The 144,179-nt window shown below is 37.6% G+C and overlaps 1 non-coding gene and 1 pseudogene across 1 annotated transcript; both read right to left on the reverse strand.

Moving 5' to 3' along the window:
* Positions 1–62,880: 62,880 nt before the first annotated feature.
* LOC123577282 lies at positions 62,881–69,556 on the reverse strand (annotated as a pseudogene).
* A 25,272-nt stretch (positions 69,557–94,828) lies between these two features.
* On the reverse strand, positions 94,829–94,913 carry TRNAQ-UUG. The gene has a single exon. It is a non-coding gene; the product is annotated as a tRNA-Gln (tRNA).
* Positions 94,914–144,179: the final 49,266 nt, after the last annotated feature.

Consider the following 144,179-nt stretch of genomic DNA (forward strand, 5'->3'; position numbering starts at 1 on the left):
CCCCCGTTCATGCTCTGTCTCTCTCTGTCCCAAAAATAAATAAAACGTTGAAAAAAAAAATTAAAAAAAAAAAAAAATAATATACGTCTATATATAAATGCATTCCTGTTAACAGTGCTATTTAGTTTTCAGAGGTCAACAAAAACTTCCAGACCAGTCTCCTCAGATGCCCCCTGTATTGTCAGTACACTTGAGACAATTCACTCATAATTTGTTCAGAGGTTTGGCCTCAGAAACAAACATTTTTTCAGTCCACTGGAAGTTTTATGTTGAAAAGTCTTGTCAAAGTCTGGAAGAGTAGTTGTATCTCCTTGAATGTGATGCTATTCATGCAATTACTGACTTATAAAAATTATAATAGTAATAAAAGGTATTAATGTGTATGACAATGTTGATGATTTTTTAATTTGAATGCTTACATAGACCAGGCTTTGTGTTGAATGTTTTTTTGTGCATTATTGCCTTTATTTGAATTCCTACAATATTTTGGGGGAGTAACATTATTATTAATTTATTTAACAAACATTCACTGAGTGCCTAAATACCTCATTGGTATTTGGAGGTGAAAAAATATGCAAATTCCCTCCCTTTATAGCACGTGTATCCTTGGGTAAGTTAACGCTGAGAGTTTAAATTTTATTATTTGTATATAATTAGGCTTCTGAAGCTTTTTTTTTTTCCTTCCTTTTTTTGGTTTCAGGAGCAGAATTTAGTGATTCCTCACTTACACACAACACCCAGTGCTCATTCCAACAAGTGCCGTCTTTAATGCCCATCACCTATTTTAGGCTTCGGAAGCTCTTAAAGGTCAGATGAGTTATCCAAAGTTGCACACCATGTCTGGTTTTCAGTGCCCTCCTTCCATTGTACTTAAGATCGCCTTGGTTACAATTCATATGAACAGTGAAAGGTGTTTTTCTCCCCTTAGCTGATATGCTGTTAATAATGGGCCCTGTATCTCATAGCCTCTTCCTTTTTTTCCCATTAATCAATTAGATTTTAACTTTGCCTTATTCTTGATTTTAGGGAATTCATGATACCTTCCCCACTAAATGTGAAACTTGGTGGGATACATTTGGTGGGTTTTTGTTTTGTTTTCTTTTTGTCTTTTGTAAAAGATTTGGTTTCATTTAATTTTTTAAGTGTTTATTTGTTTTGAGAGAGAGAGTGCATGTGTGAGCAGGGAAGGGGAAGAGAGAGGAGAGAGAGAATTCCAAGCAGGTTGTGCCCTGTTAGCGTAGAGTGTGATGTGGGGCTCCAACCCCTGAACCGTGAGATCAGGACCTGAGCCTAAATCAAGAGTTGGACTGAGCCACCCAGGTGCTCACTACCAGACAGCACTACCAAAGACTCAGCTCACATCTCTGAAGTATGAGGATATTATCCTACAGCTTCAATGGTATCATCATGCCTTAGAGAACTAACAATAATTCTAGAACATTATACAATATCTAGTCTATAGTTTTTCATTCTCTCAAATATTTTCCCCTGCCCCTCAAATCAGGAGCAAATCAAGATTCTTCCATTGTCTTTTTCAACATAAAAGAAATTTTTTTTTTTCATTTTTCACATTAATGTCTTACACTGAAGGTAGTGGGAATTTAAAATTCATATACAATCATGATACCAACTCACATCCTAGGCCAGAGTCAACTTCCATTCATTGATCATTAAGTGGAGTTTTCTTCTATTCTCTTCTTTACAGACAATTCTGCTATCCTTGTCTCCAAGATTTATATAGAAAATGCATTTCCAGGTTATTTTGATAATGGATCTGACTCTAAAGTGGTACCACCTGTGTTTGTGAGACCATTCAGATTGCTCCAAAGGCTTAAATACAGTGCTGATATCTACATGAAATTTTTGGCTTGATCTGATCACCAACATTTGCGTGCCCCCTTCCTTGAGGAAGCCTTCATGATTTTCCTTTTTTTTTCTGGGATTCACCCAAATAATTTTTAATTTTTAAATATTTTATCCAATATTTAATTGTGTTTGTAGTGGGGAAAAATACTTGATTTTTCACCATAGTCTGCTATATTTTGTGTAGAATTCTATTTTCTGTTCTATTAAACATCAGATTTATGAATAACAAGTAGATACCCTTTGGTAAAACAATATTAATTGCAACAGGGACTTCATGGATTAAGATATGTGAAAAGAATGAAAAATAATTAGGGAACAAAAGCACCAAACAGACACTTAGATGCTTCTATGTCAATGACAAGGGAAATTATGGAAATGATTTTTTAATTAGCTCTTTGATGATTTGAATCCTATTTACAGCAAGAAATCTAACCTATATTAGGATTTAGCATTTGAAGTTTCAGTACTTATGTTTGTATACATTATTTGCACATGCATATTAAATTCTTTCTATCCTAATTTATATGAATTCTAAATAATTTTTTACTTCACTGAGATTTCATCCAAAGTTTGGCACACTTCCATCTGATTGAGAAGTCACTATAAGGAGTTTGTCCTAGACCCTACATGTTTTTATATAAGTACTCTATAATTGCTATGTATAAATTTTTTTTTTTTTGGAAGAAAGTAACAATCTTAGCAAAGATTTACTGGTAATAGAGACACATTTGCACATCAGCTTAGCATTTGATTGGATCACTTTCTCATATGAATATCAATGAGGTCAGACGTGTCAAATGGATTATCTTCATAATTTTATGTATCTCCTAGGGCACTACTTTCTTTTAAAAGAGGATTTGGTGGGGCGCCTGGGTGGCTTGGTCGGTTAAGCGTCTGACTTCGGCTCAGGTCATGATCTCACAGTCCGTGAGTTCGAGCCCCGCGTCGGGCTCTGTGCTGACAGCTCAGAGCCTGGAGCCTGTTTCGGATTCTGTGTCTCCCTCTCTCTGCTCCTCCCCTGTTCATGCTCTCTCTGTGTCTCAAAAAAATAAATAAACGTTAAAAAAAAATAAATAAAAGAGGATTTGGCAAATTTTCTAAATTATTTTTTCTTTTAAATTCACTACCTTCTACATAAGTATTGTGCAGGGGAATGGAAATGATATTCTAAGGTCAAAAAATAAACAATGTACTTTAAGGACATGGGAAGAATAGATCATATCCCAAACACTGAATACATAAAGATATAATTTTATTGCGATAACCCCAAAGAGTAATTTTGGGAAAGAATAGCACAAGGTGTGTATGAAAGATTATTTCCTCTCAGGGCTTAGACAAGGTAAAAATAAAGTAAAAAGTAGAGTAGCTAAAGTAAACAGTATATAAAAAATCCATGAAAGCAATAAATATCTTCAAGTACAGTAACCCTAATGTGTCCTAGGGAAAATAAAACAAACAAAAAGAACAAGGATGATATGAGCAAAAATTATCCAAGTACTTCCACCAACTGAAATTGCTCTCCCTTGACTGACCATCATTCTACTTCCCAAATCAAGTCCCCCAATCTTCTCACAGTAGATGAATATACTCTACAGAGAATCATCCATCATGAAAATGATGTGTTTATTTAAGCTCTGAATGTAAGAAAAGGGACATATGGCATCTAATCTCATTCCATATCACTCAACTCTGAAATTTAACGCTAAAAAACAAAACTGCTCAAGCCAGCCATTATGATCTTAACTGTATTTTTGAAGAAAGCAGCTTGAAATTACACCTTTCAGCTCTTTGAAGTTATTTTAAGGTAAAGAGTTCACTACAGATTCAAAGAAGCATACTTAACTATATAAGAAAAATTATGTATTTTTCACATATTTTTCTAGAGAATTAAACATGGTATGAAATAATTCCAAACTATTCAAAATTCTACTTTATTTAAAGAAGTAAACCATAACAATTCAAATTAAAATAAATCTCCTCAAAGCATGGCTAGATTTCCTTTTTTAAGCCTCGGAATGGATGGATATATATTTATAGGGGTATTTATTCAGTGGAATCACCTTATCAATGATTTTTTTCAAAAAATATCCAATAATTAACTAGATTATACAGATCATTTGAATTTCGTACAGATTACATTTTAGAAATTGCGTAAGGGTTATAAAATTTGCTTTATCACATGTACAATATTAAAAATTCTCTATTTCTTCCATGAATGTATTTTATTATTTATTTATTATTTATTTGAGAGAGAAAGAGAGAGCATGAACAGGGGAGGGGCAAAGGAAGAAAGAGAATCTTAAGCAGGCTCCATGATCAGTGCAGGAATCAGTGCCAGGCTAGATCTCACAACCGTGAGATTGTGACCTGGGTTGAAATCAAGAGTTGGATGCTTAACAGACTGAGCCACTCAGGTGCCCTTTCCGTGAGAATATTGTAATCACCAAATTGCCCTTACTTTTAAGTTCTCATATCTGCCTTTTATTTTTTAGTTTAATTAACTTTGCCTCTCACTTGTTAAAACAGTGAATTCTAAGGTTAATCCAGTTATAAAAATGTAATTTATTAAGAAGTTAAGGCTGGGGCTACTGGGCGGCTCAGTTGGTTAAGCGTCTTGGCTCAGGTCATGATCTTGCAGTTCGTGGGAGTCAGGCTCTGAGGTGACAGCACGGAGCCTGCTTTGGATTCTATCTCTCCCTCTCTCTGTCTCCTCCCCTCAAAATAAATAAGCTTTAAAAAAAAAAGTTAAGGCCAATATTAAAACATTTGCTTCCTAACGTATGTCCTAAAATTACACTAAACTTTAGAGGTAAGAACTATGCACATCTTATACCATAGTGTTAATGAACAAATTAATCTTATACTATGATATAAAGACAAGGATCTCTCTTTTGACAGTTGCTAGTAGTAAATATTTATGTGATCACAGAATAAGCTGCTTTTTTTTTTAAGTTTACTTATTTATTTTGAGAGAGAGAGAGCAGGGAAGGGGCAGAGAGAAAGTGAAAGAATCTCAAGTAGGTTACACTCTGTCAGCGCAGAGCCCAACTTGGGGCTCCATCTCACAAATCATGAAATCATAACCTGAGCCTAAATCAAGTCAGTCACTTAACCGACTGAGCCATCTAAGTGCCCCCAGAATGAACTGCTTTAAATCCACCCAGAAATTTGTGGTCACACAGTACTATTTTTTCACGATGTCCTCTATTCACTCATTTAAAATGTAATTTAATAAACAGATCCAGTGGGGTATGTACCTTGCCAGGCACTGTAGCTATAAACACAAGAAAGCTAAGGATCATAATTGGGTTGACAGGCACACAGGAAGTCAGTGGTCGTCTTGGTCAGTACTATGATCATCTCAGTGCCATGTTCAGTGTCAATATAGAGGAGGGTCTAACTTAGTCTTAACAAGTCAACATAGGATCTTCAGAGGATGTGCTACCTTCACTGAGACTAAAATATCTTTTACAATATGTCTCTGGATGTGCATGTATGCATGTGTTTTAATGCTCTCAATTATAACTTAAAATGAAAAGCTAGAAGTAAATCTTCTCTGAAAAACAAAACAAAGCAACTGGCAGTATTTATGATGATTCCAATGGACTAAGAATGACCATAGATGTTATTTAAATGGAGAGTACTCAGATATTCTAAACCCATGTAATTAAGAATTGATAATATAAAAGACATTGATGAGAATTGAATAGCACTGTTATTCATTCCTCCCCATTATCACAACCACAAAGTTCAGTAAAATTCTAATTACTGATTTTTAAAATTATTTTTTTATTTTTACCCCTACAATTAATTTGAAGGAGAATTTGTTTGGAAACTTTGATTATATGCTTTTAGTTAGTCATGTTATGCTGTGGAAAAGCATAACAGTTTTTACCTTGAGCTAGGACATTTCTGCATACTAAAGCAATATGGTTAAGAATCACATAGATAATGGGCTGTGAAGAAAGAAATAAATTAAATTTAATGATGCTTTTACTCTTAATGGTCTATAATCACTTCTTTATAATTTTTTTCACTTACTAAAATAAATTTCACTGACTACTACAATCAGTGTGTTAATGCCAGGTGAATGAATGGACAAATGGACAAGGCCTTGATATTTACATCAGGATTCTCTAATTTGTATAAACTGCAATTTGGATCTGGTGACAAATATACTAAGCAACTTCACTTAATTGTACCTCTTCTTTTTGTTTTGGTTTTGAACATGTGATAAAAATAAGCCTTGGAAACAACAAATCTCATCAGAATGTTCCTCATGACGCTTTCCACATGACCAGAATGGAAGTATACCTACTCTGTGACATGATACAGACATTTGATACTGACATGAACCCAAAACAATTGCCCATTTGATGTGGGTTTGTTTTTTTTTTGTTTTGTTTTGTTTTGTTTTGTTTTTTAGTAAAAAACCAGATTAAAAAATTAAATCAGGAATGTTAAATGTAGTCTTGAGAGGCATGCCTATTAAAATAAATGGTTAAGAAATTTGTTAATTTGCAGTTCTTGTTTTGTTGACCAAGAAAGGTCATTACATCTTTTTCACAAATTAATAAGCCTTTATTTTTTTCCCTGAGAAAGATTGTTATGAGAACAGATGACTAGTGAATTCAAGTGTTATGAAACATTTTATATATATCAATGTATTGATGCCACTATTTCTGTAAGAACTTTGCATTTCTTATAGAATATATCTTTCCCTGAGCTTATAGTGATTTATAGATTTTTACCTGGAAGAGAACTTACCGCTTATTTGCCTACTCCCCTAATTTGCCACCCAAGGAAACTGAAGTATAGCAGTGTGTCTTGTGCTGGGTCACAAAGCTAATTAATTAATGGCCTATAGCAAGAGAGGTTTCCAGAACTCTTGACTCTTTATCAAGTGCTCCTCTGAAGGCCAACCTGTATCAAATAATAGAAAGTTCATTCTTTAAGAATTCACTGTTAGCGTGAAAAATGAAATATAGATGAAAAAGATTTCCTTGTTTAAACAATGTGCATCACACTATCAACAAAATATTCTAGCTGGAAACCTGTTCAGTGATTCTCCTGCCATATGATGAGGTCTTCAACTAAAGTCCTAAGTAGCTGTGTAACTCCATCTATAAAAGCAGTAGGCATGTCCTTCTTCGCTAAGATTCAAAATATTTTGTGAGTGAGCTGTTTATGGTATATTATAAGTGCCAGTAAGTCCTCCCCATTCCTTGGCATTCAACAACCTTTTCTTTACCAAGGAATAAGTTGCCCTCCTAACTTCCCATTCTGTACCTTCTTGCTCAAAGTCATGGAAAACATCACTAATCAGCCTTGGCCCTCTTTTTGACTTAGTCTAGATGTAGCTCCACACCTCTTAGCCACGTAGTGTTCTGGGAAGTCCCTAAGAATGAAATGGAGTTGCCAAATGAAATCAAGCTTGTTTAACATCAGGATGTTAATCCCTAATGCTTATTCCCTGACATTTATTACTTTCTTTCTTCCCTCTTCATCTCTATTTACCTTGAAAGGGACTGAAAATTTAATACCGTGGACTTTCTTAGAATGTACAGAAACATATTATTTTTTTTGGACATGGCTATTTACAGAGCCATCATAGTATAGTGTGGCAATAGAATTCTACATTTCTTAGTTCCTTTTGTTCTGTTCATTGTTATGTCTTCATTTCTCCTGCTATGAGTGATCTGGCAACAAATAATTGACTCTTCCTGTGGCATGTGCCAGTCATCCTTCAGATCTCTGCTTCTAATTTCCCTTTTCAGATACTGTAAGCTGAAAAGCAGCAAACTAAACATGTTGTAGCTTTTACTAAGCAGGTAGAGGAAGTATCCATATCATTGTGGACGGTCCAGGTAGAAAGATGCATGGACTTTGGGACTGCTGATATAGAGGCTCAAAGTCTCTTCTTTTAAAACCTGGGTATAAGTTGGGTTGTGGTGCATGGCACAGAGGATTAGGCCAGATTAAATGGAACCCCTCAATTCTGTCTGTTTCCTGCATGTGTCTATTCGTTATAATTCAAACATGATTCTCCTAAGAGCAGAAACCAGAGGTTGATCTTCCCCAGTGACCACAGGTCAACATAGCTCAGGTCAGAATTATAAGAGATATGTGGGTTGGCCTCGATGTGTATACAGTGATAATGGCCAAATCAAATCCCCAGTCTATTTTCAAGAGGAGAAGCCTAACATTGGTTGAGCTAATATCTGAAAGCGGGGGTGAGGAGCAGACAGGACTCGGGGAGCAGCCTCTGGTGGGAACAGTGTTTCAGCTGTTGTCCAGAAGGTCTCTCAGTAACCAGAAGATTTCAAAGGTGGGGGTTTGATATAAAGGTGTTACCCCAGGATATTCCTTACAGGGTCCTATTATGTATCAGCAGAGTCGGTTTCATGGTTAGCTTGCAGTTCTGCTGTGGTTTTCCCAGATTGGAGGCAGTAGTCCTGGAGTCTTTGTCAGCACTAGCCTTGAACTGCGAAGTGCCTTAATCCTTGCCAGCACTGATCAGGATTAAGGGGCTGGGCCGAGCAGTTCTCAGTCTGCCCGCACCATTGTCTGACTTTGGGTTTTCCACTGAAAGTCAGCAAGTTGTTGGGGCTTGGCTTTCTCTGTCTGAGTTGCATTCTTACTTGGAATGATCTTTGATTTCAAATTAATTAATGAGCCTACGATGCAGCCACTCAAAATACCTCCCTGGAAGGTTGTCAGTGCTGACCATGAGCAATAAAAGTGTTGCCATCTTGAAATTCCTTATCCAACGTGTAGCTCCTAGCCGCCTCCTCTCTGCTTGTTATCATGATTTCCATGGGCTATTTGCCACTTGTTTTGAAAAAATGCTAGCAGTCACTCTGATTTTTCAGCCCTCTTTTGACAATCGCCATCATCTTAAATATTATATTTTCATATAAAAGTTGTGAATATTGGTTGTGTTTCCCCGAAAATGCTTCCACTGCCTTTTTAAGAGCATGGATGGACACGTTTGGTGAAGCACCTTTATTACTTTAAGTCACAGAATGGGGGCTCCTCCTTGAAATGCAGTGTCTTCTTAGATGCTTCCAGATCTTTCCTGTTTGTTTACTTTTATACGGTATAAATGGAGATATGAACAATATCAGTGGTGGCTTTAGAATGATTCTGAGTAGAAAATGGGTATCTCTACTCTGTGTAGAGACAGCCAGTACTGAGTGCGTTCTTGAGTATCTTGCAAGTTGAAGGCATCTCTTAACTGGGGCTCGCATCTGTTCACTGTCAGGTCGGTGCCCTGTTTTCTTGGCCAGACTGACATCAGGGACTGCGTAGGACAGGTTTGGTAACACACTGCAGTCATGGACTGATGAAAAGGCTGCAGAGTGGTTTATAGTGGAGCAGACAGCAATTTAGAGCTGGGAATATGAGTGATGCACATTATTAGGGCACAAGGACCAAATTTTAATAATTTGTGATATTTAATGTCTTCCCAGATGATCCCCCTATCTGCACTTTAAAAGTCTCAATAATGGCATATGACACCTTATTCCCCCTCTCCATAGAGTTTTGCTTTCTTTTCATTTTTCTCGTTGCAGTCTTAACAGAGATGCTAGACAATACAAGACAAAGCTTGGACAACTAGGTTCTAGATCGAGTGGCCATATATGGTCTGCAAAATCCCAGAATTGACTTCATGGTATTGTTTACCTTCTTAGCAATTCCTGTGTTGTAACTTCAAAGGGATAGTTTTTACTCTTCAGGAGGATAAGCGATAAAAGAAAGATGGTATTTTAGGGAGGCATTGCTCTAAGACATCCTACCAAGCACCTCTGTGCTCAGGAAGCAGAATGTTACTCTCTGTAGCAGACTACCTGCTTCTCATGAGAACCGTTTCTTCATGGTTCCTGGCCCTTCCCTTCCCAAACCTCCACAGCAGGGAGAAAAGCCCAGACCAGGGAGAAAGGTGGCATTCTTCAGACCAGACAAGAGAATATACGGGAATACACTTCACCAAAGGACCAAGGTGATTCCTGGCTAGAGCTCTGTTCTCTGACTAAATTGTGGCTCCTTTCTTATACTGACCCTCTCAGCTGTGCTGTCTGCCCCTCCATCTGCCTTGAGCAGCTTCCCAGGACTGAGACCCCCTTTGCCTTTCTTGACCCGCCCCTAGGCTCTGCTCTAGACTTTCACTGCCGCAGCCTCTTGCTGACCATTGCTGCGTGGCTGAGGATACCCCTGGACAGTATGAGGAACAGACACTCAAATTGCTGTGACAGATTAATCACCTGTTCCTTTGCTAACACGAATTCCCCTCTGTCCACCCCAGCAATACCACCAAATTAATCAGGATCGAAACCTTATCTTAGAAGGGATGCCATTTGCCAAGTTGGGCAAACTGTTAATGTGCCAACACGCAGTCCTTGATCACAGACAAAATTTCTTTAGGGAAAGAATAGTCGTATCTTCTCCAATATTTTCATACAAGAGCCAGTGCTTTCGCTCTGGTGATTTTACAGCTCGTGGGGGATGTATTTAAAGCTTGAAAACAATACTCAGGGAGAAAAGAGGGACTGCATTCTTATTACTGTCATTAAAAATAATAATGTTTTTAGTTATGTATTGTAATGACTCTAATTCAGGGTCTTGTAAGCTGCTTTAGTTGAGTTGCCTCTAAAAATACATATGGAATGTATTTGATGCTGTTTATTTCATATTTTTGGTAATATTTTGTGACTGTCCGCCAGACTTCATGCTGTTACAAGCAGAGGTATTTTGTGTTTCTCAAGACCAACAAAGTACCTTTGCTTCAGGGACATTCTAATCCCCCTTGAGAGAATTTGGCCATACAAATTCTCTTATTTTGGTGAGGTACCCTTTCTAAATTATTTTGTTTATTGCACTGTTCCAATTTTATGCAGTCTAAGTACCAATTAGTTTTAGAGTGAATTCCTTTGCTCTTAGTTATTTTTGAAATGTTACAATAAAAAAAAAAAAAACACGGGAAACTTTCATTGAATTGCACACTTCCAAAGAAGGTAAAATGCATTTCTTCTTGCTATTTTATTTTCCTACTAATGGATATTAACTTCTGTTCTCTAACTGGTGTCTTGTATGATTGACTAACAAAGAATAACAAATTGACTTAATTTGGGGACAACTGTCATGGACAGAGCAATCGATGAGAATTTTAAAAAACGCTCGTGATGTAAATTAGGAGAGGGGGCAGTGAGGACCCTAGAAGGGACAGATTTGTTGGGCCAGAGAAGGAAAGATTTGGTAATGTGTGAGGGGTGTTTGATTACTGTGGAGATTTAAACCAACGTGACAAGAGATCAATATTTGCTTCAAGAAACTTCTCTGTTTAAGTAGGGGAATCTACTTAACGTTTTGAGGCAAAATTGTTTGTAAATTCACCTGAAACCAATAAAAAGATATTCTTCTCATACCGTAAGCCAAATACATTCGAGATTTTTAAAAAAATTTTGAAAGAGGCGGCGCCTGGGTGGCTCAGTCGGTTAAGCCTCCACCTCTTGACTTCAGCTCAGGTCATGAACTCAGGGTTCATGAGTTCGAGCCCTGTGTCAGGCTCTGTGCTGTCACCATGGAGCCTGCTTAGGATTCTCTCTCTTCTCTCTCTCTCTGCCCCTCCCCCGCTGGTGCTCGCTCGCTCGCTCTCTCTCAAAATAAATAAATAAACTTTAAAAAATATTTGGAAGGGAAAAACAGAAATAAAAGAACTGCTGAAGGAAATATAAGTGAACGATAATACGACTGTATGGTAACAATGGAGTATCTAGGTACAACAACAAAAAATTAACTTGTAAGGGGAGGTGTTTATACATGTTTATTTATTTCTGAGACAGAGACAGAGCATGAGTGGAGAAGGGGCAGAGAGAGAGGGAGACACAGAATCCGAAGCAGGCTCCAGGCTCTGAGCTGTCAGCACAGAGCCCGACATGGGGCTCGAACTCACAAACTGTTATATCATGACCTGAGCCAAAGTCGGTCGCTCAACCAACTGAGCCACCCAGGAGCCCCGAGAAAAATTTTTTAAATTTCCATTTGGCAAAATGGCTGCAAACAAAAATAAAGTAAGAAAACCGTGCTTTGTGCTGTTTTCCTCTCCATGGAATATTCTTCTGTCCCTCTTTACCTGGCTGACTCTCATGTACTCTTCAGTCTCAGCCTAAGCCTTACGTCCATGGGTGGTCTTCCAGGATGCCCTGATGAACTGACTCTTTGAGCTCTCCCACCAGACTTTCTTCCAGGGAAACATTTACCAACTACGTCACAGGTGACGTTATTAGTGGCCATCTTCGCTGCTAAACTTGGGGCACAAAGGGAAGGAGCCACGCTTGATACTCACAATGTCATCTGCAGCTCCTACCACATCTCATCTAGCATATAGTAGGTTCTCAATAAATATTCCTTGCCATTGAAATGAATGAGTGTTTCAAGAGCTCATTATGAAAGAATAGATGAAGGATATGAACTGGTAATTCCAAACACACACACACACACACACACACACACACACACACACACACAAAGTGCCCAGAGACACTTGTGGCACTGCAGTAATAATCAAATAGAAGTTAAATCATATTAATGTACATCTCAGTTGTCTATAATCATGTGTGTGTGTGTGTGTGTGTGTGTAATCTTTGTCAGAATACCTAAGAAAATGAATAACGTCATTAATGGCCTGTGAGGGTGTGATAAAACAGGTATCTCATACACCGTTTGTGGCAAGCATTTCAATTGGTACAGATTCTCTGTAAAACTGAATGCTGTTCACACAGAATTTTATATTATGAAAATAATTTGTTGGGGCACCTGGGTGGCTCAGTTGGTTGACTGAGCTGGACAAACTCTTGATTTTGGCTCAGGTCATGATCCCAGGATTGTGGGACGGAGCCCTGTGCTCAGGCTTTGTGCTGAGTGTGGAGCCTGCTTGTGCGTGCTCTCTGTCTCTGTCTCTGTCTCTCTCTCAAAATAAAAAAAAAAAAAAAAAAGAATTTGTTTAATGGAACAAGGATGCATGTAGAAAGTTAAACTTCTGATGGCAGTGTTTTGTAAGAGTTCAAAACTGAAAATAAACTAATGTTTATTTGTCAATAAGACACATCGGGGTGCCTGCTGGCTCCATTGGTTAAGCATCTGACTTTGGCTCAGGTCATGATCTCGCAATCCTTGAGTTCCAGCTCTGAGTCAGACTCTGTGCTGCCAGCTCAGAGCCTGGAGCCTGCTTCAGATTCTGGGTCTCCCTCTCTCTTTGTCCCTCCCTCACTTGCACTCTTTCTCTCTCAAAAATAAATAAACATGAAAAAAATTTTTTTAAAATAAGACACATGTGTATTTATCTGCATGTATCTGTGTGTATATATATGATAGTAAAACCCCATTTTTGTAAAAATGCATTATAAATGCATAAATTTTGAAATATCTTAAGAAAAATTCTGAAAAGTATGCCCAACATATTAAAAGTATGCTATGTCTTGGTATTTATTAGCATATTACACTAATTATCCATTGATCTATGCTTTCCCTCATTCTAGCTGTTTTGGGATAAGTTATAAAGTCCCTAAGAAGGATGGGTGTCCGGATAGAAATTTAACCAGACAGGGGCATCTGGGTGGTTCGGTTGGTTAAGCGTCCGACTTTGGCTCAGGCCATGATCTCACAATTCCTGAGTTCAAGCTCTGCATCATGTTCTGTGCTGACAGCTCAGAACCTGGAACCTGCTTGGGATTCTGTGTCTGCCTCTCTCCCTGCCCATTTCCTGCTCATGCTCTATCTCTCTGTCTCTCTCAAAAATGAATAAACATTACCAAAAAAAAAAAAAAGTTAACCAATCAACTGACATAATGAGACATGAAGGTATAGACTCCTCCTCCTCCTCCTCCTCCTCGTCCTCCTCCTCCTTCTTTTCTCCTCCTTCTCCTCCTTCTCCTCCTCCTTTTCTCCTCCTTCTCCTTCTCCTCCTTCTCCTCCTCCTCCTCCTCCTCCTCCTCCTTCTCCCTCTCCTTCTTTTTGGTTTTTCTCCCAAAGGCAGAACTTGAGAGAAAAAAAATGTATGTGCCTGTGGTTGGTTCTGGAACACTGTTCCTAGAGAAAGCATTAGGGACAGGGGTGTGAAGCAGGGAAAGAGATAAAATCCATTAAAGACTACATTATCAATTTGACTGCCACTTTGGTGACTAGCTGCTTGATTTCATGGGCTTCGGAGGTAAGATTAATTTCATCTGCCTTGTGGCAGATGAAAAGCCTGACTTTCTTGTTCCCCCTGTGCACACCCGTCTCTGTGGGGCTCAGGAGCTTAGGAACCAAGTTCTGCCAGGTGGATGTGACTGAGCTATTTGGAAGGAAATAACGAGAAAAAAATGCAAATAATTATTGCAGTTGCTAATTTTGGAGGGAACATTGTTGTGATCATAAAATCCTAGCAATACAATTAGGCTTCAAAGCATTCCTTTGGGAATATTAGTTACTCCTTGGGAGAATTTCCTCAGCAATCCACAACAGTTGTAGCTGATACTGTTGAAGGCAGAGAAAACCCACACAAGGAAAGCTGCATTCAGTCTTTCCTGAGTTTCTAGCATGAATTACTAAGACTTCAGAAGAGACATTAGCCCCACTTCAGAAATGAAATCTAAAGAGCAGATACCTAGTTTGGGTTGCTAAAGAGAAGGGATTGCAGTGTAAACAAAGCAGGGGAGTGTCCTGATAAGCACACCTCTACAATTAGGGATGCATTTGTATCCAGAAAATGTTTTTAATTCCTGAGCCCTGATAAGGAGTTGATAACTGAGGTCAACCATACTGAGAATGGTTTTTATTTAGGATTGAAGGGGAGAAGTGCGTCTGGGTGGCTCAGCGGTTGAACGTCTGATTTCGGCTCAGGTTCATGATCTCACAGGTGTTAGATGGAGCCCTGTGTTGGGCTCTGCACAGAGTGTGGAGCCTGCTTCATTAAGATATGTCTCTCCCTCTGCCCCGCTCCCCCACTAGTGCGCTCGCTCTCTCTCTCTCTCTCAAATAAATAAATAAATAAAATGAAAAAAATAAGATAAACTTTTTGAATCAAGAATTTATTTTTGAAGATAACATTGGAATGCAATTTGTTTAGTTTTGGATAGCACAGTAGAGGTGGCTTATGCACTAATTAAATATGCTTACCTTGAAGAGCAGATCTATTTGCATGTAGAAAATGTGAACAGACAGGAATGGGAACTAGCATTATAAATGAGTAACTTTCATTTATGTATGTAGATGAATGAATCTGAGGTTTAAAAATAAATGAATCTTACTAGGCCCATGCTCTTACAATTGAAGAGTTAGTATCATTGAAATTCTGGTTAAATTAGAAATGTTCTAAAATGGGACTAATTGCCTTTTCCAAATGAAGAACAGTGTGGAGGTGAACCCTTTTTTCTTTCTTTTTAATTAAGGCATAGTCATTCATATCAACTATTTTATATTTAGTTTGGCATAATTCAATTAATAGGAACGTGATCCAGCGGTAAAGGAGAAAAGCTGGAATACTTTGTGTAGTGCTGTTCAAACTGTATCACGATTGGCCATTCGCTAGGCCAGTTCTTCCAAAGGAATGTGGGATGCTTAGCCAGAAAGGAGTCTATTAAGTCGTTCTGCTCTAAGGGAGAGAATTTGAAATAAAGGGTATTTACTTCTGCCAGCTTTAATTTTTCTCAAGTCTCCAACCCATTATATTTTTTAATTGGAGAAATTGATATCCATTCGATGAGTTAATTGTCTCTGTACACTGCTCAAAATGCATGTCTTTCTCTTTCTAAGGAACTAGAATCTTCACCTTGGGGGGAAACACTTGTGGCCATCCATCTTTTGCTTTAATTTCCTTCCCAACCTGTTCTTTTGACCTTTTCAGCCCCTACTAATTTCCATACCTTCCTCTACTGGTTATTTCAGTAGTGTTTGCTGGAAATGTTACCGAAACACTAAGAAGTTTTCTGACATCCTTCACCTTGCCTTAAATGTCTGCTGTGGCATTAAACATTGGATTGTTTGGATCTCAATCTGTCCCTTTAAGGTTTTCCGTTAAGTGAGCAAACTATCCCTCACCCATTGATCTTGTACTGGTCGTGGCATTTGCTTTGTCCAACAGAATATGGGCAGAGTAGTGACTTGTCTGTTCCATGCTGAGGCCTCAGTGTCCCTTGCTGTTTTCCTGCTCAGGCGCTTGTCCTCTGTCATCCAGTGACCGCTTGCCTCAAGTAGCCATGGCTCCAGGGAAAGGGAAGAGATTCCTAGAACAAATCGAACCCAACTCAAAGTCTAGAAGCAAATCCAGGTGATCTGTAGGCTGAAGCAGAACAGCCCCGGACAAACCTGTGGGTAAGAAAAATGAATGTTTGCACTTGTCAGCCACTGACTTTTAGGATGACTTGTAATGGAGCATTGTTATGGTGATGAATGACCTCAACCTATTCCTTTTACCCACTCGGATGAGCTGAAACCCAACAACGTGTACCCCTCTATCCTCACCTAGCTAAAACTTGCTATTTTACCTATGTCACTTTAAAGTGATTGAATCCGTTTAGAGAAGTATAACTGTTCTGGAGTGTAAGCCAACATCATTGATTCAAATTAAAACTAAGCCTCTCCTACAACCATGCACTCCTGGGTATACATTCAAAAGAAACGCTCACCCAGGCCCACAGAGGAGCATCCACGAAATTGTTCATTTAAGAGTGATGTGCTGCAGGGAGTTTGTTAGAACTGGAGTGCAGTCAGTAGCAGGTAAAGGGTTTATTGGGTTTAAATAGATGAATAGGCAATCAAACTAATCAATAACAAAACAGATTCTCTGTCGTCTCTCATTCAAGAGATAACAGATATCTATAAACCATTCATCCATTTACAGTGATCATCAAGTAATCAGACCATAAAACCAAATCCTCAGTGGCTGTCACCAATGGGGAATAATAATTATCTTCCTGTAACAAACCAAGAACAAAATCACTCCATGCCTATGTACCATGGAGAATCGTGCAGCAGTTTGAAGCGACCTTGTATTTGTACACATGGCAACCTGTGGAGTTTTAAAAGCATAATATCCAATGTGTGTGCGTGGGGTGGGGGACAAGGAGCTAGACTAGGATATCTATCATGTGTGCACACATGAACACATGGAAAATAGCAACATTTAAAAACATCAAAATAATTCTCTAGAGGGGAAGCAGGAAGGGAGTGCAACATGAGATGAACGTTAGCACATTAAAAAACGTGGCAAGGGGAGAGCCTAGGAGGGATCCAGGATGAGAGTATACCATGGACCGGGAGCATCACAGTATCAAATCTGCCATCTGAGTTAAAAAACAAAACAAAACAAAACAAAACAAAACAAAACAAATAGGTTATTAAAATCTTGCCACGAACAGCATAAAAATAGTCATCTTATTTTTTTTCTCTGGGAGCTATTAAAATGATTGATTTTTCTCATTTCGTCTTTTGATATACTTGAACTTGCTTATACTAGATAGCATAAAAGTATGATTTAATTTTATTTTCTCTCCAAATAACTAAATCTCTCAGTCTTTTATGGAATAATCCTTATTTTTTTCCATCTGTGATTCCTCTGTTAAGATAAATGATTCTATGTCCTCTATGGACTTAAGGCTACTTCATGTTGTATTGAATCGTTTGCCTATTTTCCATATTACTATTTCAATACTTCAATATTGTAACTTTATATAATTTTAGATGTCTTCCCCTGAGACATTCAGTGGATTCACCTGACATAACTGGAATAACTTCCTCTCTGGAGACGTGGGGAACCTCATGCCCAGGGTAAGTCTCAGTATGATGAATCCAAAGTGGCAGTAGAAAAATTAATTTCTCCTCTTCAGTAATTTTTTGTTTTGCTGTGTTGTGCTTTTGGTTTGTCTAAGGGAGATAAATTATGATCCACTGGTGTCAGCACGATTGGTAATTTGCTTTATGGTCTGATGGCTTGCTGATCTCCATAAATGGATTAACGGTTTATTGAGATATTTTATCTCTTGAGCACAAGATGATGGAGAATCTGCTTTGTTACTCCAATTTATTTGATTGCCTATTTGTCAATTTGATTACAAATCAATTATAAGTTTTATGACCAATGGGAAGGAGAAAAATCCTTTAATATCTAGACTTGTGGATTTTTGTGTTTCCATATTTATTCTTGCCAATATTGTAGAAACATCCTCTATATTTATGTGTCTACGCATCGTAATTTCGAACCGCCTTTACCTCTTATGATTGTGTAGTGTTTTCCTATTTCTCAAGAGTATTAATGATGTAGGGACACCTAGGTGGCTCAGTCGGTTAAGCCTCTAATTTTGGCTCAGGTCATGATCTCACAGCTCGTGGGTTCAAGCCCCATGTTGGGCTCTGTGCTGACAGCTCAGAGCTTGGAGCCTGCTTTGGATTCTGTGTCTTCCTCTCTCTTTCCCCCTCTCCCGCTTGTGTGCACTCTCACTCTCTCTTTCTCTAAGATAAATAAACACTAAAAAAGAATTTTTTTTTAAAGAGTACTAATGATTTAGATTTAAAAGATCCAGTTTTGAGAGGTATGGATGTAAGCAAAGGGGCTATGTTTACCCATAAAACTGGGTATCCAACCCAAAGTGGGAGAGCATTAAGTCCCTGTATAATTTCTCCAGGTAGAAATTACTGGCCATGGTGAAGCTAACCACATCTTAAAACATTTTTTTAAAGGTTTATTCATTTTTGAGAGACAGGGAGAGACCGAGCATGAGCAGGGTAAGGACAGAGAAAGAGGGAGACACAGAATCCGAAGCAGGCTCCAGACTCTGAGCTGTCAGCACAGAGCCCGATGCGGGGCTTGAACCCCTGAACTACGAGATCATGACCTGAGCTGAAGTAGGAGGCTTAACCCGAATGAGCCACCCAAGTGTCCCTAAAACATTTTTCTTTTTTTTAGGCAGGGTAATGATTGCAGTTCTCTCTGCTGTTTTGTAGCACCAGTGTTACAAATTTGGGTAGATATTTCTCAGATGAATTTTATATGCATTCCATATTCCATTCTAAGTCATATGAAAGTTGTATTTCTTTTTAAGTTTATTTATTTATTTTGGGAGAGAGAGAAAGAGAGAGAGAGAGAGAGGGAGGGAGAGAGAATGCTATGAGTGCATGTGCAAGTGGGGGGAGAGTAGAGAGAGAGAGGGAGAGAGAGAGAATCCCAAGCAGGCTCTGAGCTATCAGCACAGAGCCCGATGCGGGTCTCAAACTCACGAACCGTGAAATTGTGACCTGAGTCGAAGTCAAGAGTCCAACACTTAACCAACTGCGCCATCGAGGCACCCCAAAAGTTTTATTTCTGAGAAAGATGCACAGAGATGTTCATATGGCATAGCTGAGATCGATAGTTAACAGTCACAATTTATTATGATTATGATTTTCCCAAGAGGAAAAGGAGAAAATCATGAAAAGTTTGGAAGATGCTTGGATACTTCAGGATTGGCCCAGTGGTCACCTGAAATACCCAGTGCAAACACACGCACAGCCACACACGTGGAGCTCCCCACACCCAGAAGCATGTCCCCAAGGGTCTATGTTGGGTTTTACTGAGAGCTCGGAGATGAGCAAGGGTATTTCCATAGCCCAGACAGAAACAAGTCAAAGTTCAGTTTTAAATATTCCTCTTCTCTTTCCCTCCTTTTTTAGGAGACAGAAATAACAATTAATGGGAAAACAAATTCCCCTCATTTTCTAATTCAGAGAAATGTTGTTCTATCTCAGACCTCCAAAACCAGCTCTGACACTCCCTAGTCCTACATCGTGCAAAAGCTAGTTAAATTGCTTCGCTGTACAGAGAGCTATCCTTTCAAGGCTCCTCCCTCCCCTCCTCCTTTGCACCAAGGCTTTGAAGGCAGTGGAAAGATAGTAGACCTCTCCTCACAAACAGGTTCCGTCACCCAGGCCAAAAGGGCACTATGGCTGACATTGCAAATCTCTTCTTTTGCCTACATCAGTGCAGTCTGATATTTGTATTTCTGTTTCTCTTCCCCCTCCATTTATGTGATAATTGTTTTCCTTTCCCTTATTTATTTTTAAACATTCCGTATATTTCAGAAGTGTTTCTTATAACTGGCAGATAGGTGGATTCAGTTATGTAAAATAATTTATATTTTCATTTTTTTCTTTTCTTTCTTTTGTGTCTACTCCATTCCCACCCTCATTTTTAAAAAATTTTTACATGTCAGTTTTTACATTTTTTTACTTTTACATGTATATTTCAAAAGCATTTAGTATAATTGGCAGTTAGTTGGATATCATTATGTAAACTAATTTGAGGGCTGTCTCAGTTTATCAGGATGTGATCATCTTGTAACCATTGTGCCTCATTCTTGGATTCTGAGGATAGCATTTTTCTGCCTAATCTGACGCTCTAAGCTTTCTCTTAGATTGTAAGCAAAATGTAGGAAACACTTCAGATTCCTTGATGCGTCACTCCCGAAATGACACTGACTTCTCATCCAGATGAGATCCACCCCTGAATCCTATTTCTCACCTTTTTAATGAAAAGCAAAGGCAGGAAACTAGGAGCCCAGTGAGAGAGAAAGTAAGGCATCTTGAAGAAGTGGCTTCATCTCTCGTATTTTCCTATTTCCTCTACTGGCAGATCAATATTAGTACCTGCCTCCTGAGTTTTGGGTTAGAATTAACTGAGATAATACATTGTAAAATTCCTGGCATATTACTTGCCACAGAGCAAATAAAATCGTATGTATATACTTAACTGTAATCACTATTATTATTATCAGTCAATCAGTATGGCTGGTTTTTAAGCACCTTCATTCCTTGGGCTGAAACGTATGGAGCTTCCCCAGCAGGTACTCGAGGTACTTGGGGGCACCAATTACTGTCACCAGGGTACAGGAGGGATAAGGCTGAGTGTGAAGAGACTTAGGGCAGATACAAGTCAGGAGATGTTACTACAGTTCAGGCAAATCAAGATGACTGCTTCCTTCTTGCTTGCAGTCCTGGAAATTCCTACGTGAAAGGAAGCATTACATTGGTGACGGGACAGAATATTTGCGGGGGGGGGGGGTTCCTTCACAGTTTTGTCACTTCCCTTTGTGTAAGTTTGGGGAAAAATTTCACTTCGGGCAGCCTAAGTGCCCTGATCATTAAAGTCGATAATGACAGTATCTCTCTCGTGAGTTACTTTGGAGTGCTCAGGCAGATAGTACCCACGAAATGGTTTCATAACCAGAAAGCACTATTCAAATTTCAATTATTTAAGTAAAGAGCTTCCAGAATGTCAAACTCAATGCTGCAAACAAAAGCTAAATCTGAGTTCTTGGAAAAGTCTGGTAACAGGGCAAGAAATAATTTTCACATCCCTTCTCCCCCAAACCCCCTCATAGAAGAACTTCCTGGATGTTTATTTTCCTTCTTAAATAGATACTTCCTTTCTATCTAATTTTGCAGCATCGTACAGCTTCATCAGCTATCAGCAAAATCAAGCTGTCCTCACTTGACTTAGAATATCATAGAAATGATAAACTGAACAGCTTAGAATAGCACAAACTGGAGAGCATAATGCAAACGTTTGAAGTTCAGAGTCTTAACCGTTATACACAGGCTGTATGTGTTAGCTTTCCAGAGCTGATTAAAGCCACACAAGTTCAATCGTGCCATTGTTTGCATTACACAGCATTTGCTACGTTCTCATTAGCGTGTGGTTTTCATCGCAACAGTGTAAGCCGTACGTTAAATTTAAAGTGTGGCTTTAAAAATGCCTTCAACACTGATGTCAAAAACAAAAATCTGCCCATCTCCAGGCTTTGAACATAACTTGTACGGTTTGAGAATAACTTACTCCTCAGCATCTCAATATTTACGCTTTAATGGCCGTGTCTCCCTGAGAAGAAAGATGTTTATCAAGAATCACATTTTAAAAATGTGAGAAAGATCACTTTTCTGCTATTTTAAAAGTCTTCAGAATGGGCATAATGCACTCTTTCAGACAACTTTTGGGCTTCCATTATGAACATTTTCTTCTGTAAGCCTTGAAGAATGTGATTTCCGAAGACACAGACATGTAAATATTTAAAGATTTGGGATGCCCCGCCCTCTTCCTGAGGGTGCGGACCGCTTCCCATCCATCACTTCTTTGAAGGAAGGGTTGCCTGAGCTTTCTCTAAGATGTCTCATTTAGGCCCAAAGTGGTAGGAGTCATTCAGATTCTCAAAGCACATTGATTCGCAAAGCTCATCCGTGTACCATCCAAGGAGGTAACTCTCCGATCTAGCTCTATATCTCTCTGTCCTTAGCCACAACCAGCCCAACTCCCAAGGCCGAGCTGGTCTGCAAGATCCTAGGAAGGTCCATCCGGACTGAAATGGGTGCCTGTGGTGTGAAGTCACACTTCCTAGACAGAGAAGAGTTGGTTGCATTCGGTGAACATTGAAAAGAATCTCTAGAGCTCCCCCATTGCTTTATGAGGCACTCTGTCCACTACCTTACCTTTGTGAGGGTGAGTCCGCAGTTCCCAGCCCATAATTAAGGAAACTCCCCTCCCACTGGCATTTTCACGAAAACTTTGCACTGTCGCAACAGACGTTCATGCTATAGGGGCAGGACGTGACAAGTCCACAAATGATCATTTGGCTAATTCCGTATGCACGTATGACTCACGACTCAAAGCATCACCGTCAAGCTGCCTTTGTGAGAGCGACAGCTGCTTTACATTAAGCATCATTATGAAACAGCTTTTCCTTATAGAAGATGTGCTGAGAATAATTTCTTTGTCTTAAAACAGGGTTGAGAAGACCAGATTGAGCAAGGTCTCCATATTTCATGGCAGGATCATAAACTCTGACACTGGCTCCCTTTGCCCCCTCGGGGAAGGGAAAGGCAGTGTGGAGCAAAGCAGTTAAGAGGCGTGGCCCCATTTTTAGTTTCATTTGCTCACCACTAGCTGGATGTCTTTAGGGCCTTTGATTCAGATGTTTTCCAGGTTAACTGTGAGCCTCATGGAAATGTATTTCTTTCTATATGCTGAGCACTTTTTTGTTTTTTTTGTTTTTTTTTTTTCTCAGATGTCCAGGGCTTTTATCAGATTTTCAACAGAGTCTGATTCCCAGCAGGTTAAGAACTACTCTTAATATGTAGTGAGTCTCATAATGGGGTTTCATTTCATGGATCTTTTCATTCTTTCCCAATCTCATCTAACGATGATCAGAATAACAGATCATGACCAAAAGGAGGAGGCTTTATTTTCATTAAAAAATGCACAGATCCAGACTTCATTGCAAAAGATTATATTTTCACTTACTCTGAAGAAGGCTAAATTTTGGGTCAGTCACGGAGAAGGAAAATTATTTTGCTGATGGTACATAGTGGAATTTACTACACTAATGGACTTCAGAATTTTATTTTGACTTGTGGAAGTCTGCTTTCTGCTTGGTGCTTTTTTTTTTTTTTTTTTTTTCAACGTTTATTCATTTTTGGGACAGAGAGAGACAGAGCATGAACGGGGGAGGGGCAGAGAGAGAGGGAGACACAGAATCGGAAACAGGCTCCAGGCTCCGAGCCATCAGCCCAGAGCCTGACGCAGGGCTCGAACTCACGGACCGCGAGATCGTGACCTGGCTGAAGTCGGACGCTTAACCGACTGCGCCACCCAGGCGCCCCTTGTGGTTGTTTTTTAAGATCAAACAATGAGAAGGATAGAGGCTCTAACTTTAACAAATTTACTTCCTTTTCCCACATTAGGATTAGGGACCTTTTCCGTGTTAGGATTAAACACGGAACGTTCATTCTTCTCTGAAGAAGGAAGAACGTTCATTCTTCTCTGAAGAAGGAAGAGTTTCTCTCTCCAGAATGGCTCAGATCTCCCCTGATGCTAATCACAACCCTCCCTCCAGAGTCTCCCCCAGACTCCAGCAGTCCACTCACCATTGCTCTTGGATGGCTGACTGGTGCCTTGGTCTTAAGATGCTCCAAACTGACCTCATAATCTTCTTTCCCAAAACGGTTCTTCCTCCAGTCTTTCCCCACTGCCTTCTCCTCTCTCTCTCTCTCTCTCTCTCTCTCTCTCTCTCTCTCTCTGCCTCTCACTCACTCTCTCACCTACTTCCTACCCTTTTTCTCTTGGCTCACTCCCCTCTGGCCACCCTGCCTCCTTGCTATTCTTCCAACACAAAGCACTGGAGACATTTGCTGTTGCTCTGAATGATCCCTCAGATAGTTTGTGGTCTTTGCTCAACCTACACCCTTCAGGTCTTTGCTCAAATGTGCCTTCTAAGTGCAGATTTCTCAGGACACACTGTTTAAAGTTACCACCCCTCTGCCTATGTCCCTGGTCCCCTTCTCTGCTTTATTCCTCCCTGTAGCACTTATGTCCTTGAGTCATAACATATAGTTTACCTACGTATTTCTTTGTGGACTGTGTCCCCCAAATCCAACTAAAAGGTAACCTCCGTAAGGGCAGGGATTTTGTCTCTGATGGTCACTGCTGTATCCACTGCACCTGGAATAGTGCTTGTCACAGTTTTTAGCCTCTCAGTAAGTGTTTGTTGAATGAAGTTATGAAAGAATAAAACTAGCATTATATTTAGAATAGCCATTTACCTTGGGAGTTTAAAATCTGTAATATTAGTGGGAAACTGGCCATTTATGGGTGGACTTCTTTGTATTGGAGTGGAGAAAAGTCTTGTATTAGACATTTACAGCTATTGTGGTCCAACTAAAGAAATACCCAAGCTCGGGACCCTGCACAAAGGTTTCAACGTCGGATTGAGGTAGCCAATATGTTTGATGTTATATGGCAACTTGGATTGATTCATCAATCGAAGTACGTATATAAAGGCATACAATTAGGACTTGACATCAGTTAGGATTAGGAGAATCTCCAGAAGTTTCCATTTTCAAATAAAATTTTACAAATCAATTCTGTGTTCAACTTCACATTTTATTTTTCTTAAAAATGGTGTTCATCACAAAGAAGTAAAGATCGCTGTTTATTAAATATCTTTTTAAAAAATGCAGCCAAGAAAAACTATTTAGTTTTAATTTTTTTAAGATAAAAAATACTGGTGATAGGAAACAAAGCATGACTATTAACCATGGATTTCTTTTTAATTTACAAAAGCACTGTAAAGTAAATCACATTTCTCTCTTCCAACCCACACCCAACATTGGCTTCGAATCGGTTGTGAAAATACAGGTGTGCCATTTTATAGATCCCCAACTTCAGAATAATGGTGGATGAATTTATGGTCACTCTGGATTTTCATGTAATTAACCTACATAAACATTGATGATACCTCATGCCGTATGACATATATTTAGCATTTGCTTTTATTTTGCCCAAGGCAGAATACCCATGGTTGAACTGTATTTGGGGGTTGAGCAGCGATGGAGCTGGATTTTATCTCCTCAAACGTTTGGTTAATCACTTCATTTTTTACATAAAGGGAAAAAAAATGCATCCAGTGGAGTTCCTGGCACAGGGAAGGCATGCTATGATTGCATCTGTGTGTGCGATTAGAAACAGAGGCAGTTGGTTGTGTTGGTTTTTATATTAAATTATAATTGCTCTAAAAATTGTATTCAATATAAAAACAATTGAGGATAAGTTTTATAGGTAATGCTAAAGTCCAGTCCCATTCTTTCACAGTGAATTATGTTGAATTTCTCAGTAAACCATTTTTACAGGCGTTCAGGACTCAGATGACTTTAAAACGTGGTGAAAATTCATGACCTGTGTCATGAAAAAAAAAAAAAAACCAAAACCCAGATTGTCTGTTTTTTAGTGATATTCAAAGGTCAGCACAATTCATCATTATCTTCTGTGGCAAAAGGTTATTTTATGACAAAAATTAAGGTAATAAAATGGTTTCAAAAAGTTAGCACACGTTCCCTAGTGGTAACCGGCTGCTTGAAATTGCAAACACAAGAAGGGTTTGTAGGACATCCGTGGTGGTTCCATCTATTTTGGGAGAACCAGTCTGTGGCACCAAGTGGATACTTCTAGAATAGTGGAAACATTCGATTTCATGCACAGACTTATTTATTTAATTTACATATCTGTGCTCAAACTCCAGCGTCCTAAGAGCAAGTGGGAATTAAATGTCCACAGGCCACCTGAATAAGATGCAGGGGAGTCTGCTTTGACGTGCTGCTAATTCATGCTCAGCCCTCACTGGGAAGAGCAGCGAAAAGCTTTGCCTGGCTTCCTGGGGAAGGGATTTACCTGGGCACCCAGGGAGGTGCAGAGCTCGTGACTGAGGCAACTTATACTTGACTGCTCATATCTGTCCTTTGGTCAAAGGGCAAGTGTTTGTTTGTCTCATCCAATCTCCTCACCTTTGCTCTTCTGTGTAACAAGCCCAAGCTGACTTGCTAGCAAGGGAATCATCTTTTCTCAGATGTGTAAGGGGTTGTATATCGCCATATCGAATCCCTCGTCATCTTCTCTGCTTCCATCACTGCATTTTATTTTTGCAGGTGAGGTCTCTGCTATCCATACAGTTCTACTCGGGGAAAAAAAAATCAGATTGAATGAAGCAAACCAAAACAGAAGTAACACTTTTATTTTCATTTCATTTCCTCTGTCTTAAATAGCCTGGTTTCCATGTGGAGATACTGCTTAATTCCTACACCCTTATTTTGTATTTCTAACTAACATACCGTTTTCACTTTGATTGTCTACTCTTAAACTGCTCTTTTCTAGAGAAGACGATAACCATTTGCCATTTGTGTAGGTAGACATTGTCCTAATACTTTAACGTAAGCATGGATTTTTTTCACTTTCTCTCTGCTATTAAACCTGTGAGGCAGAAATTATTATTCCCATTTTATGGATGAGGAAATGGAGGTTCAAGAGGTTAAGTAATTTGCCCAACATCCTAGACTCAAAAATTTCAGGTATGGGATTTAATCCAAGGTCTGTGTTTCTTACCATTACTATGCAGCCAGGATACATGAGCAAATCTACTGGTTTCAAGGAAAGACTACAAATGAGACTAAAAGAGTGTAGAATGACTTAAATTCTAAATCAGCTTTCAGTCCAACTTTCTCTCCATTTCCAGCACCATTTGCTCTTTCTAATTCCTTCTTAAAGGGCTTTGTGTTTTCCATCTTTTTTCTGTCAAATTTGCTCTTCCCACAGATGCTAGACATGTCTTTCAAATGTAAATCTGATAGTATTATTTTCTTCCTTAAGCTTCTTTGGTGTTTCCCTTCACCTACACTAGCAGTTTTCCAACTGTTATTGCACGCAGGTGCTCTAGTGATTCAGCAAACGCTCGATTATGATTTTAGTTTGAAATAGTTGTAATCTTCTATACTGTTTCAAGAGATCAAGTGTGTTTAAATGAAATTTATTTTTAACCTTTTGAAACTGGTGTGGGATTAAAGGGCAGTCTACCAGCTGATTGCTCACAATGCCTGAGGAGAAGAGGCATGGAAACCTCCCTAATAAGAATAGGTGTTTACATATATATGTTTTTTTAATTTTGGAAAGACAGAGAGAGAGAGAGAGAGAGAGAGGAGAGAGAGAGAGAATCTTAAGCAGGCTCCATGCTCAGTGTGGAGCCTGACGTAGGGTTCGATCCCACGACCCTGGGATCATGACCTGAGCTGAAATCAAGAGTTGGACACTCAACTGACTGAACCACCCAGACCACCTCCCCAAAAAATAGGTATTTTTAATGCCAATAAACTCAGATTTCTATGAGGCACCTTTAACATCATCAGCAGAATGTAAATTTGTTCTTCCCTCGAAGTATTTAGTGCTCTCAAACAAAAATAAACAAAATAAATCCATAACAAACAAACCCCGTAATTTTTACTGGTGCTGACCTACATTTGCTAAATATTTTACAGCTGGCACAGACTAAATGCATACCCCAATCCCAGTCCTGTTGCAAACTGATGTAGCCGATGTGGTTATTCTGAATTATCAGTTCTTTTTGATGGATATGGGCACTGGCTAATTTTTAGAGATAGCTGAGGTCTGTAGGTTTCCCAGCCTACAGCTGTGCCGTGATAGGAGCCATTAAAATGATGGTTCAATCTCAGACCGACTTCTACCACACATACAGACCATCTATTAGCAAGAAATTACAAAAAGTTGTAGTATCACTTCTGAAAATTTGAAGTCCCAGCTCTCTGTCCTTGCACTTTACATAGAACATTCACTCAAGCCAGATGTGACAGCGTTTTAGCAGCCAGTTTTCTGGTCAAGGGAAGGAAATATTTTTCTGATGATGCGCTGCAGAATCGCAAGCTTAGAGCTTTGCTTTGTAAGGTGTAGGACGTTGAGCTCATTGGATTCTTGGGTGGATTTCTCAAAAATTTCTAGTCAATGGGCATATCTTGAAAAATGTTAAGATCCATTATGCTACTTAACACAGTGTCCTCTGTAGCTGATGGAGAAAGCATTAGCACTTACAGTAGCTATATTTATTTGAACTACGAGTTTGTAAATAATAGACTTCTAAAGGATAACTAAGACTGGAGTTGTTTACTTACCACCTGTAAGATACGGAGTAAAACAACTTGAACCCCAGCCTCACTAGAATGAAGTAAATGGAATCCAAAAATTCACTCATGTAACACACAGGTGATCTTGGGATATGGGGCCTAGAGAACATGGGGGAGGCTGCCTGATCCTCCAAAGGGTAAGAACTACTGGACATTGGCAGAACATTGGAGAATAAGGACTGGTCAGGTGATGGGAGACAGTCCCAACCAATTCATGATTAAATGTGAGTTTTCATGGGATATTGTTTGGCATATATCAAACTGTCTCTGTTGAAGTATTTCAAGATAAACTGCAAACCATAGAAGACCTCACTAGCAATCAAGTGAAATGCCTACCGAGAGTCCCTCGAAGTTGACTGTCCCAGTAACCATGAGCTCTAACCTAAGTAAACGGTCACCCACTAGTCTTTATTAGGAATGTGTTTTATTTTGTACCTCTGTATTTTAAAAATCTTTAAGATGTGTTTCAGGAAAAAGTTTAATTTGGAAAATTACAAAAGAGCATTGAAGGGGCACCTCGGTGGCTCAGTCAGCTGAGTGTCCGATTCTCGATTTCTGCTCAGGTCATGATCTCACAGTTTGTGGGATCGAGCCCCACATTGGGCTCTGTGCTGACTGTGCAGAGCCTGCTTGGGATTCTCTCTCTCTCCCTCTCTCTCTCTGCCCCTCCCCACTCTCACGCTCTCACTTTCTCTCTCTCTCTCTCTCTCTCAAAATAAGTAAATAAACTTTATAAAAGAACATCAAAGAGAAAGTAAAAATAATAGAATGTTAGGAAATGTTTTCCCACATAAAACACTGCAAAGATCAAATATATTTTAAAGAAAATTTGAGAACTATTAGCCAGTGTACTTCAGGGGTTTGTGTAGCCAATGTTCACTAGTTAGGAGTGATGAACAACTTGAAAAATAATTCCAAAAATTATATTTAGTGTATAGAATGTCTTCATTTTTCACGCAGAAATAGTTGTTATCAATTTTAGTTCACAGGCCCTTGTGATAAATGTAGCATATAAGCTACAAAATGGGCTCTGGAGATAGATGGCCTGGATTTGGAACCTGGCTCTTCTCTTTATTTACTGTACAATTCTGTTGTTTAATTTCAAGCTTTATTTTTTTTAATTTTATTTGAGGGAGAGAGAGAGGGAGTGCATGCACATGTGCTCGAGAGTGAGCAGGGGAGGGGCAGAGGGGGAGAGAGAGGATCCCAAGCAGGCTCCACTCTCAGCGTGGAGCTGGACCCATGACAGGGTCCCATGACCCTGGGATCATGACCTGAGCTCGAATCAAGAATCGGATGTTCAACCAACTGGGCCACCCAGGCAACCCTGTTTAATTTCACTGTTTCCTACTCCCTTGTGAGTAAAATGGAATAATGTTAGTACCTACTACATAGGGTGATGTGAGGATAAAATGAGTTGAATATGTAAAATGCTATGACTATTGCCTGGCTCATAGGAAGTGTTTTAAATTAAGCTTTTTTTTTTTTTCCTGAACATCTAAACTATCTGATATACTCTGACTTACCCACTGACTTGCCCTCCCTAAAAATGTTTGAGAGTCTTATAATAAAGAAGTTTCAAGGAATGACTGTTCCTGAAGTTCAGTCCATGTTAGTAGTAACGTCTGTTGTCAGAATAATGATGTCCTATAAAAGTGGATGATTCTCTGACTCTATGCCAATTTCAGGCATTTTCCTGTTGTAATCACAGGAAAGGTCACCAAAGACCAACCACCTTAGGTTACCAGTCTGTTGTTTATGAATTCCCTGCGGTGTTGGGGAAAGAACAGGTAATGAGCCCCTGCTATTCACAGAATGTGTAATACTCTCATTCCCTTCGGAGTTGCAAGGGAGAACCCTGGTGATCTCTTTCCTCAGTGACGGACTGACTTCTACAGTCTAAACTTGATGCATAAGCTCGTGTTCTCATTGGCAGCCACCATTGCTCAACCTGCGACTCCAGAAGCTGCAGAGAAAAGTTCCTTCTTCTCCCTGTCCCCAGAGAGTCAGGGATGGGCTCAGGATCTGAGCTCAGCTGAAAGGACATTGATGACCAAGGTAGGGTAGGAATCACTCATGAAGCCACTGCAGTGTCCCCGCAGCGGAGATGGTGTCCTGCTGCACACAGATGCGTCCTAGCTGGATTGTCCCTGCTGAAGGTTGAGTTGCCATCATCCTTGATTTGGGAAGTTCAAGGTTGTCTCAGTTCCCGTGCACTTTCTAAGCTGTGTCTCCCGTTGCCAATGCTCTGAGTCCCCATACCTTCCAGTAATCTGTCCCGCTTGTTTCAATATCCAGACTTGGGAATTTCTTACTTGGTAATGAAAGTTTTTGAATACTTATTTATTTTGAGAGAGAGAGAGAGAGAGAGAGCATCCAAGCAGAGGAGGGGTGGAGAGAGAGGGAGAGAGAGAATCCAAAGCAGGCTCCATGCTTGGTGCTCAGCGCGGAGACCAGTGCAGGGCTCGATCCCACGACCATGAGATCATGACCTGAGCTGAAATCAAGACTCAGATGCTCAACCAACTGAGTCACTCGGCACTTGGTAATGACAAATTTTGGATACAAAGAATAAAGCTGTTTCCTAAAAGAACTCCAACCCTATCTCTGTCTTTAGTAAATGTTAAGCAAGTATTAAGGCTTTTGGTGAAAGGACTATAAATCCTTAGCCAGTCCTGGGGCCTCCCCTGAAGGACCCATCCCTGGTCAGTTTATTAACCCCTTCTTCAGGTTTGCTGGCACACAGGCTCTCCCTTTGTCCATCAAGGTCCCAGAATAAGGCTTCTTTTGCCACTTCTGCTTAATAAAAGTTGTTGAATGACTATTTGCAAAAATTTCTTTCTATGACTTAAGAGTTATTTGGCTAATATGCAACCAAAATTCAATTTAGAAATAAATATGCTGCGGGTGTGATTGGTGGGGTTCACTGAAGTGACCTCATTGCCCTTGATGCTTGACTATTTAAGTTGATGTCACCAACTATAGCTTGTGTAATTATACTAATAAGGGACTAAGTTTTTTTCGTGTTTTATAAACTGGATCTCTGGGTAGCTATTGTTGGAATAAGGGGTTAATCCGCCTCAAAAGACTGCAAAGCGATGCCCTGCAGAATATGCTTCAGAGTATTTAGCAAAGGGTTACAAAGCCCTCTATGATTTGGGCCCAACTACACTCTTCAGCCTCATTTCTGTCTACATAATGACTCATTCTGAAAGCATTCTGACAACTGCTCAGCTTGTAGTCCCGCTTCTTCCCTCCCACACAATGTGTTGTTTTTGCCTCATGTTTTGCCTTCTGCCTGCAATGCTTTCTCCTCTCCTGTGAGTTGGTTAAGTGCTGCTACCCCTTAGGACTCAATCATTAGCAGCGGCGTCCTTCCTGCTCATATCTGTGTGGCCGGTGTAGGATCCCTTTAAGGTGGCTCCCTTGTACCACAAGGAAAGAGATCATAAGAAATACATATTTCTTATTTCTTATATATCTCCGTCCCTGTTTCTGGCACAGAGCAACTAAAACCCCTGTAAATTCCTAAGTGATAAGAGCACTAGTACCCTTTTTTGTTCTAGTATTTGGACTTCCATCTGAGTTCCTGACATAGGACTCTTGACACCCTTGAAACTTCCTGGGTGACAGTAGTGTCTTTCGTTCCAATGAGGTGACTCTGGGTGGATTCTTGGATGAAGGCTGGTTACCAGAAAGACCATGCCGTGAGTTAGAAGCTTGGAATTTTCAGTGCTGGCCGCCACCCCCCCCCACTCCATTTTTTTTTTTTAATAAACAATTTTATTTTTTATTTTTTTTTCAATATATGAAATTTATTGTCAAATTGGTTTCCATACAACACCCAGTGCTCATCCCAAAAGGTGCCCTCCTCAATGCCCATCACCCACCCTCCCCTCCCTCCCACCCCCCATCAACCCTCAGTTTGTTCTCAGTTTTTAAGAGTCTCTTATGCTTTGGCTCTCTCCCACTCTAACCTCTTTTTTTTTTTTCCCTTCCCCTCCCCCATGGTCCTCTGTTAAGTTTCTCAGGATCCACGTAAGAGTGAAAACATATGGTATCTGTCTTTCTCTGTATGGCTTATTTCACTTAGCATCACACTCTCCAGTTCCATCCATGTTGCTACAAAGGGTCATATTTCATTCTTTCTCATTGCCACGTATTACTCCATTGTGTATGTAAACCACCATTTCTTTATCCATTCATCAGTTGATGGACATTTGGGCTCTTTCCATCATGTGGCTATTGTTGAGAGTGCTGCTATAAACATCGGGGTACAAGTGCCCCTATGCATCAGTACTCCTGTATCCCTTGGGTAAATTCCTAGCAGTGCTATTGCTGGGTCATAGGGTAGGTCTATTTTTAATTTTTTGAGGACCCTCCACACTGCTTTCCAGAGCGGCTGCACCAATTTGCCTTCCCACCAACAGTGCAAGAGGGTTCCCGTTTCTGTACATCCTCGCCAGCATCTATAGTCTCCTGATTTGTTCATTTTGGCCACTCTGACTGGCGTGAGGTGATATCTGAGTGTGGTTTTGATTCACTCCATTCTTTTAAGAAAGGAGAAGCGCTAAAAATGGAGGTGATGATTGATCATGTCTATGTGATGAAGCCTGCCTAAAAATTCCAAAGGTACAGAGTGTGAAGAGCTTCCGCGTCATGAACCACAAGGAGGTGTGGAGACAGTGGCACACCCGGAGAGGATGTGGAGGCTTCCTGCCCCTTCCCAATACTGTGCCCTAAGCATCCTTTCCACCTGGATGTTCATCTGTATCCTTTATCCTATTATTTTATAATAGACTGGTAGACGCCAAGTAAACAGCTTTCCGGAATTCTGTGCACTGCTCTAGCGAATTAATCAAGACTGAAGAGGAGACGGTGGGAATCTCAGATTTATAGCTGATTGGTCAGGAGCATAGATGACAGTCGGAACTTGCCACTGACATCTGGAGAAGGGGGGTCGGATGCAGTCCCGTGGGAATGAGCCCTTAAGCTGTGGGATCTGATGGTACCTCCAGCTAGACAGTGTCAGAATTGAGTGAAATTGTAGGACACCCAGTTGGTGTCAGAACACCGCTTGGTGTTGGTGGGGAAATGCAATCCCCCCCCCCCATTCGCATTGGTTCCAGAACACCCTTTTAGACTCCATGAAGGTTAATATGTGTCATGATAGCGTCACGTTAAAACAGCTAACACGTCAAATTTTCCACATTTTTGTTTGACACTGCACACATATACGTTAAAAAAAATGGGAATGTGCTTAATATTCTCTAACTTAACCTGCTTCTCCTGCTTTTGTTTTCCCAGTTGAACTCTAGTTTGAGAGGTTTGCAATGGTTTTTCCTAATTCAGTTAACACTGACTGTGGTATTGCAGATAAGAACCACAAAGCCGTTGTGGTTCTCTTTCCTTTGTAAACCTGGGTTTTTTGTTTGTTTGTTTGCTGTTTTTGTTTATCTTGGTGCAATGTTTTGTGCATGTGTACAATGTGTGTATCTGGACACTCATAGGAAGTCAAAAGTTCTAGTAGGATATGTGTGTGTGTTTGTGTGTGTTTTCCCAAAGTGTTTTCATCAGCTATGGAAATTTGTCATACATAATTTGATTATTAATTTCCATATTTTTTCCTTTTGTTTAAAGTGTGTTGGCGTGCCTAGATTTACCAAGCATGTATTTTACCTTGTATGTGTTGGATCTTTTCACTTTTCCATCGTTTTAATACAGTTGATCTTCACAAATTGAGTTTCTAGAGCTTGCATTTTGTTCTTGAATTATTATGGGGTGATGGATTTTTTCATTCACGCTTTCCATTTCTAAGAGCTCTTCCTGCAATCTGATTGCCTCTCTTTGCAACTTGCTCTTGTTCTTATCGCTGCCATTCTCGTGAATCTGGCTGAGAATACTAATTAGATATTTGCAAAGACCTCTCTAATTCCTTTCACGAATTCTGTTTTCTTTCATAGTTTTTGTTCTCGTTTTCGAGTGTGAAGTTATCATTTCTGGCTGCTCTTTTCCTCACATGCCCAGTGTTGGGTACTGATTGCTCATGTTTAAGCAAAAATGAAAAGGTAGCTCCTTGTTTGGAGAGCTGGTGCTGGTTCCTCCAGGGATCCTGCGGCCCAGTGATAATCTCTCAGCAGGCGCTGTGGCCGCAGGTCTGTCTCCACTTCCTTCTCGCATCTTTTGTATTTGTATCGGGCACCATGGTGGCAGCAACACAGGGAGAGGATTCAGAATCCGACGCTTCTGTGTTCAGATGTTTGCTGGAGATCCTAGAGAACTGATTTTTCCCCCTAAAAGTATAGTTAATTGATTCTACACTATTTTTGATTGACTTCATTCTCAGCTCTTTGCAATGGAAAGGCAATTATGTACTCAATTCAGATAAATAAGAATAAATAAGAATATAAATAGAAATTCTTATAAATCAGAACCCTGAGATCTATCTCTCCAGAAACACGATCCATTGAAGTTTTACTAATATTTTTGCATAAGTAACCTGTTGTTTTAAGGTCCTTCTTACCTCTTCTTATTAAATATCTTAGCTCTTTGGCCATTTATGATTTCACAGAATTTGCACTCTCCCTGGAAGTCCAAATTAAACCTCTTGAGGTTTAGGTGAAATTATACAAAATTATTTCTTTGAAGAATTAGCATCTGAAAAATTTCCTTCCACCTGTTCAGGCACATATTTCTATATTGTTGTATGTGATGCATATTTCCTATTAAAAAATTCCTACGAACTTTGTATTTTATATTTATTTTGAATGTAATTTTTTCCATTACACATCCTCACTGGTTAAAATGGTGCCTAAGAAACAGTTGATGTTTCATATTATCATTTGCAAGTGTTCATCTTACACGTTTTTTTTTTTTTCCTATTTCTATTAGGCTTTCAGGTAACTTTATTGTATTTTTTTATTTAAAGAAGGCATATTTCAGGGGTGCCTGGGTGGCTCAGTTGATTAAGCGTCTGACTTCAGCTTAGGTCATGATCTCGCAGTTTGTGGGTTTGAGCCCCTCGTTGGGCTCTGTGCTGACAGCTCAGAGCCTGGAGCCTGCTTCGGATTCTGTGTCTCCCTCTCTCTCTGCCCCTTCCCCGCTTGTGCTCGCTCTCTCTCTCTCTCTCTCTGTGTCAAAAAATAAATAAATAATTAAAAAATAAAGGAGACATTTCAAACACATAAATGATATAACAAACATTTGTATCCATCTCTTAAAAATAATATTTAGCTATAGTTATTTTTTATATTTAAAAGTTATATAGGTGTAATTAAATAAAATGGTTGAAAATCCTTTTACAATGCCTCTTCTCAATCTTGTTACCTCCCTTCATTATGAGAAGAAAGCATGATCATGAATTGGTTGATTATCCTTCCTATCTGTGATTTAATAATTTTACTATCTATAAATTTGTCTGTGAACAAGGCACAGTATTATTTTAAATGGTTTAAAATGTGCATAAATTATAATATACTGCATATATGCTTCTGTATATTTCCAAAATTTTTTCACATGACCAACCCTATATTCAAAGGGAAGTGAAATAGAGCACAATTCTTGAAAAAGTTGCTACAAAAGACTGTGGCCATTAAAAAGCAAACCAACAACCAATCAACCAAAAAACCAACTACAATACAAAGAATTAGAAACAACATAACAGTTATCCAAATATTAAGATATAATTTGATTTTTAAAACATGATAATTATAACTGTATAATATTTTGCTTCTTGGCTATTCTAAATTTTTTTCTACCATTTTTCTTAAAAAATTTTTTTAACGTTTATTTATTTTTGAGAGAGAGAGAGATTTTTCAGAGCATGAGCAGGGGAGGGGCAGAGAGAGAGGGAGACACAGAATCCAAGGCAGGCTCCAGGCTCTGAGCCATCAGCACAGAGCCTGACGTGGGGCTCAAACTCACAAACTGTGAGATCATGACCTGAGCCGAAGTCGGATGCTCAACCGAGTGAGCTACCCAGGCATCCCATTTTTCTACCATTTTTCTATCATTGTATATCTAAATTATGTATTTTGATTTTTTCCCAAGAGGCCTTTGTGTAAATAAATTTTTGTGTTTATTTCTAATTATTTCTTTATGATAGATCTGCAAATTGAAAATACCTCCAAAATGCATGGTTTATTTAAAAATATTCTTTCCTAATAAGTAACTTTTATTTGCCGTCTATAAAAATTGTGGGCTTTTTTTTCTCTGCCACCGGCAGATAATTAAGATGGCTTACTTCAGCCAGGGTCCTTCAAAGAAATAAAACCAATAGGATGCATAGAATATATGCACATGTATATAAACATATTTGTCTATCTGTCTATCTATCTATCTATCTATCTATCTATCTATCTATATCTTCTGTCTATCTACATATCTATTTATTTGTCTGTCTTCTGTCTTTCCTTTCATCTGTAGAAAGACATTAATTTATTATAAAGAAATGGCAAACTGGGGACCCAGGAAGGCCTGAGTCCAAAGGCCTGACAACATACCTGAGTTTTGATGGTGTAAGTTCCTGTTTGAAAACCAGTAGACTGGAGACTCAAGAAAAGTCAGTATTCAATTCAAGTTCAAATGAGGAAAGAAATCAGTGTTCTTGCTCAAGCATTCAGGCAAGAGAGGTTCCTGCTTACTCAGCATTTTTGTTCTGTTCAGGTCTTCACTTGATTGAATGACACCCGCTCACATTACAGAAGGCAATCTGCTTTACTCTGTCTCCTGATACATGTGAATCTCATCCAGAAACACCCTCACAGAAAGCCCCAGAATGATGTTTGACCAAATGTCTAGGCATCTTATGGCCCCATCAAGTTAACACCTAAAATTAACCATCAGATGAATATATTTGTTATTGCTCTATGAACTCCTATCTTCTATTCATCATCATATCTCATATGGACAGCCACTTAACATCTTTAATCAGTATGTCATGATTACTATTTGCCAAATGGAAAAAAATAATTACAAAACATCTCTTTAGAAGAATATATTAAAGACCGTGTGTAAAATTTTACTCTTTGGAATCTTTTTATGTTTCATGTGCTCTATGCACTTAATTTTAGTGATAGAAAAACTTATCAAGGACATTCTTGTCCATAATTTAGAGCTTAAAATTCAAGAGATTTATTTCCTTGGAATAAGTCTCAGCTCACAAAGAAGACTGGACATATTTGAATAAGAACATGGAAAGTGGATGCCGACGGGGTTGGATTTGACCCCTGACTTGTCCACTTTGGCCAGTGTCCTTGGGCCTCAGAGAGGCTCAATAAATGTTTCTTGAGCGAAAAATGAGTCAGTAGAATTTAGCATTCTATTTTACATTTAAACTGTTGTAAAGATTAAGTAAACTTAAATGTGAATATATACAGAAATCCTGGCAGGCAGTAATAGTTTGATAAATGGTAATAATAATTGTTGTTATGGTGGTGGTGGCTTTTATTACCCTGAAGCTGACATTGGCCTTTTGACCACAGGTAGTAGACACGAATATCTGCATTGATATGATGCCTGAGGAGACTGAAAGCCTTATTCAAGTGAACCTAAAAGCTGCACCTACAGTACATTCCCTATCAATAGATGGCATGTATTTTAGCACTTAAGAAATTTTTTGTAATAATGGTAAAATGACAAGTTGATACATACTCTGAGACATTTTCACAACTGACATACATGATTTAAAACGTAACAGGGCTATTTTAGCCATACATATATATTTTCATGGGCTTAAAATTACATGCTTGAAAAACGATTTAGTTAATATAGGAGAGAGCATAAAAAGTAATAGTAAATAGAAGAAACCAATTGTAAAACAATGTGTCTAAAATGAGAGATGATCAGGGGCCCCTGGGTGGCTCAGTCGGTTAAGTGTCCGACTTCAGCCCAGGTCATGATCTCATGGTTCATGAGTTCGAGCCCCACATCTGGCTCTTGTGCTGACAGCTCAGAGCCTGGAGCTTATTTCAGATTCTGTGACTCCCTCTGTCTCTGCCCCTCCCCTGCTCATTCTTTCAATCTCTCTCTCCCTCTCTCTCTCTCTCTCTCTCTCTCTCTCTCTCTCAAAAATAAACATTAAAAAAAGAATTTAAAAAAATTAAAAAAATAAAATGAGAGATTAGCAGATTGATTTGCATTTTCTTAGAAATAAGACTTGTCTATTTCTTCTTTCACTGCCCAAAACCATTATGAATTCAAATTCTATTGGGGCAATATTTGTCAGACATTTATCAGGATGGAAACGGAGAGACTGAATACAAATGGACAACAGCCAGACCACATGTAAAAATAGAGCTCTCATCCGCAATCCACAGCAACCAGAGCAGGGAGCCAAACCACAACCTCTGTAGCAATCAGTCCAAAATGGAAGTAATCAATAACTGCCAGCTTCCCTAATTTTTGCTCCCACCTCTAACTTATGCCCAACCAAAGAAAGCCAGATATGCTTCCCTAACCATTCACTTAGAATGCCTTACTTCTAACTAGCCTGTCCCCAGTTTCCACATGCCAACAGCCCCCAATCAGAGCAGACCTGAAACCTTCCATTTTTTCCCCAGCTGTAAAGCTATCTCACTCTTCTCTCTGCCTGTGAGTCTTTGCCAGGCACAAGTGGTGGTGACTGACTCTTGTTACAGCAAGCTCTGGACAAAGCCTTTTGTTCTCATTTGGATGGGCTTTGTATATTTCCACAGAACAGAAAAAGGCAATTTCATGTAAAGGATTCTATGAAATCATTTCATATAAAGGATTCATATCATCCTTATAAAAAGGATTTCAAGCAATGAATAATTCTAAAGATTTACATGCATCATGTTAATTAGTTACTACCATGTGATTTTGTTTACCTTGCTTTTATGATGCCCTGGTTGTTTTACTGCTCTCCTTTCAACTACATTAACTTCCCTTTGTAATACCTAGAGTGGCAAGTTTACTAGCTGTTAAGCTCTCTCCCATTGTTAGCAGTATAGTTAAGTATTACCGTGATAATCTCAGAGATAGCTTCTTATGTGTAAAGCATGGATTGTGATAATTTTTCCTGGAACAGTTAATGTTTAATGGATACTTGCAGCAGCTGGCTGTGTTTAGTTTGCGCACTGTTTTTAGAAAGCTTTTGAAGAAAGAGTGTACTTACAGAGTGTACTCTATGACCGCCTATGTGTCAAAGTCCTTCTTAGGCTATGTGCAGCAAACAAGTTCAAAATTACTCCTTAACTAATAAAATGATTGCTAACTTGCTGTGCACATAAACATTTATAATAACAGTGAAGTATATTGCAAAATTGTTGTGCTTGGCTATGACACCGGATTAATTTCAAACTGAATAGAAGAAGGTCTAGGACAAGGAAAAATACAAAATCTGTGATGGGTATTGCTATGGATTGAACTGTGTCCCATTCTCATGTTGAGGCCCTAACCCCCAATGTGATGTAATCTGAAGTAGGACCTTTAGGAGATAATTAAGTTTAGATGAGGCTATGAGGTTGGAACAATCATGATGGGATTAAGGTTTTCATAAGAAGGTAAAGAGACCAAAGCTCTCTATTTCTTTCTGCCATGTATGGAAGGATACAGGGAGAAGGCAGCCATCTTCAAGTCAGGAAGAGAGCCCTCACTGGGGATAGATTGGGTGGCATACTGACCTTGAACTTCCCATCTTACCAGAACTGTGAGAAATAGATTCCTGTTTATTTTTATTTAAAAAAAATAAAAGTTTATTTTGTATTTATTTATTGAGAGAGAGACAGACAGAGAGAGAGAGAGATGGAGAGGGAGAGAGAGAGAAAGAGAGAAGAAAATACCAAGCAGGCTGTGCTGCCAGCACAGAGCCTGACTTGGGGACTGAACTCACGAACCACGAGATCATGACCTGAGCCACTCTTGAAATCAAGAGTTGGTTACTTAACTGAGTGAGCCACCCAGGCACCCCAGATTCTCATTGTTTTAGCCATCTAGTCCGTGGTGTTTTGGTATAACAGCCCAAGCTGATTATTACAGGTTTTAAAAATTCACCAAATTATCCAGTAATTTCACATGGTCTTATTTTAACATTTTAATGAATGTTTCAGTTTTCACCCAATAACCTACAGTGTTGAGTATTTTCTAGTAGTTTTTTTCTTTTGCTTTAAGAGAAGACTTCTATTGAAATTATTCAATTGAGGGGACAGATTAAATGTAAATATCAAAATGAGTGAAAACCATGAATCTTAAAAGATAGGTTGAATTAGATTCAAAATAAAGTATTAAAATTGTGTTTTCATCATGAGAAATTTCAGCTATCAATTGTTTTCTTTATACTTGTTTTCTTTAATAATTAAAGCATTTAAGGCAATACCATTTTTCCACTTAGTTTTGCTAGACTGTATGGGCTTTGGCATGATGTATTCTTTCCACACCTTTCCAAAGGGTGTACATTTTCTATTTTGATCCAAGAGTTATCGTGGACTATTATGCTTAATTTCTAACTAGGTAATATTATGTTAGTATGGTTTTTGTAATTTATTTCCAATTTCATTGGTTTCTGATAGGAATGGGATCTGTATTTCTTTCTGTCTAATAAATATCTTGCATGGGTGTTCAACGTTGATTACTTATTCAATTGTTTTCCTCCTTTTTATTTATTTGTACTATAAGAGGTCTGTTTCTTTGCAGTTTATTTTCTCTTTCTCCTTAAATGCTTTTTTTAAAAGAATCAAACAAGTTGTATTTCTTTTTCTTGGAGCCTTTATTTCATCAGTAGTTTCATCTCTGGCTGGGCTGTCACCACCATGCTCATGTTTCACTACTATGCTTGGGGACAAGTCACCAGTCCTGCCCTCATGAGGACTTTACCCCCTGCTCTCTAGAACCCTTCTCCACAAGCTGAGGTTTTTAGAACATACTTGTTTCCTTACTCTCCTTTCTCACCACAATCTGAAAAAGACTTTCTTGTTTTGTTTTCTTTTCTCTCTCTCTCCTTTACCACACTCTAATGCAGAGTTTTGATTGGCATTCTATATTTTCAATCCCAGATCCTTTTTATTTTTTATTTATTTTTATTTGTTTTTTTAATGTGTGTGTGAGAGAGAGACAGAGCTCCAGCGGGGGGAGGGCAGAGAGAGAGGGAGACACAGAATCCGAAGCAGGCTCTAGGCTCTGAGATGTCAGCACAGAGCCCAAGGCAGGGCTTGAACCCATGGACTACAAGATCATGACCTGAAATGAAGCCAGACACTCAGCCAACTGAACCACCCAGGCACCCCTCCAGTTAGCCTTATAAGGAAAATTTGTTTTTTTGGTAAATATGTTAAATAACGTTCAAAACCGAATAAATGTTGCTGAGTACGGCAGGATGCCACCATTTTGATGTGCACACAATTTCTATAAATATCTCTTGTTTTAGATTAAGCATAGTAGGGAGGAGAGTGCAAATCATGCGAATAACAGTGGCACTCCCACATGTGTTGTAAACACTCCATGATTGAATCCAGCATCTATGGGACAAGGAAAGCTGTGAGGGTCTTACTCACTTCCCTTTGCAATTCCTAAGGTTGAATAATATATTATAAAACACTTCTCTTGGAAAAGAATGTTATTATATAGCTTTATTTTATATAGCTTCCTTATGTAACTTTAGAGAATAGATCCAAGATCTTAGCGAAAACTTTTTCTGTAAATTTTGTGTAATGTCATATTTTCTGAATTTCTTTCTGAGGCTGGATAATGATGACCTGAATAGGACACTCAAAGAAAAATATACAATCCTAGGAGCATGAACATCTTATTGATGTATCAGTGAAGTTATGAAAATATTCTAGAACTCTTTTATGTTGTTGCTGGTATAAGAGTGAAACCAAGAATTCCACTTAAAATGAGAAGCTAAAACTTTATGTACAAAAAACAAACAAACAAAAAAACAGGTGCCTGCCCATCGACCATAGTTTATCATTTTGTTTCTTTGAAAATATTGCATTAATAATATAATTTATCTGGGGGCACCTGGGTGGCTCAGTCGGTTAAGCATCTGACTTTGGCTCAGCTCATGATCTCACCTTTCGTGGGTTCAAGCCCCTCATCGGGCTCCGTGCTGATGGCTGAGAGCCTGGATCCTGCTTCGGATTGTGTCTCCCTCTTTCTGTCCCACCCCTGCTTATGCTGTGTTTCTCTCTCTCTCAAAATAAATAAACATTAAAAGAATTAAAAAATATATAATTTATCTGAAAGCTTTTACTCTAAGATCAGGAATAGGACAAGGGTGACCATTTTTGACAATTTAATTCAACTTAGTATTGGCAGTCCTAGCCAGAGCAATTAAGCAAGAAAAACAAACTAACAAAAAGGCTTCCAAAACAGAGAGGAAGAAGTGAAACTTTTTATTTGCAGATGAAATCATATTATATTTTTTTTAAAAACCCTAAAGATTCCATCAAAAAAAAAAAAAAAAAACCTAACACCTGTTAGAAGTAATAAATTCAGTAAAGTTGCAGGATACAAAATCAATATGCTAAAGTAAGTTGTGTTTCTTACACTAATAATGAAGCATCAGAAAGAGGAGTTAAGAAATCAGTCCCATTTACAGTTGCACCCAAAAGAATAAAACACCTAGGAATAAATTTAACCAAGGAGGTGAAAGACCTGTACCTTGAAAACTAAGTCACTGACGAAGGGAATTGAAGAAGATGCAAGTAAATGAAAAGGTATTTCATGCTCATGGATTGGAAGAATTGATATTGTTAAAATGTCCATACCGCCGAAAGCAAACCTTATCACAATTCAAGTAGCATTTTTCACACAGAAATAGAATAAAAAAATTTTAACAGTTGTATGAAACCACAAAAGACCCTAACCAGCGAAAGCAATCTTGAGAAAGAAGAAGTAAGCTAGAGGCATCACATTTCCTGATTTCAAACTATATTACAAAGCTGTAGTAATCCAAACAGTGTAATATTAGCATAAAAACAGACACATAGATCAATGGAACAGAATAGAGACCCAACACATAAACCCACACATATATGATCAATTAATTTATGACACAGGAGGCAAGATTATACATTGGGGAAAGGACAGTCTCTTCAATAAACGAAATTGGAAGATCATGACCTGAGCCAAAACCAAGAGTTGGGCGCTCAACAGACTGAGCCACGCAGGCTTTCCAGAAGGTGACTTTATTGAACACTGACTTTATGCATTACAACACGTACTCCATGGAACACTCCTGTGGGGGAGGGTTTATAGTCCCACTTTACTCCAAGGAAACTGAGGCTCAGAGAAGTTAAGAAGTAAATGCAGTCTCTGGAAACTGGCTCCAAGCATATCTGTCAGATGTCACTTAATCTCCTGGAGCCTCAGGTTCCTTTCAAGTAAAATCAATACATTTGTTGTTGTTGCTGTTGTTTTTACTGTCATGTAATTGGCCAAAGGTCAAAAGCTACTGGGAGGCATGTCTGGCTGCGACTAAACTCACAGAATTCCTTCCTTCAGAGGCTTGGCCTTGACCCTAGTTGGGTGGGAGCATTAAGGGAAAAGATATCTATTTACTTCTCTGTGACAGCTTTTGAAATACCACAGATACCATTTTCAAAATGTATCATGGCCTTGACCTTTCCCATCCGTTGAGCTAGCTCAGGGAAATGGCAGCTGGAATAGCTCCCTGGGTCCCAGAAGTGTAGCCACAGGGAGTCCTGACGTCTGCACCTGCTGTCCAGCCAAGTTTGGCCAACAATGTTATCAACACCTCTTCTTTTATTTTTTAAGTATTTATCTATCTATCTATCTATCTATCTATTTATTTATTTATATTTAGAGACAGTGGGGGAGGAGCAGAGAGCGAGAGAGAGAGAGAGAGAGTCTCAAGCTTAATCGGGGGATCATGAACTGTGAGATCATGACCTGAGCAGAGATGGAAGAAGGATGCTTAACCAACTGAGCCACTTAGTCACCCCAATCCCAGATTCTTTTAAACGTTTCCTTTCAGTGTCAGTTCTCCTGAATTTCGATAATTTACATTCATTGGATTTCAAGGATTTCTCTTTAATCGTGAGCATCCTTGTGATCATTTGATTGCATTCACTTCAGTTATATGTATATGAAATATGAGATCCATCCCTCCTGTCCTCTCCTGGTCCCCCCTTTACCTTCCCATCTCTTGAGGTTTTTCCCTGATATAGTTTTGCTGGTTAGTTGAGGAAGAAAAATAGTATATTTCCTGTAGGGTAGCATATCCACATATATCTTTCTTTTTTCCCTGTCAGGGATTAGTGTCTTGACTAGGAATGGAATGATCAGGCTATAATGCTCACTTCTCAATATTCTGTGGGTGGTCTTCTGCTGCTTTGTTGTTGCCAGTGTGGCAGAAAACTTGACTATGGCTGGTCACATCCACTTTCATTTTTAGGCAATTTGTTTCTTCTCTCTGGAAGCTTGTAAGTGTTTTCTCCTTTTCTTTGAAGTTCTGGAATTCTTCCAAACATTTCTTTTTAATCATTAACTTTGCCTGGGTTGTCTAATGAATAATTTTAATCTGAAGGCTTGGCTCTTTATTCAGCTAAAGTGAAAAAAATACATGTTTATTTTATTTCATTTCCTGTCTTCTGTTTCTGTCCCTCCCTCCAGAACTCTAGAAAATTCATGTGTAATTCTGTCAGCTCTCTCCTCCAAATTCTCATGTTCCCAGTATGGTTTTCTGTCTCTTTATATTTTTGACTCTGTGCTTTAAGATACTTCTCACACTGTATAATCTAGGTCACCAATTCTGATCTCACCAGTAGCTGTCCTATTTTCCAACATCTATTAAACATTTTTAGTTTTATATTTCTATAAAGTATTCTGTACCATGATTGAAACTCCTTAAATGCTCATTATTCATGATCTGACCTGTCTCATTTAGTAGTTTTATTTTCATATTTTTGGGGTGCTTAATCTAGGCTTGTTTTCTCTCTCTCTCTCTCTCTCTCTCTCTCTCTCTCTCTCTCTCTCTGCTTTCTTGGCTGTATTAGATGTGTTAGTATTGTTCTTTCCATGCTTACTGATGTTCTGATTTACCTTCCAGGGCACCTCCAGAGGAAATAGTCACATTAGTGGCAGAATTAACAGGATTTTTTGCTTACGGTCTAGTAGGTGAGCAGCAGCAAGTTCTCAATCCCCCATTACAACATGCAGAGTTGACACTTTGTTCTTCTATCTCTTCTCCCTCTTTTATCTGGAAAGGGGATTGAGACAGCCTTGTGGCTTCTCAGCAATTTAAGATTGAGAAGACCAACTCATACCAGCAGATGGACACATTTTCCCTTGGAGTGCACAGAGCTGTTTTCACTAGGGTAAACTATGTTAAGAGTCTCTCCTTGGGTATCTCCACCACCAGTCTCCAGGTTCTTCTATGGCCCAAATATAAGATAGTCACATATCAGTTATTTTGGTCAAGTCTCTCTTATATAGTCCAGGTACCAGCAGATACTTGACTCCAAAGAGGTAGGTTGCTTTATTGGATATAACTTGAATCAAACTTGATTTAACTTGAATAAAATAACATGGTTTGGTGCTATATACACTTTTATTTATGTATCTTCCACTGTATAAATAGCCTCTGTCTTGTGGTTCCCAGAGGATCCTAGACATCCTCAGAACCAGTTCATTTTTCTCCTTCCATGGAGCCTTTCCTACCCAGTGTTCTTTCCTCTGACTGTGTCTTGTGTTCACACCCTCTTCCTTTTGACATAAAGTTTGAAGACTTTATGTATTTTGTTTACTGGCTCTGACATTGTATGACACATAGGAGTAACTCAGTACATATACATTTAATGAATAAATAAGTGGATGAATTCATGCTAACATGAGTATTTTTAATGCAAGATCAAATATGGAAAACATATATATGTCACAGCATATGCTACACTTAATAGTTAAAAAAATAGTATTTGTGGAGTATTCTGTAAGAAGCAGGAAGTCGCTGGTCACTGGGAATCTTTTGGTGCTCTCTCATATCAGTACATTTGTATAATTTTACTAAAATATCATTGGCAAAATGTATACACTAAATGGGTTGGAATCACCTCAGATCAAATACTAGGTATTTTTCCATAAGTTTATTTATTTATTTTGAAAGAGAGAGTGAAGGAGAGAGAGAATACCAAGCAGGCTCTGTGCTGTCAGCACAGATCCCGACGCGGGGCTCAATCTCACAAACTGTGAGATCATGACCTTAGCTAAAATCAAAAGTAGGATGCTTAACCAATCAAGCCACCCAGGCGCCCCTCAAATACTGTATCTAAATCACCATCTTATCTTCAGACCTTAGTCAGGGCAGACCTCCGATTGACAAATGTTAGTGTGCATAAGAATAACCCAGAGGCCCTAGTGGGGTGAAGCCTCGTTTGTCCCCTCAAACTAATTCAGTAGGGGTGAGGTGGATCCCCAATTTCTCCATCTTTATAAAGTGCCCAAGTGATTCTGTTTAGGTCATGTGAACTCCACAGTTGGAGACATACTGGTTAAATGTGTCAATAAATATTTCTTGAAATGAATTAAAGAGCTTAATCATTTCATAATATATTATTCTTTGAAAAATGAATAAAGAATTCTCCTAAAAATTAAAAAAAAAGATTCAGAGAACAGATTTGTGGTTGCCAGAAACAGAGGGTGGGGGTATGGGAAAATGGGTGAAGGGGATCAAAATTTATAAACGTCCAGTTATAAAATAAATGAGTCCGGGGGCTATAATGTACAGCATGGTGACTGTAGTTAATAATACTGAATTGCATCTTTCAAGTTTGCTAAGAGAGCTCATCTAAAAAATCCTTATCACAAAAGGAAAAGTAATTGTGTGATTATGTGTTGTGATAGATGTTAACTAGATTTATTGTGATGACCATTTAGCAATATGTAAAATATGAAATCATTATGTTGCACACCTGAAATTAATACAATGTTATATGTCAGTTATACCTCAAATAATTTAAAAAAAAGGAAAAGAAGAGATTTTTAACATATAATTTCTCTATACAGATATAACTCTGATTTAAAAGCCCAAGTGAGGGGCGCCTGGGTGGCTCAGGTGGTTAAGCGGCTGACTTCGGCTCAGGTCACAAACTCGCGGTCCGTGAGTTCGAGCCCCCGTCGGGCTCTGTGCTGACAGCTCAGAGCCTGGAGCCTGCTTCTGATTCTGTGTCTCCCTCTCTCTCTGCCCCTCCCCCACTCGTGTTCTGTCTCTCTCCTTCAAAAATAAGTAAACATTAAAATTTTTTTAAAAAAAGATCAATAAGTCAAGTGAAAAACAAAAGATCAGCTGTGCACTTATGTCTGACTTCTTTTAGTCATAAGACTGACACCTTTGTGGAAGACATTCATATAAAGAACTCTTGTGGGTGTCCAGGGAACTTTATATTCAAACCTGACTTATTTGGAGAGAGAGAGAGAGAGAGAGAGAGAGAGAGAGAGCCAGGGAGGGGCAGAGAGTGAGGGAGAGAGAGAATCCCAAGCAGGCTCCACACTGTCAGTTGTCATCTTTTTAAAGTAAAGTCATACATAGCAAAGTGTCTTAACCCTGGCTGAACAAACTCTGTCAGTAGAGCTCAAATATTTAGTCAGATTTTGTACATGGGATCAGAAAGAAGAATTGTATTTACCATGGGAATAAGCCACACGTACACACACACACACACACACACACACACACACACACACACTATGATGTGTTATTGCTCTCATGGTCCTACAGAGAAGCACAGCAATAAATCCCATGCAATTGCTCTATCTAGAGATAAAAACTGAAGTTAGCCTGTTAATATTACTATTAATATTTTCTTTTGGTTTACTTGATTTTTTTTTCCTGCTTCTTAAAGGGCAGGCATCTACCTTCATGTGCCCTTAGCATTAACAAAAGATTCAGAAACCCGTAGCTGCTATTGTATCTTGATAGCGAGCGGCAGAAGGAGCAGAAAGGATGTTTTCAGGCAAGGACTGAGGAACGGTAACCGTTTCCTTTGTTACCAGGTGGCCTCATAGGCAAGGAGGTTTGTTTGTTTATTTATTTCTCTTTTGTGTGAATGTGAGAGAAGGCCAGCCATGTCCTAAAAGGACTAGATACTCCTTAGATTGATTTATTTTTCAAAATCGGTAAAAGACATTCAAAAGATGCCACAAGCCATTCAAAATGAGTGAGTGAGAGGGCAAGAGAAGAGACCTGCTAGATTTTGTTTAAAGCTCTGATTTTTCTTTCAATGGAAGCACAATAATAAATATTTTTAAAATTGCCTGCCTGCAGATAATATAAAATTTGCTACTATTCTTTACATAATTTGTAACAGCACAAACTTTAAAAGTGGAAGTGGATTATTTTTATTGCTATAATCATCCTAGAAAGATGATAGTGTATTAAGTAGGTAGTTGTTGTTGTCCCTCCTTGGTGTGTAGGAATCAGTGAATTTACAAGAGTGTTTCTTCAACATGGGCAGAAAATTAATGCCTAATGAACTTTTATTAGATGCTCAATTTACCTCTTGAGGAAGGCATAGAAACTGCCGGTTCTATTTCTAGAAATGTTGACTAACATATCCTCAGAGTGATAGCTGGGAATTGACAACATTTTAATGTGAATAACTTGGTTGACCACTCTTCCTGAATTGCTGTGTACTAGCAAATGGAGCAGATGAGTTCTGGAATGCATAGTTACACTATGTGTGAGTCTTTAGGTGGAGTAACAAACTGCATATCGATATATATCCTCTCTATGCCATTGGGAGATATACACATACTTTATGGCATCATGTTATTTTTGTATGCTTTGAGTATCAAATCTACACCATAGTACAAATAGTTTTATTCAGTTACAGAGGTTTGGTTAAATAAAGGCATTTGCATACTTAGCTAGGCAATTGCAACAGACATAGAAAGGATCAGAGATTTCCTCTACTCTTTGTTTGTTTGTTTGTTTATGTATTTATTTTTGAGAGAGAGAGAGAGAGAGAGAGAGAGAGAGCAAGCAAGCATGAGTAGGGGAGGGACAGAGAGAGAGAGAGGGAAATACAGAATTTGAAGTAGGCTCCAGGCTCTGGGCCCATTGTGGGGCTTGAACTCACAAACTGTGAGATCACGACCTGAGCCGAAATCAAGAGTCAGATGCTTAACCGACTGAGCCATCCAGGCGCCTCTATAATGACGAGTTTTTAAATAATATATTTAATTTTTAGAATATTATTATTTTTTTAAAAAAATCTTTATTTATTTTGAGGGAGAGAGAGAGAGCACACACGTGTGAGTAGGAGACAGAAGGAGAGAGAGAGAGAGACAGAGAAAAAAAGAGAGAATCCCAAGCAGGCTCAGCGCTGACAGCCCCTGCTGATGTGGGGCTCGACCTCACGAACTGAGAGATCCTGACCTGAGCCGAAATACAGAGTCCGATGCTTAACTGACTGAGCCATGCAGGTGCCCTTCAGAGTGCTTTATTTTTAATTTTGTTTTTAATTTACAGAAAAATTGATATGGTAGTATTAGAATTCCCATATACCCATAAGCCTGGCATCCACTTTCCCCTATAATTAACATCTTATGTTTGTATGATACATTTGTTACCGTTAATGGATAGATATTGGTACATTCTTATTAATCATAGTTTATTCAGATTCCTCATTTTTAGCTAATGTCGTTTTCTGTTCCAGGGCCCCATTTCAAGATACTGCACTGTATTCAGTTTTCTTGTCTCCTTAGTCTCTTCTTGGTTGGGATAGTGTCTCAAAATTTCTTTTTTTCTTTTCTTTTTTTCAACCATGATAGTTTTGAGGAGTACTAGTTATGTGTTTTATAGGATTTCCCTATATTTGGATTTACCTGATATTTGCTTCATGTTTAGACTGGGATTATGGGTTTTTAGGAGAAAGACCACAGAGGCCAGGTTCCATGTTAATATCATATCAAGGGTATGTGCTATCACTCTTGGTATTGATCTTGACCATCTGGCTGACATAGTTTTGTTAGTTTTCTCCACTGTAAAGTTTGTATTTTCCTCCCTTTTTCATATACAGTTTTTTTTTTTTTAATTTTTTTTTTTCAACGTTTATTTATTTTTGGGACAGAGAGAGACAGAGCATGAACGGGGGAGGGGCAGAGAGAGAGGGAGACACAGAATCGGAAACAGGCTCCAGGCTCTGAGCCATCAGCCCAGAGCCTGACGCGGGGCTCGAACTCACGGACCGCGAGATCGTGACCTGGCTGAAGTCGGACGCTTAACCGACTGCGCCACCCAGGCGCCCCTTCATATACAGTTTTGTATGTAAGAAGGAAGTTACTGTGTGTGGTTCATACTGTTAAAAAAAGAGATAACAGACCTCAAATGGAGTGGTTTACGCTAAGCCCATGTTCCAAATCAGGACTTAATATATCTAACATAATTGCACTATTAGCCTCTTCAAGGAATGTAATCCTAAATAATCAATCTGGAATTACCTGGTCAAAACTAATAGGGTTATATGCCTGATAGATTCCTGTTGTCCCTTAAAGAAAGGTAACCTCACCTGAAGCAATCAACTCTGAGTAGAAATACCTTTTTTTAAAAAAAAATTAGTTATTAATTTTTATTTTTTTAACTTTTTGTTTTAATCACCTAGCGCTCATCATAACAAATGCACTCCTTAATCCCCATCACTTTTTTCACCCATCCCCCCCATCTCCCCCCTCCTCTGGTAACCAACCCCTAGTGTGTGCTCTATAGTTAAGAGTTTGTTCTTGTTTTTTTTTTTTTCCTCTCTTTTCCCCTTTGCCCAATTTGTTTTGCTTCTTAAACTCCACATTGTGAGTGAAGTCATATAGTATTTGTGCTTTTCTGACTGTCTCATTTCACTTAGCATTACACTTTCTAGCTCCACCTATGTCATTGCAAATGGCAATATCTCATTCTTTTTTAACATTTAATTGTACATATATATATATACATATATATATATATATACACACACATACATAAATGCACATATACATATACATGTACATATACACCACATCTTCTTTATCCATTCATTGATCAGTGGACACAGGCTGCTTCCATATCTTGGCTATTGTAAAATAATTCTGCTATAAACATTGAGGTGCATGTATCTCTTTGAATTAGTATTTTTGTACCTTTGGGTAAACACCTAGTAGTACAATTGCTGGATCATAAGGTAGTTCTATCTTTACCTTTTTCAGGAAACTGTACCGCTTTCCAGAGTGACTGTACCAGTTTGCATTCCCACCAACAGTGCATGAGGGTTTCTTTTTCTTCACAGGTGTGAAGAACACAGGTGTGTTTCTTGGCAACACCTATTGTTTCTTGTGTTTTGATTTTAGCCATTCCGAGAGGCGTCAGAATGAGATGATATTTCATTTTAGCTTTGATTTGCATTTTCCTGATGGTAAGTGATGATGAGCATCTTTTCATGTGTCTGTTGGCCATCTGGATGTCTTCTTTGGAGAAATGTCTGTTCATGTCTTCTGCCCATTAATTGGATGATTTGTTTTGAGGGTATTGAGTTTTCTAAGTTCTTTATATATTTTGGATACTAACCCTTTATCAGATATGTCATTTGCAAATATCTTCTCCAATTTCGTACGTTGCCTTTTAGTTTTGTGGATTGTTTCCTTTGCTGTGCAGAAGCCTTTTATTTTGATGTAGGCCCAATAGTTTATTTTTGCTTTACTGGTAACTTCTTTATCTAGCCTCCTTCTGCCTGTAAACATCTCTTATTTTGTACAGTTCTTTGGAGCTTTTTTCTATCTGCAATATGGGATGCTGCCCAATTCATGAATTATTGAATAAAGCCAATAAGATCTTTAAAATATATTCAGCTGAATTTTGTTTTTTGATAATACTTAACGAGGTGGGGGAGTGGTTGTGCTCTCCCTCTGAAGAAAGAGTATCTATATAAATTATGCAACATTCTACAATGGAAATTTGTCTCTTTTCTTCCTTTTATTTATGTATCCAATCACTTATTTATATCATGTGTCTGTCACAATTATTTATATCACATTTGTAACTGTTTTCTATTTGTTGTACTTCTTTGTTTATTTTTTTAAGATTTTATTTTTAAGTAACCTCTCCACCCAACATGGCGCTCGAATTTATAACTCCCGAAATCAAGAGTCGCATGCTCTACTGACTGAGCCAGCCAGGCACCCCTCTTTGTTTCTTTTTAAAAAAATCATCCGGATGGTCAACAGACACACGAAAAGAGGCTCAACGTCACTCCTCATCAGGGAAATACAAATCAAAAACACACTGAGATACCACCTCACGCTGGTGGGAGTGGCTAAAATGAACAAATCAAGAGACTATAGATAACTGGCGAGGATGTGGAGAAACGGGAACCCTCTTGCACTGTTGGTGGGAATGCAAACTGGTGCAGCTGCTCTGGAAAACAGTGTGGAGGTTCCTCAAAAAATTAAAAATAGATCTACCCTATGACTCAGCAATAGCACTGTTAGGAATTTACCCAAGGGATACAGGAGTGCTGATGCATAGGGGCACTTGTACCCCAATGTTTATAGCAACACTTTCAACAAAAAAAAGCCAAATTATGGAAAGAGCCTAAATGTCCATCAAGTGACGAATGGATAAAGAAGAAATGGTTTATATATACAATGGAATACTAGTTGGCAATGACAAAGAATGAAATCTGGCCATTTGCAGCAATGCGGATGGAACTGGAGAGTATGATGCTAAGTGAAATAAGTCAGGCAGAGAAAGACAGATACCATATGTTTTCACTCATATGTGGATCTTGAGAAACTTAACAGAAGACCATGGGGGAGGGGAAGGGGAAAAATTACAGAGAGGGAGAGAGGCAAACCATAAGAGACTCTCAAATACTGAGAACAAACTGAGGGTTGATGGGGGGTGGGGTAGAGGGGAAAGTGGGTGTGATGGGCATTGAGGAGGACATCTGTTGGGATGAGCAGTGTGTATTGTATGGAAACCAATTTGACAATAAGTTATATTTAATATGAAAAAAACCTTTTCTTTTTATGCCTTCTCTAGCTTTGAATATGTATTCATTCATTCATTTATTCATTCATTCATTTTTTAAGTTTATTTTTATTTATTTTTTTTTGAGAAAGATACAGAGAGCAAGTGGGGGAGGGACAGAGAGAAGAGATAGAATCCCAAGCAGGCTCCACATTATCTGTGCAGAGCCCAATGTGGGGCTCAAACTCAGAAGCTATGAGATCATGACCTGAGCCAAAATCTAGAGTTGGACGCTTAACCAACTGAACCACCCAGGTACCCCATTTAGTCGAGTAATTATATGACCTTATTTTCTCTCCCCCTTTGCATATTATATCTCTTTTTGATTTTTTAAATTATAGATTGCCTTATAGCTTACAGTATACACTAACAACTAATCTAAATCCACTTTCAAATTCTGTTATACCGCTTCATAGATAGTGCAGATCACTTATAACACAGTATTTCCAATGCTTTCCTCCCATTCCTTGTAATATTGCTACAGTTCATTTCACTTATCCACACAGTACATCACCATTATCATTATCTTGAGCAGAAAGTTGCCTACTATATCAATTAAGAATGAACAAATATTTTATTTGACTACTTTATCCTTTTTCTGACTATTTTTCTTTTTTATGTAGATCCCAGTTTCTGACCTGGATGACATTTGTTTTTCTTTCACATTTGAAGTGTAACTTTTTGGATATGTAGAATTCTAGATTGGTGGATGTTGCTTTGAACACTCAATATGTCACTCCATTCTTCTCTTGTTTGCACGGTTTTTGACGAAGAGTGGGCAGTATGTCTTATTTTTTTTCTTGTAGATGAGGTATGTTTTTCCTCTAGCTTATTTCAAAACTTTCTCTTTGCTTTTGGTTTTCTATACTTTGAATAGTGCACGACTACAGGTGCATCTACACCTGTAGATGTTTTTTGTTTGTTTTGTTTTTGTTTGTATCTTATTTTGTATTCTGAGCTTCCTAGATCTGTAGATAGGCGTATGTCATTAATTTTGGAAAATTTTAAGCTGTTATTCATATATTTCTTCTGCTCTATTTTCTGTTCCTTTAGTACCCCAGTTACATGGGTATTATACCTTTTGAAATTTTCTCATAGTTCCAGGGTGTTTATTTTCTTTTTTTCCATTTGTTTTCTCTTTGTATTTCAGTGTGTGAAGTTTCTATATCTTTAAGTTCACTAATACTCTTTTTAAAAAAAAATTAATGTTTATTTATTCTTGAGAGAGAGAGAGAGAGAATGAGAGCAGGAGAGGGGTAGAGAGAGAGGGAGGCACAGAATCTGAAACAGGCTCCAGGCTCTGAGCTGTCAGCACAGAGCCTTATGAGGGGCTCAAACCCAAGAAATGTGGTATCATGATCTGAGCCGACATGAGAAGCCCAACCAACTGAGCCACCCAGGTGCCCCAAGTTCACTAATACTCTTGATGAACACGTCAAAGGCATCCTTCATTTCTGTTAGTATTTTTACTTTAGCCTTTCTGTTTATCCTTTCTTAGAGTTTCTATCTTTTTGCTTATATTACCCATCTATTATTGTATGTTATCTACTTTTTCCATTAGAATTCTTATAGTAATTATAGTTATTTTAAAATGATAATTCCAACTTTCATGTCATATATGAGTCTGGATCTAATGCTTTGTCTCATTAGATTGCATTTTTGTTGCTTATTAAAATGTCTTGTAATTTATTGAAAATGGACATAAAATGTTGAGTAATAAGAAGGAGATCAATGAGGGGTGTCTGGGTGGCTTAGTCAGTTAAGCATCAACTTCGGCTCAGGTCATGATCTCCTAGTTCGTGGGTTTGAGCCCCATGTCTGGTTCCACACTGACAGTGTGGACCCTGCTTGGGATTTTCTCTCTCTCTCCCTCTCTCTTTGCTGCTGCCCCCCAACTTGTGCTTTTTCTGTCTGTCTCAAAAGTGAATAAGTAAACTTAAAAAAAGAATGAGGTCAGTGAATGTGAAGTCTTACATTAATTGAGCCAGGAGTTGGATGGTGTGTAATATTTGCTATTGATGCAGTTTCCAGGGTCTTCAGATGCCTCTAGTATCTTTGTCTTTTATGTTGTCTTTGATTTCCCCCAAGAACTTCCTAACGTTGTGCCTTGCCATTCATTCAGCTGCATCCGCTGTTTTTATCCCGGAGTCTTTGATGTGGTGGTAAGAAGTAGGGGATGGGAAGTATCCTGTCCTCTTTTGATTAAATCTCAGTCTCTTAGGAGTCTATGTGCCTGGGATATGACTTTCCTAAGTGTATCTTGGCTTTTGTTTTCCTTTCCCACTCTGGGTGAGACAGGAAGCCTAGAGGGGCCACCAGGTGGATAAATTGCCCTTACTTCTAGGTGAACTAAGGTATTTATTTATTTATTGGAGAGCAAGCTGTCCTCATGGAAAACATTTTGGGCGTATTTTGGAATGGCTGCTTCTCTCTACCAGAGCCATGAGGGGCTTTCTTACCTCTTCACCATGAGAATTCTGTGGGGCTCCTGGAGGCATAACCCACATAAAACTAAAGCCTTCGGGATTTTTTTGCTCTTAAGCTGGTCCACATTCAGGCTTTGGTTGTTTGCGAATATTACCATTTTAGTGTTCCTACCTGTGTCTGGATTTCTGCTCCAGTTATGCTGATCGGGTCTGTGATTCTCTGATCTGGGGCACATAAGGAATCTTCCTGCTCCCTCAGAATTCTGGGAGAATATTTTCCATATGACCTCAATTCTCTGATGGGTTTAAGAAAAGCCATTAACTTTGTTTAGTTTATTTTCTTTTTGTAAAAATGGGACTCATGCCTCTCAAGCTCTTCATGTGACTGATCTGAAACCAGAAATATGGATAAGAGATTTACTAAATAGCCATCACATTTGGGTTGGAAGAACAGCATAGACAATACTTACCTGATTCATGATTACAGTTTTACTTTAAAGTTATATATTGTCATGCAATCACGTCGATATAGTAAAGTGAATTTGTAGAGCTCTCACAACTAATTCAATTAAGTTGATCCCCAAATCTCAAATACTGACATTCTGATACCACTCAACATACCTAGCTTGATTCTTGGATCTTCCAAATTAGGGGTAATTATTACTTAGCTTCATTTGATAGTTTATACTACAGGCATACATATGTAGCCTCCAAAATATTTAAAATAACACACTATTCTGTGCTTGTTCCAAGGTGTATATGACCCATCTCTGTTTCTGTTGTTACACAACGGAGAAAAAATCATTAACCTGGCCTGTCGTGAAGAACAGCTGGTAACCTTGTCTGCCAAATACGCCGTAGATAAAAGTGGCTAAGGACAGCTTTTGACCAAATAAGTTGTAACTTCCAACAAATACATAGTACACTCTCTGTGCTGAATAAATACCCATGTTCTTATTTCTATTTATACCCCATTCACTTAGCAACACTTTCATTACCCATCTGAATTCATTGGAGATTTGATTGAACATTCTATTCTTAAATTGTAAGCAGTAACCTAATGTCAAACTCAGAAATGCGGGGTGAGGGGCGCCTGGATGGCTCAGTCAATTCAGCGTCTGACTTCGGCTTAGGTCATGATCTTGCAGCCCGTGAGTTCGAGCCCCACGTTGAGCTCTGTGCTGACAGCTCAGAGCCTGGAGCGTGCTTAGGATTCTGTGTCTCCCTCTCTCTCTGCCCCTCCCCTGCTTGCACTCTGTTTCTCTCTCTCTCTCTCAAAAATAAATAAACATTAAAAGATTTAAAAAAGAAACATTAAAAAAAATGCAGGGTGAGTAGAAAAGTCATTACCAAAAGTAAGATTTGCATCTGTTTTGCAGTGTTGCTCCCACAGTCAGACTCTGACAATTCACCCTATACTTGATCTTCTCTCTCATCCAAGGCAATTGTCCATCTGTTCCCATAGCTTTGGCTTTAAGATAACACAAATGGTATTTCTTAAATGTGTATACTTCTTTGTATTCTATGCCATATTGCAGAACATGTACAGTGTACTTATCTAGACGGATGAGTAAAATATACACCATGGCCTGGCCTGGGACCTGTAGTTTACTTTTCATTCATACACACAAAAAAGATGTGAGTGCAGTTTGCTCTTTTATCATTTTTAGTTTGAGTGCGATGAGTAAGACACCTTCAGCCTGAAGGTAATCGGGAACTAGGCTCCCAGACTGTGTTTCGGTTTTCACATTTGTTCATAGGACACATACGTGATAGCCCACAGTGACAGAATAGAGTTTTTTATGGAATTATTCTTATTTTTAAATTCATAGTCTCATAGCAGGCAGTGTTTTAGCAAATTTTGAAATGAATATTTTGGGGGTATAGGTGACACTTATCACCAATCTTGATGCCAAGATTAGGAAAGGTTTTTTTTTTTTTTTAATGTTTATTTATTTATTTTGAGAGAAAGAGAAAGAGACAGACGGAGAGAGAGAGAAAGAGAGAGCGCACTCAAGCGGCAGAGGGGCAGAAAGAGAGGGAAAGAGAGAATCCCAAGGAGGATCTGTGCTGTCAGCATGGAGCCCAAGATGGGGCTCAAACTCACAAACTGTGAAATTATGACCTGAACAGAAAGCAAGAGTCCAAAATCAAGAATCTGACACTTAACTGACTGAGTCACCCAAGAGCCCCAACATTAGGGAAAGTTTTGAGCAGGATGACCTAGAAGATGGTTCCTCTGGTTTACCTGCTGCCTAAGGTAGGGTATGTTGGATTTAGTACTCAGTTACTTGCTATATTTAGCCTACTCTGAAAACTTCCTGTAATTGTTTTGGCACATAAGCCTTATTTCCTGGGTCAAAAGATATAATACTCTTTTGGGGTAAATGTACAGAATGCTTTCGCCATTTTACTCATCTTCTTAGTAAGAACTTAACTCTGGAAAACTTATTTTGGTGATTGTACAATTAAGAAAATAAAAAGTTCCATAGAAGAAGGTAAAATAATCTGCAGGCAAACAACTCTGATGTTTTGCTGAGTAGCACCAAAAAATGTCAAGGAAGCTACTTGATAGTATTTGTGAAATGTTCAGAAAACTTTAAATCATTCCTATGTATAACATGCCAGAATGTATTTATTACTCTTACCTTTTTGAAGTCTCCCCTTTGCTAAAGGAAGGTAAGCTCTGGGAACTGTTTTTCTTTGAATTACTTTCCAGTAGTATTCCACTTGGATTTTGTTAGTAAGAGGCATTTGGCATTTAAGCAAGATGTAAAGATGAAAGACAAAGGGAAGCTATTAAGCTCTGATTTTTACACTGTAACTGATTTGATTAACGGATCGTATTCTGCAATCCACAGCATCACATAGGTGTATGAAATGAGAGAGAGTAGGTTCCTTTCCCTGGATATTTACATCAAAAATAATGAATTTTCAGGGGCTCCTGGGTGGCACAGTCGGTTAAGCGTCCGACTTCAGTCAGGTCATGATCTCACAGTTGGTGGGTTCGAGCCTGGAGCCTGCTTGGGATTCTGAGTCTTCCTCTCTCTGCCCCTCCTCCACTTGCTCTCTCTCTCTCTCTCTCAAAAATAAATAAACTTTAAAAAAATAATGCATTTTCAGAAATTGTGAGCTTATGTTATGCATAGGTGGGTACATTTGTTCATTGTAAGATCCTTGAAAATATAAGTGAAACTAGTGAAGTTTAGAATTGCCAAAGGTAGTCAGAATCTTCCAAATGCCTGAGAGAATCTGGCTCTCTACCTAGAGCTGAAGCTCTCCCAGGAAACAAAACTACAGCTGGAATCCTGACTGGGATGACCCCCGACTACTGTTCATGATCAATAGTTAATTGACTTTAGTCTCTGGTACCGGAAACAGTGAAGGTATAGTGACAATTCTTTTGTTTGAGCTGCCATTTGAAATGTGTTACTGAAGGGGACCTGAATATGCCTTAAATTTGCCACTTTGGAATGTGAATTATTTTGAGCTGATGGCAATTGAGAATTAGCAGGCTCAGAAAGGAGTCTTCTCAGAGCTTCCCTTATCTGATGAGAAGCAGAAATTTCTGAGGAATGAAGACTGTCATAAATCCCCTCTCCAGAGGACTTTTATGGCCATAGAGAAGACACAAAACAGTGAAATGATTCTGCACAAACAAAGCTTCATAAAGTCACCCTTATTTTACATTAGTTTCACCATATACTTACCCTCCCACAATGTATTGTCCATAGGAGCCCCCAACCCCCCTTTCCTTTATCTAGTTACTTCTCCAGAATTTATCGCCCTTTGTTAAAATGGTATGTAAGCTCTCAGGTCTCACCACCTCTTTGGATTTTCACTTCTTTTCTGTGAAATCCCCTTGCATAAAAAAAAACATTAACATCAACAAAATTTGAGTGCCCTTTATTCTGTTAATCTGTCTTTTGTCAATTTATTTCATAGGCTCTGGTCATTAACATTAACAGGATAGAGGAGAGGTTTTCCTTCCATTTATTACCCCATAGAAAGAAATGAGTAATAATATTTTTCTCTTTGCAAGATGAAAAATTATAAGATGAGACAAAATGACATTACAAGATTTTTAAAGACTTGGGAATAAAATTACTCATGAAATGTTAAAAAAAAAACCCTTATTTTCTAAATCCTTAGTTGATTCAAGAATCCAGTCTTGCCCATATAATCCTTATTCTTCCATATATTCTCATTTCTGGATTTTTATGAAATGGGATAAAGGCATAGGTGCCCTAATTCAAAGCAGACTATGAAGGAGTGGCAGAAGGGAAACACTATTGGAAATATTTTTGTGCCAGCTCAGACAAGATTTGAAAATTTAACTTTGATACTCACTATTTAGTGTGTCTCATTTTACCTTATTTTATTGTTTTTCTGGGAAAGCATAATTTAAAACATATTTGCCTCTATTACAGTCAGTTACAATAACCAATCAACTTTGAAAACAAAAATCAACCCAAACTCGCATAATAGCTGAGTGAATTTTTCCCCTTGGGATATATATTTGAAGTGTTCTATGATTATTGCTATCTAACAGGTAGAAGTAAACATCGTCTTGCCAAAAAACAAAAAAAAATGTTTTTTTATCTTTCTGCAAATTCTGATCTGAACCTTCAGTTTCTAATCTTTTTCCTCCATCCAAAACAAAGCAAAACCAAAAAGACCCATAACAATGCTAAACGCACAGCAGTGGTTCAATAAATACCCAATTGTTTATCTTTAGTATAAAATTTAAATTATTTTAATGCTGATGTTGTACCTTCATTTTTATTTTTTGCAACTGCCTTTATTGCTTTGATATACTAGTTTCTCAAACATGTATTTTGAATTGGAATAAATTACGATTTCTTTAGCTAAGCACATCCTAATCTATTACTTAAGAAACATTTAATATTCATATGGATATGTCCTTTTTGTGAATTTGCAGTTTTATACGTATTTTTCTTTCTTCATTTGAATGTACTGCTATATTCATCAGGACAACTGCTGAGGGGTGCCTGGATGGCTCAGTCAGTTGAGCGTTGACTCTTGATTTCAGTTCTGGTGATAATCTCATGGTCATGAGATTGAGCCCTTCATGAGGGCTCTGCACTGAGAGTGGAGCCTACTTGGAACTATCTCTCTCCCACTCTCTCTGCCCCTTCCTCACTCTCTCTCTCTCTCTTTCTTTCAAAACAAATAAGCAAACATTAAAAAAAAAAGAACAGCTGCTGATTTTTAAAGGGAAGGGACCTTTGTATGTATATTATTGACTGAGAAAGCTTTTATTTAAAATAGGAATACCTAAGTGAAAATGGAAGAAATAATAGTAATAAACACCTCCAGATGATCTCAGGCATTTAAGAAAATACATTGCAATTGCTTCACTTTACTTATGTCAAGACTGGATGACTAAAGAATATGATCTGGAGTCTGTTCAAGGAAAAGAAAAATCTCTTATGTCAAACATTTTTCTAACCTTCATATTTTTCAGTATAGGTACCTAGACTATATTGCCTTTTGTTTTCCATCTATGGTCTTTGGATGTTCAAGGATACTTGCTTTGGGGAAATGGAGAGCTAAACTGCTAATAGTTTGGAGCTGGCATCCACAAAAAAGTGATGGAAAGGTACAGAGAAGAATGTAGAAAATAAGAAACCAAGAGGAATGTGGCCACATAAAATTCCCATAGTAGTAAATGGTCAGTGATTTTGAAAATAGTGAACTCCTTGAGGTCAGGAGTTACATCTTAATTATCTCTTTTCCTCTAGTTCTTAACCAAGTACTGGCCTTTGTCTAGGACCTAAGTAAATGTTGAAATGAGTCAACCAAGTTAGCTTATTGCATTTATACAATGGCCTTATTTGTTCAATAGTATTTCCTATTTACAAATGATGATATCAAGGCTCAAAGATTTAATTAACAGAGGCAGGACTGGGAAGGATTGGGATTTAAATGTAGTCTCCAGAAATCTGAAAACTCATAATATTTCCACTATAACAAGATTTTCGAAACGTGTCTTCAGTCCTATGGTAAAGTTGAAAAAGGAACAGTTCTGTTGGGGAAATTTTTTTCCTCTACCTTTCTAGATTCATTGATCTAATAATTAAATTGGCATGAGACAGATCAACAGGTGGAAAACAAAACTTCAATGATACGTATATTTCCTGTATACATGAAAGAGACCCAGGAAATGAGTAACAGCTCAAACTGACCAAAGCCATCACCTTAAATACCAACGTACTTAAATTTGTCAGCTAAAGACAAAAGAAGACATTGGAGGTGGGGTGTTAGTTATGGGAGGCTACCAGGAAAAGCATAGTCAACAATGGTAAGGTTGTTGCATAGATTGAAGTCATTGCCTTCTCCATAGATAAATTTCTATACATTGAGTCATTCCCTTTTCCAGGTATAGTGGGGGAGACATCCTTACAACTGGAGATTTCTCTTATAAATGTATTTTTCTTTTAACAAAAGTGTGACTTCTACTTAGTTTTCAGAGCTTCTCTTGTGTCTGCAGTTTCTTAAAAATAAGCGGCTTAAGGGGCGCCTAGCTGGTCAGTACGTAGAACATGCAGCTCTTTATCTCAGGATCATGAGTTCAAGCCCCAGGTTGGATGTAGAGCTCACTTAGAAAACAATAACCAGCTTAAAATAATCAGTATGCCAAAAAGCCATATCTTGGGGTGGAAAATTTTCTGTCCTTCCGTTCCATGTTTATAAATTTTCAGGAAATCCTGTACAGAGTGTTGTCCCTTCTGAAATTTCATAAGGCATATTAAAATATTAAAATCTCTGATAAAACTTTATTATTTATTTATTTATTTATTTATTTATTTATTTAAAAGATACAATCTATTCATATCCTGATTAGACTATTACATTTAGCAATTAATACCATGGGTGCAAAAATAAATCTATACTAAAACCCTTTGTTGGAAAGCTTTACACTTTCCACAGAATAGAAACTAAAATGTCCTATTATACAGTTAGTCACAAATACAGTCCTCGAGTTTTGTGCCCGTATACAAGAGTACTGTCTAAGACATGTCTTCTTTGTAGCAGCTAGGCCTCACCACCACTATGTTCGGCTGGGCCCACAGATCTGTTGTGACCTGTAGCTTCCCTGTCACTTCTCTGGCTCTCCTCTCCTGCTAAGTTTTGTTTCCTGGCAGTAATTAAAACCTTCGGCTTTTGACATAGCTGCTACTGCTGCTGGAACCGCCACAGCCACCTTGGTTTGTGGTTTGGCAAAGTATTGGCCTCCACCACCCAAGGGGCCGGAACCTCTGCCTCCAAAATCTCCTCTTTTCATGGGCCCAAAATTTGAAGAGTGATTGCTGTCATTGCCAAAATCATTATAGCCTCTGCCACCTCCAGAGTTGCTTCCAGCATTACCAAATCTGGTATAGCCATCCCCATTGCCACCATATCCACCACCACCTCAACTGCCACCAAAGCCACCCTGCCCTCTCAAGTTTCCTCTTTGACCACAGTTGTCATACTCACCCAAACCACCACCATGACCACCATCCAAGTTTCCAGAACCACTTCAACCTCTTTGCCGGGATGAAGCAGCGGTCATCTCCTGCTTAGGTAGAGCTCTCCTTACCTCACAGTTGTGGTCATCCACAGTATGGTATTTTTGAATGGCAGTCTTGTCTATGGAGTCATGGACATCAGATAGTACAAAAGAAAAGCCTTTCTTCTTGCTGCTGCCTTGGTCACTTACGATTTCAACGGCGTCAGTTTTCCCATATGTCAAAATAACCTTTTAGATGATGTTCTTCAGTGTCTTCATTAATGCCACCAACAAAAATCTTTTCCACGGTTAAGTGGACACTGGGTCTTTGAGAGTCTTCTCTTGAGAGAGCCTTCTTTGGTTCCACAGCTCTTCCATCTACCTTGGGTGGCCTTGCATTCATGGCTGTATCCACCTCCTCCACAATGGTGTAGCTGACAAATCCAAAGCCTCTGGGGCACTTGGATCTCTCATTACCACATAGTCTGTGAGCGTTCCTCCTTGATCAGAATGGCTCCTCAGACTCTCATCAGTTTCTTCAAAGCTCAAACCTCCAGTGAAGAGCTTCTACCGCTGTTTGGGCTCTTTGGGAGACTCTAACTTAGATATGATGGCAGTGGGAGGGGAGACTTCAAGGATGCTTACACAGCATCATCCACAGGCAGAAAACTCTGATGAAGCTTTTAGTTAAGCAATTGCTCAAACTTTGTTTCTGTCAGAATTTCTCAAAGGTGATTTATTAGAGTTTTTATGTCTTTTTTAGATGGCTTATTGTTTTGAAAGGCAGCAGGAAAATGGCAGGAGATGTTTACTATCCATAATAGTAAAAGAAATTATTTACTGGCAAGAAAAAAAAGATGAAATATCATAGTATTGACATTCTGGAAGAAAATAAGCTTAGATTACAGGAAGCTATTGAGAGAACTGATAGTTTTTAAATTCTCGGTACTTGTAAGGGTATTTTTCTGAGCTTAATTAGCTATCTATATCCATATTTCCTGGAATAATAGGACCTATAATTGGAAACATCCATTTTTAGCATATTCTACTTCCCTGAAATAAAATGTATGGAAGAAATGGATTATTTTTCCTTCATTTGTTCAAATATTTGTCATTCAATTTAATTACAAACTTCTATGGGCGCTTGGGTGGCTCAGTGGATTAAGTGTCTGACTTCGGCTCATGTCATGATCTCACAGTTCATGGGTTCAATCCCAGAGTAGGGCTCTGTGCCGACAGCTCAGAGCCTGGAGCCTGCTTCGGATTCTGTGTCTCCCTCTCTCTTTCTGCCCCTCCACCACTCTCTCTCTTTCTCTGTCTCAAAAATAAATAAACATTAAAAAAAAAACTATAGACTTCTGTATTTGGAATTACAAAATCATTCATTTAGGGAGTTTATTCTAAGTGTTGTATCATTAATGGCTGCTTCCAATCTTTATTTGGTAAACCTGAAAATAAAAAGCCACAATGAGAGACAAATGAGTGTTTATTTGCAGTTGAAGTATGGAGATTTAGGGAGCTCACATTCAGGTGGTTACCCAAATAGTGCTCCTGCTTCTAGGGTGGAGGCAAGAGTGTTTTATGAGTTAAAGAAAGGGGGGGGGCAATCACATAAGTTGAAGAAAAGAAAAAAAACGTTTCTCTGGATGGTAACAAGTTAACTCTGGGTTAGGCATTGACTACTGATTTTACCTTTTGAAACTCCACAACCATCAGTCTTGTGACCAGAATGTCCCTTGTCTCATATTGACTTCTCAAACAATCGCTTAAAACAATTGCCATTTTGCTCAGTCCAAAGGTTTTGACCCAGTTCAAACAAAGGTGAGGAAGGCGGTTTCTCTGCAGTGGCTGCTCCGATTCTATTTTAAAATGGCTCTAGTCATGTCAACCTTTCACACTTCAAGTTCAAAGAGATCAAGCTGTAGATGAAGTTAGAAATACTGCAGTCTTGAAAGGAGGTGGGTGGAAGCAAATTAATTGATTCCTAAGTAAATTGGTGAGCTGTAGAAATGGTACCTTATAAATGGTTAGTTACCTGTAAGATGCTAACCTAAAATATTCTCTTTTATAAATAAGGTGTTTGACAATCATAGGCATATATCCCCTTTATTAATAGGCTTATGAGAAAGAAAGAAGTAATGTATACTTGTAAGGAAGTGTTAACATAGCTAGCTCACTTAATGTTAATACCAAAGTGCTGATGCTTTATTCTGGATTTAGTCTGAATTCTTATTCTGTTAAGTTGATTTGGAATAAGGCAAGCCATATTAATAAAGATAGGCAAATCAGACAAAATCTGTATTAAGTTTCTGGCATTTTCATTGTACCATATACATATTTTTCCATAGAAACCCTATAATTTTTATAAAACGTCCTAAATTAGGGGCACCTGGGTGGCTCAGTCGGTTAAGCGTCCGACTTCGACTCAGGTCACGATCTCGCGGTCCGTGAGTTCGAACCCCGTGTCGGGCTCTATGCTGACAGCTCAGAGCCTGGAGCCTGTTTCAGATTCTGTGTCTCCCTCTCTCTGACCCTCCCCTGTTCATGCTCTGTCTCTCCCTGTCTCAAAAATAATAAATAAAACGTTAAAAAAAAATTTTAAAAAAATGTCCTAAATTAGAGAGAGAAAAAATGCTTACTCACTTTGCCTTCAGGAGAGGTACATAATGCACATAAATATGTACATTATATGTTTAGTATGTGCACAGTTACTCTATTGCAGGAATTGAACAGTAAATAAGGGAAATTAATAAACAAGTATTCACTGAGCAGCTACTACTTTTTAGGTTGATGCATTTACTTTTGGGATGAAAAAGTCCCATTTGAAACATACCAAAGAGGTTTGGTTGCAGAAACAGTATCTGACCATGTTACAAATTCAATCCATTACTGTTGATAGATGAAACATAAAAACATGAAAACAGCACATTATGTACTCTTCTGACAACATAAGCATGTGTAGAATCATTACTAAGGAATTCAGAATAGTGATCTATGAATGTGGGTTGTATAACAGGAGAAAACCTCAAATCAAAATGGGGCTTAACCTGGATTTCGAAGGTAAGAGTATTTTTTTTTTTCATATGGGAAGTATGGGCAGGGACAAATGCTTAAGACAGAAGCATTCAGAGATATGAACGAATGTGGCATGTTGGAGTAGGAGCCAGAGATGGTGAAGATGCCCGCTGGCTTGATGGGGGAGAAGGATACAAAGACAGAAACAGATTATAAGTATAAATTGTAGAAGCTCTTCTTGAGGAGGTTAAATGAGAGGGAAAATCTAATAGGATGTGAATTTTACCCATTGAACATTTTTTTTTAATTAGGAAATAAGGCCCATTTTATTCATTAAGAAGTTCTGTATGGGCTAGATTAGGGTTTGTTGAGCAGTAGACCATAGATAGATTTGAGAAGATATTCTGGAAATTCAGTCTTGATGTAATGTGGGCCTGGGGTAAGAAAGTACTACTGTGTGCAGGCTGGATGGGCATGAAGAAGGAACAGATGTGAGAAGACTTCCAAGAGAAACTCTGCAAGACTTACATACCATTAGTAAAATAGCAAATATACTGAAAGGAATGGCAATATTAAATAATGAACTTCGTTTCTCCTTCGTTTCTCCAAAGAAAAATTTTACCTAGCAGAGCAAGGACAGAAGAATCCAAAAGTACCAAAGATTATACCTGAATGCTATTAGAAGCTTGTAAACAGTACTCAACAAAAAGTCTATTTTGCATAGTAAAAACTATAAGTACCTATGAATATATATGACAAAGTAATGTAGAGCTTTATGGAGAAAATTGGGAAGCTTCGATGAAAGATGGTAAATAAGGCACACCTGGGTGGTTCAGTCGGTTGAGCATCCGACTTTGGCTCAGGTCACGATCTTGCAGTTCATGAGTTGGAGCCCCACATTGGGCCCAGTGCTGTCAGCGCAAAGCCTGCTTCAGATCCTCTGTCTGCCTCCTCTCTGCCACTCCTCTGCTTGCAGTCTCTCTCTCAAAAGTAAATAAAAATATTAAAAAAAAAGAAAGATGATAAATAAGATTGAAATGGACTGAAGAGACATAAAATGCTCATTAGGTGTCATAACTTTGTCAATGTTTCTGAAAACATTACATCAGTTCTGTGTAATTCCAACAAGAATGAGAATTATATATACATTTTTTTTTCAATTTGAAAAGGTGATTCTAAAATGTATATTTAACAGTGAGTAGGGGGAGCATTTGTACTTGGTGCGTGTGTGTATTTGTAGCAATTAAGGCAGTATGCTTTCGGTTAAATGATAAGAAAAGTGAAAATGGAACGGAAAAAAACCCAAAATCAGATTCATGGACACATATGAATGAGATGATATTGCAGATCAATAGTTACTGGGCAGACTGTTCAAGAATAATACTTGGGGGGAAAAAGAATAGCATTCTAAAAGAATTATTTAATGGGGGGCCACCTGGATGGCTCAGTCGGTTAAGCATCTGACTTTGGCTCAGGTCATGATCTCACAGTTTACAGTTTGATACCCATGTCAGGCTCTGTGCTGACAGCTAAGAGCCTGGAGACTGCTTCAGATTTTGGGTTTCCCTCTCTCTCTGTCCCTCCCCGATTCATGCTCTGTCTCTCAAAAATAAATAAACATAAAAATTCCTATTAAAAAAAAGAATTATTTACGGGGCGCTTGGCTGGCTCAGTTGGTTGAACGATCGACTTCAGCTCAGGTCATGATCTCACAGCGCTTGAGTTTGAGCCCCGCATTGGGCTCTATGCTGATGGCTCGGAGCCTGGAGCCTGCTTCGGATCCTGTGTCTCGCTCTTTCTCTGCCCCTAACCCACTCTCATTTTGTCTCTGTCTCTCTCAAAAAATAAATAAATATTAAAAAAATTAAAAAGAGAATTATTTAGTGGGATCTTTATTTCATACAATTCACAAAAATAAATTCCAGATAGGTTAAAGACAAATGTAAAGAACAGAATTTAAAAATTTTATCAGAAAATTAATCTTGGGGGAGTGTGGGATTCTCTAGACTATATAAAGAAGCATAACAAATTAAGAGAATCTTTGAAAAATTAATAACATTCAAACTAAAACTTCTTTTCATTCAACCAAAAAAACTGTTAGAACTAACCAGTGAGTTCAGTAAAGTTGAAGACTTTAATTAATTATTAATTATGTACAGAAATCAGTTGCGTGAACTAGCAGAAAGAGAAATTAAACAACCCCTCTTACAATTGTATCGAAAAGAATAAGATGCCTAGGAATAAATTTTAGCAAGGAGGTGAAGGACCTGTACCCTGTAACTGTAAGACATTGATGAAAGAAATTGAAGATGACACAGAAAATGGAAAGATATACCATACTCATGAATTGGAATAATTTATATTGTTAAAATGTCTAATTTGACTCTACTGTACTATCATTCTCAGATTATCATTTCATATTTTTGTTTGATTGTTTACTAGTATGTTATTTCTTTTTTTTAAAAAAATTTAATGTTTGTCTATTTTTGAGAGAGAGAAAGCATGCGCAGTGAGTGGGGGAGGGCCAAGAGAGAGGGAGACCCAGAATCTGAAGCAAGCTCCAGACTCTGAGCTGTCAGCACAGAGCCCGATGCGGGACTCAAACTTATGAACCGTGAGACCATGACCTGAGCTTAATCGACTGAGCCACTGAGGCACCCTCTTGTATGTTATTTCTTTCTTCCTCTAGACAGTAAACTCTAACAAAGAATATGTCTGTTTCATCTGCAATTGAATACCTAAATCAAAGCCTATGTATGGTCATTTCTAAATATACATTTGTTAAATAAGTGAATGAGGACTGTGAACCAACCAAAACTGGAGAGAAAACAGACAACTTCTCACCTCTATATGACAGAGAGAGCAAGGCCTGGCTAATTTCCTGAAGGCTGATATTTTTTCTCAGTGAGATAGATGAGCCTTTGTATGATGGGTGATCCAGGACCTGTTGGTTCAAGGATTAAACACCAGCCACATCTGACTGCTCCCTTGAGTGCTGTACCTCTTGTGGACTGAGGTTAGGGGTTCATTCTTTGGGATCATGCATTAACAATAGGGTCACTCAAAGTATTCTTTTGTCATGACTTCACCAGAATTGCTAACACTTCAATACCTTCTTCTTTTCAAGTATAAGGTCAGAACATTGGATTCCATATTGCTTCACATTTGCTCTCTTTTTCCATTAATACATGTGCATTCTTACTTCTCTGGGCCCTCAGGCCAGGTCAGTCCATTAGCCATGCCTCAGACTGTGACAAGACATTAATTTGTATCTGCACTGGGGCCTCAGTGGCCACAGTCCTGAGCATCAAACCCATAATTTCCCTAAGTGTAGCAAATTCACTTTTCAAATAAAAAAGCAGATCATACTCCTATCACTGTATTTCTCCCATCTGTTTCAGAGAGGAAAAACACCAACCTTAAGGAATTCATCGGGACTTGTTCTCACAGATAAGGGGAAGTGAAAAGTTACCTCTTTGCTCTCAGCCATTGGTCAGGTCATCGTGGTCTTCATTCATCAGATTGCTTACATTCCTCCAGTGAACTCCCTTTACCTGCTACCCAAACTTGTGTCCTTTTTTAAAAAAAAAATTTTTTTAATGTTTATTTATTTCTGAGACAGAGAGAGACAGAACATGAGTGGGGAAGGGGCAGAGAGAGAGGGAGACACAGAATCTGAAGCAGGCTCCAGGCTCCTAGCTATCAGCACAGAGCCTGATGTGGGGTTTGAACTCAGAAACCATGAGATCATGACCTGAGCCGAAGTCGGTCGCTCAACCGACTGAGCCACCCAGGCGCCCCAAACTTGTGCCCTTTTATGGATCTATTGTGTTGTACAAGGGAATAGAGGTACTACTAACTTAGACTATTATGGTAAATATCCCATATGACTAGAAAGATCACATCAGAAATTTTCAAACTCAAAATGTGCCTTGAACATGGTAATAGAATTCACAAACAACTATTTTAACTTTACTGTCCCATGGAGAGATCATTATAGATATTTATAAAATGAACCTCCAGAGATTTTAAAAATTAAAAAATACTATCTTTTTCTTTCCTTCCTCCCTTCCTTCTTCCTTCCTCCCTTCCTTCTTCCTTCCTTCCTTCCTTCCTGCCTTCATTCTTTCCTTCCTTCCTTCGTTCTTTCCTTTGTTCCTTCCTTCCTTCCTTCCTTCCTTCCTTCCTTCCTTCCTTCCTTCCTCCCTCCCTCCCTCCCTCCCTCCCTCGCTCCCTCCCTCGCTCCCTCCCTTCTTTGCTCAGCCAATTCTATAGAATAAAAATGGGTTGTATGTCTTCCCTAGACTTTCCATCCTGGAGAGAGATGAGGGGTAGTGAAGTCATTTGCTGTACTGTATTTAAAATTTTGACAAATGGTTTGCACTTGCCTGTGCATTTGATTATACAAAAATGTAATTCAAGCAACTTGTTTTGGCGATAAAGTCCAATTATTTATTATTTTTTCAACTTATTGCAATAGATACACAAAATTTGATGTAATCCTAGAAGTATTTTGGTTTGCATTCCATTCATTTAGGGTAACACCAAGCAACAAAAAAACGTTTCACCAAATATATGCATACCAGACAAAGCTGGGGTATGACAGTTGCTCAATAACATTAATTGACTACCTTTCTAATAATGACTTCATTTTCCTTGAGTTTGATAGCTAGTTTCTACATTACTAAAGTTTTATCTCAGGATAATATGACCACTTTATAGGTAAGGAGATGGAATTGTATAGAGGTAACTAATGTGCCTCAATCATACACAGTTAATTATAATTTGAGCTACTATATAAAGCCAGATCTGTAAGCTTCAGAGTTTGCACATTTATCCAATAGATTATGTAACAATCAATAAGTCTTCGTTTAATTTAAGTCAGTTTTGCTACCTGAGAATCGAAGTGCCAAATTAAAGGTTGAATGGGTTAAGCAAGTGAATTCAGAATTTGAGGGAATGGCAGAATGATTATAATGAAACCTGAATCTTGTAGAAAATGTTGGCCATGTTATCTGTGTATATGGGATGGGGTGTGTGTGTGTGTGTGTGTGTGTGTGTGTGTGTGTGTCTTTATATTTGGTGGTGCCCAATATTCAGGGACTTTTTCAATAAATATTATAAAAGACAATGATGAAAATTGTAACTGGCAAGGCAAAAAGAATTTGGTGCTCCATAATTACAAAAGGCAAAGAAAGCAAATTATTTCAAAAGGAAAATACTCACATCCTTTAAATCTGTTCTCCCAGTTCCCAAACAGGCTAATAATTTGCTTGATTTCTTTCTTTTATGCTAATACTACTGATGAATTGATTGAAAATTGTGTATAATACAGCAGGTGTTTCTTGTTTTTGTTTGGGGATAATACTCATAAGGAGGCAGTGAAAAGCAGTACGGAATGAGAATAATCTGAGAATAACAGGTGGAGCTCTTTCTCTACTAGCTGAGGGCTCTATTTTCACAAAGTCATTATAGTTGCATGAACCACACACTGGGAAAACAAAAATCTGGGAATAAGCTAATATTAAAGTATGTATTTTACAACACCAAACTTGATGAAAGCAATATATTTATTTCTTTTATTCCATTTACTTGAAATTTTCTGTTTGGGGTTTCCAATTTCAAATTCTTAGTTCATCTTAATCTTTCTGTGATAATCATACTATCCCATGCCAAAAAATGTATTCTTACCTCACCCCAAAGCATAGAAACCAGTCTCTCATGCAAATGCACATGTAGACACACACACACACACACACACACACCCCTACAAACACATACAAATAAACACAACTCATACATACACACACATGCTCACTCAGATTAGGAAAATCACCTTGATGTAGCTATGTTTTATAATTCAGCTTTGTATTTCAAAAGTACAACTACTCCAGCAAATGATAAAAGGAGGCTACCGAAGAAAAATTTTTTAAATGTTTTTCAGAATGTTTGTCTGTATACCTTTTTTAAATGAAAAATTGACACACAGTAAAAGAAATGAAATCCAAATGTAGGCTTTATGAGTTATTATAAGGGAAACATTTGTCTAAACTCCATCAGGATCAAGAAAGAGAATATTTGTAGAATCCCTGAAGCCTTGATTCTATCTTGATTCTTTCTTCTCCTTATAAGTAACAACACCTTTGAAATTTCTTTAGAGTTTCGCCTCCTGTGATTATCTGGCTGATAATGACAGTTTAATATGTTTGGGATGTTTTGCGAGTGTGTTCATAGAGTATGTATCCCCTTATGTATGTCTCCCTCTCCTCAGTTTTATGTCGGTATGACTCACTGTTGTTGCATTGGTTTATTTTCATTAGTAGTATAGCAATCTATAACAAACTATATTCATCCTTCTAGTTTTGAGCAATTGGATTCCCCTCACCCCGAGTTTTACTGAGAAATGACTGACACACATCACTGTATAAGTTTATAGCATGATGACTGAATTTACACATATTGTGAGATGCTTCAGCCAACATTCAACATCTCGTATGGATACAATTTAAAAGACAGAAAGAATAAAAGAAAAAAGGAAAAAAAAGTTTCACCTGTGTTGAGAACTCTTAGGATTTACTCTCCAAACAACTTTCTGTATATCATACAATTCAAGCAATTGGATTGTTTTTTATTTTAACCTCATAATGTAGCTGTGAACGTCTTTGAATCTATCACTTGGTGTTTCTGTGCATGAATTCTTCTGGGTAAATAATAAGAATGACATTAGTCATAGGCAGTATTACTATGTAAGTTATTATAGACACTGGGACTCTTGGAAAGTTAAAGGTGTCCTAAAACAAATAACATTGTATAATTTTAAGTTTTGTGACATTTATTGACTGACAGATTGGTTATAGTACATTAGTTGACTAATTAAATAGTCCTGTCTTAAATGGTTTTTAGAAACAAATTAGTTCTGAAGAATAAAGATAATATCTGTGTAGAATGAATAAAATTGAAAAATGCCTTTATATTTATATTTAAGCACTTAAATGGATTTTGCAAAATAATCTTATATTTAGGTAAAATAATATTAAAAATTTCATTAATCAGTCACTATTTGCATGTTGAATGTATTTTTAATGTAGTCTTCATATTTTCAGATTTCTTCCACAATTGCTATGTGTTCCTTGAAATTTTATTTATAAATCTAAATTTTCCACTCTTCTGTATACTTGATATGATTAATAATTAGTTAATTTAGTTAATGTATCTAAATTTTACACTCTTCTGTATAAGTGATACAAGATATTCTATCTGAAAGGACTAACATAAATCTAAACTCAGAACAACTTTTGGGGACTGGAGGATATTTTGTATTGGAAAATTTCAATATTATACACTAAATATTTCACAGATATTGTTTTTGGTGCTCTACTAAGAATCTTTTCCTTTTTCCAAATAGTTTGATTAGGAAAAAAACCCTCACATTGTTTATGTTGCAAAATTATAGGCCTTCTTAATTTCATTCCTTTCTAGTAAAAAAGATACATATGTATCCTGTTAAAAGTAGAAACTCCATGAAACATTTCCTCCTGCAAGGCAATATTTTATAGAAAGGAATTATATAATTTAAAAATGAGATTTTATGAATAGGTAGATGCTCTTTGTTTCATTTATTCATTTTCTCTCTTGACCTTATTATGTATTTTTGTTTGTGTAGATCTTCCTTGACTTACGATGGGATTATGTTCTGATAAACCCACAAGTTGAAAATATCATGAGTCAAAAATGCATTTAATACACCTAACTAACCAAACATCATAGCTTAGCCTAGCCTACCTTAAACACACTCAGAACACTTACATTAGTCTACAGTTGGCCTAAATATCTAACACAAAGCTGGTATTATAATAAAGTGATGCGTATCTCACGTGACATGTTAAATATTGTACTGAAAGTGAAGAACAGAACGGCTGTATGGGTGCACAATGGTCAAGTGTAACAGTCGATCACCCTCGTGATGGTGTGGCTGCCTGCCAGATGTCGTCACTCGGCATCACGAGAGGGTTTCATGCCACATGTCACTCACCGGGGAAAGGATCAAAATTCAAAATTTGAAGTATGTTTTTTATTGAATGCATATCACTTTGACACCATCACAAAGTCAAAAAAATATAAGCCAAACTATCATAAATTAGGGATTGTCTGTACACTTTGTTTTCAATAACTAATTCAGCAAAAGTTTCCAAGATTCTTGATACTAAGTTTATTAAATAATTTAATTGAATACTTTTACTGGCGTTAGAAAAACAAGGCTCCCTAACTTCAGAGGACCCGTTTACAAAAAACGTTCATGGTAGTATACTTAGGTTGATTTACCAACTAACGCTTCAAAGTCTCAGACATTTCTAAAATAACTGTGTGGTGCATACTGTGGTGCCAAAAGATTTTTTTGGGGGGCGCCTGGGTGGCGCAGTCGGTTAAGCGTCCGACTTCAGCCAGGTCACGATCTCGCGGTCTGGGAGTTCGAGCCCCGCGTCGGGCTCTGGGCTGATGGCTCAGAGCCTGGAGCCTGTTTCCGATTCTGTGTCTCCCTCTCTCTCTGCCCCTCCCCCGTTCATGCTCTGTCTCTCTCTGTCCCAAAAATAAATAAACGTTGAAAAAAAATTTTTTTAAAAGATTTTTTTGGTTTTCAACGTCAAGAATATTATAAAGACTTTATAGTTAATTTACTCAAATCACGTATGTTGTAAAATTTGACAACCACAGCTTCTGTCTAGGGCATTGGGATATTACAATTTGTTTAAATGCAGTTATGAATTTTGTATGCATCACAGATCCGAGAACATTTATTCTATCCAGGCTTGTTAATTTTGCAAGAATTTTGTGTTTACCATGATACAAATGTTTGTTCCATCAAAATTTGTATTTCTGTTATCACCATAAAGCAATCAGTTTTATCTTTAGTGTTAAACTTTTTTTTTTAATATTTACTTATTTATTTTGAGAGCGAGAAAGCAAATGGGGAAGGGGCAGAGAGAGAGAGGGAGAGAGAGAATCTCAAGCAGGCTCCATGCTCACCACACGGAACCCAGCTTGGGGCTCGAATCCTCGAACTGTGAGATCATGACCTGAGCCAGAAGCAGGAGTTGGATGCTCAACTGATTTTGCCACCCAGGTACCCCTAGTGTTAAACTTTTAATAAACTCACAAAAGGATTTATTATAAAGTTGAATGTTTTATCATTGTCAGAATGAATTTCTAAACTCTTTGACTCCTTAAATTCAAAGATAAATATACTATGGGAATTAACTGGTTTCTATTTAAAGTATCTGATGAAACTTCTGGAATCATCACATTAACAGGTGCCAGTTAATTTTGTAATTACTCACCATAACTCCTTGATACAGAAAAAGTTTATTTAAGTGTTTCGCCATTTGATCTGAATGAAGAGTTATGCTTCACAGGCATATGTGTTTTACCTGTAAATGCATCTTCCTCAGTTTTGTATGATAAATCACCACTTTTGGGGTAGTTGTGTTAAATGTACTAACTTACATATTTTATTTATTCATTAATTCATTAATTTATTTATTTATTAAAAAATCTTTTCTAATGTGTATTTATTTTTGAGAGAGACACAGAGAGAGAGAACATGAGTCAGGGAGGGGCAGAGAGGGACTGAGACACAGAATCTGAAGCAGGCTACAGGTTCTGAGCTGTCAGCATAGAGCCCGACACAGGGTTTGAACTCAGGAACCGTGAGATCGTCACCTGAGCCGAAGTTGGATGCTCAACTGACTGAGCCACCCAGGTGCCCCTGAATTTACTAACTTTTTTTTTTTTTTAATTTTTTTTCAACCTTTATTTATTTTTGGGACAGAGAGAGACAGAGCATGAACGGGGGAGGGGCAGAGAGAGAGGGAGACACAGAATCGGAAACAGGCTCCAGGCTCTGAGCCATCAGCCCAGAGCCCGACGCGGGGCTCGAACTCACGGACCGCGAGATCGTGACCTGGCTGAAGTCGGACGCTTAACCGACTGCTCCACCCAGGCGCCCCTGAATTTACTAACTTTTAAAGTGGATATTGATTATCCTTCCACAGGATTATCTTATATCGTTTTTTAAAAAAATACTGATAACAATATCACTTTAACATGTAAGGAAATCATAAATACTGTAAACAGTTTATAAAATGTTTGTACATTTCAGCTTTCTAAGAAATGAAAATCCCATAGTTCACTTTTCAGTTTACATTACTTGCATTTTATATGTAACTTTTGACTCTTGAGCCATTTATTCTGAAAGGGGTTATTTCAAAATAAAAAGAATGTCATCAAACAACCGAATAAAGTAGTTTATAGGTGTACAGTTTATGATAAATGCCAAACGTACCGTAGCAAAAGCATTCAGATGATTACTTAGAAATTCTCTGGCAGGATGGCTCAGCCTGTTTTTATGTATATTTTGTATCTATTTTAACTATAACTTCTTTCATTTCCACTCACCCACTAATTGGTGGCCTGATCGCTTTTACATGTTGCGGACTGCATGCTGGTATAGGAACAGCTGGCTGGTAAGCCAAGTGGCTGGCAAGGGCAATGATGGTGAATAATCCTCTGGTCAGTACTCTAGACCATTAGTACTAAATGGAGCAGGATGCTAGAACAATAGGTAAACTAGGACTGTTTTGGAAAAATTATGATCACGTTCATCATCAGGTCAGTAGATAATGCCAGATAATTCCAAGTGTATGTATAAATGGTTCCATTGTTTCATATTGTCTTTGATGTAGTAGAATGGGGCTTGTCTCATTCAGTGTTTTGTTTTTCAAGTTCATTAAATGACATATATTTTATTTTTATTCTTCATCTCATCCCCCAAGAGTTTCATCTTCTTTAACAAAGAAAAACACACATTTAAAAAATTCAAATTCATCAATATAGGATACACAGCATTAAGATATGCCAAGGAATGGGGATGCCTGGGTGGCTCAGTGGGTTAAGTGTCCCACTTCAGCTCAGCTCATGACCTCACAGTTCACAAGTTTGAGCCCTGCATCGGGCTGTGTTCTGACAGCTCAGAGGCTGGAACTTGCTTCAGATTCTGTCCCCCTCTCCCACTCATACTCTGTCTTTCTCTCTCTCAAAAATAAATAAAACATTAAAAACAAAAAAAGATATGCTGGCGAATGCAATGTTTAAAAGTGGGCAAAATTATCAATATTACCCCTTGTCGAAAAAGTGTGTAAATTATAACAGTCTCTTTGGAAGATATTTTCACAATATATGCTCAGATTGAAAATATGTATATCTTTCATACAAAGACTAGGGTTCTTCCTGTGCATCCCAGAGAAATATCTACCTGTTAACAACAACGCTGGCAAAAATTTTACTAAAGCTACAATATGACGACTTAACACAAAAGTTATATGCAATATTTTAAATAAATTATGTGAGCTGTATATTATTTTGCAGTGAAAATATATCCCATGTAAATGTTTCAGTGAAAAAGAGGAAGTCGCTGTATTTATAGACAGGTAGGTTTACCACAGAGCAAAGGAAGCCTAAGAAGCAAGCACTTCAGAGACACGTGGATGGCTCAGTCGGCTGAGCGACCAACTTTGGCTCAGGTCATGATCTCGTGGTTTGTGTGTGTGTGGGTTCAAGCCCCGTGTTGGGCTGTGTGGTGACAGCTCAGAGCCTGGAGCCTGCTTCAGATTCTGTGTCTCCCTCTCTCTCTTGCCCCTCCCCTGCTTGTTCTCTCTCTCTCTCAAAAACAAAATAAATGTTAAAAAAAAAAAAAAGAAGCAGAGCACTTCACTTGCATGGGGGGGGGGGGCTGTCCAATTCTTGGATCTGCCCCCCCAAGATATGTACTTTATAATTTACATGTGTAAAAAAAGATTTTCATAAAACAAAAATGTATTTCTATATGTTCATGTATATATACATTATTCTAGCAAACTCCTAATACATAAAGATGAATATACTCTAAATATAGTCTAATTGGGAATTAGCATTCAGAGTCCGGGTAGAGGCAGGAGAAGCTGGAAGATGATTTCACTTTATGTACATCACAAGACTTCTGTCGATTGAGAATATATTATTGTATGAGTAATGCAATTGAAATAAATCTGTTAATTTTATATATCCAAAAAGTAGGAAAAAATACTTCGTAGAATTTCATTTTCTTTTCAGGTATAGAAAAGGGATATGGAGTCAATAGAAAAACTATGAAAAATAAAATTGGGGCTTGGAGTGTAATTCGACAGTCTGCAACAGATTTTTTTTTTTTCAACGTTTATTTATTTTTGGGACAGAGAGAGACAGAGCATGAACGGGGGAGGGGCAGAGAGAGAGGGAGACACAGAATCGGAAACAGGATCCAGGCTCTGAGCCATCAGCCCAGAGCCCGACGCGGGGCTCGAACTCCCGGACCGCGAGATCGTGACCTGGCTGAAGTCGGACGCTTAACCGACTGCGCCACCCAGGCGCCCCTCTGCAACAGATTTCTATAGAAAGCTACAGAGGATGAAAAGAGAGGGAATGGAAATGATACTCTAAAGGATGAAGTCTGAGAATATTTATACTAAAGTGGGCAGGAGGGTTTTCAGCTTGGGAATAACCTACAGGATTATGGTGGAATGAATTCTAGTCCCCTTATTGAAACCTTCCCTTTGTCGTGCTGTATAGTCCCTCCGCTTAGGAGAAAAGTCTACCTCTCTACTTCTTGACTCTGTATTTGATCGCACGACTGGCTTCAGCCTGCCATATGTGGGCTGTTATATATTGTGAGAGTATTGTATCTTGGTCCAGACTGTAGTGGGCGCTACATCTTGCCAAGTGCCATTAGGTCAGTTAACCCCAAGACGGAGCTGTAGCTGCATGAGTGTCCGTGAGTGATGTTTGAAAACCACCGGGTCTTTTTTTGTACAGTAACTGGCTAATGCAAGTGCCGTGTAGGGTAGATAAAATAGACCCACACATGGACATAATGCGGTGAAATATTACAATAGCAAGGATAAAAATAGAAAATTCTTAAAAGCTGCCAGAAAAAAGGATTATCTTCAGATTCACAGCAATTATGGTATTAGCAGACTTGACATTCAAGGAAAACAGAATTATATTTTTAATCTAGAAATGTATACCCAGGTAAAATACTCTTTAATAATGCAGGCAGAGCAAAAGAGATCAACATATCCAAATACCTTCACCTAAAACTCGGCGCTGCTAAGATAAAGGCACCAATCAACGGATGCCCTGTGCCCAGTGTCCCTGGACGGAGTTATTACCTTGAGCAAGGCAGCTCCCTTTGGCCCGAGGCCCTTACCCAGAGAGGGACTCACCAGCTGAAGAATGAGTGTCTTGATGCTGAGGAGGGGATCGGCCAGTGCAACAGCCTATATGGCTGCTTACCAATCTGTAGTTTCTTTTTTTCTTTTTAAGTTCATTTATTTATTATTTTGAGAGAGAGAGAGAGCATGTGCACAAGTGAGGGAGGGGCAGAGAGAGAGAGAGGGAGAGACAGAATCCCAAGCAGTCTCCACGCAGTCAACACAGAGCCCACGGCGGGGCTCAAACTCACGAAGGGTGAGATCACGACCTGAGGTGAAATCAAGAATCAGACGCTTAACCGACTGAGCCACCCAGGTGCCCCATAGTTTCAAGCAGAGGTGATAAATAGTATTTATCCTTTTGTGCGTCTCACCATTCCAGAGATGTTACTCCTCTCCGACTGTGAAAAACTGCTGTGCTTAACTGTGCCTTACAGTCCGCCAAGGCTTAGGCATCATTCTCATCTCTTCTGAAGGTGCTTTCTTTCCAACTGCATCTTGTATAGTCTCCTCAATGTAGCACTTCCTACTTGTCTGAACTGTGCTGTGCTTTGCTTCTTTATTTATAATACGAGGCGACCCAAAGCCAGAAAATCAAAGTTTTCATCACATGAAAAGCAATGCATCTATTAATACAAGGAACACCTATTCCTCCACACTCATGTTTATCCTGCCCGGCTGCTAGCCGTTTTCCTGAGGGTAGGAAACTTTAGTTGTCCACAGCGCCCTGAGCTGTACAGTTGGTATTTTTTACTACTTGGTTGTGGTGGGGTCATAGGGAAGGGGTCAGATGACAGAAGATTCTAGACAGCAGCTTCCCCTGAGCTCCTGCTCTGAGTAGCAAGCGACCCTCCCAGCAAGCTGCAAGAGTGTTCTAACCTTTATTTCCATTGCTTTGAGCATAAATTGTCGATCCCTGAAGAAATGAAATGTCAGCATTGTTTTGACCGATTCTGGATGCTAAGGCAGAGTTCTTCCTTCTCTCTACACATGGAAAAACAAAGAAGCAGAATTCTTAAATGAAGGGTTTCAGTGAGGGGATAGTGTTCATCCTCTGTGACTGTAAATAGGACTCGGCTGATGTGAAATTTTCATAGCTTGCTTGCTGAAAGTTGTCCTTTTTCCCATTTGTTTCATACGCACCTTTAAGAAGGATATCTCATTTACATGTTTGTGTCCAGAGTGTCAGGCCCGATTTTTGTCTTTTTCTAAGCATCCCCCCATAGCATATAACCAGGAAAAAAATCTCTCTATCTTTTTTGTGTTCATATAACAGTCGTGATCTTGACTCAGTGTTTTGTATCAGTAGGAGGAATCTGCTGGTCCGCAGAAAGCTTGAGTGTGAGTTGGGGCTCTACCAGTTCTTTCTTATTTGATTTGAGCAAGATAATATAGGAGAAGATTAACCAGGCCATTTTAAACATAAGCCTTTATTTGTAGTAATTTGGCATGACAGCTCTGAGGTAGTGTTTTACCTTGGGAAAGAAAGGTGGAGTTTTTACAGAGCGTTAGCCAGAGGCATAGCTTGAAATTCAGCTTGTTTTAGGAATAGTAGATCAAAATGGTTTTTGGAAGAGGGAAGAATCACTCTTGCAGTTGGCAGTTGCTGGTTGGACAGTTTAGGTGTAAGGTGGAGTAGGAAATGTAACAGGGGCTAAATTCATTTCTAGAAATGATGGGAAGAAAAAGCTCCAGAGTCAAAATAATGCTAGTGCCACCGTAGAAATTCTTAGTCTTTCAGGCTCTCTTATGGGCTGTCCTCTAGGTCAACAAGGAGACTGTTGCTCTAATCTGACTTCTGAAATAGCTACCTCTCTTGGGTCCATTGTGATCTCAGACTAACTGGGCGCGACTGCTGTCAGGACTCCTTGCCACTTTTGTCATTGTAAGTGGAATTCCAATCACTGGTTGAGTGAGTACCCGTGCAAAAGCATTTAGGAATCAGGAGAAAACACAGTGAACTGTGATAAAAACAAGCATGGGCATGACAATTATTAGAAGGCTTGGGATCATGCCTCTCAGACCAGATTCTGTCCCAGCTGGGGTCAGCCAGGAGAATATATCCCAGCCCTTCTAGAGTCTATAGATGAGTCAGGCTTGATACCCATGCATTTGTGTGCCTTCTCTAGATTTGCCTACACAACCGGGGTTAGGAGAAGAAACTTGCAGAACTTCATTCTAGCAATCAAAAACTTTAATGCAAGAGAGAGGGCGAAAAGGTGACAGAAAGACAATGGTGAAAAGACTAAATAAATAGGATGGTGGTCAGAGGCCTGAAGTGTGGGGGTCTCAGTCTAAAGGTGTTGGGTCAAAGCCATCTGTTGTCTACTTGGACAGTGGATTCGGAGTTTTGGGGAGAGCTACCTCCTTCCTGATGAAGTTTGACTCTGGAGAATCCTGAGAGATTCTGTCCATGTGGATATTTAAGAGGTCAGTGTAGGAAATCCCTTATACTTTGAAACAAGAAAGAGTGGAAACTAAAAAATAAAATTGAATACTATATGATACTTTATTAAATAAAACAAATAAAATCCCAGCTATTGAATTGAAGTAATGGATGGGTGTGCTAAGAGATATGCTATCGTTAGTCCTCTCCAGGCCTCCACCTTCCCTTAAAGTAATCCCCGTGTCCTCCTACTGGATCCTATGAACAAAGCTTTAAAGTGGTATTATGGAGAACACAACATAAATTTACATATGTGTGTATATGCGTGTGTGTAATGCAAGCTAGAACACACGAAATGCAGCAATATTTTGGAGCAAATTTTATAGCTTTTCAGGATGGAAGCAGTATCACTACCTATTAATAGGCATAATGTAAACACAAAAAATCTCAAAATGATGCTGGTAATAGACCAATGGCAGGGTCCTATTTAGGGAGGAATAGACAGTGAACGAAAAGGTTTACTGAAAGGCAGTTGGAAAACAGTTTTTGGACAGTCTGCTATGTTATGCTAATGAGTTATCTTGTAGGCAAAGGGGAGTCCCTTCGGGGTGTTTGATCTGGGAGAGAAGGGAGTAAAGTTCCTATGGCAACGGTGTGTGGCTTGGCTCCAACCGAGAGAGCCTAAAGGCAACAGTACAAGTTATAAGTTACTGGAATAGTCCAGATAGGTAATAGGATTTAAACCAGGTGGCAAGCATATATATACTATAGTATATATATATAATCAGAGATATCTTAGAAATAGTATTTTTTAACCTATAACGGCTTTGTGACCAACCAGATTTTGAAGGGATAAGGGAGAGAGGAATTTAATTGAATATAACTTACTGGAATAGTCCAGATAGGTAATAGGATTTAAACCAGGTGGCAAGCATATATATACTATAGTGTGTGTGTGTGTGTGTGTGTGTGTGTGTGTATATATATTATATATATATATAATATATATATACATAATATATATAATCAGAGATATCTTAGAAATAGTATTTTTTAACCTATAACGGCTTTGTGACCAACCAGATTTTGAAGGGATAAGGGAGAGAGGAATTTAATTGAAACACAGTTTTGAGGTTTAAAGCTTGAATATCTAGAAGGATAATGGTCCTATTCACAGAAATAAAAGCAACAGTAGTACAATCAGGTTTGGTGTGGCTGGCAGATATACCAAGGATTTGATTTGGGACATCATGAGACTTGTCACCTTGGTCACTCGTTCTCAGTGGTATCATATTATTAGATATTAAATCAGTCCTTTTGATGAAGCTACATTTGCAAAATGACTAATAGGCCTGAAGGGTGCGTAGCATTATCTTCTCTCAGTTGATAACTTAAAAATCAATTTTTCAGTAGCTTTTTGATGACCATTGAGGCAATCTCCACTGTATAATAAGTTTACAAAGCCATTTATCATAATGAATTTTTACACTCGGAAAGGTCGAAAAGTCCCTGTGCGTATGTTAGGAAATCAACTGCGTAACACAGAAGCACGTGCAGTACTGCTGGGGAATTGACAGCTTATTTTGGTACAATAATAAATGGACAACTCCAATGGAGAAATGTTCCTCAGATATTATCACAAATGCCTAACAGAACACCAATATGGCTCAGACAGACATGAAAAGCTCTTCTCCAATTTAAGCTCTCCAGTGTACCAATGGCACAGTTTCTTGCCTTCCTAATGTGGAATAAATTCTCTTGGCACTCGCCACTGCTTTTGTGTGTATTGATTCTTTCTCTACAGGTGCAATTGAATACGTGGCAGACACCCAGCAGATTTGTTGTGGATTCTATGGTGGGACATTTAAGAGAGGGGACTTGTCCTTTTTCTAGGCCCAAAAGGTAGGCTGGGTATTTTAAACCTCAAGGCAAACAACTTAAAACATTCTTCTTCATCATTACTAATTTGCAAAACGAAAGCTCTCCCTGTCTTTTTGTAACTCATGAACTTGTTAAAAATGGGTGTCTATTGAGACAAAAAGTAGGATTTGTATGCTTTATGGAGGAAAGTCTCAGCCTCCAAGCCATTATCCTAAAACACAGATGTGCATACAATAATTCCTCATCTGGGTAGGGCTATCTGAAAGAAACATTGACAACTCCACGTCAACACCCGCATAATATGTCCCAAATGAAGCTTTATTTAATCTCCCCAACCCCCTCCACCTCTCACCAAGACTGTACCTCAATGACACTGATGCCATCTTTCCCCAGATCATGCTCTTTATCCTTCTGTTTTTGTACATGACGCTTCTTACATATAAATTTATCTTCTAATTTACCTAGAAAACATGTATTTATTCTTTGAGACTAAATTCAAATGTTATGTTTTCTCTTATCTTACTGAAATTTCTCTAGGTGACATTAGATTTAAATTAACTATTATCCTGTCCTATTCTGTTTTCCATTTGAACACTTAGCACTTTAGTGTGTTTTTGTATATTTATGTTAATTGTTCAGTTGTTCCGTCTGTTCTGCTTCATTATATGCTTCCAATTCATGGATCCCACAGAAGTCCAATTGCATGCATGTCTTATTTTATTACCTTCACCTTATGACGTTTTGCAGATCTTGTGTTTGTTACAAATTGAAGGTTTGTGGCGACCCTGTAGCCGAGCAAGTCTACTGGTGCCATTTTTCCAACAGCGTTTGCTCCCTTTGTGTCTCTGCATCACAGCTTGGTAATGATCACAATATTTCAAAGTTTTTCATTATTACTATATTTGAATTACAGCGATGTCAGGGTAAAACTGTGACAGATGAGGAGCTGCTTCTTACGGATGAGCAAAGAAAGTGATTTCTTGAGCTGGAACCTGGTTCTGGTGAAGGTGGTGTGGACATTATTGAAATGACAATGAAGGATTTAGAACATGACGTAAACTTAGTTGATAAAGCAGCGGCAGGGTTTGATAAGATGGATTCCAACTTTGAAAGAAGTTCTACTGTGGGTAAAATGCTACCAAAGAGCATCCCATGCTACAGAGAAATCATTGAGTCAGTAGATGTGACAAACTTTATTGGTCCCTTATTTTATGAAATTGGCACAGCCACCCCAACCTTCAGCAACCACCGCCCTGATCAGTAGCGGCCGTCGACATGGAGGCAGGACCCTCTACCAGCATAAAGATTACAGCTCCCTGAAATCTCATAATAATTAGTATTCTTAGCAATAAATTACTTTTTAAAATTTAAGACATATTCATTACTTTATGAATTATTGCAATAAGCATTTTTATTTTTTAGCAATAAATTATTTCTTTAAATTAAGATATGTTCATTGCTTTGTGAATTATTGCAATAATTCTTTTGCACACTTAACAGGCTACAGTATGTTTAAATGTAACTTTTATATGCGCTAAGAAACTAAAAAATTCATTTGACTCACTTAATTGCAGTATTTGCTTTATTGTGGTGGTCTAGACATGAACCCAGAATATCTCCGAAGCATGAAAAATAAAAGACTCTACATAACAATTATTATTGACAGTTTATTATGTATCAGAAGTTGTATTCACATTATCTCATCTAACCTTAGAGCAACATTCTATGTGGTAAGAATTATCCTTAATTTACAGATGAAATGGAGGTCCCAGAGAAGCCTAGTAACTTGTCCAAGATCACACAGCTAGAGAACAATTAAGGAATCAAACCCTGGTTTACCTGACTCCAAAGACTTTTCTTCTCAACACAGTAGTAGATGTTTCCTTTGAGGTGATCTTATTTCTGGAGAGTTATTAAATTATACATGTCTTTGGTCAGTTTCTAATGCACCTTTTTGAAAATACAGCTGTGGTTCCCAAGCTTAGTATGGAACACTCATACTGAAGTTCAGGATGAAGCCTGCTCCACTACCGAGACTCTTGAAAACTCCTACATGGAAACATTCATTTTCAATCACTGTCTTAGCCACTGAGAAGAGCTTATTGAGATGAGTAGTGAATGAATTATGAAACACATTGCTTGCTATAAACCGACTCTCAATAAATTATTGTTGAATTCAGTATAATGGATGAATTATGCATTGGGATGTGAGTTAAAACTTTTTTCCTTTTTCCGAAAACCACTTCTTATATATAAATATTGCATAGCTGAATCTGTAGTGTGCATTTAATTAATACGTAGTATTGATTGCTTCAAGTATTTTATCTGGGCTTCTCTGGTAAAGACAAAGGGTAATAATCACTTAAATAGATCATACTCAAACTCTCAAAGTACTCAACTAGCAGATACTTCTGATCATTGGAAGCTAAAACGAAAACTGCCTCTGGGTATAAGGGTAAGTAGATAAGTACACGGGATGACTTTCTAAATTGCAAGAACTTGGGGTGCCTGGGTGGCTCAGTCATTTAAGCATCAGTCTCTGGATTTCAGCTCAGGTCATGGTCTCATGGTCTGCTGATATTGCAGACTGTTTTTGATTCTCTCTATCGTCTCTCTCTGCCCCTGCCCTGCTTACTCTCTCTCTTTCTCTCTCAAAATAAATAAATAAACTTAAAACATAAATAAATTGCAAGAACTTTCTTCTTTCTTTTTTTAATGTTTATTTGAGAGAGACAGAGCACGAGTGGGGGAGGGGCAGAGAGAGAGGGAGATACAGAATCTGAAGCAGGCTCTAGGCTCTGAGCTGTCAGCACAGAGCCCAACGCGGGGCTCGAACTCACGAACCGTGAGATCATCACCTGAGCCAAAACCAAGAGTCAGACGCTTAACTAACTGAGCCACCCAGGTGCCCCAGAACTTTCTTCTTTCTTATGTGATGTACTTGAGGCTTCTGCTTGAAAGATGTTGGTACTGACAATGATTCTGTCTTTGACCAAATTCTAGCCAGGCTTCTCTGAGATCTTTTCTCTACAAAGTCTAAACTCTGCCCAACATAGTTTCCAGTAGCTCAAGGTCACATCCCTAGAGTGACCCCAGCCACCTTGACGTTGGCCTGACAAAGCTCAGGACCAGTAGAAGAATGGGCCATTCTGGCCAACACCTGAGAATACATCCCTGGTCATACATTCTTGAAGAATTTAGTCAAAAGGGCTGGCAAGTGGGAATCCTTCATTTGACTCTTTGAGATGTATATGTATCTACTACCATTCAGGAGTGTCTTTCTCAAGGATCTGAAAGCCATTCTTTCAAATATAATAATCAGGAAGGATATGTCTTCTGTCTCCCAATGACTGTGGGTTGATGGAATCCTAACCAGCTAGCAGACACAGCTGGCAGAACTGCGTCTACACTAACCAATCCTTGGTGATTCGTCACTTCCCAGATTCTACTGAGCACCCACTTGCCCTCCTCTCTGCTCCAGTCATCTCTACAAATCAAAGTGAAATTCAGTGCAGGATGCACTCTTTTCCCCATTGCAATAGTTATTACTGATTAGAATCTGTCCTTATCACTTTAACTGGTGTCCAGCTTGGTTTATCTTTGACAGTAGCTCAGCAAACACTTGAAGTCATTAAACTTAGATCTTGGGAAACTGAAACTACATTAGTCAACATTATGTGATGAGATATCAACATCCATGTAAAATAATAGATTGCTAAAAGAAAAAAATGATTTGCACCATACTGAAATTAAGATAATGTAAAGAATACCAGCAGTAATCTGCACTTTGACTAGCGAGAATGGACACAACCTAAAATACATTTATTGTGTGAAATGTTACCTCTAAGAGGCCAAACATTTTTGTTCTGCAATTCCACTGCATATAACAATGCTCAACTTTCTATGTAAGTAGTCTTTGTTCATGACAAACTTAATGTTTATTCTTTGGAAAATACAGACCTTATCAATAAGTGGAAAATCTTACAAGTGGGATCTTATAGTGGAAAATATTCACCACCTTTAGTTAGCCACTGTTAACATGTTGTAGTATTTCTGCTAAGCATTTTCTGTTTTCTTACAATTAACATTATATCACAAAAAAGTCCCTTATGTCGTTAACAATTCTCAAAAACCTGTATTTAATGCCTACATGTTATATCAATATATGCATGTATGTAGCACATTTAACACATATAACACCCCTAGTCTATATTGGTTCTGATATACTTACTGTAGAATAGTGCAGAAAGAATACCTGGATAGACAAATAATGTTTTCATTGGATTATTTTTTAGGCTTCATTTGTGGAAGCGACATTATGGATTCAAGGCACAGAAACACATTATGCTTTTGACATACATTACCAATTTACTTCCTTTCGCACGAGTCTGTCCCAATTTACAACCTCTTTGGAAATATAAGAAACTGTTGTTTATACACATTCTTAAAAAAAATTACTCCTTTTAAGTTCTTTTCTCATCTGACAGACGAAAATTGGTCTTTTATATGGGCATTAGATTATTTCTTTGATTACTGATGAAGCTGAACTAAATACCCCAAAGAGGAGACATTTTAGAATGAAAGTGAGGCTGAGGAATATAGCATGAAAGCCATGATGAATTCTTCCTTTCTGGACAGCTATTTATTTATTTATTTATTTATTTATTTATTTATTTATTTATGAAAATAAATTAGCGGGGGAGGGGCAGAGGGATAGAGAGAAAAAAATCCCAAGCAGGCTCCATGCTCAGTGTGGAGCCTGAGTGGGGCTTGATCCCATGACCCTGAGATCATGACCGGGGCCCAAATGAAGAGTTGGATGGATACTCAGCTGAGTGACCCACTCAAGTGCCCCTCCTGGACACCTTTTAAAATAGAGCGATGTTTATATCCCTTGAAAGGTTTCATCTAACGCCACCTGACAAAAAGAAACATCACATTCCTAGGGCATCGCCTTTTGTAGTTCACTAAACCAGTGGATCTCAAATTGTTCTTCAGTTTAGCAATCCTCAGCTCAAGAGCAATTTGATGCAGACTTCCCGGAGAGAATGGTTGCTCAGGTTGAAGCAGAGTGAAGGCAACAGGCTTCACAGTTTGGGGTGCTCCCATTCAGACAAATGCCTCAGCAGACTCTAGGCAACGCGGGATATGGTTAAAGAACCATAAAGAACAGGGGAGCCTGGGTGGCTCAGTCGGTTAAGTATCTGACCTCGGGTCAGGTCATGGTCTCACGGTTTGTGAGTTCGAGCCCCATATCGGGCTCTGTGCTGACAGCTCAGAGCCTGGAGCCTGCTTCGGATTCGTGTCTCCCTCTCTATCTGCCCTCCCCCACTTGCGCTCTGTCTCTCTCTCTCTCTCAAAAATAAATAAACATTAAAAAAAAAGAAACATAAAGAACAAACAAAATGGAGGAACAGAGAGATTATACAATTTGTCAAATGTCGCACAGCTCTTAGCAATGCATCCAAAACGTCTCACAAGATTTTGCAGAATTATGTATACCATGTATATGCTCTCACTTTTTCTCTCTTCTACACCCCTATTGTCCCCGTTCTATTTGGCAAGAGGGAGGTTTCCTAAAAATGTGCCATCCTATGTGTTGACAATATATGCTTCAGATGTTACGTGTGCCTAACTTCACAGCTGTGGATTTCATGAAGTTCTTCTTATAATCCGGGTTTTCTTTGTTCCTAAAACACACTCATACGCAACTATTGAAGAACAGAGAAATAAAAAGACAAACGAAAGGAATGAGTGAAAATGGACAGAATTTTAATGTTGCAGAAGTTGCTGCATTAAAAAAAAAAAACGTAAACGTCCTGTGGTTGCATGAAAGGAAGAAGCGTGGAAAGTGTGTTGGTGTCTTTCTAGCCATTTACAGAACATTGGTAGCTTTCTGGTAGAGTTCATGTCAAGGTGCTATTTTTTTTCCACACGGGAGTAGTAGTTTTCACTACTGATTTGGCAACTTTTTCAGACCCTTCAAATATTGAGATCACTGTTGTGGTCAAAACAATCTTTCTTCCACATGAAAATAATGAAAGTACATTTTTCCTTCTTATCAATTAATCCTATTTCCTCTCTTTTTAAATGGTATCACCTATGATTTGCAATAAGACACATTTCAAGAAATACATAATTTATTGCTTTTTGAGTCTTTAATTGGGTCTCTGTCAGCTAAATAACTAGACTGTGACGTCCTGGGTCAACTCATTTAGCTCAACTGGGTTAAAGTTCTGGGCAGTTGCACATAATTCTCTCACTTAGTCATGTATGTTTGTATCAAATTCCACAGCTCAGAAAAACAGTCCTGACTCATGGTGACCTCTGGGTCTTTGTGTGCCCAATTAGCCATTAAATATTTAACAATCCTTTTCCTTTTCAGTATTGCCGCTTACATAATAGGGCCTAGAATCCTGGTAACTCCATTTCTCAGAACCTCTGCCAGCACTCGGAGGCATCAGTTAGAGTCACTTGTATGAGATTTGGGAGGTGGAAAACAAACAGAAGGCATGATGCCTCCTGGCAGGTTGGGGCAGGAGTGTGGGCCTTGGCTTTCGAAGCCAAGAGGCATTTCCAGTGATCCAAGGCATCCCCCAGTGAGCCACACATGCAGGGTGGTGGGCAGCTGAACTCACTGACGGTTGTCTCCTGCAGTTTCTGATTTCCTAAACATCAGTAGAGTTTTCCTGACTTTGGTTGCTAGGTCTCCATTTTTTTTTAATTTTGTTTATTTTGAGAGAAAGAGCATGAGCAGGGGAGGAGGAAAGAGGAAGAGCGAGAGAATCCCAAGCAGGCTCCCTGCTATCAGTGCAGAAACCTACATGGGGTTTGAACTCATGAACCTCGAAATCATGACCTGATCCCAAACCAAGAGTTGGATGTTTACCCAACTCAGCCACCCAGGCACCCCATTCAAAGCTGTTTTGAGAGCTGTTAGTTTTCTGTATTGGATGCCTTCCTTCCTGAAATATCTGCTATAATGTCCATTTTCCTAATGAAACACTGAAACACTAATTTTGTTCATTTCTGAAGAAAACTGATCTCAAATTTCATGCTAGAATAAAATTTATTGCTAAGTCAGATGAGGCCTTGTCTTTCTTTCTTTCTTTCTTTCTTTCTTTCTTTCTTTCTTTCTTTCTTTCTTTCTTTATGAGAGAGAGATAGAGAGTGCAGGGGAGGGGCAGAGAAAGAGGGAGAGAGAATCCCAAGCAGACTCTGCATGGTCAGTGCAGAATCTGATGAGGGACATGGGGCTCAAACTCACGAGCTGTGAGATCATGACCTAAGCCCAAACCAAGAGTCAGACACTCAACCGACTGAGACACCCAGGCGCTCCAGACAAGGCCTTATTTTATTCACTTCTCAATTTCATGTGACATACATACTTCTCTAGCTGCCATAGTGTGTGTGTACTATTTATGAAGAGCATTGCCTGTGGTACTCATGAAGCATAAAGTTAAATAAGATTCAGAAGCTTGAAAAACACATGCCTGAAGAGAAAAAGCACACAGCTTCTGTGAAATGATCTGAGAGGCATAATGGAAGCAATTCAAATAGAAATTAAAAATACTTGAACTAGGGAGGTTTCGGAAAGTTTCTTAAAGGACATGGAATTTATATGTTACAAAGTTGGCAAAGGTGGCAGTTAGAATTTAGTAAAAGGAGGAGTGCCTGGGTGGCTCAGTCAGTTAAGCGTCCGACTCTTGAATTTGGCTCAGGTCATGAACTCAGGATTTGTGAGTTCGAGCCCCATGTTGGACTCTGAACTGACAACGTGGAGCCTGCTTGGGATTCTCTCTTTCTCCCCCTCTCTCTGCACCTCCTCCTCCTGGCTCTTTTGTGCTCGCACTCTCTGTCTCTGTAGCTCTCTAAATACATAAATAAGCTTAAAAATAATTTAATAAAAGAAAAGGGATAGCGTCATGGAGGTGTTTGAAATAGTTGTAAAATAATGTGAAATTCTATGGGGGGTTGAGGGTATGTTGGCAGAAAGAAGGAGGTTGGGGCCAGTTGGTAGATGGCTTTGAATGCCATGCCAAGGACTTTGTTCTGTATTTTATAGCGAGGAGACTTTCAATAATCCTTGAGCATGGTGGTGACATAATTCTATTGGTCTTTACATCACGGGACTGTTTAGGAGAGCACAGTGAGCCGTATCTATACTTAGGAGACGAGTAGAGGAAGAGCCACCATCAACAGAAAGGTAGTCTGAGAGTTGGAGACATAGATAAGGGGTGCTCCAGGTGTCTGGAGAAGAGATTAAAAAGTTGAGGCTGAACACGGCACTTCCTTGTTATTTCTTTCTGCTCATCTCAGGTGGAAGGAGTCGAGAAATTTTACTATGTATGCCAGCTACCCTGTATCTTTGATAAATGCAAAGTACGTGAAAGGAACTGCTCGCTTCTTTACTCTTTGCTATTCTGCTCTCAAACGTTATTACTGAATCTCATTTATCCGGGGAAGAAAGGAGGCAAAGAGAGCCACTGCAGGGGACCGTCACTCACTGGCAAGAAGGGAATGGGTCTCAAATGCAATGTTTCATCCAGTAGACGGTTTTCTTGTTCAATTAGCCTAAACTCAAACACCAACACTTAACCTCTACCCTCCTGTCAGCTTTTGTACTCAGCTTAGAGTAGGGCTACTTCTTAGGGAATAAAAACAGGGTTTCATAGACACTCACAAATATACTGCTGAAGGCATGATGGAGTGGGTTGACAAACTGGAGATATAGAACTCTCGTATTTAAATAATTATTTACAAGAAAGGAGACTGACCTTCCAAGAATCACGATGAAAAGAAACACACAGTGATTCTAGTTAATGTCATGAAGGCAAAGCCTGGGGAGAGTAATTTGTTTTTCATAGCTGGCAAGGTTGGATCCAGGGCACTGGGAGTTTTGGAAAAATTACATTCATTTTCTTGTAGCAATGCATAGTCAGCGTGGTCCTAGCAAGCTGCTATCACTCACGATTGGAAGGAGCACTCCTAAAGAGACGAGGTGTGGAAGAGTAAATGAATCATGAATGACACAATCAGGAGACTGGGGTTCCAGGGCCGCCTCTGAAACCGGCTTATTATGTGATTTGAGAAGTTGATTTATCTCTGCTGGTCATTTGTTTAAATTGATAAAGTTGAACTGAGGGGGCTTATCTTGAATTTTAAGTTCTCAAAAATTCTATCACTGTCATAGGAAAAAAATAGTGAACTCTTGTGTGTGTTCCTTTATTTTAGAGTTTGTTTTTTTTTTTTTAATTTCCAAAGACTTAATTGCTAAATTTCTGATGGGGAAAAGCTTTTGATGGGGAAAATATTTCTGAAAATATTTCACAGACCATTTTTGTTTCTGAAAGACGCTTCAAGATACTGGATAGTGAGTGAGGGGGGGAGGTGGAGGGAATAATATGAGCAAGTTTGCCAAAGACATTAGTACAGGAATTGTAGGTACTTGGTATGTGTTCAAATTAAATTTTATATCAGCTGGCAAGTGTTTGAATAGTTTAACAGGAAGGATAGTTGCAAATAAAATGGGAACCATGCTTGTGCAGATAATGGACATCAAGCCAAGTCTTTTTTGCTTTTTGGTTTTTTGTTTTGTTTTTCTTTTTGGTGAATTTCCATTTTTTTTTATCACCTGCAATTCACATGCAAATGGAAAGACATTTTACTTTGACAGAAATAGCATCACCATTTTATTTTTACTCTGATTGCCTATTTTTTAATATCTTATCCTATTCATCAACTTTAAAGTAGACAATATTTATGGAATTCCCATTTGTGTGGAAGGTATGCTCTATCAATTACACAGGGGAGAAACCATTTGGCTTTGTACTATTTATAGGAACCATTGTATTCGATTAATATATTTTCAGTATGTTTTTCATGCTTATATATTTTCCCTGTCCCTTTCATTCATTTGCAATGATCCTTAACTTTTCATGAATAAGATCCTGAGTTTTCTCCATACCATCAAGCAGATGACTCAATCTAAAGGAGAATTTTTTCTTTGTTTTTTTTTTACTATATTAGGGTGTCTTAGATCTCTTTCTGAATTGTTGAAAGCCATACTGTTTGAGACCTTTTCTCCAGGATTTGCCAGCCTGTTACAGAAAGTAAACTCCAATTTGAAAAAATATCATAAGCAGTTGAAAACACCTTGCACACAAAAAAAAGATAAACAGTATTTGTTTGCATTTCACATGATGATACTGGGATATCCAGGGGAAGTCCTCCCTGTAGTAACTTACAACGTCAGCCCTGTGATAGTACTGTGGGCATCAGCCCTGTGATAGTACTGTGGGCATCTACTGTGGGCATTTGCAGTGAAAAGATCCAGAAATCTTCTTGTTTTTAGGACCAACTTAATAAAACCAAACCAAAAGCTATTCAACTAGATAATGCATCTCTGAGGAAGTTGGGGTGAGTATATAGAAAACTGATTTTCATACCTCCATAAATAATGTTTCTCTGGCTAGGTTCCTGTTCTCTGTCCCATCATCAGTCCTTCAGGCTTTTTTTTTAAATTGTTTTTCAATGTTTATTTATTTCTGAGAGAGTGAGAGAGCATGAGCAGGGGAGGGGCAGAGAGAGAGGGAGACACAGAATCCAAAGCAGGCTCTAGGTTCTGATCTGTCAGCACAGAACCCCATGCAGGGCTAGAACCCATGAGCAGTGAGATCATGACCTGAGCTGAAGCAGGACGCTTAGGGACGCTTAACCGACTGAGCCACCCAGGTGCCCCAGTCCTTCAGGACTTTGATGTCATGCTTTTAATAATCAGATACTTCTTTCTTTTACTTGGGTTGCTTTCTTTAATTTTTTTTAATGTTTATTTATTTTTGAGAGAGAGAGAGACAGAGCACAAGCGGGGAAGGAGCAGAGACACACACACATACACACACAGAATCGGAAGCAGGCTCCCGGCTCTGAGCTGTCAGCACCAAGCCTGACGTGGGGCTCGAACCAAGCCTGACGTGGGGCTCGAACCCACAAACCTCGAGATCATGACCTGAGCCAAAGTCAGACACTTTACCGACTCAGCCACCCAGACGTCCAGGCATCCTTTCTTTAAAAGCAACTTTTCTTAAAACATAGTAAACATTCCAGTAGTGTACAGGTTAACAAAATTTTCACGAACTGCTCATGTCTTTATAAATAGCATAGAGATAAAGAAACAAAGCACAAACTCTCCTTTCGTCCAGTGACTTTTTCTGCCAACAGCAGCTACTGTCCTGATTTCTAACAGCATTGAATAGTTTTGCCTGTTTTTCTGATATTTTTAGGAATAGAATTATGCACCATGTACTCTTTTTTTTTTTTTTTTTTTGGTCTGGATTCTTTCACTCAACTCTTTCACTCCAATTCATTGCATATAGTTGAAGAGTATTTATTGTCTATGTTTTATAGAAATCCAGTGTCTGATTACACTGCAGGCTACTTTCTCACTCAACTGTTGATGAGCATTTCTGTTTGTGTCTAGTTCTTTTATTTTTACAGTGAGTCTTTACCTGAACGTTTTTGTGTTTGTCTTCTGGTAAATGCAAGTGCCTACCTTTCAGATGTATCCCGAGGGGTGGAATTGCTGGGTCTTAGGCATTGTATGTATTTAGCTTTATTTAGTCACTCTCAGATAGCTTTCCAAAGTGAATATATCAATATACCACCAGTAGTATACAAAGAGTCATACTTTGACTACATTGTCACCTAAAATGGTATGTATTTTCTTCTCCTTTTCCTTCATCTTTTTTCAGACTGTATCTATTCTTAGAGGAATATAATTGTATGGCATAATATTTGCATGTTCCCAATGTCTAAGAGGTTGAGCACACATTATGTTTCTTGGCCATTTGAAGATAGTTGAATGAATTTCCTGAAAAATTTTTTGGAGCAGTATTTAAATTTTATCTTGGCTTCATATCACCTTGTAAAAATTCTTTATATTGTGGGTTTAAGCCCTTTGTCAGATACCATAAATATTTTCTCCAATTTTATTGAGGTGAAAATGTTGCAGAACAAGTTACTCACAATCCAAGGTGTAACTATACATGGACCCTATGGATTGGTTTGGGGAGAATTTCCATTTTTACTATCTTGAATTTCCCTAAACATGCAATATTTTGTATTTTGTAGTATATTGATCTTGCATTTCTCAATAATTTCTCAAATATTTTGATGTTATTATACATGGAATTGTTTTCATTTTCTAATTGTTCATTGCTACTGTATATGAATACTAATTATATTTGTATATTTATCTTGTATTCTGTTAAGTTGCCCAGCTTACATTTTAATTCTAGTAATTATTATTATTTTTTTGGTAATTAAGAACTTCTACCCGTTTGAGCATGTCGCTTCAAGTTAAGAGTTTTACTTTTCCTTCCAAATGTTTATGGAATTTCTTTCTCTTTCTTTTTTTTCTCTTTATTTTCTTACTGCATTGTTTAGGGACTTCATAACAATATTGAATAGAAGTGTTGAAAGCAGATATTCTTGATTTGATCCTGGAATATCTATTGCAGTGATTATGTATTTTTTCTCTTTATTCCATTAACATTTATTCCATTACATTTGATTATTTTAATGGTTATAAAGACTTTAGTTTCTGAAACAAACCTTATGTGGTCATAATCTATTGTTATTTTTATATTGTGGAATTCATTTTACTAAAACTTTGTTAAATATATTTTTTACCTATCTTCATGAGGAATAATTATCTGTAGCTTTCTTTCTACTATATTAAAATTAAAAAAATGTTTTTAATGTTTATTTACTTTGAAGGAGAAAGAGAGAGAGCATGAGGGGGGGAGGAGCAGCAATAGAGAGAGACACGGAATCCGAAATGGGCTCCAGGCTCTGAGCTGTCAACACAGAGCCCAGTGTGGGGCTTGAACTCACTAGCTGTGAGATCATGACTTGAGCCGAAGTCAGCCACTTAACTGACTGAGCCACCCATTGACCCCCCCCCCATTTTTTTTAATGTTTATTTTTGAGGGGTGGAGGGGCAGAGACAGAGAGGGAGACATAGAATCGAAAGCAGGCTCCAGACACTGAACTGTCAGCACAGAGTCTGACTCTGGGCTGGAACTCATGGACCGTGAGATCATGACCTGAGCCGAAGTCATATGCTTAACCGACTGAGCCACCCAGGAGCCCCTCTTCTTTCTATCTTTGATTGGTTTGGTATCATGGTAATAATGGCCTCCTAAAATGAGATGTGAACCATTCCTTCTTCTATTTTCTGAAAGTTTCTGCTAAAATAGTAATAATTCTGCCTAAAATATTTGGGAGAACACAACAATATAGCCATAACCAAATTTTCATTGAGGAAGGTATAATATTTTGGATTGCATATTTTTGTATTGATAGAAACCTTTATAGGTTTTCTGTTTTTTAAAAATTTTTTAAATTTACATCCAAGTTAGTTAGCATATAGTGCAACAATGATTTCAGGAGTAGATTCCTTAATGCCCTTTACCCATTTAGCCCATCGCCCTTCCCACAACCTCTCCAGTAACCCTCTGTTTGTTCTCCATATTTAAAAGTCTCTTATGTTTTGTCCCCCTCCCTGTTTTTATATTAGTTTTTCTTCTCTTCCTGTGTGTTCATCTGTTTTGTATCTAAAGTCCTGATATGAGTGAAGTCATGTATTTGTCTTTCTCTCACTGACTAATTTCAATTAGCATAATACCCTTCTAGTTACATCCACGTAGTTGAAAATGGCAAGATTTCATTCCTTTTGATTCCATTGTGTATATATACCACATATTTTTTATCCATTCATCCATTGATGGACTTTTGGGCTCTTTCCATACTTTGGCTATTGTTGATATTGCTGCTATAAACATTGGGGTGCGTGTGTCCCTTCGAAACAGCATTCCTGTATCCCTTGGATAAATATCTAAGTAGTGCAATTGCTGATTCCTAGGATAGTTCTATTTTTAGCTTTTTGAGGAACCTCCATACTGTTTTCCAGAGTGTCTGCACCAGTTTGTATTTCCACCAACAATGCAAAAGAGATCCTCTTTCTCCGCATCCTCACCAACATCTGTTGTTGCCTGAGTTGTTAGTGTTAGCCATTCTGATAGATGTCAGGTGGTATCTCACTGTGGTTTTAATTTGTATTTCCCTGATGATGAGTGATGTTGAGCATTTTTTCATGTGTCGATTGGCCATCTGGATGTCTTCTTTGGAGAAGTTTGTATCTTTTGTGTCTATTTATGTCTTTTGTCCATTTCTTCACTGGATGATTATTATTATTATTATTATTATTATTATTATTATTATTTGGGTGTTGAGTTTGATAAGTTCTTGATAGATTTTGGAAACTAACCCTTTATCTGATCTGTCATTTGCAAATAAATTCTCCCATTCTGTCAGTTGCCTTTTAGTTTTGCTGATTGTTTCCTTCGCTGTACAGAAACTTTTTATTTTGATGAGGCCCCATTAGTTCATTTTTGCTTTTGTTTCCCTTGCCTCTGGAGACGTGTTAAGTAAGAAGTTGCTGCGGCCAAGATCAAAAAGGTTTTTGCCTGCTTTTTCCTCAAGGATTTTGATGGCTTCCTGTCTTATGTTTAGGTCTTTCATCGATTTTGAGTTTATTTTTGTGTAGGGTATAAGAAAGTGGTCCAGGTTCATTTTTTGCCTGTCACTGTTCAGTTTTCCCAGCACCACTTGCTGAAGAGACTGTGTTTATTCCATTAGATATTCTTTCCTGCTTTGTCAAAGATTAGTTGGCCATACGTTTGTGGGCCCATTTCTGGGTTCTCTGTTCTGTTCCATTGATCTGAGTGTTCTTGTGCCAGTACCATACTGTCTTGATGATTACAGCTTTGTCATACATATTGAAGTCTGGGATTGTGATGCCCCCTGATTTGTTTTTCTTTTTCAAGATCGCTTTGGCTATTTGGTGTCTTTTCTGGTCCCATATAAATTTTAGGATTGTTTGTTTTAGCTCTGTGAAGAATCCTGTTGTCATTTTCATAGGAATTGCATTGAATATGTAGATTTCTTTGGGTAGTATCAACATTTTAACAATATTTGTTCTTCCTATCCAGGAGCATGGAATATTTTTCCATTTTTCTGTGTCTCCTTCAATTTCTTTCATAAGCTTTCTATAATTTTCAGTGTATAGATTTTTTACCTCTTTAGTTGTATTTATTCCTAGGTATTTTATGGTTTTTGGTGCAATTATAAATGGGATAGATTCCTTGATTTCTCTTTCTGTTGCTTCATTACTGGTGTATAGGAATGCAACTGATTTCTGTTCATTGATTTTATATTCTGCAACTTTGCCGAACTCATGGATCAGTTCTAGCTGTTTTTTTCGTGGAATCTTTTGGGTTTTCCACATAGAGTATCGTGTCATCTGCGAAAAGTGAAAGTTTGACCTACTCATGGCCAATTTGGATGCCTTTTATTTCTTTGGGTTGTCTGATTGCTGAGGCTAAGACTTCTAATACTATGTTGAATAACAGTGGTGAGAGCGGACATCCCTGTCTTGTTCATGACCTTAGGGGGAAAGCCATCTGGCCTTGGACTATTGTTTTTTGGGAGATTTTTGATTGCTAATTCAATTTCCTTACTGGTTATGGGTCTGTTCACATTTTCTGTTTCTTCCATTTTCAGTTTTGGTAGTTTACGTATTTCTACGAATTTGTCCATTTCTTCCAGATTGACCATTTTATTGGTGTATAATTGCTCATAATATTCTCTTATTATTGTTTTTATTTCTGCTCTGTTGGTTGTGATCTCTCCTCTTTCATTCTTGAGTTAATTTATTTGGGTCCTTAAGTTTTTCTTTTTCATCCAACTGGCTAGAGGTTTATCAATTTTGTTAATTCTTTCAAAGAACCAGCTTCTGGTTTCATTGATCTGTTCTAATTTTTTTTTCATTTCAGTAGCATTGATTTCTTCTCTAATCTTTGTTATTTCCTGTCTTCTTCTGGTTTTGGGTTTTATTTGATCTTCTTTTTCCAGCTCATTAAGGCATAAGGTTAGGTTATATATCTGAGACCTTTCTTCCTCTTTTAGGAGGTCTGGATTGCTATATACTCTCCTCTTATGACCGCCTTTGCTGCATCCCAGAGGTTTAGGGTTGTGGTGTTATCATTTTCATCAGCTTCCAAGTACTTTTTACATTTCCTCTTTAACTTCTTGGTTAGTCCATTTATTCTTTAGTAGGATGGTCTTTAGTCTCCAAGTATTTGTTAGCTTTCCAATTTTTTATTGTGGTTGATCTCAAGTTTCATAACGTTGTGGTGTGAAAATATGCACAGTATGATCTTGATCTTTTTGTACTTGTTGAGGGCTGATTTGTGTCCCAGCATGTGGTCCATTTTGGAGAATGTTACATGTACACTGGAGAAGAATGTATATTCCACTGCTTTGGGATGCAATGTTCTGTATATATCTGTTAAATCCATCTGGTCCAGTGTGTCATTCAAAGCCATTGTTTCCTTGTTTATTTTCTGATTAGATGATCTGTCCATTGTTATAAGTGAGGTATTGAAGTCCCCTACTATTATGGTATTTTTATCAATGAGTTTCTTTATGTTTATGATTAATTGATTTATATATTTGGGTGCTCTCACATTTGGAGCATAAATGTTTACAATTGTTAGGTCTTCTTGGTGGTTGGCCCCTTTAATTATGATATAATACCCTTCTTCACCTTTTGTTACAACCTTTATTTTAAAGTCTAGGTTATCTGATATAAGTATGGCTACTTTGGCTTTCTTTTTTTTTTTTTTTTAAACCTTTCAATGTTTATTTATTTTTGGGACAGAGAGAGACAGAGCATGAACGGGGGAGGGGCAGAGAGAGAGGGAGACACAGAATCGGAAACAGGCTCCAGGCTCTGAGCCATCAGCCCAGAGCCCGACGCGGGGCTCGAACTCACGGACCGCGAGATTGTGACCTGGCTGAAGTCGGACGCTTAACCGACTGCGCCACCCAGGCGCCCCTACTTTGGCTTTCTTTTGTTGACCGTTAGGATGATAGATGATTCTCCATCCCCTTACTTTCAATCTGAAGGTGTCTTTAGGTCTCAAGTGGGTCTCTTGTAAACAGCATATAGATGGATCTTGTTTTCTTATCCATTCTGTTACCCTATGTCTTTTGATTGAAGCATTGAGTCCATTGTCTTTTAGAGTGAGTACTGAAATATGAATTTATTTCCATTTTGTTGCTTGTAGATTTGGAGCTTCTGGTGGTGTTCTCTGGTCCTTTCTATTCATTGTTGCTTTTGGTCTTTTTATTTTTCGTTTTGTCTTCTCTCCCCTCATAGAGTCCCCCTTAAAATTTCTTGCAGGGCTGGTTTAGTGGTCACAAACTCCTTTAATTTTTGTTTGTCTGGGAAACTTTTTATCTCTCCTGTTTTGAATGACAGCCTTGCAGGATAAAGAATTCTTGGATGCATATTTTTTCCAATTCAGCAGATTGAATATATCCTGCCACTCCTTTCTGGCTTGCTCAGTTTCTGTGGATAGGTCTGATGCAAACCTGATCTGTCTTCCCTTGTAGGTTAAGGACTTTTTTTCCCTTGCTGCCTTCATGATTCTTTCCTTACCTGAGTATTTTGTGAATTTGACTATGAGATGCCTTGTTGAACGTCGGTTTTTGTTGAATCTAATGGGAGTCCTCTGTGCTTCCTGGATTTTGATGTCTGTGTCTTTCCCCACATTAGGAAAGTTTTCCGCTATGACTTGCTCACATAACCTTTCTACTCCTTTTTCTCTACCTTCATCTTCTGGGACCCTTATGATTCTGATATTGTTCCTTTTTAATGAGTCACTGATTTCTGTAATTCTTAAATCTTACTCTTTTGCCTTAGTCTCCCTCTTTTTTTCTGCTTCATTACTCTTCATAAGCTTGTCCTCTATATTGCTGATTTGCTGCTCTGCCTCATCCATCCTTGCAGCCATGGCCACCATTAGAGATTGCAGCTTGGTTATAGTATTTTTTATTTCATCCTGACTAGCTTTTACTTCTTTTATTTCTGCAGGAAGGGATTCTACTCTATTTTCTTTAAATTTTTTACTGTTTATCTATTTTTGAAGAGACAGAACATGAGTAGGGGAGGGGAAGATAGAGAGGGAGACACAGAATCTGAAGCATGCTCCAGGCTCTGAGCTGTCAGCACAGAGCCTGATGTGGGGCTCAAACCATGAGATCATGACCTGAGACAAAGTTGGACGCTCAATTGTCTGAGCCATCCAGGCACTCTGATTCTAATTTATTTTCAACCCCTGGTAGTATTGTTATTATCGTGATTCTAAATTCTGGTTCAGACATCTTGCTTGTATCTGTGTTGATTAAGTCCCTGTCTGTCGTTTTTCCTGCTCTTTGTTTTGGGGTGAATTCCTTCGTTTCATCATTTTGAAGGGAGAAAAGGAATCAATGAGGTAAAAAAAATAAAATTAAAAAGTTAAAAACAACACACACACAAAATCAAATAAACTATGTGAAATCCTAGGTGTTTTGGTTTGGTTGTTGAAAGGAGCTTGATAGATTAGAGAAAAAAAGGAAAGGGACTCACTTCTAAGGGACTGCAGCTTTGACCCACTCAGACCTTCTGGGGGAGGGTTTCACCAAGCAATGGCTGGGTGCCAGCTGCACCTAGGAATGTTTGCGGGACCTTGCTGCTGCTGATGTGCAGAGACTATGGCTGGGTGCTAGACCACTCCAGAAAAAGTTCACATGATCATGTAGCAGCAGCATTTCAGGGATTAGGGAAAATCATAACACACATCTGGCACCAGGCTTCACCCTTAATATCCTTGTTCCAGTACCAGGGAATGTGGTTGTTCTTTGGGGTCCGTTGGGACCTTGGCCTGTGGGGTGGCTGCACAGCCTTTACCTAATGTCCTCCCAGCAGGGGAACTGCCTCTCCTCTTGTGGCCCAAGGACCCCCGGACCTCACTGTCTGCTCCTGGGAATTTGCCCTTCCCATCAGAGCACCGCCAGGTATCAGGCTGCAGCATTTCAGACTCTGCACTCCCCCTGTTTATAAAGTCTTAATGGAATTTTAAACCCTCTCCTTTCTCCTTTTTTTGTTCAGTCCCTACGGCTGTTTCCACTTTTCCACTTTGTCTCCAGTGCTTTTCCCATACTCTCCCCCATCTCTGTCCTCTCTCCGCTAGCAAAAAGAGCTCCCTGCTTTCCGTGGCTTCTCTTTCCCCTAGTTCACCTCTCCATGCCATGTACCTGCTGAGTTCTGTGGTTCACGTTGTGAAGATTGTTGTGTTTAATCCTCCGATCAGTTTTTTAGGTGTGCAGGAGGTTTTAGTGTAGATCTGGCTGTATTTCATGGACGTGAGACACCAAAAAAATTTCCATGCTGCTCCACCATCTTGGCCCCTCCCCCTCCCAAATGAGTTTTGAGTCTCTTTGGTTTTCCCCCAAATTTGTCTTCTTTGTGGCTTGATGGAAGCTAGGTTTTCTCTCTTTTAAATTCAATTTTGATAAGTTTTTCCTTTTGAGGAATGTGTCCATTGTATCTATATTGTCAAATTTATTGGGTTATATTTTAATAATACTCTGAGTAATACTATACCAGTTCATACAAAACATAGGAAACCTTGTAATTGTATATTGCCATGACTATCCCCTATTTTTCGTGTTTTAATTGTTATATGTATTATATCCACATTGATTATAAACAATACAAGAAAATGTTATATTTTTTTCTTGATCAGTTATATGATTTATACAGAACTGAAGAAGAATAAATTTTTTTTCTTTTTTTGTTTACTTTGCCATTTCCCATTTTTAGTATGCTTTGGCTTATTCTATGCATCTGAGTTTCTGTCTGCTATAATTTCCATTCATTCTAAAGAACTTCTATTTTTAATGTTTGTTTATTTTTGAGAGAGAGAGAGAGAAAGAGAGAGAGGAAGACAGCATGAGAGAGGGAGGGGCAGAGAAAGAGGCAGACACGGAACCCAAAGCAAGCTTTGTGCTGCTATTGCAAAGCCTGACTTAAGGATTGATGTGGGGCTTGATGTGGGGCTCGAACCCACAAACTTAGAGATCATAACCGAAGCTGAAGTCAATGCTCAACTGACTGAGCCACCCAGGCACCCATCTTGAAGAACTTCTTTTATCATCTCATATGAAACAGATCTGCTGGCAAAGAATTTTGTCAGGTTTCTTTTATCTGAAAAAATTGTTTATTTTGCCTTAATTTTTGAAGAATATTTTCATTAAAATATAGAATTCTGGGTAGATTTCTTTTAGCATTAAAAATTAATTAATTAATTAATTTTAAGGAGGGTCCATGCCCAATGTGGGGCTTGAACTCATGACTCTGAGAGTTGTACACTCTACTGACTGAGCCAGCCAGGTGCCCCTCTTTTATTGTTTTTTCTTAAACCATTAAAAATAAACTAATGCTTATTTAATTTTGAGAGAAAGACAAAGTGCAAGAGGGGGAGGGGCGGAGAGAGAATGAGACACAGAATCTGAAGCAGGCTTCACGCTCTGAGCTCTCAGCCCAGAGCCTGACGTGGGGATCGAACTCATGAACCATGAGATCATAACCTGAGTTGAAGTTGAATGCTCTACTAACGAAGCCACTCAGGCACCACCCCCCCTTTTAGTATTTTATAGTTGTTCTACTCTAACCTAATATCCATGGCTTCTTATGAAGAATAAGCCACTAATTTGCTCATGGTTCCTGTTTGTAGTGTTATGTTTTTCCCTTGCTGCTTTCAAGATTTGCCCTTTATTTTGGCTTTCAGTAGTTGAATAATGAGAAAATCTGAGAAACCAACCAGGTCCAGGCACTTTAGATGGGACACAGTGGAAAAGATTGCAAAGAGGACTAGCGAAAACCATTGTCTTTGTATAGCTGCTTCCCCTGTAGGCACAAGTCCAAGGGTCTGGTGGAGAACCTGGGACTGTTCTTGGTCAATAGGTATAGAAGGTGGAAGGTCAAAATGTACTTGGAACAGAGAAGAGGGAATGAACTGAGGCCTGCTGGACACCTTTGCTTTTGTTTGTCACCCTATCTGACCCATTATGATTTCTTTTTTTTTTTAATGCTTATTTATTTTATTTTTGAGGGAAAGAGAGCAAACATGAGCAGGGGAGGGGCAGAGAGAGAGGGAGACAGAGAATGCCAAGCAGACTCCACATTGTCAGTGCAGAGCCCGACATGGGGCTCGATCTAACAAACCCGTGAGATCATGACCTGGGCAGAGGTCAAGAGTCAGATGCTTAATTGACTGAGCCACCCAGATGACTCCTGACCCACTGTGATTTCCTAAGAGCAATGACTTGTATTCTCCAACTTTCACTCAGGATTAATTAGAAGCAATTCAGGTGTTTAAGCACTCATGAGGGCATTGTTTCATAGGTATTACTCTGGCTTCATTGTGGAGAATGGCTTGGAAGAGAGCAGCCATTCTACAGCACAACTGTACAAGCAAAAGAGATTAAGAGCTAAGACAAGGAATGTGACTGTGTAGGTGGCATGAGGAACATGTCAATGAGGCACATGCTAGAGCTAGGTCCAATCTAGCAGTAGATTGGATGTGAAAAGAGGGGGTATGTGTCAAAGTTGATTCAAGAATAAATGAGTAGGTGGTGTAGGATGGGAGTAGTGAAGACAGAGCTGGTCGGGAAACAAAGTGAAGAGGGAACTGACTTGAGGGCAGAAAGCCTTAGGTCTCTGGTGTCACATCCACATCGAAATGTGCACCAAGCTGTTGGATATATGCTCCAGCATCTCCGGGCACTGAGCAGAGATGAGAATCTTGATCTGAGAGCCAACAGCAAGCTGACCACGGTTGAAATCACTGTATATATATATATATATATATATATATATATATATATATATATATATATATATGATATCCTAGAAGAGTGGCAACCCAGCACTAGGATAGAAGAGATGGCATTGGGAGAAGAGTCCATTACTGGGCCTGAAAAGATGGTTATCTGTCACACACAGCATATATATATTGTCATGATGGTAACAGTTTGGAAATCATACCCTGACTGTTTCTTAATGTGTTAAAAGACAGATGTGATGCAATACAGAGGTTCTTCTTTCTCTGGGTTTATGTTGTCCATTCCATTTTTTATTTCACTTCAATACAAATTACGTAAAGCATCTTACCAATAACCTATATCATGCATGTTTCACGAGTCTATATGATTGTCATCTCAACACAGATGACCTGTCAGCATTTCACTCTGGGTGTTCTAATTACATGTTTTCTACTTATGATGCAAATTGTACTCTACAGCTTTTCCCCAACTGCAATCTTAGTTTAAATTGCTACCATTTTTTTTTTCTTTTCCAGTGGAAAGGAGAGACTGCATTAAAAAAAAAAAGTACAAATGACTAGCATTCTTGACTTCTACATTATGGTAACTTGGGTGGTAAACAGTGTTACCACCATGTCTCATTAGATACTTACTAAATATAATAATATTATTTGAACACTTAAAGATTAAATTCTATAAATTTCTATTTCATTGAAACAAAGGTGATAGTGACCGTCCCTTAGGTAGTTGCTTAAGATTTTAATTTGTATCTTGTGTATTGTCATTATAGCTCAAACTTTAAATGTAAGAAATGATCAGGATTCACTAAATTAAATATCAATGGTCTGTCTCCCTGAAGAATTTTCCTTCAGAGAATTTCATTATGCTGTGATGTTGATGCTCTATCTCTCCCCTTTTCAAAAATTATCCTATTATGAAACAAAAGGTTTGAAGTACAATCATCCAGTGACTTTGTCTGCCTCTGTAGCATAGTTGTGTAAAAAATAACATTCAGAGAAGCAGGTTAATTCAGATACTATGTGGAATGATTACCTTGAAGTAGTGCCTTGTCACTGGCAAAATCATTAAGGATACAACTGTGAACATAAAACTTGTTACATTAAAATACAAAATGCTATTGTCATCAATATTTGTGTAAGATAAAAGTCTTTATCAACAGTAGTCTCTTGTAGGTAGTCAGGTGGTTGTCTTTACGTTCTCATGAAGGAAACAACCTATTGATGCTCTTTATCTTATTTTGTTGTGCAAACCCATGAATTAGAAGAAGTAGAAGGAAGTGCTTTTTTAGAAGAAACAGGGAAGAAAGTGCTTTTGTTTGACATCTTTTGCTCTTTTTTCCCCCTCATGTTGCTTTCCTTAAAAAATTGTGTATGCTAACTGGCTTTAACCTTTGTTGAGCATCTGGATTTGTCATTTTTGTGATGATTTCCTCATGTGGGACCTTCTCAGCGTCCATTTGAAAACGCATTCTTATGTTTCAGATTGATTATTACTATTGTTTTTAAAATTTTTTTTTTCAACCTTTATTTATTTTTGGGACAGAGAGAGACAGAGCATGAACGGGGGAGGGGCAGAGAGAGAGGGAGACACAGAATCGGAAACAGGCTCCAGGCTCTGAGCCATCAGCCCAGAGCCCGACGCGGGGCTCGAACTCACGGACCGCGAGATCGTGACCTGGCTGAAGTCGGACGCTTAACCGACTGTGCCACCCAGGCGCCCCATGATTATTACTATTGTTTTTAATGTGTCAACACACAAATCCTATTAATAGGGCATCTCCCAGAATAAATTAGTTGATATGGGGTATGATAAGCTAATGTCAGGGGTCACAAATTAGCCAGGAAGGAGCCTGGCTAATTTCACATTCTTTCCAGAGAAGTGTTTCTTTGGTCTGCATAATCCATGCATGGACATTTTTATTGAAATGGTTATTTGTGCTAATTTAAATCCAGTTCTCAATCATAGTCATAAAAACTCATAAATAAAAGAAGGAATTGAAAACACCTATCCACACAAATGCTGATGTTGGAGTGAGAACTTGATATGCTTTATATTTTATGGCTAATTGTAATTTTGCACAAACATTTAAAATAATACAGAGATAGTCCTGTCTTAACATAATGTTTCCTATTAAGAAATTGGCTAAAGCAATATTATGTAGGGAGGGGGTTACTTCTGTTTTATCCTGACATCCAAATACAGTTGCTTCTCCTCGGAGTGTTGGATGTTGTTTGTGTTCTCATCAGACTGACCAGTACTGTCTTTTCTTAGTAAAAATAGCATTATTTACTGGCTATAGAGATGTCTCATGTTGCACACGTCATTACTCAAACTTACAGTTTTTCAATGTTGCTTCCTCTTGAATTACGTTATTTCACAGTCATGGCATTTGTCAAATCTTGGATGCTATCTGTCCACTGCCTGAAGGTGTTTTCTCTTGTGCGCCTCCCCACTCTGGTCTTTCTTTTCCTCCACAACATGCCTCCTGCTGCTGTCGTGGTCTATGGTCTGATCCTGGCAGTGGGTGAAATTTAAATTAGTAGGAAAAGTAGGAAAAGTAAACTAGTAGGAAAACTAAACTGAAAGCTGATTTAAAGCTGAAAAGGACCCCCCCACTGAGAGCACTGATTCTGTGGCAATTTAGATACCCTTCTGGCTATAGCCATTTGGTTTCACTCTTGTCTGGAATTATATAGAATTCAGTTATTGTGTTTGAGGTAGGGTTAAACTAGCCTTCTAATATATTAGTAATTTCATTTAAATGTCAGATAATACTTCCATTAAATGGAATTTATTTAATTGCAAAATAAAAACAATCTTCAAACTTAGACAAATATCACTTAACACATAGTAGGTCTGAAAGGAAGTATTACAGATTGCAGTTGGATTTTGCTGATTTGGTTTATTTGCTTGAGATACACACACACACACACACACACACACATATGTGTGGATATATATGTGTGGATATAAATGTATACATATATATTAATAATGTATCTCTCTCTATATTAATATTAAGACTATCATATGTGGGCTGCTATCTATATGCTTGTGCTGGGTAACTCAGATATTTGGGCTGGACCTGATAAGTAAAGAGCAGGATGTAAGCCACAGTTTCTCGGTGAGGCCGGCAGCCTGCAGAAGTCATATAGGAGCAAAATCTCAGTGTTGGTAGAAAAAGCCACACCTGTTATTTCACTGGGTTCAGATCTGACGAATCAGGGTAGTCGGCTGAGGCTGTGGGTGAATGAAAGGCAGGGTCCCATTTGGTCCCAAAGAAGGAAGGCATGGAACTTAAGATAGCTGTCAGTTGCTGCTTTCAACTGTGTAGCTGAAGGTTGCCCCATATCAGTGCCAACAGACCTGGTTTGAAAAGAGGACTGTTTGGTGTTGCTATTTCTTACCATATTCCAATTTTCTAGATTTCTCATGAGGTGCTCCCTAGATTCTCCCTCAGTGAGTGATGGAGCAGGGTTCCCTTAGTGTCACAGGCTAGGAGTCTGGAGTTCTCTCTTGTCCAGCAAGAGAGCAGATGCAGAATTGAATATGAGAGAGGCTAATATCCAGGAGGAAACTAGAGCCCCAAACACAGATCTCATCTCGTCTTTGTATTTATTGAGCGCTCAAGATCCTACGTGGTGAATGTGAAGAAAACAAGATCTTACACACGTGGTGAATGTGGAGAAAGCAGTCAGATAGTAATCGATAACTTGTATGTGTAAGAAGCAAAGGGTCTGGGGGGCAAGTGGAGTTTGTGATCAAAGTACAATAGTATATTGGCACCAGATGGAAAGTAATTTCCTGCAGGTGATATAACAACTTACTCATGATCCCATTACAGTATCTCGCTAGCTAACCTCGGGTGCTTCCGCCCCATGATGGTGGATTTCCACCCTAAGCTTTTTGTTAAACCATTTGTGTAAGTAGAACCTATTCCCTGACACCTTACTGCATGTTATTTCCTTTGTGGTTAAGGCACACATCATATACTCCTGGACATGGATTCTGCATGGACAGTTGTGTAGAAATGCATACAAACTCTTTTTGAGTAATCAACTAATCGGCTATCTTTCTCACTGAATATTACAACACATTACAGTTAACTATCGTTATAGACTGTGGTATCAGGCCAACAAGTTCAAATGGCGTTTCTTCCACACACTGCTGTATAACTATGGCAAATAAATTGTTTGAGTCTTAAGATTATTTTCTTGGGGAAAATTTTCCATACTCCCTAAGGCAGATCAGGTCATCTTTATACCTGCTTTTGTCATATCTTCTAGCCAGGAGACTGTACCAATGTTCTTCACCAAAAGACCCTTGGAAGTTAGCACCATGCCCAGTACATGAGACTTTTTGGGTAACTGACTTAGTGAGAGTTGGAATAAATGATGCCTATTTCCTTATCTTTGAATTGGAGAGAATATAATGCTTAACTACAAGATTGTTCTGAGAGTTAAGTGACAGAATATGTTAACACTTCCTGGTTCTTAGTAGATGTTCAGTATGTGCTAATTAACTTCCTTTCTCTGAGCAAACTGTACACATAGGAGGAGAACTTACTTTTACTGAATTTATAAGGTATTTTTAAAATATAGTTATTTATTTTACAGAAGTGTTTCAGTAATGTGCTTTTGAAAAAGTGCTCTAATGAATCCCTGACTCTGACTTCTACCTGTCTGGATTTGACAATAACCCTGGCCTGAATCTAACAGCAAAATATTTTTTTTCCCACTAATGCTGCATTCACTAACCTAGTTTAGGAGTGTTCACAGGAAAAGGTATATTGTCTTCATAGGAGAATGTATTACTTATCTCTTAGCTTCTGTCAACCTGATATATTATTCTGTCTCCCCGGGCAGACTATCCTTCAGTACAGAGCATGGTTCAAGTTCTTGTGCAGTCACCATCCATTACAGGACAACACTCTTTTCCTCTCTCATTTAAACTCAGTGCACAGAGTTTAATCCATAACACAATTCTTCATTTCAACAGAAAAACATTAGCATTTTATAGAAACAGTTGTGTCATATAGGAGAAACCCTACCAAAGGAATGGAAGTATAAGCAGTATTTTTAACACCGAAGAAATGCAAAGTTGGCGAATTGGGCCCAGGAACTCAGTACTATGTCTCTGTCTGTGGGATTGAACCCCACACTATAGAATTATTTGAAGGGTTTTAGCATGACTCACACATGGAATTGTTTCTAAATCATCCTACATTTAAAAAATTGTCTATTTGTGTGGTGGGGCATGTGAATCTTTTTTTCCTATGAACTTTGACTTTGTAAATGTCAAGAATCTTATCTTGCCTTTTTCAGAAACTGAACTGCAATAATTTCACTACCTATTCATGACCTACACTTTCCTTTAAGTTATGGAATCTTTTTTTTAGACTTAGTGTTGAAGAATGCCCGTTTTTCAAATATTTAAAAAATATCTTACATGATTCTCTGTTAACAGTATTCATAATTTTTATACATCACTATTTCCTTTTATTCTATGAAAAATTTTTTAAGTTTATTTATTTATTTTGAGAGAGAGAGAGAGTGCTTGAGCAGGGTAGGGGCAGAGAGAGAGGGAGAGAGAGAGAGAATATCAAACAGGCTCCTCACTGTCAGCACAGAGCCTGATGCTGGGCTCGAACTCACAAAAGATGAACGGAAATCAAGAGTCAGAAGCTCGACCTACTGAGCCTCCCAGGTGCCCCATCACTATTCCCTTATAAGCTTTGTCTCTGTGGATAGAAAGGTTTCTGTATCATAGTCTTTTTGTTACTGTTACTGTTTTTAGTGCTACAAAAACCCCAATACTTTATGATTATAGGCTCCTTCTTTGCATGTCTTCTGGCTACGTTAAAATTTTGTGACTGTTTGGCAGTAGGTGTGGCATATGGTATTCCATTTCCAAACATCAAGTGTGTTATGAATTGTTTTTCTGTCTTTCCTTGTAAGAGCATTCTGAATGGTGGTAAATTTATTTCCAATAGAAAATTTTGTATTGTGATCAAATTGGTCTTAGGAAATTTTGAGTTTAGGACTATACTTCAGGAAGTACTTTTCAGATGCATTTGTCCTTAAGGTAATTTCTTCTTTGTACCTTAGTATTTAGACAAATTCATTTGCTGTTTACTGCTGAAGATTCTTCCAGACCAAGTGCCACTTTACAGATCCTGTTAATGTTTAGGTAGGACATGAATCTGGTCATACTCTAAGGTATTTAATTTTTCCTCAGTGAAAGGCCATTTGCTTTTGTTTTGTTTTATACTTTTACTATTAAAAATTGGTTTCATAACTGTGCTCAAGAAACAAATAAGAAGGAGGTTGTTGTATTGGTTTTGATGCAGGCTTACTCAGAGTATAAAGGAATATCAATTTGTTAGTATACAGAAAACAAGTATACTTAAAGTTACTTGTTACACACAGTTAAAAGTTACACACAGATAAAAACATAAAATGAAGATATATATGTTATATATATTATGTGTATGTGTTATATATTTTATGTATATGTGTTATATATATTATGTATATGTTTTATATATTATATGTTATATAATATATATTACATATGATATATATTACATATGATATATATTATATATGTTATATATATTATGTATATGTTTTATATATTATATATGTTATATAATATATATTACATATGATATATATTACATATGGTATATATTATATATGTTATATATATATACACATACACACACATATATGTTTGCATTTTATATACACATACTGACATTATTGCTAGATAGAAAATATAATTTCCCTTGTTATTTTGATGCCAATTTTATGTCTGCATTCTTAGAAATTTAAATTCATTTGATGATAAACTGTAGATTATATTGAATTAAGAAACATTATAAGAGCCATTTATTTTGTCTGATATGTCAGATTTTAAAATGTTCTCATTTTATTAATTACTATTTTTCTTAAAGTTTCTTGAAAACTGATTTCTGAATAACATTCAATATAATACAGTAAAATAATGTAGTCTTTTGCTATACTTTCTTCAAAAGACATTAGAAACTGCCTTTTCCCAGTGAATTATTAATTGGAATTTGAAGAGGCAATTAAGAACATTTTCTAAATCTTAAAAGTTTAGTAATTTTTTCATTGATCTCTTGTAACCAAGTGAATACACATATCTTTGTGATGATTAAACCTTGTCTTCTCATTGTTTTTACTCTGAGATTGACAATCCTATTCACAAGTACTTATACAGTAATTAAAATAAAGCCAACAATGGTATTTCAACTCAATTAAAAACTCTAAAAACACACTTACAAGTTTTATTTAATTTTGTTATGCCAGATTCCATTGACTTTCATTTTCTCTCCTTTTTTTTTTTTTTTTTTTTTGTTAAGCTATGATTCATCTCTCTATGTTCAGTTTGACTGTCATCTCCTCAGAGGACCCTTCTTAGACCCCAGACTCATCTTTTATAAGCTATGATTATGCACCATATTCTTCTTTCCCACTTGATGCATTTGATTATTTACTTATTTGTTCTATTTTTTTTCTTGGCATAGATTGTAAGTTCTATGAAAAGGAGACCCCTTGTGTTCTTTTCACCATTTTACCCTCAACTCCGTGATGGTGCCTTGCACATAGTACATGGTAAATTACTGCTGGGGAAGATCCGTGGGCCAAAAAGAATCACTTATTGACCTCCATACTGAATGTGGTAGAACACCTATCTTGGAATTTCAATTCCATGATCTCACCATTGGGAACATTGCTTTGTTATCAATAGCCAGAAACCAGTCAGCATATACTAACCAGTAAAGAAGATCTCCTGAGAGAGTTGACCATCTTTCGATTCTGAATGGATTCTTGCAGAAATCTGAGAGGATTTAACTAGCACATATAACCACAGGAATGTATTTCTCAAAAATGGCATTGATGTTTCAAGAAATTTAAATAAACGACGATGATATTTTGTAACTTTTAATATATAAGTAAGCAAACCAATGAAAGACTGTTTAAAAAAATAATAACCCATTGATGAAAAGGCTTCAAAAAAAAAAAAAAGATACAACTCTGGTTAGATCCTTGGGTATAATTTTGAACTGTGAGGTGGTCCAGGTGAACTCTGTGTGAAAAGTATTGAATGGAAGCAAAACTAGTCAGATTCATTTTGCCTAAGTCAGACGGGATTAAATAATCAGAGAGAGAGAGAGGAGACAGAGTGAGTTTCTTTGTTGGTTTTAGTTTTAGTAAGCCTGGTGGACTTCATGTTTAAGCTCAGTGGTGTTAAAACTGGAAAGAACATAACTCCCAGTCTTATGACAAGGAAAATGCTGGATAAATCACACATTAATGCCTTTTCTCGAACCCTTCGGAGAACAGGGATTGCAGAGCAAGCAGTCTGAAGAGACTGGTGCCTAAGGAGAGACACAGGACCCTAGCATTTGTGCATGCATGGGGCGGACATTTGTAAACCATCGAATCTGCTAAAAAGATTAGTCTAGAAAAACGAAAAGAAAATGTGAGAGTAAGCCATGGAATTTTCAGGATCATTGCTTGTCAGACACGTGTACTATGTGGCAAAATCTTAAAGGAACATTCTGTTTCTAAAACACTTTTTCAGGGTGACAGCCTTTTTCTGGATTACAGCTCTTCTAATTGCTCTAAGTCTCATGAAATGCAAAAAATATATATTTTATTCATTCTCCCTTTAGGGCAATTACTAAGTCAATTTCTCAGTCTAAAGCCTTTTCATATGTTACAGATTTTCTCATATTAATTCAAGAGGATGTTCCCTCCATTTGTATTTTATAATCAGAAGTTTTTATTATTTTATTTTTCTTGAAATGTGCATCCCCAGACTGTGTGACAAAGTGCCCTGGGGCATCATGACAAACTCACGTGGCACCATGGAATATATTTAAATTTTAAAGTATCAGGGGCACCTGAGTGGTTCACTCAGTTAAGCCTCTGACTGTTGGATTCTGCTCAGGTCATGATCTCATGGTTTGTGAGATGGAACCCCACATTGGGCTCAGTGCTGGCAGGTGCAAAGCCTGCTTGGGATTCTCCCTCCCCCCCCCCACAATAAATAAATAAACTTTAAAAAAAAAGAATCACAGTGATACTAGCCATGTTGAGAACTGTGTGAACTACTAGCTTGAGCTAGTTAAAAATTTGAACATTAGAATGTGCTACATTCCAGTCTGATTCTGAGGTTTGAGAAGTTGCGAATGCCCCCACAGATGCCCACATCTCACAACTCAGTAATTGGGATTTGTTCAGAGTGAAAACAAAATATTATCTTGTGTTTAATTCATCTGTATATATTTTTAAATACTTACTAAGTTGTTAGGACATAAATATTATTAAGCTGTTTAGTGTTATCTACTTAATAAAGAAACAGATGTTTGCTTTGCTGTAGGGCTTCTGTGAAACAATTACTGAGATGCTAAGGGAGCCATAAAATAAGAATGTATGAGACCCTCTGTACTATGACTTTCTCTCAATTGGCCATAAGAGTGGAAGTAGTAACAATGTTATATATAATACATACATATATATGTATATATACGTATATATATATGTATTATATATATGTATATATGTATTATATATGGTATTATATATATGTATCATATATGTATTATATATATATGCATCTTCTTTTTCAGTAGTATTATATGTCATATTTCTCATGCATTCTATAAAATTATAATGTTAAAACCTTTTCAAGATCCAGAAAATTGAACCTTCTTCCCCTTAACTGCATAGTTATTAAGCGACAGGCAGGACTATGTTTTAAACCTGTCTGGAAATGATAAAGCTATTTATCATCTTTTTTCATGACTAAAAGAAAATGACATATGATATAATAATTACCCAAATCTCATGAGTTAGAAAGTTGAGTTTCTTTCTTTACTAAAAAACTTATTTCCATGTTAAAAGTGAAGAGAGGGTCGCCTGGGTGGCTCAGCTGGTTAAGCATCCATCTTTGGCTCAGGTCATGATATCACAGTTCATGAGTTCGAGCCCCACGTCGGGCTCTGTGCTGACAGCTCAGAGCCTGGAGCCCGCTTTAGATTCTGTGTCACCTTCTCTTTCTGCCCCTCCCCTGCTCATGCTGTGTCTCTCTCTCCTTCAAAAATAAATAAACATTAGAAAATAAATAAATAAAAGTAAAAGAGTATGGAAAAGAAAATATTGTTGAGGGCTGGTCTTCTATAGCTTCCAGATCCCTATTCATCCACTTCAAATTACCAACATCTTTGGTCATTTTACATTTGGTATTACCTCCACTTTTTATTCAGTCCCATACTTTGTGTTATGTAAGAACTGACAAATGAAACTGCATTAAGTTTAAGGCAACTGCCTACTTACTGAGATCTATGTAACATGTCTAAAAAAGGTTTGAGGTAGAGAAATGTGGTAGGAATTAAAATATAATAAATCTTTGTTATACCAATTAAAAAAGCACTACCTTGTTAACTGGAACTCCAGAACTAATGCAATAATCTGAATTAGTAGAATACAGAAATACAGATTTTATTTTTAAAAATTTACTTTCATTAACATCAAATACATTAGTGGCTTATTAGAGACTGTTCCAGCATTATCAAACAGAGACCCTTTACTTCATTATTTCAACTGAAGATTTGTGAAACACATTAGCTATAAAAATGTGTCCAATTTAGATTTTGCCAAATAAAAAAAAAGATTCACTAATAACGAGATTATTCAAAACTACTCTGATTTACTATACTGTTTCCAATCTCAATGTTTTAATAATTAAAGCAAGTGATTATGGAATGAAAAAATAGTTCATTTAATTTAATTTTCCTGAGAAGAAACCAACAAAAAGAAATATACACTAATTTCTGGAATTAAAAATCACGCAGAGTTACAGAGCAAAGTGCAGAGATCCTGAGTGTAGACTTTGATGAGTTTGGCAAATAATTACACTTGTCTCACTCTTGACTCTTTCCAAGACACAGAACATTGTTGTCACCACAGAAATCCTCTGTGATTCCTTCTAAACTATCCCCTTCACCTTGAGATCCAACAGTTATCCTAATTTTTACCCACATAGATGAGGTCTGCCTTCTAGACCTTCATAGATGGAATTACATAATACATTCATTTTTATATGGGGATTCTTTTATTTAATACAGTGATTGTGAGATTTGGCTATGCTCTTACATGTATCATTAATTCATCTTTTAAAAATCTAAGTAGTTCATTTTCTAAATATACCACAATTTATCAATTCCATTGATGGAGATTTGTATTGTTTCAGTTATTTTGTTATTATGAACATAGCACATTTTTGTGCAAGACTTTTGTGGGCAAGACTTTTTAATTTCTTCTGGGTTAATACCTAGGAGTTGACTTGGGGAGCCTGGGTGGTTCAGTCAGTTAAGCAGTTGATTTTGGCTCACATCATGATCTCGTGGTTCATTAGTTCAAGCCCCACACTGGGCTCTGTACTGACAGCTCAGAGACTGGAGCCTGCTTCAGATTCTTGTCTCCCTCTCTCTGCTCCGCCCCTGCTCATGCTCTGTCTCTCTCTCTCTCTCAAAAATAAATTTAAAAAAATTAAAAAAATACCTAGGAGTTGCCTTGCTGGTAGATAAGTTAGGTGTACTTTATAAGAAGCTTCCAAATAGTTAATCAAAGTAGCATTATATGTCCTAACCAATGATATATGAGTTGGACCACTTGATATTGTACCACAGATCTTTGAGGCTATATTCCTCTTCATTCAGTCTTTTCTCTGTCTGGTTTTTGGGGTGTGTGTGTGGAGGGGGGCAGGGGAAATACATCATTTCTATTTATCTGTCTTCAAGTTCATTGATTCTTTTTTCTCTTATCTCAAATCTGCTCCTGAGCCTACCTAATGAATTTTATATTTCAGATGTGATGCTTTCGAGTTCATGAATATCCGTTTCAATGTTTTAAAAAATATTTTTCTTGTTCTTTTGGCATTGTTTGAATAACAAACATATTTTCTTTTAATTTATGCTAATAATGGCTGCTTTGAAGGCTTTGGCAACTAAGTCCATCATTTGAAACTATTCAATGTCTTTTCTTATCAGCTGTTTTTCTTAGAATGGTTTACATTTTCCTCCTTTTTTCCATATCTTGTGATTTGGGGGTAAAAAGCAGACGTTATAAATAATAGAAATCTCTGGAATCTGTCTTTCTTATTTGACAATTATCGTTTTCAGTTCTAGGAGGCAGTTATTTTGGACTCAAGCTGTGAATTGAGTCCCATGCAATGTATAGCAACGCTTTTGCTTGCTGTCACTGTGTAACAAATTATCTTAAAATTTAATGGCTCAAAACTATCATTTTATTATGATTATGGATGTTGTGGGTTAGTAATTTGAGAAAATCAAGTCAGGATGGCTTGTATCTGCTCCACTGGGACTGGTTCTTTATCTGTGAAGACTCAAATATTTCTATGACTTGTTGGCTAAAAGCTGGATTTAGTCAAGGAGCATTTATTGCACTGGGCCTGGGATAACTGAGACACTAGAGTTGCTGATGAAATGTCTAGATGTGGATTTTCCAGAAGGCTTGGGTTTCTGACACCATAGAAGTCTTAGGGTGGTGAGACTGTTTTTTGGCAGCTTAGAGTTCCACAGATGAGTGGCCCAGCCAACACGGCAGAAGCTCCCGCCTTTTCTGTCCCACCTTTACAAGTTATGCAGCATCACTGCTACCACATTCTATTGAGAGTGAAGAGCAGCTTTCCAAGATTCAAGTCAAAAGGAATAGATTTTACCTTTGGATGGGAAGAGTGTCAAGGTCACATTATAGAAAATAATGGAAGAAGGGCTCCAGGGTGCCTCAGTTGGTTAAGTGTCCGACTCTTGATTTTGGCTCAGGTCATGATCTCGCAGTTTGTGAGTTCAAGGCCTATATTACTATGCTGACAGTGTGGAACCTGCTTGGGATTCTCTCTCTGTCTCTGTCTCTGTCTCTCTCTCTCTCTCTCTGCTCCTCCCCCACTTACATACATGCACACTCTCTCAAAAATAAATAAATGAACTAATAAAAAAAAGTTATAAAAAAAGATAAAATGATGAAAGATATTCCTGTGTCTGGGTTATTGTAGTTTAGTTTTTGTGATTTTTTGTTGTACATTCTTTCTTTTCTTAGCATATTTGTATTCTTTACATAGTTCATCGTATTTGATACTATAGAGTACTGTGTTTAAAAGATAGTAGAGGGGCACCTGGGTGGCTCAGTCGGTTAAGCGTCCGACTTCAGCTCAGGTCACGATCTCGCGGTCTGTGAGTTCGAGCCCCGCATCGGGCTCTGGGCTGAGGGCTCAGAGCCTGGAGTCTGCTTCTGATTCTGTGTCTCCCTCTTTCTCTGCCCCTCTCCCGTTCATGCTCTGTCTCTCTCTGTCTCAAAAATAAATTTAAAAAAACGTTAAAAAAATTAAAAAAAAATAGTAGAGGTTGAAGTAGACTACAACTTTGCTTTTTATTTTTTCCAGTGTAATTTTTTTCTTAATATGTGGAAGATAAAGGGAGATGATGATCTTTCAGATTTTACCAAACTTTTATTTTATTGAGGACTGGCTGCAGCTTTAAAAATATTGAATTACATGAGTTCATTTTATTTTACAATCTCAGTTGCTTGCTCTTTTCCTCAGCAAAAGTCAGACGTGGTTGTAGGGGAAAATAAGTGTAACGCTATCCTAAGAAAGTGGCATTTAGGAGTCTTTCAGACTCTAATCCCCTTCCCATTGCCAGTGGCTCATCTGTCTCTTTGTATATGCAGGATTTCTAATTAATTTGATTACAGAACCCAATTTTTGTAGAGTTTTGGGAAAGCAGTGTTCTCAGAAAACACTTTGAAAAATATTATATATGAATTCTGAGAATAGAAAAATACTTCTGAGCTGAGGTCATCAACGGGAATTCCAAAAAGAAATGGAACTTCAGGTACACTCTAAGAAGGTAGAGAGGTCAGAAGAGAGGTTACGACAGTTACAGAAAAATTCTGTGGGGGATGGAACATCTTAGCAAGAGGGAGCAGGTACATCGGTAAGAGCTTGGGCTTGGAAATTGGGTTCACCTGGATTGGATGCAAGTTTTGTCTCTTAAGTGGTTTAATTCACTGAGACCGAGTTTTTGTTCTGTGAAATTGGCACTTCCACTCTCCTCCTAGACTGTGGTGTGGTTTAAATTAGATCTCAGTGTTCGGTTGGAGCAAAAGTTAGCATGTGGGGACACTCACAATGTTGGTTTCCTTCTCTCACCAGTGACAAAGAAGCAAAATATGAGCAAGGTGAGTATGAGGAGGTGAAATTAGTTTAGGAATTTTGTTATTCCTTTCTTTAGAAAAAAAGATTTGCCACTGTTAACTCATGTCTGAGGCCTTATGACCATTGACATATTACAGAAAGAACAATCTAGTCATTCTTTTCTCAAGTCTGTAACAGTGCTTTAATTATGTCACTCCTCTGCCCAGTATGCTTACAGAACAAATATTAATGATGCTTAAATTCTAATGTTTACCCTGAAATGAACCCTGTCTACTCTACCAGGAATACATGCCTCAAACCAAACCTGGCTCTTTGGTTAATTTCTGATCATTTCCACCTAACCTGTGCTTCCTATGTTTATTCTCCTCTTTACAGCGGTCTTAATACTTAATACTTATACCCCCCTGTTCTCCCTCTGCCTTCAAATTCTTTCTTTACCTTAATGGATCCCTTTGCCTCTCTGGGTGACTTCATCCACTCTTGTGATTTCAGCTATGTAAGGATCTCTCTAGAATTCATGTTTCAGTCATCAGCTTTTAAGTTTTATGCCTAGCTTTCCAATTTATACCAGAAATCCTCAGCTGCAAAACAGAGGGGGCACCCCACATGTGCATATTTTGAATTTATGATCCACAGTCTTCCTCTCCCTCTGTAGCCAAGTCAGGACCTGATTCTATTCTGCCTTAGTGAATAGCAATATTACCCACCTGTAGCTCAAGCTAGAATGCTGAAAATCATTCATAACTTTCCTCTTTCATTCCTACCCTTGCCACTAAGCATGAAGTCCTTCTGATTCTACTATCTTGACACTTCTTGAGTTTATCCGTGTGAAGATGGACATGAAGTTGCATGAAGGAAAAGATTTACTGGAAGTATCTCGAGTTCATCACGACATTGAAGACCCTAGTTTTCCATGTTGAGGTCTCAGAGACATTATCTTCTCAGTAGTCAGTCAACAAAACCATGAGAAACGTAGACAGAAAGGGGAACTAACCAGTGGAACGGACTATTATTAAACCCACAATGAGAAAATACTTATGCCTTTTTTTCCTCTTGTGCTCTTTGGATAACTTCTTTTGTTATTTATTTTTTTTCCCTTTCGGGGTATTCATAACATGCTTTATTTTTATAATGTATTCATATCATAACAAAGCCTAACATGCTAGTAAGGGCAGGCTGCATAATGCTACATCCTATTGACAGACTCAGGAGTGATTATTTTGTCACACAAGTTATTATTTAGGCCAGTGGGTTTTGAACTGACCAAATTCTTCCACTGTGTGTTACTTTCATAATTTAAATATCAAAGAGAAATCTATTTTTCCTCATTTTAAAAACATTAAAAATCCTTATTTATTTTTGAGAGAGAGAGAGAAACAGACAGTGCAAACACAGGAACAGACACAGAGAGAGGGAGACACAGAATCCAAAGCAGGCTCCAGGCTCTGAGCTGTCAGCACAGAGCCTGACGGGGGGCTCAAACTCACAAACTGGGAGATCGTGACCTGAGCTGAATGAAGCTGGACACTTAACTGACTGAGCCACCCAGGTGCCCTATATTTTTTTCTCATTTAAAAGGATTTTTCAGACAGCATGCAACGTCCTCCCGTTTCACAGTAATTTTATAACATTGCTGCTATCTGATTTCTATACAACGTCCTATCAGATCTCCCTCTGAAAAACCTTGCCACTCTCCAACAATTTTTTTCTTCTGCCACCAGCATGAACTTTCTAAAATGCAAACCTGTCTGTGTGATATCCTCCTGAAACCTCTTTAATTGTTTCCTATTACCTTAGTGATAAAGTCTGCCCAGCTTAGAATGCCCCAGGGGCCCTTTGGGATCAGCGCTCTGTCTTCTCTCCCATCCACACTCACGGATGTGTTTTTCCTCACTAAGACATGTACATGCTGCCACAAATGTTTCATTTTATCTTTGCCTCTGGTCCTTTCAATGCAATAACTCTTTTTGGTTTGAATGCCCTGATCTCTTAAGAAGGATAGTTCAGGGCGCCTGGGTGGCTCAGTTGGTTTAGCGTCCAACTTCTGCTCAGGTCATGATCTCAGGGTTCGTGATTTTGAGCCCCATGTATCCAGTTAATCATTCAACACATAAATAAAAAGAAACCACTCATATCTTTACCCTTCTGAGTAGGAATTTGTTTTCCTGACTATGAGTCTGCCTTCAAAAATATGTCTGAGTTTCCTGGGTGGTGGCTTAGTTCGTTAAGCGTCTTTCAATTTCGGCTCAGGTCGTGATCTCGCTGTCTGTGGGATGGAGCCCTGCATCAGGCTCAGCACAGAGTGGGGATCCTGCTTGGGATTCTCTCTCTCCTTCTGTCTCTCTCTGCCCCTCCCAGGGTTGCACACTCTCTCTCTCATTCAAAATAAATAAATAAAAACTTAAAAAAACATGTCTTGTATCCCTTTTATATCTTTGACAATGCCTAGCATAGTGGTGAGCAAGTAGTAAGTGCTCAATAAATCATTTGCAATAGATCACATTCTATAGTTATCCTACTTAACATTATTTTGTAGTTGTGTATATGTAGTTAATTTATACTGTGTGTCCAAGACTAGTAATAAAAATATAAACATATCCAAAGTGATTACAAGCCTGAAAGATTGTTCTTAATTAATGTGCTGTTTTTCATAATCAAGGGCCCTGAATTTCAAGTCTTCTACAGCCATTTAAATCATACCTTTTTTGCACTTAATCTTTTCATTCAAAAGGGAAGAACAATTGTGAAATGCATGAATGATTTTTATCGATAATAAAATCCCCTAGGTCAATATTCCTTTAAGCCAAGCTTTATATTTTGATGAAAGGCCAGAGATTATGAGATATTTGTGTGAGGTGGAAACTGTAAAATGAAAGCCTGCTTACGAAATTCAAATGCACTTCATCAGTGAATTCTAATGGACTCACTTAAAAATGAAACTCTTAGAAAGCAAGATTAAATTGTAAGTAGCTCTTTCGGATCTTGCAGTAAAAATAAAATAGGACAAAACAAGGGGCTTTAGATCAAATACACAAAAGCCTGCTTGCCAGGATGGAGTGCCCTTTGATAATTTCCGTATTTTCTGTTGGTGGTTTGTCACCACAAATTTTGTTGCTTAAAACAACAGATTTATCATCTCACAGTTTATGTAAGTCAAGAGTCTGGGTGGGTTGGACTGGGTCTTCTGCTTAGGGGCTGAAATCAAGGCTGCAATCAAGACTCTGGGGAAGTAATTGTGTGCAAGTTCATTCAGGTTGATGGCAGAATTCAGGTCCAGGCAGTTGTTGGGCCATCATCCCATTTCCTTGCTGGCTGTCAGCCAGGCTTTGACTCCTTCTCATGCTTTGCATATGTCCTGCAATGGTCGGTCAAGTTCCTCTCACACTTTGAAACTCTTTGACTTCCCTTCTGTCACATGTGCCTTGAATCCAGCTCGAGAAAGTTCTCTGCCTTGAAGAGGTCGTTCAATTAGATTCAGCATTCCTGGATAATCCAGGATGATCTCTCAATTTTAAGATCCATATACCTAATGACATTTACAAATCCCCTTTTGTATTGTAGTGAAACAGTTTAAAGATTCCAGAGATTAAGGTGTGGACATCTTCAGGCAGCCATTTTTTTTTTAACCAAGTAATCTAGGATATAAGAATAGGAATAGAGAGGCGCCTGGGTGGCTCAGTGGGTTAAGCGTCCGACTTCGGCTCAGGTCATGATCTCGCCGTCCATGAATTCGAGCCCCGCGTTGGGCTCTGTGCTGACCTCTCAGAGCCTGGAGCCTGTTTCGGATTCTGTGTCTCCCTCTCTCTCTGACCCTCCCCCATTCATGTTCTGTCTCTCTCTGTCTCAAAAATAAATAAATGTTAAGAAAAAAAAAAAGAATAGGGATAGAAATCTTCACCACAACCCAAACTCTTAGGGTTTGGGAGATTTGGTGATAGAGCCAGTGAATTATCTCAATTAATGCTGTTTTGAGGAATACATATTTAATTTTGATCCATCATTTTTATTAGCATCTCCATTTAAGTACTTAGTTTATAGATTTTTAACATTGAGACTAAGAATTTCAATAAGTTATTTTCATATATAATTATTTTAATTAAAAATATTAAAATTTTAATATCATAAATTTAATAAGATGAATTGAAACAGTCTAAACTATATTTCACTGAGACTCACTTCGTGTTGACTGGCTCCACTTTTAAGAAATGCAGGGGAATACTGAAATGGCCAAAAAAAAAAAGTTAGCACCAAAACATGCTAACATCCTATGATTCAACAGGTGGTATCCAAATCATTGAGAGCTAGTTGGAGCTCTTCTGAGAAGTCTGTGGGTTTCTGGAGAAGAGATGGGATTGTATCGCAAATTATTTTCAAGATAAATTTTACTAAAGGGGCGCCTGGGTGGCGCAGTCGGTTAAGCATCCGACTTCAGCCAGGTCACGATCTCGCGGTCCGTGAGTTCGAGCCCCGCGTCGGGCTCTGGGCTGATGGCTCAGAGCCTGGAGCCGGTTTCCGATTCTGTGTCTCCCTCTCTCTCTGCCCCTCCCCCGTTCATGCTCTGTCTCTCTCTGTCCCAAAAATAAATAAATGTTGAAAAAAAAATTAAAAAAAAAAAAAAAAAAAAAAAAAGATAAATTTTACTAAAGAAACAATAGCTCGAAGAAGATCCCTGAAGGAAGCAATTAACCTAAGTTTTTCTTGTATATGATTTTCATAAGTTGTAACTTAAAGTACTTAGAAATATTTGAATATAGAAAAATGATAAACAATCTACAGATTTTCACAATGTTCAGTCTTAAGGGAATTGAAGATATGTGATAAATTTAGGTTATAATGTGGTGGAAATCATATAATGTGTGCAAATAGCCCAGCAGGAACTGCTAATATCCTTTTCTTACCATTTGTCGATCTTTCTAAAGAAAACTTGGCCATAATGTAGCGGGTGTAGTAAGCTTGCTTCTGATGTGCTTTCATGTTTTAACCTTGGATGGCAACTCTACCCCTACCACATCATTGGGAGCCTTTTAGAATCATCCAAACTACATAAATCACTGAAAACAGCTTGTTGGAGGTGATTTGGGTTATTGAATATAAACTTGAATTTGAGACTTTTTTTCTGAAATGTGTATCAGATATTTTACACTGTGCTATGATGAAATGTGTATGATGAAATGGGATAATATCTACTGTTCTTTGATTTTCAAAGCTTGCAAAGTATTGCTAAGTGTGAATGTAACATTTTCTTAAGAGGGGCCAAGCAAATTAGATTAAAAAAATTGTCATTGAAGGCAATAAAGAGCGTAATCACGTACTCTTAGTCAACAGTGGGAAAGGACAGGAAACACCAACTTAGTCAAAAGTAGGAAAGGGCAGGAGATACCATCACAAATGTCACATATTCTTTTCAGGTCTTCTTGGAAAGCTGGCTGGTTAATATTCAATATTTTATAATTTTCATTACACAGAAAATTTGAAGTAAGGCCTGAGGAACAAAGGGATAGTAAAGTAAGCGAAAGGAAAAAAAACCCAACATGCAGTGTCAGACCCCTAAGATAACTTTATTAATAAATTATACTTTGCTTATATATGTATGTATTCCTGTGCCAGCTTTAGGCATTAAGATTATTTTATACTAACATGAAAGCTAAAATATGATTTTATTCTTTAAATTACATTCTTTGCAACATATGTTTATGGAAATACCTTTTTATGTTTTTTGACCACTTGCGTTTCTTTCGTGACAGATTTATCCAATTGCCTATGTTTCTATTGGGCCCTTGTTTTTTCCTTAAATTTGTATGATCTCTTGATTTATTGGGGTCTTTAGATTTTATCTATGACATATGAAACAAATGCTTTTTACCAGGAGCCTATTTGTCTTTTGGTTTTATTTATGGGGTTTTAAACTGAATAAATTTCATAATCTTATTTATTCATTTCTAGCTTTTAAAACATACTCAAAAAGACGTTTACATCATAATATTGAATAATCCACATATATTTATTTCTGCTTTTATGTCTTCATATTTTGCATATAAATATTCAGTGTATCTGGGTAATACTTTGGTGTTGGAGATGTATTTTCTGAAATAGTGTAACTAAACACTATTAATTAAATATACTGATAAATTTATCAATTCCTTTGATTCCAAAATGATGACTTACTGTAGACTAAAATTTATATGCTCTTGAATCTGCTTCCTGACTTTGTTTATCGATCTATTTTCCTGTTATGAGCCTAGAACATACTCTTTTGCTTAATTAGCTTTCTACTTTAAAAAAGTGATAGGGCTCATTCTCTGTTATGTAAGCTAAAATTCATAAATTTCTTGACTTTTCTTTCATGTTTATTCTTTCACATAAATTTAATCTGTATTTTTTAAGGTCCATCAAAATTAGAATGATATTATAACTGGAATTATCTTAAATTTTTAGATTTATTTTGAAGAGTCTCTGTCTTCGGTACTCCCTTCTTTCTGAGAAACACCCCACTTTCTATTGGGAGACATTTTTTCATAAATATCATTCATAATATCATAGACTGTATGTCTATCCTGGTCATATTTTTTGATTTAGGATAGGTCTACTGGCATCTACCCTTGTAAAGAAATCTGAAAATACTTTTACTCTTTTTAGTCTCCATATTTAACAGATTTTCTCTTTACCTCAATCATTCTATTGGTTCTTGAAGCCAAATATTTTATTAATTATTAAATTATAATCTAGATGCTACCTGCTGATGAATAATTTTATACAATGAACTCCTTTGAGGTTATAGTTTAGGAAGATTTATGTTTCTAATATTGCTCTTTATATTGTTAATTTTACATTTGGTCTTCCCTCTTCTTCAAGAAAACTTGTATCTACATATTAGCTTTTCATTGCTTGTAATCTGTCATTAATGTCTTCTCTATAATGGATCCCACATCTTTCTTACTTTCCTCTGTATGCGTGTGATTTTCTCAATGCCATTCTCCTCATCATTGGTCCAGATTTTGACACTACTGATTTTACTCTTTACTTCTTTTTTTAAATATATTTTTAAAAGTTTATTTATTTATTTTGAGAGAGAGAAAGAGAGAGTGCATGAGTCGGGGAGAGAGAAAGGGAGAGAGAGAATCCTAGGCAGACTCGTGCTAACCGCGATGTGGGGCTTGATCTCATGAACCGTGAGACCATGACCTGAGCCAAAATCAAGAGTCAGACACTTAACTGACTAAGCCACTCAGGTGTCCCCTCTTCACTTCTTATATGTTATTTTCTTCCATTATATTTTTCTAGTTTTAAATTAATCTCATATTTCACTATGTTCTGTTTTAAAACATTATGTACTAGGATTCAGACCACCTCCACATAATTTTTTTCACATATCACAGAAAATATTGACTTGCATTTCCCCTTATAACTATGCTTTAAATATTTTCATAAATGCTTTCTTAGTTCTTCAGGGGAAAAATTATCCAGATAAATTCATGTGCTATAACCATGAAATCAACAGTATATTCTAAAAGAACAGAAGATGATGATCTTTCATTATCATGTGTACTGATAATGCAATAGTACTCAATTAAATATAGAGATATAAATGAATCAAAGATTTTTAAACATATCACCCTTTTCTCCTACACATCTATCAAAATGTCAGTTAAACTTCAGAATCTATATTTAGTTCACAGAAAATAATGAGTTGCTATAATTATATCTAGCACAATTCATTCATCTACATAGAACATTTTACCATAATGGCAGAAATCGTCACATCCCCTGGCTTGTTACATTGACATCATGCTTCAGGCTTAGAATCTGCCATAAAGAAATCATCTTATAGAGTAGTTGCATACTTTAAAAAATATAAGTAATTTTTTTATAAAATTTAACATACAGAAATAAAAGTACATACATTACCTCATTTGACTTAGTCTTGAAAAAACCAAAATGGCCCTTATTGCAATTTTATCAACCCTGTTTGTGATGGTTAATTTTACAGGTTATAGATCATGGGACTCCTCAACCTGCATAATCACATGAAATAATTCCTTACAATAAATCTCTTTATATATCTATGACTATGTCTATTTATCTGTCTCTTTCTATTTATAAATTTTATATATATAAAAATTATATATATACATATATAAAGTATATACACACACACATACACACACACACACACATATGTGTATATGTATTTCTGTGTCTCTGGGGAACCATGACTAATACTCTTTCTTTCACAATATTAAAGGCAAGCTCAAATTGTATATATCTTAGGTTACTCAGACAGTTTAGAGATGGTATTAGTCCTCAAACAAATGTCTTTAGACTCTGAAATAATGACCCTTTCCATTGTAGTATGTTGCCTCTCCACAAAGGTGATGCTCCCAGCTTTTATAAGTTATGGAAGATTACAGTTTTTATAGATGGAGAGAGAATATATTTGAGCAAATGCACTAACACTCTGTCCCTTATGACTAAATATTCTATTTTCTCTGTAGGCAGCTGAGATTGGAGACTATAGCAAAGTAGAAAAATAACTGGATCCCAAAAAAACCTTAACCTTGGCTTCATCAGTCCCATGCTTTAACTGAAATAAGTAACAGCCAGTAGTATCTTGGTTTTTGACTCAGCAAAAAGTGGAGAATAGAACAGTTATGCCTAGTCAGATTTTAAAGTTGCATTTGTGCTTATATCATTTTTTTTTTTTTTTGGTTCTAGGTCATTTCGAATTCCTCACTTTGAACTTCAAATCTTTGTGGGGAAGAGTTTTTAATTTTCAGAGCTGAAACAATGAGTTTACAGAGTTCAAATTTGAGTTACTACCCTGCTAACCTCTAGTAGAAGTTTTCCATAAGGTCTCGCTCAAACAAAAATGTAAATACTTTCCACAGTAACATCCTAATTTCTGACCTAAATGCAACTTGCAGAGCTTTCTGAAGCTTTTGTTCTTAAAAGACTCAAGCAAGGTCAGCTGACATGGAAAGCAATCCAACAGGGCAAAGACAGCTGAAATGATTAGATTAGAACTGACAGGACGACGCAGTAAAAACAAACCAGAAACCTCAAAATATCTTAGGAGTACTTTCCTAACTAAGTTCTAACACCAAATTACACCTTACTCTTTAAGGAAAATTGAAGATGAGTTATTTATGTAATGTTTTACATTTTGTTTTTTGAACTGCTTTTAAAATAATTCAGTATTCTAACGCGGAGTTTTTAAATGTGTGGAAAACTTGGTCATCCAAACATAAACCACTAAAATATACCAGCGACTGAGGTAAATTAATTTGACTTAATTGGTTAAATTAGTATTGATTTTCCTCTCTAAGTTAAAAATCATTGGCTAAGGGAGGTAATGCAATTTCTTAGAAAAGCCTGAGGAAAATAGGATTCTAAGGCAAAATCACGCATACCAGGCAATTTGGATTGGTTTTCCTGAAGTTGTTGGCTTTCTAATGCTTCCTATTCTAGAATTTCCTTGTTGATTTCCAAAATAAAGAAAACCTTTTGTCCAGTTAGAATCAGGTTCTAGATAAAGACTTTCTAGGCTCATGGTGGAAAAAAGAAATCCATGTCTGTTGGGCTAGATCATTTTATCTACCTATCACCTAACTGCATCTGCCTAGGCACAGGTATATATATATATATATATACACATTATACATATAATATATATGTATATATATATATCTGTATCTATGTCATATTGTATATATGTAGGGGTGTGCATGTCTGTGTGTGTGCATGTGTGTGTATAAAGTTATGTTAAGACATCTAAGAAATTTTTCCAAATATTTCCAAAGAGTAGAGATTGTTTCCCATCATAGAACTTTTTTGCAGTGACTGTAAGCACGTGAGTCATTTTTTTATAGTTATGCTCTACAACATGTTCCCTCGCTTATACTTCCTGGAGCCCCTTAAAGTACATCCTAAGAGCACACTACCTATAGTATTAAATCAGTAATAATGATTAATACGTGACAAACTAAGCAGTAATTATGTTTTGAAGATCACATTGTAAATAGAAAGTATACATTACATCGATGCAAAGATTTTTATTTTCTTTCTTTAAAAAAAATTTTTTTTCACATTTATTCATTTTTGAGGCAAAGAGAGCACAAGCAGGCGGAAGGGCAGAGATAGAGGGAGACACAGAATCTGAAGCAGGCTCCAAGCTATCAGCACAGAGCCTGACGCGGGGCTCAAACTCACAAAGCAGGATATCGCAACGTGAGTGGAAGTCAGACGCTCAAGGGAATGAGCCACCCAGGTGCCCCAAAGATTTTTATTTTCAATGATAAAATATATTTTCCCCACTCTTTTTTCCTTTAAAAATTAGTGAAGTATAATTGGCACACAATGTTCTATTAGTTTCAGGTGTACAGTGTATTGATTCAACAATTCTCTACATTACTCCCTGCTTTCTATAGTTACCAGCGGTCACCATACAACATTTTTTACTGTATTTCCTATGCTGTGCTTTTCATCACCATGACTTATTTACTTTATGACTGAAATGTTGTCCCTTTTGATCCCCTCTGTCTATTTTGCCTATTTCCCACTACGCCCCTCCCCCACCTACTGTCCCTCTGGTCACCATGTTTGTTCTTTGTATTTAAGAGTGTGGTTTTTTTCTTTGTTTATTTGTTTTGTTTTTCAAATTCCACTTATAAGTGCAATACTTTGTTGTTTGCCTTTCTCTGTCTGATTTATTTTACTTAGTATTATACCCTCTAGGTTCACTCATGTTGTCACAAATGTCAAGATCCATTCCTTTTTATGGCTGAGTAATATTCCATTACATATATATCATAAATATATATGTATATATTTATACCACATTTTCTTTATCAGTTCGTTTGTCAGTGGACATTTGGGCTGCTTCCATATCTTGGCTATTGTAAATTATGCTGCAGTAAATATAAAGGTATATGTATCTGTTTTAATTAGTATTTTGATTTTTTGGGGGTAAATATCCAGTAATGGAATTATTGGAATTACTGGATCATATGATATTTCTATTTTTAATTTTTTGAAGAACCTCCATATTGTTTCCATTGTGGCTGCACGAATTTACATTCCCATAAACAATGTAGGAAGACCTTTTTTTCCCCACATCCTCACCAACACTTTTTATTTCTTGTCTTTTTGATACTAACCATTCTGACTGCTGTGGAGGCGATATCTCACACTTCCCCAGTTATTTTTAAAAAGCTGAAAAGACTGCCAGGCAACACACACAAGGCCTTAGTTAGACACTTGTTGCTTTAAAACCAGTTTGATAGAACACGGTCTCGTCTCCAACAAAAGAGAATAACAAAAAACCCAGCGTGTAATGTTTATAATTTCCTTTTTATTTTCCCCGTGATAAATTTTTTGTCACTAGAAAAGTAAATACAAGCTGTTTTAATAAGTTGAATTATATATATACATTTAATAAATCAATATGTATTAAATATATAAAAGGGAATATGCATATATGAATCTTACTTTTGCCCTTAGTTAATTTTTCATATTAGGAGTTTATTTGTATCATTCCATGCAATATATTTTCCAAATATGTACACATTCTATGAATTTACTACTTTATGCTTTTTAAAGTATTTTCAAATATATAGAAGTCAATGTATATGTATTTGTGTATACATAGACTCACAAACATGTACAGCTTAATTTTTGTAATAGCAGCTCTATTTTACAATTCTGGTTACTGACTTGAGAAACAGATCCAATTTTGCTTTGGAGAATGGCAGACAATAGTAAAAAAAAATCCTTCTGTCAGAAAATGTATAATATATGTGGCCCAAAATGACAGAGGTGCTAATACACTATGTAAATGCAGGCTATGAACAGAGAATATAGTTTTCTTTTCTACAATTCTTTCCCACAAAAGTACTCACTATCACACAGGGGAACACTCGTTTCGCACCATTTCAAATTCTCTCATGCTTTGAAGCTTTCCTTGTCTGATGTGTTGAATAGGAGAACAGTTCCTATTCAGCTCCCTCCCTTTGCAGTCAGGTGGGCACAATATTCAAGAGGGGGGGTGGAGGTAAAACCACAGGGGGTGGTGCTTGATCAAAGAAGACAGGAACCAATAGATAAAGTTCCTTCCTTTCTCTTTCCAAGAATCTGGTCCAAAACAGGTGGCATGTGATCAGCAATCAATCACCTATTGGTCAGATTCTAATATTATATTTTAATATAACTTGATAACACATACTTGCACTGGCTCGTTCCTTTTTCCTGTTTCCATCCCTTTGTTCCTGACTCCAGATACTAGATGGCATTTGCAAATAAAAAATCCACAGTAAATGTTTTCCTTAGGCTCTGACTTAGGAGAAATGAAGTTTCCTGACATATTGTAAAATTTGGATATGAATCAATAAGGATAGAATATAAATTCATTGATTCTAATACTATTTTACTTAAAAAAACCAGATTCTCCACATTTTTACATAGTATCCTTTGCCATAAAAATCCTGGAAATATGTTACTTCTTTTTGATTAAAAACCTACATAGGAAGAGGAATGAAAACAAGATTGTAGAAAGGCTGACTCTTCCCCATGTTAGCCGTCAATATAAAATTCACCTCTAGATATAAAATACTAAGCTATAAAAGTCTGATTTCCTATATGAACAGAAGATTATAATTGAATTGGTATTTTTAAGATTAAAGTCATTCATTTATTAATTTTTAAAGTTTATTTATTTTGAGAGAGACAGAGACAGCATGAGCCAGAGAGGGAGAGAGAGAAGATATCAAGCAGGTTCTATGCTGTCAACACAGAGCCCCATGTGGGGCTCGAACCCACGAGGCCGCGAGATCATGACCTGAGCCGAAACTAAGAGTCAGACGTTTAACCGACTGAGCCACCCAAGCACCCCAAGTTTAAAGTAATTTAAACAAACTAGTTATAATGAAAAGACGTGTCATATGATGCAGCAATGTAAACCCCAATTATTCACCAGTGGGGCCCCTCCTATGTGTAATTCCATAAGACAAAGTAATCACATTTACCTGGAAACATTTCCTTTATAAATATCATGAAATGGTGGGTAAAATATAATAATTAACATTTAAATGCATATCAAAACTCAGAGGAGGCATCTACTGACAATGAAGGAGAAAGCTAAGACCAGAACAATGAATGGAAGCTTCATTGTGCCACTGATAACACCCCAGCTGCAGAGTAGCGTGCATAATTTTATGTATAATGAACGATTTAAAAAGCCATTCTAGGGCGCCTGGGTGGCGCAGTCGGTTGAGCGTCCGACTTCAGCCACGTCACGATCTCGCAGTCCGTGGGTTCGAGCCCCGCGTCAGGCTCTGGGCTGATGGCTCGGAGCCTGGGGCCTGTTTCTGATTCTGTGTCTCCCTCTCTCTCTGCCCCTCCCCCGTTCATGCTCTGTCTCTCTCTGTCCCAAAAATAAATAAACGTTGAAAAAAAAATTAAATAAATAAATAAAAATAAAAAAAATAAAAAGCCATTCTAATGCATTTATAAATGCAAGTTAAATGGTCAATGATCCAGACAATGGATACCAGGCCAGGGTGCCCATCACGAGCTCTAATATTAGATTGAAAGGTTGTTGAACATATGGTTTCCTCTGGTATGACTTACAAGTCAGAATCTTCTGATAATCTGCACTTTTTATGAGTTTTCCAGGTGACTATTATGCATTCAACTCAACGGTTGACTATAGACCAAAGTATGGGCATCAGTACTTTAGAGAAACATATACCACTAAATTTATTCGAGAATCTCAGGAGAATCAAGATCAAATCTCAGAATCTGACACAAATTCAAGAAATTTTCAAGGAATAACCTCTAATAAGTAGTTCCGGAATCCAAACCAGAAACATTGCAGGTAAATTTATGACAATTTTAAAGAACAGAAACAGGTTTTTGTAAACTAATTTGTAAGTACAGAAAATAATATAGGCCCTTTTAGATTCTTTTTATAAAGCTATTAAAGTCTTATTATCAAATTTCAGTAATTTCCTCTTTAATTCACATTTGATAAATAGCTACATTCCTATAGATAGAAATTTAAAAAACAAAAATAAAAACATTGGACCCTGATAGCAAGAAAGACTTCAAATTTTTCAGAAAAAAAAAATCAACAAGACATGTATAGGACTCTAGGAAAAAAAACTATACACTATGCTGAATGATAAGAAGACAAATAACTGGGTGGCTGAGTCAATTAAGCATCCCACTCTTGATTTTTGCTCAGGTCATGATCTTAAGATTCATGAGTTTAAGCTCTTCTTCGGGCTCTGTGCTAGCAGTATGGAGCCTGCTTGGGATCCTCTCTCTCTCCTGCTCTCTCTCTCTCTCTCTGCGTCCCTCCCACACGCACTCTTGCTCTCTCTCCCAATATAAATAAATAAATTTAAAAAAAATAACTGGGGACTTTTAAAAGTACAATGGTAGTTGCCAAGGGCTGGAGGGGTAGAGGAAATGGGAAGATGTTGGTCAGAGTATGAATTTTCACTTATTAAGATGAACAAAGTCTGGGAGCTAATGTACAAAATGGCGGTTATAGTTAATACTGTATTGCATACTTGAAATTTGCTAAAATTGTCGATCTCAAGTTGTCTCACCACACACACACAAAAATGGTAAGTGTGTGAGGTGACGGATGTGCTAATTTGTAATGTGTATGTCTATTAAATCAACGCACTGCACACCTTTTAAAAAATCACATTGCACAACTTACATATAAACAATTTTTACTTTTCCATAATACCCAAAAAAAGCGATAAAAATTTTTTAATTAAATAAAAAAAATTAAAAAGTTGATGTGGGAAGACAATTAGGACAATTTAGACAATATAAAAGTGGAAGAAAGGGGGCGCCTACTGGCTCTGTCTGTGTATTCTGCAACTCCCAATCTTGGGGTTGTAAATCAGGCCCCACTTGGGTGAAGAGATTACTTAAAAATAAAATCTTATAAAAAAGCACAAAAAGGGATTGTACTTGCATACATTACAGTACAAATGACCAACATTTGTACTATTGATAAGAATAAACAAAATTATTAGACAGAAAAGAGAATCTGAAACGGGATAAAGTTTATCATTCAAGTTAATATGATTTGGAAATTTATAAATAATAAAAAAATTCTCTATTGAATGATAAACACCAAAAGAATATGGATTCGATCACTAAGTGTCAAAATGGAACTTTTGAGCACATGGAATGATTATATATCAGGCCACAACATATATTAGTGTATACTGAAATATTGATTTATAAAAATATATGTTTCAGCATTCAGATTAATAGCGATTCCACAATAAAATATCAAATCTATAACTAGATATTTACCTTAAATAGGCCTTCATTATTACCCAGAGAGTTAATCTTTTTTTTTTTTTTTTTTTAGATAATAAAACTGGATCATTCTCTTGAGTTCTATTGGGTGTCAGCAGACTCTGTTGTATCATCCTCTCATGAAGCAATGGCACCTAAAACAGCACATCCAAACCTGAACTTGGGATCCCCAATTAACTTTCAATTTAATCTTTTCTTCTCAATTTTCCCACCTCAGAAAATGTCACCCCATTGACACAATTGTGCATGGCTGTGATGAGTCTGTGATAACTGGCTCGTCATCATCCTTCAGATCCCATCTAATATGAAGGTCTAGCCAGTGACCTCTGAAATTTAATTTTCATTGAATCCAAGATGTCCTCTTTAAAAAAAAATCACAAGTAACATATGTATCCTTAAGAGAGATTAAAATTAAACCCCACTAACTATACTATGGCACATCTTAAATTTTAGATACGTCTTAATTTCAGAGATCTTAATACTTGCCAAGTTCTCAACTGGAACTTGGTGGAAGCTTCTCTGTAACTCATGATGCCCCAGATGTGTACCTGTAAGTAAGTCATACTTTCATGATTCTTTTTTTCATGTGTCTAACTTACTCCCTTGCCCTCTCTTTCTACTCAACCTCTCTAATCTTGTTAATGTTTTGGGATTCAGTCTTTTCTTCCCTTCGGACGAGGTAAATGTCTCTTGTTTTAGACTCTAATGTTTTTGTGCCTGTCACAGAACTTCATAAAACTACATAGAAATATCACTGTAGTCGCTGAATCATTGGATGATGCATATAATTAAATTTGAACTTTTATTGCATTGTAGCACACATACCAAAAAGAAATAAAATGTAATGTACAGTTAAAAAGATTATCAAAAAAGAAACACTCATGTAACCACCACCATCAAGAAAGAGAACACTAAGGACATGATAGAATGTCCACCTGACATGTCTATCTCAATAGCTACCCCCCCCCCCCCCCGCCAGTGATTTCAGCTAGTCACTTTTCTTTTTATACCACAGTTTAGGTATGATTGTCTTGAACTTTTCAAATTTACAGTCTCTTTTATTTTGTGTTTATTTTTATGCCTAACATTATTTTTTGGGTTATTTATCAGTTGTGTAAGCTGTTCTTTCTCACTGCTGTAAAAAAATTATCCAATCTTCTATTTTTGACTAGAACACACATAACATTATATCAGAAAATTTGATGAAATATAGAAAACAACACGTTATATTAGTTTTAGGTATATAGCATAATGATTTGACATTCGTATGTATTACAGACTATCACTATAATAAGTTAACATCCATCATAACACATAATTACTTTTTTCATCTTGTGATGAGATCTACTCTCTTATCAACTCACAAATGCACAACACAGCATTATTAACTATAGTTATGCCTTTTTAAAAGATATTTCCCTCCTCTGGGGCTCCTGGGTGGCTCAGTCAGTTAAGCATCTGACTCTTGGTTTTGGTTCAGGTCATGATCTCCTGGTTCCTGGGATCAAGCCCCGCATTGGGCTCTGCCCTGACAGCATGGAGCCTGCTTGGGATTCTCACTCTCCTTTCTCTGCCCCTCCCCTTCTCATGTTCTCTCTCTGTCTCTTTCTCTCTCAAAATAAATAAACTTAAAAAAAGGTATTTCCCTCCTCCACATCACAATATTCTTACATACTATATTTAAGGAGGTTCCTTTTTTCCATTTCCGTTTAGTGCTGTAATTCATCTAATACTCATTTTTGAGATTTTCATATATGCTCCAGTATTACCCAGTCATAAATCATATATCCATATAGGTGGATCTGTTTCTGTAATTTATATTCTGTTGTATTGGTTTATTTATCTAACATTGCTTCAATAGGATACTCTCTTAAATACTGTACTTTCAAAATAATATTTAGTAAAGAATCTGCTCCCACTTTATACATCTTACTTAAGAACATTTCTCATTTTTGGTCTTTTAAACTTCCACATAAATTGTAGACTGAGTTCATCAAGTTAAAAAGAAACCTGATATTTTCGTGCAACTGCATTTGTTTGTTTATTATTTATCTTTTCTTATGGGACTTTTAGTTGATTGCAAAATATATGAAAAAGCTTCAGAGATAATTTGCAGGTAATCATAATTTGTAGGATCTTACTATTTTCCATTTGTCATGACTTAAGTCTGACTTTTAAAGGTAGCCGTCGATGCTAGAAATGCATTCTTACTTTAATCCAATAACAAAGAATAATATGATTAAGCTTTATTTCCTTTTAAGTCTAGTATATTTCTGCCTCATGCTTTCTTCATGGCAGAGGTTTGCAAACTATAGACTCTGTGTCAAATATGGCCTGCTGCTTGTTTGTATAAATAAGGTTTTATGAAATACAGTGATGTCCATCTATTAACATTGTCAAAGATGATGCATTTTTACTACAAAAACAGAACTAAGCAGTTGCTACCAACAGCATAGCCTACAAAACCTAAAATATCTAGTGCCTAGCCCTTTACAGAAAATACTTGCTGACCTCCATTTCAGGATATAGTGCTTTATGGTCTACACAAAGAATGGGGGTCAAAAAGGATTTCCCTCTTTGGCATGGTCTGGACTCCATTTGTGCTCTCCAGCCCCTGGAGCTTGCCCCAATCACTTCTCAGTATCTCATCCTCTTCTCTCTTAAATGGCAGATGTCCCTTCTAGAAAAGATGTCCCAGATGCTAAGTTCAACTACTTGTGTTTTCTTCTCTTATTTCATTGCTTTATATTCTTCATTATGCTGCAGCATTGCTGTGTCTTCAAACGCATTTTAAAAACATATTTTCCAGTATGTCTCTCCATTCTCAGTAAAAAGGTTGGTACACATTCCATAATATGCCATCAGTAGAGGCAGAATACTCTGTATTTAAACACACACACACACACACACACACACACACACACACACACACACACATATATATCTTCTCTAGGACATCAGCTTCATGAAATTCCGGATTGTATTCCTGTTCTTTCTAGAAATGTATCTCTAGACTCTACTGTAGAATTTGCATTGTGTTAAATTAATGACTGGAGTCATACATAACTGTAGAACTCAGGTGCATTCTTATCCCAAGGCTCTTGTTGCACAGAGCATCACTTCCCCAAATTGAACTGTCTGCCATCAGTGGAAGCAAGAACGGGCAAGAACTTGATAAACACTATTTATGATATGAAATATTAATAATCCTGAGCTGCAACAAAATGGTACTTTATGAGCAATGTAAAGCTGAACTTTATTGGTTAAACACTTGAATTTACTGAACGGCTTGTGGATGTTAAAACCAAAGAACTTGTTTTCAACTTTGGAAAAGTGCCTTTTCTCCTTCTAGGAATAGATCTTTCAGATAAATAATAAGTAGGCTCAATGCTTCCCCTCAGAGAGAAGACCCAGATGTCTGCAGAATAGAGCTTTAGTCCCAAATAAGATTCATTTTTCTGAGGGCCTCTAATTGTAATTCAAGAGCTTTTGAGATGATTCCATACTAGAATGAAGAGAGGGTCTTATAAATAGAATCTTTTTAAAGACTTTAATTTATATGAAGTGGTCATTCATGTTGTAGGGTCAATTAGCCAATCTGTGACTTAGAAGAACTATCACATGTGCGATCACCTTTTCAGGAGAGTTCTGAAGAGCATGGTGTGACTTTGATGATATATGCTAACATGGCTCGTCCAGCTACACATATTAAAGAAAGTAGTACAGATAATGAATGTAATTTGTAATGAATGAATGTCATTACAAAATCACATTCATTTTAAATTTTTTTCTGTTAATGACATGATCAGTACATCCAATGACGATGGGAAAAACACTCACAAAATCAAAAAGAACCTATTTTATTTTTCATTTTACTTTGACTCCTGAACTTAAAGAGATTCTCTAGGTGACTGTTTTGCTATGTTAGAGGGTTAGGGTTCCAGACCTCTTCTGTCCCCTCACTTTCTTCTTTAATAGAGTACTGGTATGTATGGGAGAAGGATCTGCTTGTGATCTCATGGCAGCTGAGAAAAGACCAGATCTTAAAGATCCCTGTACTGTTTGCTGGATCTTCTCAGGGCTGCTGTGGAGCTAGACTGATCTACCACTCGATATTCTGAACGTGGTGGAGCGATCCCTTTGGATCCCTGGCTTGGTTATACCGGTTCCATTACTGCAAATGAGATTTAACCTCTGGTCCAACAGTCCTGCGCTCTACAAGCGTTCAGGTGTGCCGCTACCTAACACTACCTCGGTGCCACCCCGATGGGCAATTTCCAGGATCCTTGTGCCCTATGTACAAGCATTATGGAACCAAGGATCCTATCTTAGTTCATTTACGTACTTTTCTTCTGCTAACACTTTCATATCATATCTTTTATGGTGTCATCAATGATTTACTTATATATATCTTGAACTAAAATGGTTAAGTGCCTCCTATATACAGGTTGGTGCTATACATATATATTTATATATAGCTAAACACCTAGAAGCATGCACATAATGCTAATGGTGCCTATGCATAATCTAGTTCTATCTTGCTTCAGATTCTGTGCCTCCCACTCTCTGCCCCTCACCTGCTCTCTCTCTCAAAAGTGAATACGCATTAAAATTAAAGAAAAAAAATAAAAGGAGCTCCAATAATTTTGGTATCTTCATGTTTAGGTTAAACAATTAATCGTGTGGAATGAAACTTCACAACTCCTATTTGATAGATTCTGGCACATTAGCCAACCCTCAAAAATTAATATGAAGAGAAAATTTCCTAAAAGGATCCTTTCCCTTTGTAGAATTTTATTTCAAAGGAAAGTTTTTCAGACACACAAAATTATCTTCTCTCTGGTTTGCTGTTCTTAAAAGCCAAATGTATTTCTTTCCTTTTAATGAGAAATACTTCAGGAAGATGAATCTTGAAGTATGTCTAACACCATATAAATAAAAAGAACAAATTTTCTATCAAATTTGAACTTATTTATTAACATATTTCTCTGAAGTTACTTTCCTTAGAGAGATAGAATCCCTGGGCTCATAATTTGTAAGACTAATAGTGTACTAGGGTATAGTTTAGAAAGCCATCGTACCACTGAGATAAAATACCATTCTAGCACAAGTTTGTAATAAAGGTTACACTAAAGAAAATAAATATTCTGATGTTCTAACATTGTTTCAGAAAGTGGGAACGTTTGAGTATTGTTTGAGGAAGTATGAACAAAAATAAAACCTGAATATGGCTCAAAAAATATCTTGGGAACATAGTTGCTCATAAATCTTTAAATAAGATTACTTCAAGATTCCTGAGCAAGAGCTGGAAGTTGGAGCTCTGTCTTGTTTGCCATAGAACAAAGCAATACTATAAAATAAAATATAAAATAAAATAAACTTCCTCTATTTTGACATTATGTTTGGATCTGATCAAAGGTCTTGGGAGAATGTTGATTTTCATTTCAAATCTTAGGTAACTAGTTTCATTAATTGAATGGATTTACATTGGCATTGATCGTCTACTGGAAGGGACCCAACCATTCTTAAATGATATAGTATCCTAACCAAATTATTTTTGATTATGTAAGAAGGATGATACTTGGTTTATATATTTTAATATTTATATACATAATAATATATTTTAATATTAATTTCAAAATTAATATTTAAATACATACTCGTTTAAGTAAAAGAAGGTCATTTAAGTAAAGCTTCTTTTCTCCAGGAAATAGCTTACGATTGTTTTTATTAGTTTATATTTCTGTATTTATATAGGAAATAATTAAATGAATTTTTTCCATAATAGTAAATTTACATTCACTGAAATTCTTTCCCTATAAAATATGATTGTAAGATCTGATCAATTGCTAGATTTGATTTTTAATGGATTACCATAACATAGTAGCATAACTACTTAAACAACATTGCAGATATTTTTTTGTTTGTGATATATGATATGTGTGTGTGTGTGTGTGTGTGTGTGTGTGTGTGTTTTCTTTGTTTTGATTTACATACACATTCAAAAAGAATTGGTTAGAAAAATACCCAGGAGGTGTGACTAAGAGAACTTCCCCTTATGATGTTGATCGTGATCTCTCCTCTTTCATTCATGATCTTATTTATTTGGGTCCTTTCTCTTATCTTTTTGCTAAGTAACAGCTAGGGGGTTATCAGTTTTGCTAATTCTTTCAAAGAACAGGCTTCTAGTTTTGTTGATCTGTTCTACCTTTCATGTTGTTGTTGTTTGTTTTGGGTGTTTTTTGTTTCTTTATTATTTATTTCTACCCTAATCTTCATTATTTTCCATGTTCTGCTGGTTTTAGGCTTCATTTGCTATTATTTTTCTAGTTCCTTTAGGTGTAAGGTTCGATTGTGTACTTGAGACTTTTATTGCTTCTCGACAAGGCTGTAGTGCTATATACTTCCCTCTTATGGACCACCTTTGCTCCATAGGTTTTTTGGACTGTCATGTTTTCATTTTCATTTGCTTCCACATTTTTTTTTTGTTTCTTCTTTAATTTCCTGGTTAACCCATTCATTATTTAGTAGCATGTTCTCTAACCTCCATGTATTTGTGGTCTTTCCAAATATTTTCTTGTGGTTGACTTCAAGTTTTATAGCCTTGTGGTCTGAAAATATGCATGGTATGACTTCAATCTTTCTGTACCGGTTGAGGTTTGATTTGTGGCTCAGTATGTGTTCTGGAGAATGTTTCATATGAAATCAAAAAGAATATGTATTCTGCTGCTTTAGGATGAAATGCCCTGAATATAACTGTTAAGTCCATCTGGTCCAGTGTGTCATTCAAAATAATTATTTCCTTGTTTATCTTCTGCTTAGATGATGTGTCCATTGCTTTGATTGAGTTATTAAAGTCCCCTACTATTATTGTATTATTATCAATGAGTGTCTTTGTTATTAATTGATTTATATATTTGAGTTCTTCCAAGTGGGGGCATATTTACAATTGTTAGATCTTCTTGTTGGGTAGATTCCTTTATTATGATATAGTGTTTTTCTTCATCTCTTATTACAGTCTTTGTTTTAAAATCTAGTTTGTCTGATATAAGTATGGCTACTCCAGCTTCTTTTGATGCCCATTAGCATGATAATGCTAATGGCTCTCCATCCCCTCACTTTCAATCTTTGGGTCTAAAATGAAACTCTTGTAAGCAGCATATCGATGAGTCTTGTTTTATTTTTTTAATCCATTTTTATACCCTTTGTCTTTTGATTGGACCATTCAGTCCATTTACATTCAGAGTAATTATTGACAGGAATTTAGTGCCATTGTATTACATGTAAAGTCACTTTTCCTGTGGATTGTCTGTTCCTTTCTCGTCCTTCTGGCTTTTGGTCTCTCTTTCCCCTTCAAAGTGTCCCTTTGAATAAGTCTTCCAGAGCTGGTTTAGTGTTCACAAACTCCTTTAGTTTTTGCTTGTCTTGAAAACTTTTTATCTCTCCTTCTATTCTGAATGACAGCCTTTCTGGATGAAGTGTTCTTGGTTGCATATTTTTTCCAATAGCACATTGAACATATCATGCCACTCCCTTTTGGCCTGCCAAGTTTATGTGGACAGGTATGCTGCTAACCTTATGTGTCTACCCTTTGTCCTTAGCTGCTTTCAGAATTTTTTCCTTATCTTTGCATTTTGCAAGTCTTACTATATGTTTTGGTGTTGACCTGCTTTTGTTGATTTTGAGAGGAGTTCTCTGTGCCCCTTGGACTTGAATTCCTGTTTCCTTCTCAAGATTAGGGAAGTTCTCAGCTATAATTTGTTCAAATAAACCTTCTGCCCCTTTTCCCTGCTCTTCTTCTGGGACTCCTATGACACAGATATTATTGCACTTTATGGGTTCTCTGAGTTTCCTACGTCTACATTTGTTATCTAATAGTTTTATTTCCCTCTTCTTTTCAGTTGTATTATTTTCCATAATTTTATCTTCTATATAACCTATTCTTTCCTCTGCTTCTTCCATTCTCACTGTGATTATAGTAATCAGTTTTGCATCTCAGTTATGGCATTTTCCATTTCAGCCTGATTAGTTTTTAGGTCTTTTGTCTCTGCAGCAAGGGTTTCTCTGGTGTCTTCTACACTTCTTTCAAACCCAGCTAGAATCCTTATGATAGCTGTTCTAAATTCTTACTCAGATACATTACATACATCCGTTTTGAGCAAGTGCCTGGCTGTGATTTCTTCTTGATCTTTCTTTTGGGGAGAATTCCTCTGTTTTGTCATTTTGTCCAGGTTTCGGTCTTCTGCATGTTATGAAACTTGTTATGTTTCCTGCTCCAGAGACTAATGCTGTATTAAGAAGGGGTCATACACTGTCCAGGGCTAGCACTTGAGGAACTGTTTCCAGTGTATGCCATGTGCACAGTGCTCTTGTGTTTTAGCTGCTCTCTGCCACAGGTCAGTCCTCTAAAGAGCTCCTCCTTGCTTGCAGTCGGGAGTGTTTGAAATTTTAGCTAGGTATGCTTGGATTCATTTGTTAAAATAAGTGTTATACCTGCTATGTTCTCCTCCTCCAATTGTGCAGATTGTTCCTTAATTTTCAGATCGATCTCCTAGGTGTTCAAAAATGATGTGATGTTAATCTAGACATGTTCAAGGGATGAGGCAAGCTCAGGGTCCCCCTACAACTCTGCCATCTTAACTCCCTCTCCATTCCATTTTCCAGAGCGTCTGCACCTGTTTGCTTTCCCATCAACTGTGCAAGAGGATTCCCCTTTCTCCATATCTTTGCCAACACTTGTTGTTTCTTGTGTTGTTGATTTTAGCTATTCTCACAGGTGTGAGGTGATATCTCATTCCAGTTTAAATTTGAATTTCCCTGATGACCAGTGATATTGAACATTTTCATGTATGTGTCTATTGGCCATCTGGAAGTCTTTTTTGTAGAAATGTCTATTCATGTTTTCTACCCA

This window comes from Leopardus geoffroyi, chromosome D2 (assembly GCF_018350155.1).
Source record: "Leopardus geoffroyi isolate Oge1 chromosome D2, O.geoffroyi_Oge1_pat1.0, whole genome shotgun sequence".
Lineage (NCBI taxonomy): Eukaryota > Metazoa > Chordata > Mammalia > Carnivora > Felidae > Leopardus > Leopardus geoffroyi.